This window comes from Prosopis cineraria, unplaced genomic scaffold, assembly GCF_029017545.1.
Source record: "Prosopis cineraria cultivar Desert tree isolate PC_DT_omini unplaced genomic scaffold, ASM2901754v1 PC14, whole genome shotgun sequence".
NCBI lineage: Eukaryota > Viridiplantae > Streptophyta > Magnoliopsida > Fabales > Fabaceae > Prosopis > Prosopis cineraria.
The window spans coordinates 8,196,723-8,339,327 of NW_026555345.1; the positions used below are offsets into that span (position 1 = coordinate 8,196,723).

Consider the following 142,605-nt stretch of genomic DNA (forward strand, 5'->3'; position numbering starts at 1 on the left):
TGAAACTTAACTGGTATAAAATTAATTTTTGAGAATTCATTATCATTTTTCCTAATTTTTGCCCCATCCAATGAATCAAGAAAGATGGTTGAGGGATGCAAAAAAGAAGAGAGAGAGAGAGAGAATCATAAAGTCACGTCAAGTTGAAAAGTTAAAAGAGAGTTGAAGAAGTTGGAATTTTCAAATTATGCCAAAACGTGATTACAGGCTTCTTAATCAATTAATCAGTTGGTAAAAAAAAAAAAAAATCAGTTATTCAGAAATCTGGTGCTTGGCTAATTTTCATTTCAAAATCAATTATCACCTAAAAAGTCAATTTTCTGCCATATCCAAATAGGCACTATATTAACTAGAACACCAATCTTTCAATTCACTGACATGTTAACTCGATTTGAATTTTAATACCGTGAAAAACTCAATATATATATATATATATATATAAAGATAGATGCAATTTAAATATATATGTATGTATGTATGTATGTATACATGTATGTATGTGTATTGATCACAATAAAAAAATAAATAAATTTTCTTAAAAGTTCAGGTCAAAGATATTAATTAATAAATAGGATGTCACATTGTAGATAGTGAGTTAGGTATGAGGAGCTTTGAAATTGATGTATTGATTTAAGATTTACTATTTATTAAATCATTTGAATGTTTCCAATCGATTTCATGTACTTTTTATCACGGCCAATTAAACAAAAAAGTTCAAATCTACGAACTGGTAGATAATATTAATTTCCATAAAAATATAAATATATTTTCCCAAAATCACAAACAAATAGTTCGACAAGTGAATAAACAATATCAAAAAATCGTAATATCTCTCATTATTTTTTTCATTTGCTTGATAGAATTTGAGATAACTATCTCTCAGTATCTTTTGGGTCAAAATTAGCTTGACGGTATTAAAAGACACTTCCTTCAAAACAAATTCTTCAGCAAAACTTGCCGTTTAATTCTTAAAAAACAAAAATTAACTCTAAAAGTAAGCTTGTTCCTTTTTTTTTTTTTAAACTTAGACAATAATATTTTATATCATTTGCTAATTGATTAGGTGAATCTATTACGTAAGTATATAGATAATAATTTCTCTTATAAAAGATCCGCACATCTGATAATCTTCTTCGTCATTTTGCTCCTCACACCTACTATGCTAACTCTATCAAAGAACACTGCAAATATGGATTCTCCTCTCCTCCATGAAATCAAAAAGCAAGCTTCTTTCTTCTTCAAGGACAAGATCAAAACTGCTAGGTTAATATTGACAGATGTTACTCCAGTTGAACTGTGAGTTTTCATTTGTATGATCTCTTTCCTTAAATTCCGCTCCTTCGATATATTTTTTTCCCCTTATTTGAGTTTCTGATCTTTCTCTGCAGAAGAACAAAAACCCATCTTATGATACAGTAATGAGATAATAGAAGCTGTTCCTATTAATTATTGTTTCAACATGTAGATAACTAGTTAATGAAATAAGTTGATTTTGTATTATTTTTTATTCTTGATACGTTTCACTCACTGTTTCATTGTTATATGAGGGTTTAGAATGACAGAAGAAGCTACTAGTGAAACTCCCTGGCCTCCAGAGACTCGTACCATGGGAGTAATATCAAGAGCGGCCTTTGAAGTTGATGATTATGAGAGAATTGTGGAGATTTTGCATAAGAGGTGTTTACTTTTCTTTAACAAAATAATCAACTAATTTTGTTTTTGTTTTTGTATTATTATTTGCATATCTGAGGTATTCGGTATTATCGGGCTAGAATGGAGCTTTGTCCTTAGTCTTAAAAAAGAGTAATTATTCTAATGTGATTTTTTCTATTTACATGATTTGAATCTACAATTTTGTTTAAGATGCATTCAGTCCTCATGACTCAATTCAATTATAGTTTTAAATATTGAAAAATATCATTTTTTTTTTGGTAATTATAAGGAGTAGGCTCTGCTTGTAGCAAAAAATGTCTCCTCAGAGGAGGTATTGAAAGCAATTGGTAGATCTCTTCTAACAAAAATTGCTACATATAATTTGAACTTTCAACCAGTTGTTTAAGTATCAAAAAAAAAAATAATATCATTTTTAACTATCCCTTTTCAGTGTTCATAATTGTCCAATCAGTTAATCATGGGTATATATATGTAGATAATCTCAGAATGTAATTTTTCATTTTTCGGATAAGTAAATATATCAATTGATAAATAACATTGTATGAGATTACATTTCCATTAACAGAATGAACAATAAAATAGACGAAATAACCAAGAAGGGTGATCATTGTATTGCAACTTGTAAGACGCATTTGCAACTTTGCGCATGACTTGAAGCTGACAGAGTATAGGCAATTTTATTTTTGGCGATCACATTTTTTAAAAACTTTAATATCCATTTATCTTGATTTGATTAAGCTTGTTCTTAATATCTCAAGAACTATGTTCTTAAAAGTTTCATCTGATGTTATGGGAAAATAGGTTGCAGAAATTTGATAAAAGCAAATGGAGAGTCTCATACAAAGCTCTGATTCTTCTGGAACATCTTCTAACTCATGGACCTCTAAGAGTATCTGAGGAGTTTCAGTGTGATGAAGACATTATCAAAGAGATAGGACAATTTCAGTACATTGATGACAGAGGGTATATATACATACATATATATATATATATATATATATGCAACAATTCTCAAATGATGCCACTGTGATGATTTGACTTATCACAATTTTATTGCAATGAACTTAACTTGGTGGTGACCCATGTAATGGTATTTTCATTTCACAGGTTCAACTGGGGCATGAGAGTTAGAAAATTATCAGAGAGAATAACAAAGCTCCTGGAAAACAATGAACTTTTAAGAGAGGAAAGAGCAAGAGCTCGAGAACTTTCTCGAGGTATCGAAGGCTTTGGAAGCTTCAGCAATCGTACTTCTGCCGTCAATGGAAACTTCACTGCCTTGCCTTCTAAGAAATATAAAAAATGTAATTCTTACTGTGGTTTCCCTGAAAGTGAGGGATATGGTTTCGTGAGCTTAGACAAGAAACTAAGTATTGCAGATGGAAACTTGGAAAAGCAACAAGTTCACAAAAACATGGACGAGAAACTCCTAAAGCAAGAAAACAAGGCAAATTTCGGAGAAGACTTTAAGATTGATCATCCCTTTGTAGAACAAGAGAACTTCACTCAGACATCTTTGCTTTCTATGTAACATATCATGTGCATGTAAATAGTTTGGCGTATGACTTGTGATCCATAGTTCTCAGCTCCTAAATTATAGCAAGTGGTTTTGGTGTATGGCTTGTGATCCATACAGTTCCTAAATTATAGCATGTAAGTAGTTTTGGTGTATGACTTGTTATCCATATTTCTCAAGTCGTCATGGTTCATAATAATAGGTAAAAGAATCAAATTTTTCTCTAGCGTCATATGGTGCATTTGGATTGAAGAGATTGAAGAATAAGTAAAATTTCAAAGACATATAATGCTAAATTGGAACATTCAAAAAGGAAAAACAAAAACTCCTCATCTTAAAGTCATCATTCTAACATCATATCATAATAACATGAAACCACAACCAAAAAACTAGAATGAAAGAGCTGCAAGATGCACTTCTTCCCGAGGAATGTGACAGTGGTCTCCTCCTTCAATAACCCTATTCTGAAACATTCTAGAAGCATTTTCTATGCACAATTGATGGTCCAGACTCATCGTACTCTGCCTTCGCAATCCACATCTACACTCAAAAACAATGTTCCATTACCGATCATATGGAAGCAACTCCAAGAATTCCAAGTAACAGGCAAGAAAATAAAGAAGAGAACAAACCTGTTGGAAGGTGCTGAGAGATGCCAAGATAGACCCACCAATCCAGACACTGTACTTTCTCTCAGGTGGTGCTACAACCTTGATCTTCATGCTGCTTGGGGCCAATGCAGAAATCTCTTTGCTCATTCTATCAGCAATGCCAGGAAACATGGTTGAGCCTCCAGAGAGGACAATGTTACCGTACAGGTCCTTCCTGATGTCAACATCACACTTCATGATGGAGTTGTATGTTGTCTCATGAATACCTGCTGCTTCCATTCCAATAAGGGATGGTTGGAACAGCACCTCTGGACATCTGAATCGCTCTGCACCAATGGTGATTACCTGCCCATCAGGCAACTCATAGCTCTTCTCCACAGCAGAGCTGGTCTTGGAAGTCTCTAACTCTTGTTCATAGTCAAGGGCAATATAGGCCAGCTTCTCTTTCACATCTCTCACAATTTCCCGCTCTGCTGAGGTGGTAAATGAATACCCACGTTCAGTCAGAATTTTCATCATGTATTCAGTAAGGTCACGACCAGCCAGGTCAAGACGAAGGATGGCATGTGGGAGAGCATAACCCTCATAGATGGGGACTGTGTGGCTGACACCATCACCAGAGTCCAACACGATACCTACAGAGAAACAACAAACAGATTTAAGACAAACAACCACAATTATACTCGTTCAGATATAGGGAAGTTTGACATTCCAGCAGCATGTTAAGTGAAATCATATAGAACTACAGCAATAAACTCAAGTCTTATCCTCAGTTTCAGAATAATGGCAGAAACAAAATTAATGCATTTTAGATGCTGTGAAGACTCAAGACTGACACACCTTACTCCGAACTATAGCAGTCCTATTCCAATTGTTTGGAAATTACCAAGATACTTATTTTATAACAGAACTAGATAGGTGGACCCCATACATTACAGAGTCTAAGGATGAGTCACACTGTTCATAAATTGTGAATAGTGGCCTAGTGCAGCTTCTTGAAGATTTATTTTACATTGATGCAGTAGATCAGAAATATAAACTAATAATATGGGAGGATTGCATATAGGTCCTGGGTAAGGAAACTAATTAGATACAAGTCTCATTTACTTGTAAATATTGAAGTTTAGCATGTAAATATAAAAGTTTGACTTGCCAATGGACTGAAGAAATAATTAATTTCCTTATTTGGGACCTGATGGTAATTCTCCATTATAATATTACCATTATAGATTACCTTCATTAACACAAAAAGGCTATAAATGAATGAATAATGGGGAAGGATACAATTATAAACCCTTCAATTTTAGGATTAGAGGCGTTAAAACTGGGGAGTTGAGCAAGAAGCGCAGAAACCATCCTAATCCACACAATAATAATTTAAAAGCATATAGATGATGTTTATGTCTCTTTATTTTTTCTCACCAAAATCCCAAAATAAATAAAATTTAAGAAAATATAAAAACTCAAGTTCAAACAAAGGCTTAAACCACATCAAACAATTAATAGAATCACTTACCAGTAGTACGACCACTTGCATATAGTGAGAGAACAGCTTGAATTGCTACATACATAGCAGGGGTATTAAAAGTCTCAAACATGATTTGAGTCATCTTCTCACGATTGGCCTTGGGATTAAGAGGAGCCTCAGTTAGCAAAACTGGATGCTCTTCTGGGGCAACACGAAGCTCATTATAGAAGGTGTGATGCCATATCTTTTCCATATCATCCCAATTGCTGACAATTCCGTGCTCAATAGGGTACTTGAGGGTCAGAATACCCCTCTTAGACTGTGCCTCATCACCAACATATGCGTCCTTCTGGCCCATGCCAACCATCACACCAGTGTGACGAGGACGACCTACAATGCTGGGAAACACAGCACGTGGGGCATCATCTCCTGCAAATCCAGCCTGAAAAAGTACACTGCAATCAGCTTCACCAAATAACAGCAAATATATAACAGCTCCGCAGAAGAAAATAGTGTGAAAATTCTAAGTTATCCCAATATGGGGGAAAAAAACTGACAAACTGACAATATAATAAGACCCATCAGTACCTTAACCATTCCTGTTCCATTGTCACAAACGAGAGGTTGAATATCCTCAGCTTCTGCCATCTTCTATTACCTATTGGATCAAATAACCCAGTCAGTACAAACCTATCAATTCTGTAAAATGAAACCATTAATATAGAGGTGGCAAGGGGTGAGCTCAAAATGACGTGGAAGGAAAACCCAAAATAAAAACAAACATCAATGATAATATTGCTTTTCAAATTTATTTATAGGAAAAAAAAATCTTTCATGAGAAGTAACCTAAATCAACATGAAGTATTTATTGATAATATAGATGATTAAACTACACACATTGTAGAATTCAGTTTCATATCCTACAACAGAAAAGCTGCTCAAAAGTTATCAACAGACTGATGATCAGGAATAGATAGGCAAGAGAGAAAACAATTACAAACAAGATATTGGCGAGGAAGTGTAAGGGAACACGGGAGAAATAGACACCAGAAGCAACGCTAAATATATCACGATTACATGACACCAAATTCATCCCAGAGACAAACAACCCACAACATCTCACTAAAGATAACCAAAAGTATTTTCCAGAGAAGGGGAACACAAACCTCCAAGGAAAAAGAAAACAACCAGTTAATTAGTCACCCGCACCATGAACTATAATGATGACAATGATTCAAAGGCGGGTAAGGGATCATTGAAATAGTGTATATGGCTACCATTTTTCACATTTCCTACTCAATTTGATCATCTGATTGGGAGGTTGACACATCTTACTTTCATTTTCAAATTTAAAATGCCAATCCATGTTTGCATTATATGTTCGGTCAACATCTAACAACCAGAATTATTAAATACAGATCGGATTCTTCTCTCCAGTCAACAAGAACAATTTTCCATGAACCTATACTCTTCACATGATAGATCCAAACCCTTGACCAGAAATATCAAACTCGCTTAACAAAAAGACCAGAGAACATAAGCAAGTAAACAAACGCGCCAAGTAAAATCCAGCACTCAGCCAGCAACTACAATTAAATCCCAGATCGACGAATTAAAAACTACAACCGAAGGTAAATCATTTTAAGATTAAATCCCACTCTGCAAAACAACAAAAGAAGACGGAAAGTATCCATTTTAAGATTAAATCAAAGCGGGGAATTGGAACAAATAACGGATCCATGAAGAACTGAAAAGCAGGGAACAGATCTAAAAGAAGAAGAAAAAGAAGAAGGAGTAGACCTTGAAATTGCCGAGGGGGGAATGGGGATGGAGAAGGCGAGCGATAGAGAGAGAGGGTTGGTAGAGGGAGAAGAGACTCCTGTAAGGAGACGAAATCAATGAGAAGAGAAGGAATTTAAAAGACAAGGAGAAGCAAGGAGGACCGTTGGATTAAGAGGAAGGAGATTTTGTGATTCAAATTGAGAAGAAAGAGAGGAAAAGAAGGCGTCCATTAATTTTGGATGGCATGGGCTTTCCTGGCCACAGGTCCCTCCTCCTTCCCTCTTTTCCACACTTTTTTTGTTTCTGATTTTTCATTATTTTTACCTTTTTTTAAAAAAATTGAATGAAAAAATTTTCTATGAGTGAACCAGACATTAGTTAAGATAAATCATGATTTCTTTTTTTTTTTAATTTCTTCGTCCACTATTCTGAGAAATAGGGAATATTACTATACCAAAACTAATTCAATGGTTTTTATCAACAACAATTTCATGGGTGCCTTAAAATAACTTGACTCAAACACATGATTATCGAGTAAACTAGCTTAACTCCCTCAACGAATCGAATCAAGCACCTCTTAAATATATTGTTAGTATCTATGGCACATTGGTATTAAACCCTCCCTATGAAGAGAGGTTGCTTGTCCAAATCTTAAGTGTTAGAATAGTGTATGTGGTTGGAGGGTGAATTGTACATTTGTCTTCATTTCTCATAGAAAAAGGTTAGGATAGGTGTATTAAAAAATTATAAGAAAAATAATATTTTATAATATGTTTAGTTGAAAAGAAGGAGGGGGGAGGGAGCCCCCAATTTAAGGGAGAGGTTTTGGATGGGGAGCCCCTCCTCTCCACTTTGCCAAACAAAAGGTGGGAAGTCCCTCTCCTCCCTTTGTCCCATCCAAATATAAGGAGGGGAGGGGCTTTTCCCTCCAACCAAACAAATGGTTAGTCTCTGCTATTGTTGAAAGATGAATTGTGTAAATGTCTCCCTTTTTTATAGAAAAAGATTAGGATAGGCATATAAAAAAATTATAAAGAAAGCATTACTTTTAGTTCTTGCACTTTGTTTAGATTTTGATATAGATTCTTGTATTTTTTTTCATTATTTCAAGTCTTTACACTTTTCTCCATCTATAACATTGGTCCTATATTTTCATAGGAAAGTTAATGTGGCATAAATAACGTTAATAATACTAACATGGTAATTAACACCATTAATTTTGTGCTTACATGTCAAATTGATATTGACATGAATTTTTTAATAAGCAAACATAAAAAAAGCCTAAATCAGATGAAATAAAAAAGCTGATCTAGATTTTAAATGATCAGCATCAAGACCCCACGACCCCATCATGTTGGATAAGACTGTCAAGCAATGCTAGAGATAGTCAAAAGTGGTGAAGAATCAACAAATTGCGATGAAATGCCAACTATCTTTTTTGAAATCCACTCATAATAAGCCATCTTCCCACTAATAGATAGCCTACATGTGTGTTTAGATTGAAATATATTTAAATAATATGTCAATTGATCATCGACTTTACTCACAAGATTAATCAACCATTTGCATTCCTTTTATGCACTTAACTTGACACATCACCTTATCATTCTTAATAAATTCTAGTTCATATCCATTAAGCAAATCATATTCTATTAATGCATCCTTAAATTGACCAAATGAAGTGAACTTCATGCCTAACTTGAATTAAAATTCTTTACATGTCCTAGAAGGATTATAATTTTCACACTTACCTTTAGGCACATTCTCATCTTCATTATCACTAGAGAGTTGCTCTTCATGAAGCTCATCATATTCATAATCATATAACAAACTGAATATCTTCTCCTTTGTAACCTCAGGTAAGTTCCTATTCTCAACTAATTGAGTAGGTGGAGCTCTCATTAACTTTGAACTACCTATACCTTCATCTAATATATCACCAACACTAACATCAACATATTGGTTAAAATCATTATCATCAATATTATCAAAGTAACTAGTATCTATATCTAACAAATTCACAGCCCTACTACCCTTCCCTTCACAACTATCACTATGTTCATTCTCCCCAAGTATACCTTGCAACAAATTAGAAAAGTTCTAATTAGAAAAGGATAACAAAAGATAGAGCTATAAAAAAATAGAGCAAGTGTATAAGTAGAAGGATAACAGACATGTATAACAAATGCAGACCATATACGAGTTTAATGAAAGCCTATAGACAAGTTTAATGAGGATAACAGAGTTTAGTGTATGATCATTCTCATAAAATAGAACTTACAAAGAATAGAACTTACAAAGAATAGAACTTAATGAGGATAATATAATATAGAAGAGTTTAATCAAGGAATAGAACTTAAAATAGAACGAGTAACTGTACCATTATTGATGACACATCAAATGCCGAAGTTTTCCCCATCCGACCACTATTTGATGACTATTTACTAGCAGCAACTATTCCAGTACCATTGAACACTCTTTTCTGGCATCCACCAAGGCTTTTTCAGTGTTGTTGTTATGGGGTCCTAAGGTCCTGATTATGGTGGGGGGATTTTGTGCCCTAGAAAATAAGGGTTTAGGTCTTTTTAATTTGTGCATTTTGCTACTGATTTAAAGAGTTCAGCTGTCCAATGTAGCCTTTTCATTTCATCTAATGTAGGCTTTTTTTAATTTTTTTCTTATTAAAAAAAATCTATGTTAGCATTAGTTTAGGTAAGCACAAAATTAACAGTGTTAATAAATATATCAGCATTATTAACATTGTTTGTGCCATGTTAATATCCCTTTGAAAATGAAGCGACTAGTGTTACAAATGGAGAAAAGTGTAAGGACCTGAAATATAAAAAAAAAAATACAAGGATCTATACCAAAACTCAAATAAAGTGCAAGGATTAAAAACAGTATTTTACTACTCATAAAATAGCATGTTAATATAGGTGTTTATTAGATAAATTGATTATTTAAATTAATAATACTAATATAATAGGTTTAAAAATTTGTCATTTGAGATTGACTAGAGGTAAGATATAGGTTAAGATTTTAAATTCAGATTTTTCTAATAATTGAACAAAATGAATTTAAAGATTTGGTGACAAATGGTTTTAAGTGAAACTATGAACCTCACCAAAATATACTAAGGAACATCGTTTAACGTATGCTTAGATGGAGAGAGAAATAGATAGAATAGAAAATTAGGTGGGGAAACATGACCCACAAGGTTTAGATAACAAGAAAGTATGGTAAGGAAAAAATTGGAGGTAAGAAATAAAAAAATAGACACAAGACATAAGGCCTACATATTTTCTATGTAGGTATTATTATAAAATTAGTTACTTTTTTATGTTTTCTCCTTATTAAATATAACAAGAAAAAAATATATATTTTTCTTGTTTCATTTTTGAAAAATTATTCTTTTAATTCTTCAACTTTTACCTTAATTATAATTTAATTTTTCAAGTTTAACTTATTGTGATTCAGTCCTTGAAGCTTGATTCATTTAAAAATTCAAGGGAGAATGATAGAGAGGTCCTAAAAGGATCAATTAATTCAAGTTAGGTTCTAAGTGTTAAATTTTAAGAATTTATAACTCAATATCTTAATTTTACCATTCTGTTGTGATGAATTTGTAACTTATATTCCAAATTTTAACAAAAAAAATAATTTTTTATTCTTCAACCATGTTAAAATTTGAAAAATAAGTTGCAAATTCATTATAACACAGTTGCAAAATTGAGAGATTGAGTTGTAAATTTTTAAAGTTTGGCACTTGAGACCTAACATAAATTAATTAATCCTTTTAGGACCTTTTTGTCATTCTCCCAAAATTCAATCCTTCCCATTACTAAACTAGACTAATGTTTCCCATGTGTCAAAAACAATAGTACTTACATGGCAATGTGTTAAAAAATAAAAATAAAACAGCCCCTAAAATTAAAAATATAAAATCTAAAATATGAAATTACATGGTAAGAACTCTACTTCCTAGTTCCTTGGCAAATGATTCCACACTCACCACCATCCTCTTTTTCAATTTTTGTTGATATAAATCTAGAAATCTTAAGCATTTCATTTTTTTAAATGAAAGGAATGTATTCAAAATCAAAAGAGATTACATTAAGATATACAAGAATACTCTTAGAATAAAGGTGGGGGTAATCAAAGGTATAAAAACTAACATCCAATCTATGAGCAAGCTTAGCAAAATAATCAGCATAGGTATTAGAGTCGCTACTAACATGATGAAAAAATAGACTCCAATTCTTGTGAAATAAAAAGCAAACATCCTTAATTACATTCAAAAAACGGCGTGAGTTCTCACCTCCTTTAGTAATTAGATTAATAGTATCAATATAAACACAAAAAATATCAACAGTATGCAAATTGATATCCTAATAAAGAAGCAATTCATGAATGATAGCAAGTAATTCTACAATCATAGGTGAAACATTAGTAAGTTTGTAGCTAAAACCTTTGATCCAATTACCTTAAGGGTCCCAAATGCTTCCACCCATCCACTACTACCATTCAACAGCATTGACCCATCTACTTTGAGTTTAGTAGCATCACTTCTACTTGTATCTCTATCTCTGATGTGTTATCTCTTATAAATCAATGAAGTTGCAAGCCTATTAAAATCTAGATCTACACAAGCTCTAAAGAAACTAGAGCACACAAATTGTTAGTCAATTACAATTGCTATATTAATTTTTTTTTTTACATCTATCAGCCTAAAGATCATAATAAATGTAACCAAAGAGGGGCATCCAATCTATTTTCTTATTAAAACTCATACCCGCTACATGATTAGTTCCATTTCAACCATTCCACCCCATTCAAGGTAGTAAAGGTATTTTAGTTCTCTTCTTTGACTACTACTTTCCATTTCTTCTAGGCATTTAGACAATCTCAGATAAGATGCATCGACAATTGCCTTACACCCAAAAGGGCAATTCCCCTTGGTTGCAAGACCTCTCCTCTACCTCAATTTGAATGTGTGGGTTCTTCCATTAGCAAACAGCCACATAAAGGATTTATTTTTTTTTTCATTACTAACCATCTCCAAATCATCTTCTAGATACTATCAATACTTCTTCTCATACTTGCAAACAAAAAAGAGTAAGCAAAATTTAATAATAAATCAGCCGTTAATGGATGATTTTTGGAAGTGTTTCTCCTCTCCTCTCTCCTCACTGGGTGGGCAGACATAGGTCAAGTAGGTAATTTTATTTGGATGGGACCACGATTTAAAATTACAAATAACTTAATTACCTTCTCAATCCACATAATCAGAGACTCTCTCATTCTTATCCATAAGACCTTCACTCCCCATGACCAATTCAATTAGGGGAACATTCATCGTCAACCAATTGTTAAACCAAAAGCTTGTAGAGTTGTTGCTTCTAACTTTGTTGCTTATTCCATCTTTAAATTTATCCCAAACACTACAAATTCCCATCTAAGTGAATGAAGAGTTTTGTCATTTAGTCATAAAGGGCATATTACTACGACCATGTATCTATGTTATCTTGAGTAACCATATCTAAAAGACTAGATGAATTTTTCTATTTCCCTCATTTCACCCCATAGAAACTGATGACTTTTTATCTCTAAATCATTAAGAAGTCTTTTTGGCAAGATCATAGTTTGCATATAATAAGTAGTGAGAGCTAATAGTATTGCTTTAATTAGAGTTATAAGCCTAGCCATAGCTAAAAATCTACCTTTCCAGTTAGACATTTTGTTTTGAGCTTTTTCCATAATCAATGGAAATAATAGATAAGAGGTTTTATTGCAAATAAAGAGAATGCCCAGGTATTTACCAAGATCTTCCGTCATTCCCATCCCCAATCTCCTACTTATCTCAAAGCTCTTAGAGAAATGAACATGCTTAGAGAAGCATGCCTTATTCTTGTTTTTATTCATTTTTTGTCTAAAAGCTTTATAAAAGTGATCAAGGCAAAGAAGAATTGCATCTACTTGATCCATTAATGCATCCCCAAACAAGACTAGTCATCAACAAAGAACAGATGAGAAATTGTAGGTCCTCCTAAAGCAAATTAAGTGGGATTCCAAAGTTAATCTTCAATCGCATCTTGAATCACATGGTTCAACCTTTCCATACATAGAGTGAATAAATAAGGGGAAATAGGTTCACCTTGTCTAGCCCCCCTTGAGGGTTTGAAATTATCCTTCAGATTTCCATTCCAAAGCACTGAGTTCACACAAGCCATAAACACCTCACACAAAGATGGAGACAAACCAATGAGCTTTAAAGTGTCCACAATGAACTCTTACTCTAAACAGTCACAAGCTTTTTCAAGATTCACCTTTACTGCCATTATCCCTTTCTTTTTCTTGATTAATCTCATAGTGTGGATGACTTCTTGAGTTATGATAATGTTGTCGCTACTCTATCTAGCAGCGATAAAACTACATTGATATTCAATAGTGGAGCTAGGGCCCAAACTCAAGGGGTGCAAAACCAAAAAATATAAAATTTTAAAAAATAATTACATTAGGCAAAAAATATAACAACATAAGTAAAATTATACATATTTGTATTTAGGAAAAAAATATACAAAGGGTTTGTTTCGGCAAAAAATGTGTTGAGAAGGTCAATATAAATTTTAGTTTTAGGAGGGAGAAGAAAACTATTACCCAAAAGGACGACTTAATTTATTGTACTTGAATTTTATTATAAAATAAATAACTCTTGATCCATTTTTTTAATAATATGTTTAATGACTATAATTTTTTTGTTTTAAATTTATGGAATTTGAGTTAAAATATCATTTATTTAAAAAAAATGAACCCAAATATTTTTTTTATTAAGTCTAGAGGGTTTAAAATTTTAAAACTAGGGGGTGCAGGATTGTAATGATTACATACCATCTATGTAATTTTCTTCATGTGAGGGGGTACATTTGCCCACAAGCTTTCCCATCACCTTCCTCAATCTCCTACTCAACACTTTAGATAAGATTTTGTAGCTTAATTGCAAAGGGAAATATGATGGAAATCTTTCATAGATTCTAGTACCTCAACTTTCGAGATTAACACAAAAGGAGTAGCATTAATAACTTCAACTGATGAAGGATTCTCAAACATGTTCTTCACCAGATTACAAACATCCTCACTAATAATAACATGCCAAAAGTCATGATAGAAGAATGCTTGTAAGCCATCCGACCTAAGGTTTTTAAAAGCACCGATATCAAAAGTAGCCTCTTTTATGTCATCATTAGTCATCTCACAATGGAAAGCCTGGAATTCACTTTCCACCAAAACAGGAAACACATTCCTCGTTTTGTAGAAAATTAGTCAACTTTGCTCTACCTATGAAGAGGGTTTTATAATAATTGACCGCTAAGGATTTTAAATTTTCTCATTCCAAAATCCATTCTCCTTCCTCATTCTTCAAACCATCTATTATATTTCTTCTTCTTCTAGCAATGGCAAAGGCATGAAAAAATTTACTATTTCTATCCCCCACTTAAGCTAGTTACATCTTAATTTTGATATATGTTAACCTCTAGAATTTCATGTTATTTCATCATATTTTCTTTAGATTTTAATCCATTTTGACTCAATTGTATATGTTTTTATTGCCAAATTAGGAAAATGTGCATTTTGTTTTGAATTTGTATTCTTGGTTTTGATTTAATATTTTTTGTCTAATTTCATGTTATTTTGGTTGAAGTTTTGATTAGAAGCATTTCTGAAGTTTTGTAGATGTTTTTGAAAGACTTTTGGATGAAAAAATAAAGCACAAAGTAAATAATTTTTATTACCTACAAAAACAGTATAAAACTATCAAAATCATCCTAAAGTTGTGACTTTCATTTGTGACTTTTGCCACTATAAAAAAAAATGTTACATTTTATTAAGTCTGAAATTGGTTGGATAAGACACTTATATTCAGAGAGCTCGACTCAAAAGCGATTCTACACACTTAAAGACATTTGGGAGCTTTGTTATGCTAGGATTTGAGCCTTCGATGAGTTAGATCTAAAAGTTGGAGCTTTGAAGAGATTTAAAGCTTTATTTCTTCAGTTCCTTCATTTCTTCTCCATTTCTCTTCTTGTAATCTTGTAATGGCTATGAATATCTTTTGTACTGATAGCTTTTTGATATTTATGAGTAGCTAAACCCTTTGCTATTGGATTATTTTGAACCCTTGTATGGATTAACATTAAGTTTCTTCTCTCTTTTTGTGATTAATAATATGTATGTATGTATTTTACTCTTTTCTTAATGCGTCTAGTTAAGTGATTGGTCACCATTTAGATATTGGGTTCACTTAATTGATGCTTGAGAGGGTTAAGTTGAGTGTAGAATGTGGGTACAATTGTGCAAGATATTTGCATGTTAAATGGATGGTTTTACTAGTAAGATAGATATATACTTGCTAACTTTACATAGTCACATTAGGACAATTAATTTGACTAAACACTTGTTCATGACTTGGGAGCTTGTCCAAGTATTTTTAAAACCCTAGGTTAATACTTATTTTCATTAAAAGCATTTTTGAGAGGAGGTAATTTTGGTGTTATGAAATATAAGGAGGATAAATAATCTTAAGTCTTAATTTGTGTTTGAATTGTGTGAATCAATTGCTTTTCTTTATTTTCTATTTTTTTACTTTACAAAATCATTTTTCACCTAATTATGTTTGGTTCAACTTAGTTGACCCCACTTAATCTTTTGTTTGATCATCATTTTTAAATAAATTCTCAAGAGAATGATACTTTACTTTCATTATGTTATTTGCTATAACCCGTACACTTGCAATGAGCAATAGTACCAAATGAGTTCTTTACGTAAAAGAAGCTTATTGTACTCCTTTCAATGGTTTTGTTCCAACTTGAGCAATAAGTTGTTATCATGTCATCCCTTTGCTCATTCCACCCCTTTTATTTTGTTTAGCACTCATTTCTTGATTTCTTTTTAACTGGGATATTTCCAACCTTCTGCTAGTTTCAGCTCACAACATGCTCAATAAAGGACTTTATTTTTGTCATTCTATGTTCTAGAAGACCAAGCATTCCTAACAACTTTATCAAACCCATCTTCCAAAAGCCACACAACTTGACAACAAAATAGGGGGGATTTCTAATTGGAATATTTTGCCAATTAGTGCACATCAAAATAGGTCTATGATCTACACCAAATATGGGAGGATGATGAACTAAGGTACAGGGAAAAGATTGGCCCAAGAATTATTCATTAAAGTCCAATCTAATCTTTCCTTCAAGATATTCCTTTTCTAAGTAAACCTTTCCCCTACATGATCCACAACTTGCAAACAAAGCTTTTAAACACATTCACCAAACTACAACATGGAGTTTAAATTAGGCCCCAAACCACCACATTTATCATTTGGTTTTAAATAAGCATTGAAGTCAATTATTGCTAGCCATCCTTGCACCATTCACTCTATGGTTATTTTTTACTAATTTCTCCTAAAGGGCTTTGCAAGCATTAGAATTAGGTTCAACAAAAATTGCAAAAATCCAGCAGAATTTACCAGAATAGAGATCATTACTTTACAAAAATCCAATAAGCATTTCAACACAAATCATATAGTGCAGGGTAGAACTAGCTTATAAATACAGGGGGTGGGGGGAATTTGTATGTATGTATGTATATTTTTTAAATAATTTTATAAGTTAAAATATATTATTAGATGATAATTATGTATTAGTATAAATACTTAAGAAAATTGAAAAAAAATACAAGACACTATATATCTAAAGTATTAATTTTTTAAAAAATTTATATGGAACATATAAAAATGTTTATGTTATAAATATGTTTTCATTTATCTTTACATATTGATATTTTAAGCAGAAATTAGAATAGATAATAATAAATTTTTATAAAAATATAAACTAATATCTACATGGAAAATTAAATGTTTGAAAAATTTAAATGACTATTTATTGATATTACATTCAAATTCTGACAAAAATATTAAATATTTACGTATACAAATAGAAATTATGTAAATAATTCGAGACAATTTAATCAAAAAAAAAATTAACTTGTGTGTATATATATATATTATAAATATATAGTTTTTCTTTTAATTAATAAAAAATAATACTAAAAAAATAACCAAATATAATATACTTTATTTCCATTTAAATACGCAAATATAAGAGGAGCAAATTCTGCACATATGACATACGTCCTTGTGTTGCTTTTGTGAAAGGGGGGGGGGGGGGGGGGGGGGGGGCAGTTCGTTTGACACATAATAAGCACTATATATTGAGAGGTGGCCCCTCCTCAAGCACCACGTAGGTCCGTCCTGGTATGGTGGAATTTGAAACCCCGAAAAAACTCACAACAGTGAAGCTCCTCAAATTCCTCTTCCTCACTCTCAGGCCGTGTATTTTGAGTCATGGTCCAGATTTTTTTAATTTTAATTTTAATTTTATAAAAATATTTTTAGATTGTTTTAATTTTAATTTTATAAAAATAAAATTAATAATTTTTTGATAAATATATTCATCATCAATTTAAACAGTATTAATTCAATTTGAGACTCTATGTGGTTCATCTTAATATTATAATTTTTATAAACTGATTATTTAGATGTACTCTGAACAAAACAGATTTAATATTAAATTTTTTTAATAAGTTTTTATTTTAATAAATATAAAAATAAAAAATTTAAATCTAGGCCTTGTAGATAAAAATTTAATCTTGAATCTGAACTGTTCAAAGTACATTCAGATAATTAATTTATGAAAATTACAACATTAAATTGAACCATTTAAATTTAATCAATACTGTCTAAATTGATGATGAATATATCTAGATTGATGATAAATATATTTATTAAAAAAATTTATAAATTTTATTTTTATAAACTTAAAATTAAAAAAATCTGGACCATCCAAATTAAAATCTGAATGGTCCAGATTTGTTGATGAGCACCGCAGTGCTCAGTAGCTTGCTGAGCACCGAAACCAGACTCATATATTTTGGTTAAAAAAAAAAAAAAAACTTTCAGGCCGTGCATGGGCAATTAAGGCTGTCATCTCGTGCCTCCGAAAATATTAACTTATATTTTTTATAATTAGTCGTTATTTTTTCTTTTAAACATTAATATTAATTATATATTTTTATTTAAAATTTATTACTTGTTTATATCCCATATATAACTAGTCATTAAGGAAAGTAATATGAAGATATATATAAATAATACTTTTTCTGATCCCTATTATAAAATGCTTTTAACATCTTTATTGAAATCCAAAATAACAATTAACTCATTTAATATGTCTTAAAATTTAAAAAAAAATCAACTCTACCCTATTAAAAATAGGAAGAGAGAAATATAAAATATACAATAAGATATAAAATTAAATTTACAATAGAGATAAAATTAAAAAAATGAAAATAAATGACTCTCAATATATTTTTTATTACACAGATAAAAAATCTTTTTAAAATATATTTTATAATAAGGATTAAAAGGAACAATACATCAGGCTTTTTAAATTACTTTAGGTCCCAAAACTCCTTCATAAGCTCCAGTCCACTATGTTCATCTCCTTCCTCGTTGGTTGGCCAGACTTTGGATCGCTCATGATTATTACAGAGACGCATTTTTTTTTCAAAGGCTATCTTGTTCTTCGAGGACCAGTGATTGGGGTATCTGCCAGAGCCGGACGACCAGAGAAAGATTATCAAATTGGGATCTCGATGGCAAAGCTTCTGCTGAAGTGAACTTCACTGTCCAAGGAAGTGCAGATTTCATATTTTCGATTTAAGTCCGATCTCGATTCTCGATGGCATTACTTTCCTGATTTTAGATTTCAGATTTAATTTCATATTTTTTCTTTTTTCATTAAAATATGTTTCCGTGTTAATCATATGTGGTGATATGCATGAGAATGCTATGTGTGCACTAATTTTTTGACACACAACAAAATTAGTCTGATTCAGTAATGGGAATGATTGAATTTTTAAGAAAAAAATTAATCATTCAGTCACCATGATTTTGACCTATTATAATTCAGCTTCTGTCTAAACTTTAATTTATTATAACTTACTCCTTATACTTTTAAGTCAGTTGTAACTTTTTTTTTGAACTTTGTTTTTTACTACTTAATCTCTATAATTTTAACCATTTAAATATTAATTCTTATATTTTAAAAAATAAAATTATAAAGATTACAAACATTTTAAAAATTTAATATTTATAATATTTATAAAGATTAAAAGAGTTTATTAATTTAAAATATTATTAACAAATTTTAACATAATTTTAATCTTTATAATTTTATTTTTTAATATACAAGAAACAAAATTTAAATGATTAAAAATATAAGAATTGAGTTGCAAGGGTTAAATTTTAGGAACTATGTTACAACCTAGTCAAAACTTTGTAGACTGAATTGTAATTAAGTCAAAGTTATAAGAATTAAATAATTATTTTTTAAATTTCTAAATAAATCAAATTTTAGGGATTGAGTTTGGAACAAGTTAAACTTTAAGAACTAAATTATAATTGAATCAAAAATTAAAGAATTAAAAGAATAATTTTTTTCATTTTTTTACTTTGTCCGAACAAAGTATCAGGAGCAAGTAAGACAAATCAACGACATTTAAAAATGTTAAAATGTTAACAAACCGATGGTCCTGTAATATAGTAGCATGCAAGCTTATTTTGTAGATGAAAGATTATAAGTTCAATCCTGCTTATAATTTCAGTGTATTAACATCTACCTTTCTAATTAAAAAAATGTTACAAATTTTCAATATTCATATTTAGTGTCCGACATATTTATAATTATTAGACACATATTTGTGTAATAAAAAATGGTTAAATTTTCTTTTCTTTTATTTTCATGATAAAATGTTATACTGTTAAGCAACAAAGTTGCCAAATTTCCATTAAAACTTTTCAAAACGTAAAATTTAATTAATTAGCCGTGATACTTCATATCAATTTTAGGATTTTAACCGCGGTTAAATCTCGGGGTGAATCCGTGTATAGCTAACGTTTTTAACAACCTCAAATAAGATAGTAAATTGTAGATCCTTTGATAATTTTCTCTATTCCTCTATCGATTCACTTCCTTTTTTGTCATTAAATGCAATATAAAATTGCTCACAATCAACAATGTCTAAAATTAAATATGAGAAAAATTAGATTACAAAAAAAAAGAAAAATTAATATTCATTTAATTCGTTCGATTATGTAAAATATTCAAACCCAGTTGTTCCTTTCAAATACCCAACATAAACATTATGACGACGACGACGACGACGACGACGACTGAGCTGGAATATTATAAATGGAATATTATAAATTCTAATGTCTTTCCGTACTTAGTTGCTGAATAAAAAAGTGAAATGAGCAAGTGGCAAATATATGGCAAAGTTAAAAAATAATAAGTGCAGTCCACTGGTCAATGAAATCAAATAAACTTTTTCAGAATTTTGGGTTGAAGCTCTGCAATACGTAACCTTATTAAATAAAAATATTAAAAGTATATTCGAATATATTTATAAGGCCATTGTTGATATGATGAGATCCCAACCAAGTCAGATTAGATCCCAAGCAGATCACATTGTAGGCAGCCTAATAGTTAAAGCATTAGGGTGTGTCTAAATTTCAATTAGGTATAACTAATTGTGAAAAATTAATTATGTTATTAGGTATATAATTAATTTAGAAAATTAATTAATAAGATTAATTTTAATCAAAATTGAAAAGTAGAATGGAAAATCAAACGAAATCATGGTTTCATAAAAATATATCTAAACATCCCTGTTACATGTTAAAATCAATTATAAATCTAAAACTATGATTTTTAAAAAATATTCAAACACTTGTTATACATGCCAAAATCAATTATAAATTTAAAATTATGATTTTTCTTCAAAATATTCAAACACTCCATACATATCAAAATCAATTATGAACCCAAAACTATAATTATTTCATAATCTACTATTATCATATTTTCAAATCATATTTTTACTTATACATTTTTAAAAATTTATCAAAAAATTATATAAATTATTTTACAAATCATACTTTGGATTTATAATTAATTTTGATATATAAAAAAACTGTTTAGATATTTTAAAGAAAAATATGATTTTTAGTTTAAAATTAAGTTTAACATGTATAATAGGTTTTTGAATATTTTGATAAAAACATAGTTTTAGGTACATAATAATTTTAATATATAATAGAAGTGTTTGGATATAATTTTATAAAATCATAATTTTAACGTCTAAAATTGATTAAAGAGACTATCCAAAGTTACACTTAGTTTTGCCATGCTTGGGCTTGGACTCTAGCCCCAAATTTATGTGGTTCTTGCATTCGTACGCTTCTATCGACTGATGATGATCTCCAAAAGTTTTTGTGGAGTTTCTTTTTCTTTTTTCTAAAAAAAAAAAACTCCACAAGACATAATGATTGCAGCCACTTTGAAACCCCACTTACACCGTTGCTAGATCAGGATTGTGAATTTCAAGACACTTTTTCCACTTCTCCTTCGTCTGTTTTTTTTTTCCCTCGTGTTTTTCAGCTGTGTTTGTTGAGTCTGTTTTTTCAGTTATTTATTTATTTATTAGGCTTTATGTTTTATATTAAAAAATATCATAAAGTTTTTTAAAATTATATAAATAATAATTTAATTCATTAAAATATTATAATTTCATTAAAGTTTGTAGGGAATTTTCTATCATTAATAAATTTATATAAATTATTAAATTATTTTTATTAAAATAAAACATTTAATATTGTTATAAGTGTTAGAAATAATAAGAGTGATCACAAATTTTATTTAAATAATTATAACTTTTCTTTTTATGTTCATAATAATATAATAATAAATTATAATTTTACATATTAAATTTTTGATATTGCTATAAGTGTTGAAAATAAAAATTAATGATAACAAGTTTTATTTAAATAATTATAATTTTTTTTATATTCATAACAATGTGACTTCAAATCATAATTTTACATGTTTTTCAATATTGTTATAAGAGCAATTTGGTATTTATATAAATTTATTACTGACATAAAATTTTTTAAAAACTTAATTATAACATTTTAAGAAATTAAATTATTATTTATATAATTAAGATGGATTTTATTATATTTTTTAATATTTCTTGTGTTTTTGTTTTTTCGATACGTTTGTTCTTGGGCTCTGTCTCTGGGCTTAGGATGTCAGTCTCATGATTTCTTGGGCCCTTTTATGTTGCAAGTTTTTCATTTTCCGTTAATATATTTTGACTGGTTAAAAAAAAAAAAAGGAGACATGAGTCATGACGATGAGGAGCCTTGGACAGTTGAGCCGTCATCTTAAGAAAAATTAAAAATTTATGGTCTAAAATTTTATGAATAAAATATGCTTTCATCTGTTCTATTTCACCTTAATAAGGAGTACATCCCTTCTATTTTTAAAATATAATCAAATTTATTTTAAAATTAATGGTCACAAAATACAAATATTTCTCCACTTTTAATATTTCGTTTCCATCCACCCAAATTAAGTTGATTATTAAGTCACAAATATTATATTAAAATGTTGTTCAAAAATTATTCAAGTCATAGAAATTGAATGCATATATATATTTTTTACTTTTTTTAATAATTTAAATTTTTTAGTTATGAAAATTTATTTATTTAGAAATTTTTTAATAAAGTAATTGCATAAGTTAACTAAAATAATATCCCAAACACATAAAAACAAAAAAAAATTAATAAAATATGGATTCAATAGAATAAAAGGTAAATGAGAAAATTACCCTCATCAACTTTATGTCTAGTAGATCTTGAATTTATTTATTGTATAAATTATTTTCTCAATTTTTATAAATAATATAATTTAGTCTCTACTATTAATAAAAGTTAATTTTAACCATCACTTGATGAGAAAATAATTTTTAAAATTATAAAAAATGATCAAAAAATTTTTTATATAAGAATAATTTTTATGTTATTATAATTTTATGTTTCGTTGATTACTTTTCAATATTTAATTTAATTAAATTCTATCGTTAATTTAATTTAATATATATATATATATATTTAAAATTATTTTTAATAAAATATTAATATTTATTTTATGTATAAATTATGTTCCCACTATATCATTTTTCTAATTTCGACACTATGCCTAGGGCCTCAGGTCGATATTGTTACCTAGATAATAAAGACACAAACTTATATAAAAGTGACTCATTACACCTTTTTTGTTTTGGCCAGAGACTCGTTGTCCTTCAGTGACCTGAATTCAACGAATAAATAAATGGTTCGACTATTAGGTAACACAGATAATCTTCCTTCAAAATTGTCTAAGGAACGTCTATAAAACACACACGCGGATTTGAATTTGATTAGTAGCCTATAAATACATTTACTTGATGAATGTTTTAATTATAATTGTTAAATTTTATCAGTACTTAAAAGTCATTGAAATAAATTTTCCTCTAAAAATTTAAGATTTAATACTTTTTAAATATTATATGATAAAATATTTGACAATCACTTGATTAAATTAAACAATCATTATTATGCCATGTGAAATGCTCATAGAATAAATTCAGTCACCAAGTTCAAATTTCACATAACACACGATCACACACTTGCACATGCATGTGCACTCTATATTTACCAAAGTAAATAGAAGCTTCTACTCTCACCATGCAAATACACTTCTACCACCGTTGGTGCTCCATTTTTCTTCTCTATTTTTAAAACTAAAGGTATTGGCAAGTAATGGAAATAGGCTAAGTCAGTCTTTAGAACACACACACATATATATATAAGTTTAGATATGAGCCCAGGTGATAGAATATGGAATAATGGTTAATTAATATAATTAAAATTTATTTAAGATATTAGGATTATCTATTAGAGCTATTTAAATAAGGATTTTATTCATTAAAATCAAGAATTATTGTTTATTTTATTATTATCTTAGATATTAGTATTTTTAATATTATATTTAGATTTATAATTTGAAATTTGAATTTAAGTTATTATTATTTTATTAGTTTTAGGGCTTTATAAATAGTCTTAGAGTTTATCATTTGTATTTAGCTTTTGAATATTATTGAATAAGAGTTTTCGAGAGTTTCAACCTTCTCCCTCATTCTTTCTCTTCCTCCTCCTTTCTCTTTATCTCTATTCCCCTCTCCCTTTCCTCGTTTTACATCAATTTGATACTAAAGCTTGGTTTCACTTCTCTTTCCTACGCGTGAAATCCACTCTCTCAAATCTTTCCAAAGCTACAAATCATCTCATGAGGCCATTGGGTCTCAACTTTATTTAGGCTTAGTTGGCAATATATGAGCTACAACATATACACACATTTAGATTATCAATATGAATATGCTGATTTACCACAATATACTTAACAGTGAAAGGATTATGCTCAACGGTACACATATAATGAATATTAATAACAACATGCCTATTTGTCGTAAGAAACTTATTGACAAGAGAGCCATTAGTATGGTTATAAAGAGCAACAATATAAGCACACAAGCCATCAACAGTATGAGCATACTTATTGTGACAATTATAAGTGTCGCTTTCTCTAATTGAAGTATGCTAATCATAAGCGATATGTATACGAAGATCAATACCGGCATGAGTACATTAACCAACTACAATATAAGCATCTTAATAGCTACCAACATGATTATGTTTATCAATATGAGGATGGTACCTGTTGCCACTATGAATATGCTGACTTTTAGGAGAACATAGACCAAATTTTAGTTAAACTGGATCGCTTTCAGCAAGAACAGAATTGTTATTTTGATAAGCTTCGGAGGGATTATGTTGAAGTTAAGGAGGCAACATATGAAATTAAGAGAATGATCAATCAATTGAGGAAACAAATGGAAGAACAAGCATCAAGTGAGCCAACAATGGTAGAAGTTCCTTCCTTACCAATAGAAGATTCTCTAGACAATGATCAAGTTACCCACTATACACCAGTATAAGTAGCTCATTCTCAAATTGTTTCTAATAAGGGTCAATCTCATTATACTATAACTATTCCTTATCTATATGTCGCATCTCTCAAGGTCATTCCATTGCTTAATACTCAAATCCAACAAAACTCTATCTATTGAAAAGCTTTTTTAGAAATTTCACATGGTCAAACTACTCACTTGTGCCAGCATTTGTTCTTTCACTATCTCATTTGTTGGAAAGGATTTCAAGATCTGTGCACATAGATGAAATTTTATCCTACTCACCCCTTCCTGACTAATTTGTGCAACCTGACGAGTTCTCAAGCAGTGGAAAAATAATAAAATATGAGATAATGGTTAATTAATATAATTAAAATTTATTTAAGATATTAGGATTATTCATTAGAGATATTTAAATAAAGATTTTATTTATTAGAATCAGGAGTTATTATTTATTTTATTATTATCTTAGATATTAGTATTTTTAATATTATATTTAGATTTAGAATTTAAAATTTGAATTTAAGTTATTATTATTTTATTAGTTTTAGGGCTCTATAAATAGTTTTAAAGTTTCTCATTTGTATTCAGCTTTTGAACAATATTTAAATATCCCTAATGAATAATCCTAATATCTTAAATAAATTTTAATTATATTAATTAACCATTATCTCATATTCTATCTTATCCCCCACTTGAAGAACCGGGTATAGTCTTTTTGATAAATAGGCTATAGACCAAGATTTAAACGAAGCATGTCATAGGAAGTAGGCTCTTGTAGATTTATTTGTATATTTTTAATGTTTTTAAAAATTATTTTTAATTATATTTTAGTATTCGTATGAGTATGATATAAAAACTGAAAATATAGATTTACTTGTATTTATATAAGAGAGGAAGTGATAATAATTAATTAAAGAGCTAAAATCTATTTTTATCTTGTAACTATATTTTCATGATAGCATCTCCTAAAGTCAACTTTGACATATTCTTACCCTTAAACGATCAAAACTGAATCATTATCACTCTTGCCGTTAATTAGGATTAAGTTTTACTCTTAATGTTATCCTTATAGGGTTCACTGTCTTGGGAAAGCTGCCATTTCGTTCAAGTCCAGGGATTCCCCAAAGTCCAGTGAGTTTCAACTGTTCTTCTCTCAGATTCTACGGTTTAACCCCAGATTCAGATCTTGACAAATGAGGTCACCAGCACCACCAAACAAGATTGCAGTTCAACCTGAGAAGAATAATCAATCAGGATGGAGATTCTGGAGAGTTTTCGGAGAAGCTGTCGGAGATTTTGACGTTTGGAGGCAGAGTAAGATTGGTGATGGGTTTTGTTCTGGTCCAGAAGATTCGCTGTGGAGGGAGGTGGAGAGAGAGAGAGGAATTTTTCCCCCCTAAATTATGACTTGGATGCCATTTGGATGCCACATATATTATGTGACCCCACATATTTAAGACAGGGAAAATATCACCTAAGGACTCTAGCATTTTAATGCCAAGGATTCTAAAAATTTAAAATTTGACTGCCCTTAACATATATTTGAAATAGGATTTTGGAAAAAAAGATTTAATTAGTGTTTTATATGTCTTATTTTGATATAAACAATAAAACATTCTACTATTAACAAATTACCATGTCATGCACAACAAAAACTCAGTGACCTGGTTTAATTTCTAGTTGAACTAGCATGATTGATAATTACTGAATATTGATCAGACCAGTTCTAGTTTAAAATCTAAAAACATAAAAAAGAAAGAAAGAAAAAGAAACTGAATTAAAAAAACCAAAAACACAATTCAACTTAGACCCCATGTAAAAACGAGAGGCCCAATGAAACAACTTGAACTTGTGTTGGACCATCCCACTCCTTCCCTCTTTCAACCCACACCAGGTGGGACCCACTTTTGTTAGCACAGCATGACCCATCCATCCATCTCTCTCTCTCTCTCTCTCTCTCTCTCTCTCTCTGATTTTTTTTTTAACCTTTTTGATCATGAACTTTAATCAAAATGCCATTAACAGGCAGTACAAAATATTCAACGCTGGGGGCAGGATCCCTCATCATTCTCCAACTCTTGAGGAAAACTTAAAAGATGATCAAAGATACAAAAAGCATTATCTAAACTATGAGAATTTCTAACTTAAAAACTGTCTATCTCTTCTTAATTTTGGCTCAAGTTCACAACTCTTCTCTCTCTCTCTCTCTCTATATTTTACTTTTATCTTTAGTGATTTCTTTTGTTAATCTCCATGATTTTTTTTATTGAAAATATAAACATATATTTCATATTTGTACTTCATAGTATTTGTCTATTTTTTTAGATTAAACTATTTTAAATTTTAGTCTAAATATTTTAATTTTTAGTCTAAATTCATTTCAAAAAAATGCTTGATGATCATTTTGAAAAGAACATACATATTTACTCCGAACTCAACAATTCTATAATATACGTTAAAATTATGTACTATATTCTATTTCCTAGGAAAAAAAACCTAGTTTGTGGGAAACATTAAACACCTCAAGTGTGTATCGGATAAAAATTATACACACACGTTAAAATCAAATATTCCTTGTCAATCCTTGGTGAGTAATTTTCATCATGGGAACGAAGTTTCTTTGCAAGTGACTCAAAGTAGACTTATGGTTTTGAAAATAACAGCTAGAATTGTTTGTTTTGATAACTTCCGGTTACAAAAGGTTAAGGGCAGAGCCAACTATTCTGATAAACTTTTAACCTTGTGATAAGTTCACACACTAGCTGCTCTCAGATAAAACAATGCAGTAGACGGCATAGAATCATAACCAATACTGCAATTTCATTTAAACTTCCAAGGGAATTAATTTTGATAAAATTACCCCAAAATTTAAAAGAAACGATATATATATATATCTCTGTGAAATGCTTTGTCACGAAAGGTTACCTAATTTACTCTCCTCTCAGGTTTAGTCTCTGAATTTCTTCCAAGAAGTAATTTGACTGCGAACAACAAAATGGGTGAAAGAGGGCGAAAACCGGCCATTGGAATCGATCTTGGAACTACGTACTCGTGTGTTGCAGTGTGGCAGAAGGATCGAGCTGAGATAATTGTGAATGATCAAGGGAACAGAACGACGCCGTCTATGGTTGCTTTCACTGATACCCAGAGACTGATAGGAGATGCTGCTAAAAACCAGGCTGCAATAAATCCTACTAATACTATTTTTGGTAATTCATCTTTACGTTCTTTTTTGACTTCGTTGGTTATATATTTCTTGTTCACAAAGTTCAAAACTTGGTCGTAACATAACTTAAATGATTCCTTTTTGGTTGTTAACCAAGTCACAACTCAATCACAAAGCTCTTTTCTCATCTTCTTTCATTCGTTATTAGCCTGATTCTAGTTCTCATGGATCATTTTCTGGGGAGCGGTCTACATGTAAGTCATTATTTATTTATGAGAAAATATAATTATAGGTCCACATAGTTTTATCATGTTTTGTTATTAATCCTTATACTTTTTTTTTTGTTCCAAGTTCTTATAGTTTTTCCCATCTATATTATTAATTCATCTATTTTTAAATATGCTAGGGATGATAATATGACACCAATAATGTTCAATTATCTGACATGTAACTAACATTATTTCACTACTTGTTGAAGTTTAAGTTTTATTTCGTTCATTTTTACAGACTTCAAGCTTGTCTCTTCAACTTTGCATTGGATTCGTTCACTCTGTATTTTGTGATTGTTCTATCTTTTTCTTTTTTATTCTAATATTCAATTTAATATTGTTAGTTACACGTCAGCTAATTTAATATTGTTAGTGCCACATTGTCATCTCTCTGGGTATCTTTAAAAATAGAAGGAATAATATTGCAAATGAGAAAAACTATAAAGACTCATAGCAATAAAAATAAAATACAAGGATCAATAATTATGTTTTCATTTTATTTATTGGCAAAAGAAATTCATATATTTTAATCATAACTATTTTGTAGATGCGAAGAGGTTAATCGGTAGGAGGTTCAGTGATCACCTTGTTCAGAGTGATATGAAACTTTGGCCGTTCAAGATCATAGATGGGATTGATGACAAGCCTAAAATTGTTGTAAATTTTAAGTCACAAGAAAGACATTTTCAGGCTGAAGAAATTTCCTCTATGATACTTGCCAAGATGCGTGAGATAGCCGAGACTTTTCTTGGTTCAATGGTGCAAAACTCAGTTGTAACAGTTCCTGCTTTCTTCAACGATTCTCAACGTCAAGCAACTAAAATTGCTGGTGAAATTGCTGGCCTCAAAATTATGCGAATAATCAACGAGCCCACTGCTGCAGCTATTGCCTATGGTCTTGACAAGAAAGATAGTTATGACCATGAGAGGAACATTTTTGTGTTTGATCTCGGTGGTGGCACCTTTGATGTGTCTCTCCTTACAATTAGCAAGGGCGACTTCAAAGTTAAAGCCGTTGATGGTGACACGCACCTTGGAGGAGAGGACTTTGACAATAGAATGGTCAACTACTTTGTGGAAGAGTTCATGAGGAAGCATAAAAAGGACATTTGTGGGAATCCAAGGGCCATAAGGAGGTTGAGAACTGCTTGTGAGAGGGCTAAAAGGGTACTCTCATCCCCATCCATTGTTGACGCACCCATTGAGGTTGATGCCTTATATGAGGGCATTGACTTTTATTCAACAATCACCCGTGCTAGGTTTGAGGAAATGAACAAAGACCTCTTCACAAAGTGCTTGAGAATTGTAGAGAAGTGTCTTGTGGATGCTAAGATGGACAAGAGCAGTGTTGATGAAATTGTCCTTGTTGGTGGGTCTACAAGAATTCCTAAAGTACAACAGCTATTACAAGACTTCTTCAATGGGAAGGATCTATGCAGGAGCATCAATCCTGATGAGGCTATTGCTTATGGTGCTGCTGTTCAAGCTGCCATATTAAGTGGGCAAGGAATTGAAAATTTACCAGGAATTTTCTTGAGAGATGTTACCCCATTGTCCTTAGGGTTTCATATTCGTGGTGGTCTCATGAAAGTAGTAATTCCAAGAAACACTAGCATTCCTACAACAATGTGGGTTGATAAATGTACTACTGTGGTGGATAGCCAAACATTAATCAGTGTTAAAGTTTTCCAGGGTGAGAGACCAATGGCAAATGATAACAATTGGCTGGATACGTTTGACCTGACCATTTCCCCAGAAGCAAAGGGTGTTCCTAAGTTCAAAGTTTGCTTTTCCATTGATGAGAATGGTATCTTAAATGTGTCTATAGAAGAAATTAGATCGGGGAACAAGAGTGGAATAACCATAGTCAATGGAAAAGGAAGACTATCGAAGGAAGAAATTGAAAGGATGGTTCAAGAAGCGGAGAAATACAAGGCCGATGATGAGAGGTACAAGAAGAAAATTGAAGCAAAGAACGCTTTGGAGGACTACATATATAAAGTCAAGACTACTCTAAATAATGAGGTGATTGGCTCGGGACTACTTTCCTCTGTAGACAGGAAGAAGATCGAGGATGCAATTGAAGGGGCTTTACGGTGGCTACATGTCAAGCAGCTTGCCGAAGTTGATGAGTATAAGCATCAGAAGAGAGAGCTTAAGAGCATCTTTAGAGGCATTATTTTGAAGAAGAGACAAGAATCTGATGCTGGCTCTGGTGCTGGCCCAAGTAATACTAAACCAGAAAGAAAAACCGGAGTCAAAGTCATAGCCTCTGTGGCATTAATTGCTTTGCATGCAACGATCTCAGCCGTTGTTGGTGATTTTATTGGGATGGCTTCTGCTTTTGATTCCTCTTCATCAGGTTGTTAAGCATTTGGAAATTTCGCATTTCCTGATTTTCTAAAACAATATCTGTACTTTATGCATTCTGTTTATGATTTACTGATAATGTCATTTCTTTGTAGAAGGCCTTACCTTGGCTTCATCAGAAGTGGTTTGCAGAAGTTGCTCTCATGCATGTGTTCTGAAGTTGACGAGTCTGAATGTGTTTAGGAAGCTTGAGAGCATCTTTACCCTTGTCAGTTATCACAGTGAATAAGTAGTTTGGATGATTGTGTGCATTTATTAACTAGCTCTTATTTTTAAACAAGTGAGGATATGATTTCTAGCCACAGCACCATTAATTATCAAATATATAAAATAATAACTAATGGAAGTTGAGTCTAGTAGAAGATGTTAATTCTCACAGTATGATGAATCATTGTTTGAATATCTATTGAAAAAGGTGTCCACATTTAGTGTATCAATTAAAATCACAATTTCCTTTATTGAGTTATGCTTAGCTAACCAATACGCCATATTATTGGTTTCCTCTCAATAAGCTCGAACCAAACGATCCAGTTTCCGGTTTTTCCCCCCAATACATGCATTTAAATGGTATTAGTATAAGTGTATATTCAAATATGATCGTATATATTTAATTAATTATAGCTTTTTTAACGTGATTTTTCCCCCACATATCCACAGGGTTCAAACCTTTAATTTTACTTAGGAATTGATCCAAGGTTTATTAAGTCAGCCTAACTTATAATTGATCCAAGAGGGCTTCTACCTTCTAATAAAGTCTTGACTTTGTTAGTCATGGACATTTTTGGTCTGGTTTTAATAGTAGTCAATTATTTATGGGATCCCGAATATACTTCGATCAAATTAATATTTTAATGTAATTAAACATGTTCAAAGCGTGTTTCCTTAATTTGCAAATAGACCTGAATTAACGAGTCTCTGATTTTCTTTTCTAGCCGTATGGTTTCAGAAGAACTGGTCAACGTCAGAAGTGATTATATATGGAGCTTGTGGAGGTCACCAACAACAGTTGTGCAACAACTTGTGCAAGTCTTAGTTGAGATGAAAAAAATTGGGCAAATGGTTTTTCCAAATACCAGAGTTACCACTTACCACACTAGTATTGACGGCCGAATTTTTGAAAATTCTCAAAGGCTTCGCCTTTTTTAAAATAATAAAGACCCTAAAATTAATGTCTGCTCCAAACTTTTCAAGGCTCTTGCGGTTTTCCGTAACCAATTCTCTAATAATCACCCTCTCTTATATGAAGAAAATTAGAAACCTAATTATGTAGAATTGAATTGTTACTTTTGATTACGTTTTTAAGAAACAAACAAATATGTAGATGGGTGAACCCATCTTCACATGAGACCTAAGATATTAATAAAAAGAAGAATCAGAAGAAGAAGAACCGGTCAATGCATGAGAAACCCATATATATACTGCTTGCGTCTTGAATTCCATCACCGTTTACCTTGGTGCCTTTCATCATGTGACGTTCACAATTAATAAAAAGGACAATTAATCTTTTGGTTCTTTTACTTTTGACTTAATTATAATTCAATTTGTAGATTTCAACTTACTCTAAATCGTTCTTCATAGTTTTGACTCCATTTTAGTTCAATTACTGAACTTTAACTTATTACAATTTAATTCCTATAATTTTAATCATTTAAAATATTGGTCCTTATATCTTTGAAAATAAAATTATAAATACTGAAATTATTTTCAAATTAGGGATTATTATTTTAAATTACTAAAACTTTTAATCTTTATAAAGAAAAAAAATTTTAAATAATTTTAGTTGTATAATTATATTTTTTAAAATATAGAGACTAATATTTTAAATTACTAAAATTATAAAGATTGGGTTTCATCAAGTCAAAATTTAAAGATTAAGTTACAACTAAGTTAAAATCATAAGGATTAGGTTATAATGAGTTAAAGTTTAAGGATTAAGTTATAATTTAAGTAAAAGTTATAAGGACCATAAGATTAATTTTTTCTTAATAAAAACAAGTGAATTATTGCTTTTATTATTATGGGACAATTCCAGTAAAGTTTTAAAAGAAGTAATTAATAAAAATTAGGTTTTTTGTAAAATTTTTTTAAAAAATGAATTATAAAATTTTTATTAAAATTTAACTGTCATCGTATTGTTTACAATTTACTCTCTTCAGTCCTATGGATCACCTCATTTCCAACATGTTTTATTAGAATAAAAAAACCTTAAATTTTATTAATTTTATTTTAAAATTTAATAAGTTTTCAAATCTATCCCTAATAAGGAAAAAAATAATTATTTTTAGTAATTTTGCTTCTAACATTTATTAAGGGTATAAAAGTAAAGATAAACATAAAAAATAGTGAAGTACCCTATTAATAAGATCAACATTAATTTTCTCTCTTTACCATATAAATATGATCAGAAAAATAACTATTATTCTCCTTGTTATTATTCGATAACAAAAACTACACTTGTATTTCTTAATTATTTTGTCAAAGTCAAATCAGACCATATGATTATGGCAATTACATTGCCCAATGTGGGTTAAACAAATTAAACAGACCAGATCTCATGAAAATCCAACAAGCTGTGTTTACGTCATCATCAATCATTAAAATATGAAATCAATTATAATTTTTTTTATGAAAGGACAAATTTTAATTAAAAAAATCAAGGTATAAACAGGGGGCCAATTCCTAAATTCCTCTGACCTTCAAGAAATTTGCTCGAAGTAAATACTGAAAAGAAAACTTTTGGGAAATTACAACCATAAAAAAAAAAAAAAAGTCCTACTCCATAGGACTGCGAGAGAAGTTCTCACTGAAGATAAATGGATTGAAAAGACTTTTCAGATTACATTGCATGAAGAGAGTTCTCAAATATAGTTATTTGATTAGTCAAACTCCACATATATAAACAGCATAGTTTATTGCAGGTTTTATTTCAATGTCTGGAAGTTTAAATATTTGTTACTTTTGATCTCATGAAAAATTTTCTCAAAATATAATAGGGACAATTGTGGTAAAGAACCAAATATATAAGCAAATTAATTGGAGAAAAGGACAAGGCTCAGAATTTGCAATTTAATTTTTCTTACACAATCTGCATTTTATCTTCTATAGTTTTTCATTTTTTTCTTCCATGTTCTGCAAGTTATGTCCTCCTACAATTAATTTGTTTATTAAGTCCTTTTCTCCAACTTCCCCAATATAATACAGGACCACTTGACTATTGCTAGCTTACGCTTTTGAGGCAACTTCCTAGCTCGTAAGTCTAATCAAGTGCTTTCCACATCCATCTCATTGCGAACGCTTGCCTATATAAATTTAACTGCTCTTTCTTCTCAGACTCAGAGTTTCTGAATCTGTAGTAGAATTAGAATTCCATTAGCTCGAGAAAGAAAAGAAAATGGGTGACAGATCAGAGAAATTGGCTTTAGGGATTGATCTTGGAACCACATACTCGTGTGTTGCAGTATGGCAGCATGATCGAGTACAGATTATTGTTAACGACCAAGGCAACAGAACGACGCCGTGTTGTGTTGCCTTCACTGATACTCAGACGATGATCGGTAATGCGGCTGAGTCAGGTTGTAGTTAATCATACTAACACTGTGTTCGGTAATTCTTCGTCTTTTTTTTTTTCCTTTGTTCTTTTCTCATTAATTGCTGCTGTGAACTAAGTTGAAAGTTTAGCATCCCTTGGAGAATAAGTAAATGAATAAAAACGAAAAAATTGATGACATTTTAAAATTTTTTCCAGAATCTTGCATGTCCTTTTGACTTGTTATTATCAAAATAATTGTAATGATTTTATTTATGAGATCCAAGCCATTCAATTTTTTTTTGGTAGAACTAACTCATATTAACAATTTTTTCTAAGAGGAAAAAGTTATCAAATTGAAAAATTTTAAGAATAATTCTAATTAATTTTGAGCGTCTGGGCGGAAATGATTTGATTATATTGTATGAGAAGATCAGATATAATCTGTTGTAACTCTCACCTTTTCACATCTGATTTGATATTTGCATTTTTTTAAATATATATTATTATTCATGAAAACTTTTTATTCATTTTTTTTTGTTTTTACTACGGGTCTATCCATTGATGATTAAGAATCATTACCATTTTGTAGATGCAAGGAGGCTAATCGGCAAAAAATTTAGTGACTCATCTGTTCAGAGTGATATGAAGCTATGGCCATTTAAAGTCATTGCAAGTGCTGATGATAAGCTTGAGATTATTGTAAATTATATACCTCGTGAGAGGCATTTTCTTCCAGAAGAAATTTCATCTATGGTTCTAGCAAAGTTGCGTGAGAATGTTGAGAAATTTCTTGGTTCAACAGTGAAGAACGCAGTTATTACTGTGCCTGCTTTCTTCAACAATTCTCAACGTCAGGCGACAAAAAGTGCAGGCACAATTGCTGGACTCAACATTATACAAATAATCAACGGGCCAACTGCTGCAGCTTTAGCATATGGTTTCAACTTGAAAAATAGTTCTGCTGAGAAAAGAAACATTCTTTTATTTGATCTAGGTGGAGGTACTTTTGATGTGTCTCTTCTCACAATTGACCAAAGAAATATCATAGTCAAAGTTGTTGATGGTGATCCTCACCTTGGTGGAGAGGACTTCAACAATAGAATGGTGAGCCGCTTTGTGGAAGAGTTCAAGAAGAAGTTTAAGAAAGACATTGAAGGAAATTCAAAGGCCATTAGGAAGCTGAGAACTGCCTGTGAGAGGGCAAAAAGAACACTCTCATCAGAAGACATTGTTGAAGCGACCATTGAGGTTGATGCTTTATTTGAAGGCATTGACTTCTATTCAACAATCACTCGTGGTAAGTTTGAGAAATTGAACCAGGACATCTTTGATAAGTGTCTGAAAATTGTAGAGAGGTGTCTCTTGGAAGCTAAGATAGAAAAAAAAAATGTTCATGACATTGTCCTTGTTGGAGGATCTTCAAGAGTTCCGAGAATTCAACAACAGTTGCAGCAATTCTTCCATGGGAAGGATCTTTCTAGGAGCATCAACCTTGATGAGGTCGTTGCTTATGGTGCTGCTGTTCAAGCTGCTGTATTAATGAGTAGTGAAGGGACCGATAAAATTGAAAAGACAATTCAAGATGCCGAGCAATATAGGGCTGATGAAGAGATTCACAAGAAAAGGGTTGAAGCAAAGAATGTTTTGAGGGGATTTACAAACAAGATCAAGAATGCTATGCGTGATGAGGATATTCATTCAAAGCTTTCTGAAAGGGACAAGAAGAAGATTGAAGATGCAATCAACCAAGTTGAAGCACGGATCAATGCTAACCCTAACGCAGAAGTTGGGAAGTTTGAGTAGAAGAAGAAGGAGCTTCAAACCCTATTTAATTCCATCATATCAAATACATTGGCTTCTATGGGTGATGGTAGCTCCAGAATAAATAATAAAGGGAATAAGTTGCCGATTCTATTAAGCTTGGGGGTCAGTTGCTTTGCAAGCAACTATGGCAGTAACTACTGGTGATGTGTTTGGATTCACTTCTTTTGCTGTTTCCTGTGTTGCTTCTTTCCTTTTATCTCGTCGTTCTAAAGGATTTGCTACAACTTGGGAACATGTAATTTCAGTTTTTTTGGTCAGGCTTTATGTCGTGTATATGTGTTTTTAAGATGACATTATGGGTCGATGTGCATAAGTTTATATTTGAGTATGCTTACACTTAATACTGTATTGTATATGGTCGTCATTTTACTTATGCTTAATACGATATTAGTAGTTCGCTGAGAAGTCTTACAATAATTATGATTAGACGCTGAGAATGCTTGATTTTCTTTTTGAAACGAAATTTATTTTCTGTAAAATTGGGGCAAGTTTGTGATAATGATTTGGAATCAGAAGTGCATAAACAGAAACTAATGGTAAATTGAAGTGTATGAAAAGCAAGTTAAATATGATAGAGGAAAATATGCAAAATAGTACTCTCGTCCTCCCAATTCATAAAATATTTTTTTGGTAAAATTATGCATATCAATAAAGTTTATTAAATATGCTTTTCAATCTTATTTTTTTTTAAAACACAAATATAAATTTTTAAAAATATTTTTAATTTAATATAACTGTCACGCCTCGAAAACAGAGGGTGACCGGCACGGGTGCACATTATGTTGCGCACTCCCGTAAGCCCTAACATGAAAATTTAATCTATATATTTATTTATTTATTTTTTTAAATAGTCATATTATAAAGAAATTATGACACTTTTACTAATAGCTATCATAAGAAAACCTTAATCTTTTTGTAGAAATTTCGGCAAAACCTTTTTTATAAATAGGATCTCCCGAAAATTCTACAACAAAATTTTTCACAAAATACAGTATCAATTAGGAGCTTAACTCCCTCCAGCTAGCCACAGTATATATATATCACAATAAAATACTAACAACAACCTATGTGGAGCACTAATGTTTCTTTTACATCAAACATACATGCAACTTATATATTTATATCAAAAGTAATAGTACCAATTAAAATTTTCACCTAATGCAGCTATATTGTCCTTCAGAGACTGATGGTGGGATTAGTGTTAGCTAATAAAATCTGAGGTCAAAATAAACTTTTCTAGTGAATAGCATTCCCAAAGTAAAATTTTAAAATTTAAATTAGCAAATTCTAATAGTGATGTAAACTAATTAAAAATAATTCACAAAACAATTTGTAAGTCTGCAAGTCGCAATCATAATTGTAAGATGTGAGTAAATTAAAAGCAATTCATCTTATCATGCTTAAAGAAAACCATTTATTCACAAATAAATCAGAGTGATATAACTGCTAGCAAAAATTATGTAAATTTCAAAACACAAATTAGTCAACCTTTAGAATTTTGAGAATTCAACAGAACATATAACAAATGTGGACACGTAGTTCATGAGGATAAATGACCAAACGCGGCTTATGTTAGGAAAACTAACATGGATATACAGTTCATGAGGGTAAGTAACCAAACGCAGCCGAAGCTACGAATATAAACATGGACACCTAGTCCACGAGGATAATACTAACCAAATACAGCTCGAAGCCATGAAACCAACATAAGTACAAGGCCTGTGAATAAAAAACATAAAAACAAAACTCACGAACATCAAACTAGCTAGTTATTAACCACAGCACGCTATGGGCTAACGGAACTGCCCTTAGCAGTAGTGTTCTGTTTAGAGTCTTCTTAAAAATCACGTTTCAAATATACGAGGAAATAATAATTATTACTATAATAAAATTATCATTCTCAAATGCCAAACTCGCATAAATTGTTTCAAATCTCAAAATTTGTCAAAATCATACTTTATAGCTAAGACATCAAACTTGCATTAATTGAGTAGCTAATAAGTTTCAAAACCTAGTGACCATATAAGAATGCTTTCATCAATCTTGAAAAATATATTTTGAGAATACATAAATGTGCATATCATAATTTATTTATCCTTTATTAATATTCTAAAATTTTCAAAATTTTAGTAATTCATAAGAAAAAATATTTCAATAAAAGACCATAAAAATAAAGTAAATGGAATGCTATTCACTTATTTGTCAGAGTTCTAAATTCCCAAGGATATTCTTCTTTTAATCCTTATCACGTTCCTTTTTTTTCACATACCCTATAAGAATATAAAAAAAATCAAATAAAATTTTCATAGATTTTTCAATCTTTAGTACAATTCCAATTTAACCATCATCATCTAGAATTCAAAGCCACATTTATAATTTAAAATCAGTCCAAATATTATCACTCATTCTTATGACTTCCATTTAATTTAAAACACTCCCTTCTACGCATGCACGTGTAGTCACAAGGAAGAATAAATTTTTGAAATTTCAACCTTCAACCCACATTTACCACGTATTGTCACTAAGTTCAAATGGATTGATATCTTAAATTTTAGTCTTCTCCTCTCTACATAACAGCATAAGCAATGGCAGAAAATATAAGGTTGCCTTGACTACACATACTAAGTAATAACAGCAGTGCACACACACTAACTTTCTGTATTTTCATGTACACACACAGCACTCATATTCTGATCTCTTACTCTCATGCACATAGCAGATTAACAATAGGAGAGTTTAAAACTTCTCACCTCAACTTGACTAGCTGAATGGTGGCGAATAAAAAGAGAGGAGGAAAGGAGGCTCTTGAACACAGAAAAGTGGAGAGGGAGAATTGAATATGGTTAGCAACCAATAAGAGAAATTGAATCAGCAACAACTAGCCAAACTCACAACAGTACCTCTAGTAGTAACTTGAACATTGCAGCATAGCCAAAGTAGAAGATGGAGGAAAAAAATAGAGATAGGGAACACAAAAGACAACCGGAGCAAATTAGGGCAGCACAAGTCTCTAGCTCTCTCCGATGATAATCACTAGTGATAGTAAAAGGGAAAGAAGATCTAAATGCTCACACATGCACTTGGACAAAGAAGGGAGAAGAAGCTCAATAATCTAAAATAAATAAAGAAAAAAAGAGTGCAAAGATCATGAGTTGATTGACCAATGACAAATGGAGTAGAAGCAAGCATACCGACGACAGTAACGGCTGAAACTGAAAAGAAGCAGTAACAATTCAAAGGAGGAAGAAGGAGAAGGTTTAACACGCTCTTTTTTAGCACTAAGAATAGAGGAGGAAGCAGGTTACAGTTCAAAGCCTGCATGCATACCAGACGATATCACGGCAGGGAAGAAGGAGGCCACATACTCATACTCAACCAACTGGCAATGATGGATGGAACCTCTGTAGTCACCAACGATAGTGACTGCTGTAGACAAAGGAAGTGAAATTTTTGGACCTAAGATCCCTCTTACTCTCTCTACCGACTCTCTCTCTCTCTCTTTCTTTTTGCTCCAAAATCCTCACCGAAGAATGAAGGAAGAGTTTATAAATATCTGATTGTAATAAGGGTAGTTTGGTGATTTCACAAGGTAAATCAGCAAGGGAAAAAATGAATTCCGTATAGGCTTGCTTAGGTTCGAACTTGGGACCAAGTGGAAGTAATCCAGCCTAGCTACTACTACATCGGCTGCCTCTATTGGTATAATTCTCTCAAGATTTAATATAAACACACGTAAAATAAATTATCATATATATATATATATATTAATTTATTTTATCAGGGTTATCACAATAACCTTATTTATGAAATATTAAATAGAGAGAGAAAATATAATAAGGAGGGAAGGGTAATGTTAGGATAACGAATCACCTTTAAAAATATTTTATAAATTGAGATGGAGAGAGTACCAATTATCACAAGGTACCAACTATAATGTTTTTCTCCATGCCATTGTTTTATTGCTTGAATATTTTTTTATATGGACTTTTTTAGAAAATGTTAAAGAAGATGAAAGGTAGAAGGAAACCAATTAAAATTGTATAAAAAAGAAGGAAACCAAATTATGTTTGGTGTTTAATGAAGTGGAAGAGTTTTAACTTTCTCTAATTTGGTATGAAGATAAAGGAAAGGAATGTATAAAATACTTGAATGATTATTATACTCCTGAATATTAACCTGTTAATTAAAAATTACAAAAAAATTATGCAATTCAAATAAGCCTTCATTTGTTATAGATTATCAGGAGCAACCATAAATCCATAAAAAAAAAACATGTTGCATAATATATAATACCTTTTAATATATAAAAACTTAACAAAAAAATTAGATAGTTAGGGTTTACTCATATTCTTGGATTTATGTTTTTGATAAATTCCAGATGGCAAGATATAATTATTGGTGGGTAGAACAAATTTGGAAAATAACTCAAGGTAGATGTGCAGGAACGTATATACTGATGATCTCTTCTTTTCTTTTTATAAAGTGTACCTGAGATATTTTCCATGTAGAGTGAAAAAAATTATTATATTATTTTATTTATTAAAAAATATTTCAATTTTTCAAATTATACCCTTATTAAATAAAATGATATAAATATTATTATAAAAAATGTAGCCAATGAAAATATGTAATTTCCCACTAATTTATATTTTTGTCATTTTTAAGCAAGAATACATTTTACTAGTAATTTCCAACTAAATTATATTTTTGTCGTTTTTCCCCACTAATTCTTCCAAGTAAATTTTTTCCCTTCAAATTCTTGAAAACTTAATATTTTTCCACTAAAAGTGAATGAAATTAATTTCTAGCCGCGTGTTTGAGAACTAGTTCATACCCCAAGTTGTGATGCAACTTTTTTCCCACACTTCCCTTTATATGCACTACTTCACCATATTTATATCTGTAACCTCTTACTGCTTTCATATGATGTTCATAAGTTTGAAAAAAAAAATTGAAATTAAATCTCTGGTTTTTTCTTTCAAGCCATGTGCTAGAAGAAACAATCCATGCACGAGGCCATGGTTTTAGCAAGTTGTATACCAACACTTCACCTTATTATTTTCATATCAATGATTTTATGTCCCTTGTTGGTTTTATAAATTAATGACGTTCACAAGATTGAAGAACGCAAGTTTCAAATCTCTTGATTAAATAGTACTATACTCTAAATTTTATGAAGCTAGGCCATATACCATGCATCTGTACCAAGTATGAATTAATTATTTTTTGATGACTCAAGCAAACGTACCAACTATAAATAATTTAAGTATATATAACTATGCGCATTTTGCACTATATTTTCATAAAGAAATAGAAGTCTTAGCCATGAAAGTCAGTCAAGTTTAGTTTCCTTTGAACACGTTTTTACGCAACAATCAACAACCCCTTTGTTTCCATCTATAAATTGCAATTAGTTCCAAGTATACTTTCCATCTCATTGTTATAGGTTATATATAAACCTTAAACCTCTTTCTTCTCATGGTATTTATTTGAGTCCCTTAGAACATGGGTGAGAGATCATCAGAAAACCTAGCAATCGGAATCGATCTTGGAACATCATATTCATGTGCGGGAATATAGCAACACAATCAAATGGAGATCATCGTCAATGAAGAAGGAAACAGAACGACGCCGTCTTATGTTGCCTTCACTGATGCTCGAAGGATGATTGGCGATGCTGCTAAGAACCATGCTGCGCTTAACACTTCTAGCACTCTTTTCGGTAATTCTTCATCCCTTTTGTTTTCCCTTATAGTTTGTGGCTGTGAATTAATTAAGTTAATACACCTCCTAAGTTAAAATAAAATAAAAGGAATAATTCTTGATAATGGTTCTTCCCATAATCTTAAAATAAGCTTTTCTCTTGAAAAAATTAATCATTTGATCCCTATAATTTTGATTTGGTATAACAACTTAGTTCCTAAATTTTAATTTAATGCAACTCAATCTCTATTGTTTTGACTCAATTAAAACTCAATTTCAGAATTTTAACTTGATGCAATTTAATCCCCATAGTTTTAACTCAGATAAAACACAATTCCTAAATTTTAATTTAGTACAATTCAATCCCTATAATTTTAATGCTTTAAAAATATAATCCCTAAATTTTAAGAAATAACTTTAGTCCTTATAATTTTATTTTATAAAATATAGGACTAACATTTAAATAGTTAAAAGAAACTAAGGTGTACTAAATTGAAGAAATTTAAGAACTGAATATCAACTAAGTCAAAATTATAGAAATTGAGTTGCATTAAGCCAAAATTAAGGGATTGAATTTTAATTAAGTCAAAACTACATAGTCCAAGTGATTAACTTGTCCTTTCTCTTTATGAAAGAAAATAGTATTTTTTTTTGGACAAAGGTACTTCAATAGCCAACCAAAAGCGGACAAAAGGTCCAAAAACAAGAAGTAAAGACAAAAGACAGGAAATGAAAGGAAACAGTACTAAATAGAGGCAAAGAATCATCAACCAACTCCAGTCTTAGTTCTTGTATTCAAAGTGTCAGCTCCATGGTTTGCAGCTTCCACGGCATTAGAGGTTAGAAGAGACAATAAAGAAGGTGATAATTAATGAACCTACCCTAATGGGCCCACCTTCTTAAGAGCACTAGCTGCAAGGAAATCAGCCACACAATTACCCCCTCGAGGAGTAAAACAAAGAGAGAATCCAACCTATGATGTGGAGGTAGCGATGATGTCCTGGACTATACCATGAAAATTCCACTCAAACAAGTATGGAATTTTTTTTCAACACTGTTGAAAAGCAACAAGCAATCTATCTCAAAAAGCACTTTATCATGTCCCGTATTAATAGCAAGCATAAGAGCTCGTTTGAGAGCCAAAGCTTCTATCATAAAAGTTGAAATAGACTTAATCTTATTGCAGAAACCTCATGTAAAATGTCCAGTACTATCACAACACACAACTCCAATAGCAGCTTCTTTGACCTTATTCTTAAACGTGCCATCACAGTTAATTTTGTAAAAATTAATAGGAGAACTATGTCAGACGATAGGTGATTCGATTTGGGTAGATTTAGAAATAGCATTAGCAGGGTCAAAGCAAGTTGACCAAGCTTTAACATGTAGCAAATATGCTTTTTCAATAATAGCAACAAGAATTGGGTTCACATGAGTAAACACTATCACATTTCTTTGTTTCCAAATCAACCATAAGATCCAACAGATTAAGGCAATATCATAATCAAAAAAATTGCCATTGGGGTTAGGAAGAGACATCCACTAGTTTTCAAAGCTAAAATTACACCTCAAGTTAGAAGCCTTGCACCTATGATACTAAAAATTACAACTTACTTTTCTGGCTTTTAACTTTAGATGCAAGGCTTTGGCTTAGGTGTAAGGCTTTTGGCTTGGCGTGCACGTGTTGAAGAGGCAAATTTTTCTTTTTTCAATTTCATTTGCCACTACCATTGCTAGTTAAAATAGCTTAATGATAGAGCATAGCTTTGCCAAGGCTAAGGTTGAGGGTTCAAGTCCTTCCTTCCTCTCTTGGCTTTGTCGTTTAGTGGTAACAAGTAGAGTAGGCAGTGAGTCTGGCCAACTCAAATTTATGTATTATTGTTCTTTGTCTAAGTTCTATTTCTTTCTTGCTTTCAATGTGTCCCTTGTAACATCGAAAAAAACTAAGCATGGTTAATTAAGCTTAATTAGTGTAATTAGTGAGTTGATGATGTGTGTGGCTAGAGGGGTTTAATAGGTGTATTTAATTGTAATTTTAGTCCTAAACACTAGTCTGAAGGAGAGTCAGGTCGTTCGGGAAAAGAAAAAGGAGGAAAAAGTAAATAAAGTCCTTTATGCCATATGCCGTGACGTGGGGAATGCCGGTTATGGAGCACAGAGGCAAATAAGCATGAATTGGGCCTTTTTGTGCCATGAGCCATGGAGGAAGGCACCATGCTTCATGGCACACAGCTAAAATTTGACTTAAATAATTCACATCTGTGTGTAAAAATAGAAGAAAAGAAGATGAGAAAACATAATGCACACCCATTGCCTGGTAGGGCATGATATTAGAGGTCATTGAGGATATTTTAAAGCTTTTAAACACCAAAGATAAGTAGTAGAAGCCTTTCTCTTACCTTTTGTACCATATTTATGAAGAGTAAACTTAGGGTTTGGGTTAGGAGATTGATTTTCAATCCATATGAGTTATGAATCCAAAACCATTGGTTGAAATGGATATAATAGAAGTTGTTTAGTGTATTTAAACCCAATATTAATGATTTTATGAGTAATTAGTAGTTGGGAGCCATTAATATACAAAATTTAACATTTAATTATGAGGTGGTTGGGAGTGTTGGTGGACCATTGATGGTGATTGAATGACTCATTAATAAAAACGAGAGTCAAAGAAACCTAGTGAACCCATTGGATATAATTGGCAGTGATTATATCATTTTAATAGAATAGAGAATATGGAGTTTAATGTTGATAAATTCCCAAGAATTAGATAATGATGATATCCTTATAGAATGTTTATAGAGTAACTCTTTTGGCACCATTCAAGCTTGGAGAAGCTTTGGAAGTTATTATTGTTAGAGGTAAATCTTTGACCTCTCAAAAGTTTGAAGTAAATGAAAGAAACCTATTTTGTATAGTTGTATGTTAATTAAATAGTTTTTAAGCTTTATGTTTTAAACTCATTGATAAGTTAATATTGCTTGATGTAAATTGGCAATATGATGAGTTTGTGAAAGAATTTTGGAAAGTGAACCTCATGTATGATGTTTATTGAGATTTATGATTATGATGGATGGTAAAACATTATGAAAGTGAGAGTAACATGCTATTTTGATGCATGAATTGTGATGACTATGTGAGTGAGAATATGTGCATAGACTGTGTTGAAATAATATTAGTGTCAATATTTGCATAATTGTGTTAAATGGCATAAAGTATATAGTGGTGCATTCCATGATCATTGGCGGGAGTTCGCTTAGGGAGATGAGTAGTTGATAAATCTATATGATATTGGTAGCAGCCGTTGGAATCGAGAGATTATCTTAGTACCGACCGTTAGAATCGGGAGGTAGACCTTGTCTCATGGTTGATTTAGGATTATCCTACTTGTTCTATAAAGGACTTAAACTAACTAGTCTCCGTCGATTTATGAAGAGGCTATAGTAGGGGTATGACACTCTATGGTTGTTAGCATTAGAAAAAAATCTTATTACACAAGTGAGTGAGTTAACCCTAGCCCGATAGCTCCTCATAAGTAGAAGGCTGGATTAGTTTGTGGAGGACATAGCCATCGAATACAACCAGTTATATGTCGGAGGTAGTAGGAGGGCATAAGATTGGAATTTGATCATGCATTTAAATCCAACCACATGGCTGTTATTATTATGGTCCTGCATGTGTTAGAGGCACATGGTTGGTATTATTACGACCCCATGATATGTATTGTTATTGAATATGATTACATGTGCATTAGGCCCGATCATATGATTGTTAGTATTGTAAACCGTGGCCATGTTTATCATATGTGATCTATTTGTGTGTTTATTGCCTATTTGCATCTGTTTTAACTAATATGCAATTGTATAGATTAGGTAAGACTGGGTTACTGAGTGGTTGTACTCATCCCTTAATTCTTAATATTTTCAAGGCCTAACTTATTGAATCAAAATTAAGGAAAGCATTCTAAAGCATAGGATTTCGATGTAAATCCTATTTGTTTGCCTCTTTATTTATGTGTATTTATGTTGTTGAATTGCCAACTATGACTCATCGACCAATTTTTATGCTACTTGCATTATGAATGTATACAACTTGTGTATTTTTGCCCTTAGGTTTGTAAGTTTTAAGTTGTAAATCTTATATAGGGATAAAATACTTATGCAAGTAGTGTTATGTGTATTTTGAATTGATTTGAAATGAAAAGAAATGATTGTGCAAAGATTTCCTCCCCCTTATATTTTATGAACATTAGGGTTGAGTGGTGCAATTACATTATGTGTGTATAGTTGTGGTTGTGGTGTGTTGTATAGTCCAATAGGGTCTATTGAGTGTGGTCAAGTGGACAGTGTATGTTTTTGGCACTTGTGTGTGAGTTTGGACACCATTATTGTGAGTTTTTATGAAAAAGTAGTGAAAATGGGTTTCGGTATCTAATTCTTTGTAGAAAAAGAATTTAATGTGAAACCTGTGCCATTAGCTAGAGCTAGGAGAAAGTTCCGTGTAGACACTGAAATTATCTCAATCAGATATTCGATGGAGATTTGGGACATATTGGAAGTTCGCTTCCAATGTTGTCATATGACAGTAACTGTTTGCTAACATATTTCGTGCAATGTGCCATGGTACATGGCACCTCATGCCATGGCACATGGCACAAAGGCTAATAAGCCGTGGTGCATTGACACTCACTCATGGCATATGTGCCATTTTTTTTGCATAAGTTGCATATTTGAGTTTGAATTTATTGTCCTGGGTCCCATTTGATCTTTAAACTTCTGCATTACTTTGAAAACTTTGATTTTGAACATAATGAAAATGTATAGAGATCTAAAGGCAAAAGATTTGGGTTCCCATTGCAAATGGTTTAAAAAATTGATTCTCCCAATTGTTTAAGTGTTTGTTCCACTTGTGAATTTTGAAAAACTTAGTGATCATATTGGGTTAGACCTTTGATTATCTCAATTTTGGAGTTAATGGTGATTATATAGTAAGGAAGTTACATCCCTTAGTTAATGCAGTTGCTGGCTTTTATCTTCTTGCCTTGAGTTGACTGAGATTGAGAGTCAGGTGGTTTAAATAAAGGAGTATTTCGATTATTTGTTCGTATTGTTTAATGTATAAAATATTTAGTTTGGTCCTTGAATTTAACTTGGTCATTGGGTATAATTTTTCTTTCAATTAGGTCCTTTTCACCAATTTCCCTAGATATTTTTAAGTAAAATATTAATTAATGATTGAGTCTAATATAGTTGATCATCTGCTTGTGGTTGGAGTTGCAGTCTAATGTGGCAATGGCCCAAGCAAAGCTGTCGAAGTTAAAATTTTGCATGTGACTATAAATTTTTTAATTAGAAACAAATATTCATTTTTTTTGTTATAAAAAATAATAGAAAAAATTACATATAGATCCTGTAGATCAGACTCATTTACAAATAAATCCTCCAAAATTTAGAAACCAAAACCAGGTTCCTTAGGACTTAAGTGTAATTTGAAATTACGGTGTAAAGACAATACCACCCTTACTTGTAATGCATGATCAATTATTGCATATGTGAAGTTACTATTGTAAAATATTGAAGTACTGTTATACTTTATTAGTAATGCATGATTAGTTTAATTATTACATATATAAAATTATAGTTGTAAAATATTGAAGTAATAGTTGTAAATTACTGATGATGTAAGTTGTAAACAATTAGTGTTAAATTTTATTAGTAACACATGATTATTTTAACTATTAGATATGTGAAATTATAGTTGCAAAATATTGAAGTGATAGTTGTAAATTATTGATGAGATAGTTGTATATGATTAATATTAAATTTGTAATGTATAATTAATTTAACTATTACACATGTGAAGTTACAGTTATAAAAAATTGAAATGATAATTGTAAATTATTGAAGAAGTAATTGTAAATTACTTAATATATTTTTAATTAATAAGGGCATTATTATCTTTACATCTTAATTTTAAATTATACTTAGATTAAGGGACTTGGTCGGAGTTTTAGAATTTCATGAAATTTTAATTGTAAATAAATCTACTCCATACAACCTATACGTAATTTTTCCAAAATAATATTAATGTTTTATTTCGTAGACTTACAGTTACTTGTTTCAGGGAGGTGGAGTAATATATGGAATAAGGTGCAGGAAACAGATAAGCCACGTTAACAATGGGGTTACATCAAGTAAAAAAAGTTAGTCTTTGATAACATAATAAATTAATGTTCAAATCTTCACTAAGCGAGATGCATACATTTAGTATTTCTTTTTTATTTTTTGATATAGTAATTTTGAAAGCAGTTACCCGCAAACTAATTTGGGGTTAAAAAATTGAGAGCTTTGAAGATTCTCCATTGGCATGCCGATAACCCTTATTTGTGACTGATTATAAGTTTGATTCTGCCCACCAACACTTACAAATAAAAAAAAGCAGAGAAAATAATTCCACGAATCTAATACATGAATATAATGATCATCTATAAGAAGCAAATTAAAATTTTTTGGACAATGCATAGAAAATTTAAAAAAAAAACAGATGTCAAGGATGTGAACATAAATTCAACAAATTAAAGAGAAGGCTAGAAGAAGAAATTTGTCACACCCCTAAAACAGAGGGTGACCGGCATAGGATGTGAATTGTATCATACATCCTTTAAGCCTCAAATTAAGTGAAATTTTACTTTTCAAAAACATAATTAGATTTGTATTGAAATTATGATATTTTTAATAATGATTATTTTAATAAAAGTTTTAATATATTTATAAAAATTTTGATAGAACCTTCTTTGTAAATAAGATCTTTTGAAATCTCTACAATAGAAATTATTATAGTATGCATTTAATAGATTGAAACTATGTTTCCTCGACATAAACAGTCAACATAATAGAATAAAAATCAGGATCTTAGTTATAGTTAATGTGGAGCTCCTAAAACATAATTTTTTTAAAATAAAACATCTAATTGAATATTTACATTAAAAGAGAAGGGATTTATAAAAATAAATATTTATCTAGCACAGTTGTAAGCCCTTAAAGGTCAGCAAGAGGTCCAGCATCAATTAATGAATCTGAGACCAAAATAATTTTTAATGAATAGCATCCCTAAAAGTAGAGTTTAACAAAGCAAAATGATAATTTACTATTATATGAAATAATTGAAAGGAAATGAATTCAGAATAATAACTCACAAGATCTAGAATTATCAATTATAATAATAAAACATGAATGAGTTAAAATTTCTTGAATCTGATATGCTAAAGGAGGATAATTTATTCATAATTGAGTAAAAGTAGCAAACTTACTAACTACAAATATTGAAAATTCAAATATACTAGCTGAGAACAATCAATATAATATAATCATGAATTTGAAGGTTAAGAAGTTCCATATAACTTCAAAATACTAAACCACCAAATTGATAATGACAAAATAGTTCAACTCTTTGTGCTTGTAAATCAAAATAAATAAATAAATAAATAAATAAGAGTACCCTTTATTAAATAAAACCAATAAAGTGTTTATTTACAAATCAATTAAAATCTAATATAATAACATTTGATCTTTAAGGACTTTTGTAGAAAAAGTAACAAACGTGGACACACAGTTCACGAGATAAAATAACTAAATGTGGCTTGTGCCATGAAAACAAACATGGACATATTAGTCCATGACGGTAAATAACCAAACGCAGTCGAAATCACGAAACAAACGTGGGCATACAGTCCACGAGGGTAAGGCTAACCAAACGCAGCTCAAAGCCACGAAACAAACGCGAGGGCAAGGCTCACGAATAACAAATGTGAGAACGGAGCTCACGAAAACCAAGCTAGCTAGTCATTAACCAAGGCGCACCAACGATTAACAGAACTACCATTAGCAATAGTGTTCTGCTTAAAGTCCTCGTGAAATCAATTTTATTAAAAAATATATTTCGTAAAGAAAATACATGCATATACCAAATTTAATTAACTTTCACCATCATTCTAAAATTTTTAGAACCAAAATGATTTAATTAACAAAGTATATAATAATCATCGTAGTTGTTAAAATGATTTATATGAAAATATAATATTTTCAAAAACAAACTACTTTTATTGAAAAATATGGGGCGCTATTCACTTACCTGTTAAATTCCAAATTCAATAATTTCCTTCCTCAATTCTTATTAAGGAACTCATCTTCCACATACCCTATATGAATAAATGAAACCTCAATTTGCTTCCTATATTTATATAAACTTTATTCCACTGCCGATACAATCTCAACCAACTAAAGTACTCAAAATTCCAAAAATCAAAAATCAAATATTAATGGTTTATCAAATATCATTACTTACCACCAATTTACCTCATTATTTTAGTCATAACTACTATTTATATAAGATATAATTTTCTCATATCTTGTATTGAACACCTTGTATGCAAAATTTCCAACCACCCACTATTAAATTTATCATGCTTATTTTATCCATTTCTCAAACATCTTAAATCTATTCTCAAGATCAAATGATAAACACCACTGTACGTATGAATTTATAAATTACACAACATAAATCTTCTAAAAATTTAACTAACCACAGTATAACTCAAGAATCAAACTCCTTGCAATGCTCAAGTTAAAACTCACGTAAATAAAATTTGAATCAGTCATGCCTCTCATCCCACTAAATAGAATTTTAGAAAAGTCCAAATCTAGCAAAACTCTTCAAACAAGCATCTTACCGAACACCTTATAAGCACCAATCTCAATCTCATACCTAAGCCCTTCCCTTCCAACTTCATCACACTAAATCCTCAAAATCAATCAATCTAAACAAAAATACTTTAACATAAAATTCAGACCCACATATACCATCATGAACTTTTAAGATATTTTTCTAACTCAACTTTGAATTTAAAATTTTTTTCCCTACACAGCACGGATGAAGGCATAACCAAAAGAAAAATTTGAAATTTCATCTCCATCACTTCACCTACTCACACGCACAGAATTTATCCAAGGAAAAGAGACGAGATCAAAGCTCCTCACCTCATATAAACTCAAACGCACCAACAGGAAGAGAAAGAAAAAAAATCATGCCTGTGCAGAGGAGGGAAAGGAGATTGTCGTTGAGTATAGAGAAGAGATGAATAGATTAGTGACTGATAAAACAAGCAAAAGAAAGCAAACCATCTTACACTCATCCATACAGTCACCAATAGTGTAGAAGAATGAGTTTTGGTGAGCTGGAACAGAGGAGAAGAAAGGAAACAAAAACCATGAGTTGTTGGATCAGTGCAGAACGGAATAGCGACAATCACGTCGGTGAAGTTTGTAATCAGAAGGACGAAGGAGAAGGTGCAGCAAAAGGATTGAACAATGGCAGAATCAAAGCCACTTCTCTCTCTCTCTCTCTCTCTCTCACTCTCGGTCTCTTTCTGGAAAAATCAAAGAAGTAGAGGAGAATATATCAGATTTAACAGAGGGGTAGTTTGGTAATTTCACAGAGCAAAAAGCAAAAATAATTCTCCTTGTGGCTTCCAGCAAATTTGAATGTGGGACCTATTGAGGGAATACTTGCACAGCCACCACTACACCAGCTTCCCTTCTTGACATATTTGTCCCAATAATTAATATATTTACAATAAATACACATTATTACATATTTAATTTTTCTTATTAAATTTTTTTTGTGTTATTACAAAATTTGCCTTTATAAGTAAAGAAACTGTCGAATATAGTGAACATCTTCCATTGCAACAAATCGAGCTATAATGCCTGTTACTGTCAGGAATAATATGATCTGTCCATTAAATAATACAAACAGATATAAATAATCATAAATTTCAACTAGTTTATCAGTCAACTTAAAATATATAATTCAATTAAAAATCTGAACTGACATATATACTTTTTTCGTTAAAAATATAAGGTATTTTTAACATTTTAAGATATAATTAATAATGTTTTTTTTAAAAGAACCCTTAGTCGAAAGGTTCATTTACTAAGATTTTCTGATTGATATATCATATTAAATAATGATAAATATAAAAATAATCTTTGATTTTAAAGATAATTAACTAATTTATTGATAGATGTAATTTAATTAAAAATTTCTTCTAGTATTAAATGGAGAGTATCTATCAATTCAAGGCATAGGTTGGATTTTGAAAACGGTGGGTTTCATTTGTTAAATGGAACATATCATCACTATATTAATTGAGTTGTTAAAAAGGTTTGCATTCCAACTTTTAAATTTACAAAAACAATTAAAAAGTTTTCCTATTAAGCTTTCTTTTTTTTTTCAATTTTATAAGAATATGTAGAAAATTTTTTTTGCTAAACAAATCCTTCTATTGCAAATTAAGGCGTCACAATATTTTGCCATGAATTTTAGAATTTCTATTTCTTTGTCACAATATTTTTCAAGTGTTTTGGTGAGTTTTGTGTGTGAGTTTGTATTGAGGTTTTTTTTTTTTTGCTTTGGCTATTAGTGTTTGTAATATTTTTTGGTGATTAATAAAATTGGCTCTATTTTGGCCAAAAAAAATTGGATGAAGTTTTGTCTATCACAAATTTCCCCCCTTTTTTCTTAGGTATAGTAATTAAAAGTAAATTAAACAATGGCATGAGATTTACCCTCTCAACATAATCAAGATAACAACCAAAATTGCCACTTCCAAAACGCTTTCTTGTGTCTACATTGAAGATTAATAGTGCTGTTCGAAAGCCGGTATACGCGGATGCAATCAATAATGTAAAAAAACTGAATCTACAATAATAAAAAATAAAAATATAATCATATATAATGCTTGGTCATGGCAATGATTAAATTACATATTCTTGGAATCTATTTTTAAAAGAAACACAATCCTATTAAAAAAATATAAATAAAATCTGTATAATTTCAGAAAAAATGAATTTATATATGAATTTTAAAATTATATGATAAATTTGAATAATTTAAAAAAATATCCAATACATCTGGAAATTTTGCCTCTTTTTTTATAAAATTATTTATGTATGCAATTTCCATAAATTCGTAAAAGAAAATTTCCGTACAGTTTAGAGTACTCCTTTAAATGGAGTAATTTTGAAGTATTATCAAAGAAAAATATCAATCGAGAACTAAAATCAAAAGCCAATCGATCAAATCCATAAGCTAAATTTGTTCCTTAATCGATCTAAGAATCTAGCTCTGACGGGTAAAAAAAGAAGTAATGATTGAACAGGTAAACAATTTTATACGTACTGATAGGAGAGAAGATCTTTGAATTTGATTTTCAGACCATAGCTTCTAACACTTCACTTTCCCTATCACCGGAAATTAAAAAGGTAGCAATCAGAAAAAGCACAATGTTCATAGCCCTCAAGACCAGACGACGAGTTCTTGGAAGAGTTGAAGATGATGATGAGTTTTCCATAGCAGGCTTTATTTGAAGAATACAACAGTTTGATCCTGCGTGAAGAAACTTGGTGTAATTCGTGAGCCATTTATAACCTAACATGTGATGAGGATTATTATTTATTAATATATTAATTGAGATTCCCTAGTAGTAGTATAGTACTATTAAAATGCTACATTGGAGTAATAGTTTACTTTGAAAATAGTTCTGTGACAATTGGCTGGATCAAGCTGGCATTAGGTTGACCCAAAATTTGTGGTCGTGGCAGAATTAAAATTTGAAAGCTCCCTCGTTCATGTGGAAGCTGACCAGTAAAAAGGAAAAAAAAAATGCATAGGTAGTTTAAATCTAATACTCTCTCTATTTCTATACATAAAAGAAAAAAAATTGTATCACACAATTTAAGAAAGTTGGTTAACTATAATAATTATATCTGAAAATAAAAAAATTAGATTAAAATGTTTTATATTAATCAACACAAGCATGCATTAATAATTATTTGTCATTAATGTAAATTATGAGGAGTGATTTAAAAAATGTATAATAAATGCTTATTAAAATAGGTGATTTTGCTTATATATAAAAATAAGTAAAAAGTGATATTTTATTCTTCAAATAAAAATGGAGGCACTATAGATGTATTCCTTTTAGTCCCTTATTATAAGGCATTTTCAGTCATTTCACTAAAATTAATGAATGACAGTTAACTCATTAAATACTTTTAAAATAAAAAAATTCCAGCTTTGCCACTATTTAAAAAAGGTAGAGAGATATACAGTATATGATGAGCAATAAAATTAAATTTACAACAAGGGCAAGGTTGAAAAATGGTAATAAATTAACCCTTCATATGTTTTATATTAATGACCAATGAATTTTTTTAGAAAGTGTTCTATAATAGGAATCAGATAAAAACATTATAGTAAAAAAAAATGTTACAATCTTTATTTTAAATTTTAGCTTTGAAAAGTAAAGTGTAAATAAAAGAGTTTGTAGCTATAGGAATTTTTTTTTATATAAAAAAATCATGCTAGTCAAAATTATAAATTAATACTACTTCCTGTTAAGGGAAAAAACTCCTTCAAAAGGTCTTAAGAAATTGTCAAAAGTACCAATGGATATTGGATCTAGTGGAATGAAATAATCTCTCACAAAACAATGTGAACTAAGGATTCAATCCTTGTTTAGAGAAATGTCAACATTTAAATCTCGACCATATCTTGAACATGAATGTTATATTCTATAGGAGGATATATGTGCATGATAAAATTTAATTAAAGTTAATCAATGTGTTTATTTCAAATTTTTGAAAATACCCCTATCTAAATGCAATACCTTTCGTTTAACTAATTTTTTATATATATATAGAAATTAAAGAACTACTAGAATTCACAAAATTTAAATTTTCAATCACTTTCTCTGTTAAAAATGTAAAATATTTTTTGAAGGGTTAGATCTTAAAAAATATAAAGTACATTTAACATTTTAAGATATAATTAATGTATTTTTTTCAAAAGAGCTCTTAATAAATAAATAAATTTATATTTATTTTTAAGCAAAACACCCTATTAAATAAGGGTATATGTAAAAATATTACGTTAGTTAAAAGAGAATTAAAAAATTTATTAAGGTAATATTTATTTTAAAAATACATTACATTTTCTGACGGATGAAATATATTAAACACATAAAGTAATAATATAAAATATTTGTTTGTTTGAACCATAGTTGCGATAATTTATTTTTTAATTATATTTAAATATTTTAAATTTGTTTGAATATATAAAATAATGAATTTTAAGAATTTTTATGATTTCAATAAAATATATTAAAAGTAGTAACTTATAAATACAACAATGAGGACTGTATGTGTGGTTTTTTTTTTTGGGACTCACAATCACATCAATGCCTTTGAATTTAGTTTGGCTATACCATAACTGCAATAATGTATTTGTTAATTGTATTTAAAATGTAAAAATATTTTAAATTTGTTTGAACCTAGGGAATAATCATCACGAAGAAAAGAAAAGAAAAGAAAAGAACACACAAAATCGTGATATTTATTGGAAAGATAGATAGATGAAAAAGAAAGAAAAATTGAACAATCATTTTTGATTATGTTTATAGGAAGGCAAATAAATGTGTAGACTGGTTGGCTCATCAAGTTACTATAAAAAATTTCAATGTTCAAATCTTTAATACTCCTCTCTTGGGATGTAGGGATTTTTTGTATGTTGATATAACATAACATGTCTGCATGGTATTTTTGTGGCCTTTTTATTCAAAAAAAAAGAGGAAAAAAGCATTGTTCATGTACTTATTATTATTATTATTTTGCCAACTGTTCGTATACTTATTAATTTGAACTTTGAACCCATATACATGTAGTTTTAAGACCCTATTGTAAATCATAGATAATTATTTGTTGACGAAACGAAGGGGATTAAAAAAAAAAAACCGAAGCGCTGTTCAAACGAAAAGTCTGATTAACTCGTGCGTTTAGTCAATTCTATTAATTAATTGTACATGTCTTATCCTAAGAAGAATAGATAGTATATTGATTATAATTTTTGAAACAATCTAATTAATTAGTTCGGTATACTTTAGGTATACCTTTAGTCCCATGAGATTATAAATTGCTACCAAATCCCAAGTCTCTTGATTACAAAAATATGTTCATGTTATTTTATTTTATTTCAAAATGAAACGTTAGTTGCATTTGGCAACTCAGTTCTCAGCTGCCACATATTTAGATAAATTATCCAAGGAATCGTCTAACTGTCTAAGTGTTCAACAATATCCTCCCTTTAAAATGGAGGGTAATCCTCCCTCCATTTTAAAATGTTAGTTTTCTAAACTCTCAGAAATATAAGTAATGCTTTAAAGTATTAATCATATTGTCGAATTTACTTTTAATTTAATGCATTAAAATATTTTCACACACACACATATAAAATAAGGATACAATAGGAAAAATGTTAATAAGTATTGTTTTTGTAAGATTCTGGAGACAGAAAACAAACCTGCGATGACGAACAGCTTCTCTTGAACCACACGCAAGGACTGGTTTAAGATTACGAAGCTTAGTTGGAGTTCTCACAGTGTATATTTTTTGAGATAGGAGGGAGGGAGGGAGAGAGGGAGTCGCATAGAAAACGTCACTGGTTGTCTGGTAGCACACCCAAAGTCGGTTGCCATCATGAAATATGGGTAATTACATACTTTCTCTTGTCTTATTTACAAATCACTTTTACTTTATTTCATTAAAATTAATAAAAATCTTAAACCTTACTCTCTCCTTAAAAAATATAAGGTATTTTTAATCAAATCTCACCTCCCAATAAAATAGTAACCTACTTTCAAACTAACGCTATCTTTCTATATTTACCCCTATTAAACACTCTATAGTAAATATAAAGTTACTATTAATAGAGGTCCTTTTGAAAAAAAGACAATAATTATACCTCAAAAGATTAAAAATACCTTATATTTTTGGACATCTAACTCCTTAAAAAATGTCTTATATTTTTGAACGGAGGGAGTATCAATTTTATCTTAAGATTTTATAATTTTTCACCTTTACCCTTAATAAATATTCTTAAATATCATTATTAGTATTTTTATTTAAAGCATTTAATAAGAACAAAAATATAAAGAGAGGCATTGAAAAATGACAAGTGCCCTGTAAATAAAATTATTTTTTCTCTTTCTATATTATAAATAGGATCAGAGGAGTAATTTTGAAACCAAAATTATAACTGCTCCACTACTTCCCTGCACCCCATAACCCTAAATTATTTAATTGAAATGATTTAACTCATTTCAGGTAATTGCTATTTGGGTTTGGGCTTTTCATCATATGGTCCAATTTATCAAGGGTGGACTATATTCTAATAGTTTTGAAATTTCAAAAATATGTATAAATGAAGCAAAAATTTCTTCTAATAAAAAGACTAGTATGAATCACAGACAGGGAGACAGAGAGCAGTAACATTTCTCATTTCATTACACCACCAAAGATGATAGGCAATGCGTCTGTTTGCCTTTCTGTTTTCTTGCTATTGAATATATTTTTATTTTAATGATAGAAAAACTAGGAAAAGAAATTATTTTGCAGGGCTTAACGACCCATATATGACAAAACATCCGTGCAAGTTGAAAAGATGCAAAAAATAAATGATGATGATGATGGAGCCATAAAGTCTTAAGTTTAGACTTCTTTTGTATCACTTGTAAATGAGTAGAGAGAGCTTTGAATCTAATCTTAAAAACTTCGTTTTCAGTCTTTAGAAATGAAGTTAACACATATCAAAGTTTGCAGAAGTTGGAAACATTTTAAAATGATTTTTCTTCACTGACCCCATTTTAACGTATCAATATTGCATTGGTTTTGACGCGTCAAACTGTCAATATTATGCTTTTTGACACATCATGTGAAATTTTGATGATAACTCAATGTCTCAATGATCAATATAATTAACTTGTTAAGATCAGAGCTTAATTGTCAAGTAGTTAAGTTGTCTCTATGAAAATTCCAACGCATTTAAGTTATCAATATCTGTGTGAAAAACTTGCTTTCACTCTCTATCACAAACCTAACATGTTAAATTTCTAACGTGTTAATCTTGGCGTTATTAGTGTTTCGCCTCTGAGAAAATATTATTAATTTCATTTCTTACACATTACTTTTGTTTCGAAGAATCTAAGTTTTGTTTCTGTGAAAATTTTAACTCGTCAACCTCTAGCATTAACACATTAATGATTCAAGTATTTTAACACAACAATATTCATTTTAACGTTTCAATTCTTCATCTAAAAACTTTTCACGTCTGTAAAAATTCTAACACATTAATTTGACTTTTATCCCATGGTTTCCAGTGCCGTGTTAGAGATAAAAGAAACCCCATATGAAGAAATTAGAAGATAGATCAAGAATATATAAAGCTTGAAATTTGTTTAATCAAATAGCTCAAACTATTTTGATGAAGTAAATATCCTTTGTATAAGGATGTTGTCTTTGGTATATATAAAATTTCGTTCAAGTAGTCAGATTATCTCTCTTTGGTTGAAGCAATCTTTTTGGTGCCGCCGCTTTATCCCGAACAGGATTGTTCAACCATTGTGGATATTTTTATGAATCTTGGACAATAATTAAGCAAAAGTATTGCTTTAAGTGGATCCCAAGAACCTTTAACGAAGTTATAGAGAGATCAGACTCCACTACATCCAAGCTGTGATCGATGCGAAAGAGATGAGCTCTTCTGACTAGACCTTTAGGCCCCCATCTCCACTTTCCTCTCCTTTTGATCATCTTTGTGACGTGTCTAGGAATCTGACTTGGGATGCTTTATAGTTTTTTTTTTCCATTTAATTTTTTTTTCTATTTTGTTTCTTTTCTTTATCTCTTGCTTATGTTAATTTGTTGCCGGGTTTGTGATGTGTTAATGTTTCCTTCAAAGTTTTAATGAAAAATATATGTGGGAAAAAAAAGCAGAAGATTGCATTATAGATTAAGAATATATGTATAGCCACAGAAAGAGTACATATATTAACGAACAAAGTAAACAAATCCACGTTATGTTACAGTTAGACTGATTAATTACAAATAAGGGAACGGCAAATTAAAAGAAAAAAGAATTAATTAGAATATAAGATCAATATATATATAACACAACAATTAAGCACCGATAATTAAAGATATTGTAGAAGAGAATCTAAGGTTTTTTGGGCAAAGCATAGGAAGTAAAGACAGAAGCTGTGGCTGTGAACAGAAATCCAATAAAGAGAAGACTGGCTGAAGCATTTGCCTTCTCAAAGAAGCTATCAAAAGGAAGGCCTATTAAGTCACTAAAAGCACTATGCACATCCATGGTTGCACCAAATCCTGCTGCGGCCCCTGTTGCTAGTAGGTATGATGTCATCTGTCCGCACAATAATAAGATTTAAGGTGCTCGATATATGATCAATCAGATTCAACCCAACCAACTAGTTCGACTGGTATATTATATAAATTAGTGAATCATTGAACTAGATATTTATTTGATATGAAAGATTTTCATAACAAATCCAATCAAAGACCCATTAAAAATTATAATTATTGAATGAATTAAGAAATAATAAAAATTAATCAGGAATTAGTAAATTTGGGTTTTTATTTTTTAATAATAATTATATGTATAATTAAAATAAAAAATTTATAAAATTGTATTACAATTAGTTTGAATTTGAACATACTACCACCTCCCACTTAGATTCATGTGAGATCATTTTTACTAATAGTGACCTTTGTGGGGTATCTTGGAAATGGTTTTGTTTAATAGTTTTATTTAACGTAATGCTTATTCTAGGACTCAAACCCGAGAGCACAAAATAAACTGATTTAGCCTTTTTAACTAGTTGAACTAAGCAGCTCTTAATCCATGATGATACCATTATTATTATGGTATAGGTTACACTACTTACATGTATGTAATTTGTCACTTTGAAATTGCTTTTTAAATCACATAGAAGATTAGTAAAACAAATATTAATTTTTTAATATTTAATATTCAATTCAATATATAATATAAAATCTATAGAAAATTATAAACAATATGGATTATGATTTTTCTAACTAATCGCATGAGATGTATACCTTGTCACCATAAAAGTCAAGTAGATAGCCAAAATCACCACTTATAAGACGCTTTCCTGAGACCACATTGAAGGTTGAGAGTGCCATTTGAAAAAGGTTATATGCAAACCCAATGACAATTGTGGCGATCATGTATCTATATACAATTAAAAAATCAACATATTATTAATGCTTGTTAATTACATTATATTACAATGAGTAACGTATAAGGTAAAATTAACAAAATATACGTAGAATCAATATATGTCACTTATTTTTCAAGTAAGTAAACTAGTATTAATTCATTACGATAGCTTATGATCAAATATCTTAATCTAGACATGCTTGCCTCAAGTTACAACAACTTTTTGAATAAAATATCAATCCTTAAACATGATCTCATTAAGAAGGGAGGAGAGATTATATTATATCATAAAGTCAATTTGTGTAGTAGATATAATGTAATAGAATATAATCAAATTTTCATTTTAATCATAAATAACACTACTAGAAAAAGCATTATTTTTTAGGGTCACAAATATCAAAATATGCGTCATTGACCATTAATACCATCAATAAGTGTTGCAAAATATTATTGAAAATACTATTAATTGACAATAAGTGGCTGTGGATAAAAATTCCATTATTTTTGACTTTAAGTTATGGCCATCAATATTCTTAAGTTGAAAATACTGTATTTTGTTGTAGTATAATCACATTAAAGTCTGGCAACATTGCTATTTTTTCCTTAGTCTAGCTAGAAAAATTTAACATTTGTAAATGATATTTTTCTTGGCTAATAACATATATTAACTCGCATCTACAATCTAAAGTTTTTCTTAAATTTTGCCAGCTCGCACCATGTGGTGGGCTAGCCCGTAATCTTAAACCTATTGAAAATTAATACACACATCTGTTGAATTAAATCAAATTATACTGGTTTTTCTTCTATTTCTAAAAGACAGACAACCTTATCTAAAAATAGAGAACATATAATATATATAAACACACACACACACACACATATCACAAAAGATTACACTGCGTAAATGTCCAATGATCAGTCAATGGTCGAAATATAATTTTAGAAAAGTCTGCATTCTTATTGTTTTTGTTTTTTTGCCAAAGAAAAGTCTGCATTCTTTTATTTTCATTAAAACCCTTAGTATGTTTTAAAATAAAAAATTTTATATAATAATTATTTCAACAAACTTCATAAAAATAATTCCAAACATTAATTTACTCTTTAAAAGTAAGAAAAATTACAATCAGTTCCCACATAAAGAAATTAATTATTTTTTCAACCTATTTACAAGTCAAACTTCAATATTGACATGCCAAACTTCATTATTTACATGTAAATGAAATTTATAGAAAATTAATTTTTATATATGAGACTCATGTAATTTTCCCTCAAGTGACTTAATTAATCAAGAGACTGAATTAAAAAGAAAAGAAAATAAATTATCAAATATATAAACAAAGAACCATTCTCAGCTCTAAGAGCCTGTTTGTTTTTTGCTTTTAAAATCTGTTTTTTATTTTTAAAAAAAATTTAAAATTTATTTCGATAATTGTTTTTCATTTAGTTGTTTTCAAAATTGTTTTCATTTTTTGTTTTTAAAAATAAAAATAGAAATAACTTTAAGTTGTTTTCATTCATTTTTCTTGTTTTTAAAATACACTACCTTTTATTATTTAAAATTATAGTTACATTGACCAATTTTTATTATTAATTATCACTATTAATTGCTTGCAACCATCACTATCAATCCATTTTTTAATTCTAAAACTGTTTTTTAATTGATATAACCAAACAATTTTCATTTTATTTTGTTTTAAAAATAATTTTAAAAATTGTATCACAAAAAATTTTTTAAAAACAGAAACCAAATAGGCCCTAAGAATATTGCTAAGAATAAATTGCCGTAACAAAAACTAATTACGTACCGATAAAGGAAGGTAAAAATACAAGAGTATTTCTAAGAAAAGAAATTACCAAATTAAATTAAGGAACTATACTCTAGAGCATAAGTTTAGAGTATACTTCCAAAAACTAGCTTGTTACTCCCTCCATTCTATATATAAGAAAAAAAAACTATATTTCATAATTTAAGAAAATAGATTAACTGTAATAATTATATTTGAAAATAAAAAAATTAGACTAAAGTACCTTATGTTAATTAATATATAAAAGCATTAATTAAATTTTTCTCATTAATATAAATAATGGGTTTATGATGGATAATTTAAAAATTTTGTAATAAATACTTATTGAGATATATGATTTTGCTTATTACAAAAAAATTAAAAGTGACAATATTTCTAATAAATAAAAACAGAGGGAGTAAATGAGAAACTTATTACACTTGTAAGTATCACTTCATTTGCGAGGCTTATTGTCAATATGGGAAACTCATATCACTATGCTTCTAAAAATATCTCTGAGAATAAACTGCTGTGGAAAAAAACTAGCTAATTACGTACCGATAAGTGCGAAGATCATTGAACTTGATTTTGTAATGATCGCCATTAACCTGTTCAGTTCCTTTATTGATGGAAATGAGAATGAGAGCTATGAGAAGGAACACAAAGGTGAGAACCCTCAAAACCAGAAGAGCAGTTCTTGAAATTGTTGAAGACGATGGTGGCACTGATGATGAGCCTTCCATTATTATTGCAAAGCCTTCTTTGATTTGATTCTGTGCGAACAGGCTTGGTGTTCGTGTACCATTATTTATATATAAGCCAACTTGTGTGCTAGCTAATATGGCCATCGTTTACTTTTGTTTACATCTAAAACAATAATAAGTCAATGGGACAAGTGGATCAGTATTATATTATATGATTGCCTATGAGTAAAATAATTAATACTTTGGAAATAGTTCTGTCACAACGTGCTCGATCGATCGTCCAGTTGGTTCGTTGACCCAAAATTTGTGGTATATCAAATCAAACTTCTAATTACAATTAAAGCTGTCATTCATCGACTCTGAAATAAGTTTTGTGAGTCTGACGTATATACAAAAGTCTCGATTTTGGAAGTTTCAACCAAGATTTTCTAAAATTATAATAATAAAAATTTCAATACCAATTATTTAGATTATATAGAAGAGACTCAATTTGTTCTTAAAAAAAAAATTTCATATAGCACTAGATATGGGTTTAATGTTATCAAAATAATTATAATGATACATTTAATTAAGATATATAAAAGTAATAAAGTTTAGCCTATAATTTTAAACCATGTATATAGCAGTATATTTTCTAAATATTATGGCTAGACGCGTAGTACGTCTTGCACATTTCTCAAAATGGCCGAAACTTTTGAATAGAGATTAATGAATGACCTTTTGAGTTTCGTAGGGTTTACTATATTTAAAAATATTACCATTATAATAAATAAATAAATAAATAAATAAATAACTTTCAGTGTTGACTTTCAACGACGATGTAAATGACCAACCTGCGGCGGCAAAAAAATCACCATTAAAAGTTTGACTTTTTGTAGTGATATTCATAGTCATTATTGAAAGGGTGATTTTCTACAGCGACAATATATAATCGCCGCTGATTATCAAACTTTCAACAGTAATAAGTGTATATCATCGTTAAAGGTCTAAGTTTCAACAACGACATAGATATCACCGTTAAAAGTTGACAATCAACGGTGAGTCGTCACTGATTGCTTTAAAATATATTATAATTTTTTAAAAATAAATGTTATAATAAATATGTTATAAGTTTCAGTGGCAATATATAAGTCGTCGCTAAAAGTTGATAATTAGTTACGATTTTTTAGTGTCATCACGAAACGCGAGGCTTTTAGTGAAGTCGCCAATAAAAGTCTCACGTTTGATTTTATATTTTCAACATTATTTTTTATTTTTATTTAATCTAATATTTAACTTTTTAAGACATTAATTTTATTGTATTATTGTAATTTTATAATGAATATATAAAATAACATAATGATTTTTCATTTAATATATTTTATGGTTAAATTGTAACTTTAAAATAATACATAGGGATGTAATTTTCTCTCCTTATGCTTGGCTAAGCATAAAATTATAAAATTAAAAAAATCAAACATTAAATTTTTGAATGAATTTATTATCACTTCACACAGGGTATACATTAATTAATTTAGTTAGATTTTGTGTTATTTGTTTAATCTAATATAGGGATGTAATTTTCTCTCCTTATGCTTGGCTGAGCGAGAGAAACAAGAGGAAGAAAAAATTGTTACTTTTATAATATGGATAGTAATAATCTTGTTATTTGAAGAAAATTTTTTATATATAGTAAAATTTAATATTTTAACATATTATTTTTATAATTTTTATTCTATATTATTGATTAAATAAAAATATAATTTTAAATTTCTTTTATCGGATCCTTGAAAAAAAATCATTTTGTCCAACTTGTATTTCTTAAATTATTAAATATTTAATAATCTAAATTTTAAAATAGAGAAAAAAATGAGGATGAAAATTAAGGGAGCCAACAGGTAGGAAATAAAAAGATTTATGACTAAATTTGAAAATTGAGTTTTCTTTAAAATCTCCTCATATTAGGAGAAAAAAGTTGAAAGTAAAAATATAGAGTCTCACATGTTAGTTCATCTCAATTTCCTTCTCGTTTTTCTCTTCTTAACCAAGCAAGAGAAAATATCATTTTCCACTTTTATGTGTCACTTTTTCGGTTTTTCCCCTCCCTTAAATATGAGTATCTCTCTCAACATGAATTCAAACATTGTTCATCATGTTCTAAGCTAATTTCTTCCAATAAATCCAACCTCCATTAACAAATAATGTTGCTGAAAATGACATGTTATTGTAACAATAGCGTGCCACCAATGTGGCAATGATAATTAGTAACAAGAACTTTTTGACGTCAACTTTATTGTTTGATTAATTCTTTAACGAGAAAACTATATAGTCCTTGACCCTAAGTTAAACACAATTAATGTAGGAAACAAAAACCATGTTTCCAAATACACCCAACAAATAATTTTGATTATCATATCTCAAAGCAAGTCATACCATCATCCAAGTCATCGTGTATGAAAGGACTGTTATCGTATGAATTAAATCCTATTATGAATATTCAAGATGATTCACCTAGTACTCGAATGCTACATTCAACTATTCAAGCCTATGCGAGGCCTTTCTTAACATTTATATCAGCAATTTAAATGAGACGCCAACGGCTAAATTATAATTAACCAAAATGTATCAACTATCAAGTGCACGTAGTTAAGAGATTCACAAAATGGAAATTAACTAAACCGCCAAATCAGATTGAACCATTAACAATCCCACGAAAATTACAGCAAAGCAGAAGTGAACCCACTACCTACCATGTCCAGAAACAGAAGCAACTGGCATATGCCTAAATACCCATCTTCAATGATACTTCCGCGAGCTTTCTCATCTCTTTCTTATACTTATTAACTTTGGCAAGCTGCTGGACATCAACAAGCTTTAAGGCTCTTTCTATAGCATCCTCCGTCTTCTTCTTGTCTTGAGCGGAAAAACTTGAGCCATTCACCTTGTTATTCATTGCAGACCTGATTTTGTATATATAGTCCTCCAAATCATTCTTTGCTTTAACTTTCTTCCTGTGCGTCTCATCGTCGGCCCTGTATTTCTCCGCTTCTTGAACCATCCTTTCAATTTGTTCCTTCGATAGTCTTCCTTTTCCTTTGATTACGGTTATCCTATTCTCGATCCCTGTTCTAGTTTCCTTTACAGAGACATTCAAAATACCATTTTCATCAATGGAAAAGCAAACATTGAACTTAGGAACACTCTTTGGTTCTGGGGGAATTTTTATATAAAATGAGTCCAGCAAGTAGTTATCCTCTGCCTTTGCTCTCTCACCCTGAAAAATGTCAAAATGGACTTCTGTTTGGTTGTCACGCACAGTAGTAATATCATCAACCCGCATCGTTGTGGGAATACTAGTGTTCCTTGGAATTACTACTTCCATGAGACCATTATCTAATGAAAACCCTAAAGACAATGGGGTGACTTCTCTCAAGACAATGTCTTGTAGATCTTCATTTCCTTGCCCACTTAAAATGGCAGCTTGAACAGCAGCACCATAAGCAACAGCCTCATCAGGGTTGATGCTCCTGCATAGATCCTTCCCATTAAAGAAGTCCTGTGCTAGCTGTTGAATTTTAGGAATTCTTGTAGACCCACCAACCAGGACAACCTCGTCAATACTCCCCTTGTCAAATTTGGCATCCCTAAGACACTTTTTTGCAATTCTTATGCACTTTGTGAAGAGGTCTTTGTTCAATTCCTCAAACCTTGCACGAGTAATTGTTGAATAAAAGTCAATGCCATCATGTAAAGCATCAACCTCAATGGCTGTTTCAACAATGGATGGAGATGAGAGCGTCCTTTTTGCTCTCTCACAGACAGTTCTTAATCTCCTAAGGGCTTTTGGACTCCCACTGATGTCCTTCTTATGCTTCCCCTTGAACTCTTCCACAAAAAACTTCACCATTCTATTGTCAAAGTCCTCTCCCCCAAGGTGTGTGTCGCCATCAAGTAATTTAACTTCGAAGTCACCCTTGTCGATTGTGACGAGAGACACGTCAAAGGTACCGCCACCAAGGTCAAACACAAAAATGTTCCTCTCATGGTCATAGATATCTTTCTTGTCGAGGCCATATGCAATTGACGCAGCAGTGGGTTCATTGATTATTCGCAATACATTGAGGCCAGCAATTGTGCCTGCATCTTTGGTTGCTTGACGTTGAGAGTCATTGAAATGAGCAGGCACAGTGACAACTGCATCCTTAATTGTTGAACCAAGATATATCTCTGCTATCTCACGCATCTTTGCCAATATCATGGATGAGATTTCTTCAGGTAGGAATTGTTTTTCTTGGGACTTAAAATTCACAACAATTTTGGGCTTATCATCGACCCCACCAATGGTCTTAAATGGCCAAAGGTTTCTATCACTTTGAACATGAGAATCACTAAACCTCCGACCAATTAACCTCTTTGCATCTGCAGAATATTAATCATTGTACAAACAAATAAATAATAACCATATGAACATTACAAGATCCTACTATTCTAAAAGAAAGAAAGAAAGAAAAAAAGAGGTAACCATGGAATCGAACAATTTACATGAAAAAGAACCAAAACTAACTTAGAAAATTATGAAGAACATTAATAAAGATTTCCCCCCCCCTTTTTTTCATTTATTTACATTAAGATCAAAGAAACTTTTGACCAAATTCAGAGCAGCAACTAAAGGAAAGCAAAAAACATACAAGGAAAATTACCAAAGATAGTATTAGTAGGGTTAAGTGCAGCCTGGTTCTTGGCGGCGTCACCGACCATCCTTCGAGTATCACTGAAGGCAACATAAGATGGCGTCGTTCTGTTTCCTTGGTCGTTCACGATGATCTCTACTCGATCATGTTGCTAGACAGCAACAGATGAGTAAGTGGTTCCAAGATCGATTCCAATGGCTAGTTTCTGGTGTGATCTGTTATCCATTATCTTCTCTTTCAAGTCAATGAAGTTTCGTGATACTGAGTCTGGAAAGAAAGGGTTTCGGAACTTGAAGGTTATAAGAGGCCTTGATCATTATCATAATAGTAATACACGACACTGGCCATCATGAGATCTGCTCAGTTTTGGCAAGATGTTTGAAGACCAAAGAGGCAGACACATGGGAATGAAAGCCCTTCGGTGTAAATTACTTCTAACTACTCCACCAAAGCCAATATTTAACTTATGTGGTCTCAAAAAGCAAGAAATTAATGCGTTGTCATAAAAACACTTTTTCTTTCAGCTTGAAAAAAGTAAAAAACAGAAATTGATAAAATATAAAGTTAAGATAGGTTCCTTCTATAGGAAGTTTTTTCAAAATATATTAATTCTTATACTTCATCTCTAAGGAATATACTAATCCACAAGTCTTATCCTCAATTTCTAAGAACTTTACTGCTTTTATCCATGCTCAATAATGCTTTACAGAAATAATATAGCTTGTAGCGTTATAAATAACATTATGGTTCATAACATGAAACTGTAACTTATCATTATTGTGAGTAAAAATTGGTGATGAAGAAGTAAGTAGTCGAAAATGAAAAATTGATACACGTGAAGCCCTTCCAGTTCACGGTTCCCCAGTCTAAGAATTTTACATTTTTATTATTGATACCCGTGACATGATATATGGACACTAAAGAGTTCTTATTCAGGAGAGAAAAGAATAAAATGATTGTGTAAAAAATGCATAGGAATTCAAAAGCTAATATATATATATATATATATATATATATATCTCTATGGAAGAAACTGAATCTGCACCTACAATTTATAATAAGTAATTAAGTACGTCAAGCATGCCAATTCAACTATATAGTCTATTCCCTTGGTGGTGCTAGACATGTGCGTGGCCTTCAATCCAATTTCTACATAGCCACCTTTGGACATAAATTACTTACTGTATTAATCATAATGAATGGTATGGATATGGTTAAAAAGAAAGAAAAAGATAAATATTAAGAAAGGATAAAGATGTTTTTTTTTAACAGAAAAAGGCAATTTATTAATATTCAAAAAAATTACACTCACTAATGTCAAGAAACAATAAAGGAAAGCACATAAATCTCGGTACAACCTCATCCGGGAAAAAAAAAAACAAAAGAAAAGAAACCAACCTACAATACAACCTAAGAAACAAAATAACAAAAAAACGTTATCCAATGCCAGTCCTGTAATGTATCAGCCTTACCAGTCTCCTCATCCTGGACCACAAACTTGCCTTCACCCACCAGATCATCCACCAAGATTGCAGATAAAGAAGTTGGTGCTGTAATCAGCCACCCATTAGGCCACAACTTCTTAGCACTTAAGGCTGCTATCAAATCAGCAGCTCTATTCCCAAGTCTTGAAACTAAGGAAAAAGACACGAGGCTTAGAATTGGCTAAAGACCATCTCAGACAACAACCCTTCATAAATCCATTCACAACCTGCACAAGAACCAGTAGACAAAATATTACACCTCACAATCGGATTCAACACAGATATTGCCCCCAAAACTGTCACAAAAAAAAAAAGGGCTTCCTTCACAACAAAACATTCAGACGTAAAGGCAGAAGATACATCAACATATTTTCCACAGCACCTAAGGAAAGCACCAGACCAATCACGGCAAACTACCCCTATGCCACCATCCCCATTCTTTTTGAATGAACCATCAACATTCAACTTAACAGTACCTTCAGAAGGAGCAACCCACTCAGTAAATTTAACCTTCTCCTTCATGTTCTTCCTTCTAGACTCATTCTTCACATCTCGAACACCCCAGCATTCCTCCACTAATCTCTGTGCCACAAAAATGGTTTTACCAGGATTAACGATCTCAGTTTTAAAAACAAAATCACATCTCATTTTCTAGATCTCCCAACACATCACAGCAGCAAGAGATCTTGAAAAACCAAAAATCTCAAATCTGTTAAGAAACATCTCCTCACACCAGCTCGCAATATTTTTAACCCTTCTATCATCAATCTTCAGAGACAAAGAGCAACCAAACCAACATCTTTTGGCCCATTCACAACCCAAAAACAAATGTTCACAAGTCTCCTCTTCTACCTCACAGATCGGGCATAAAGGGTTCCTAACACATTTCCTTTTAAAAAGAGCATACCTTGTGGCCAACACACCATTAAGCAATCTCCACATAAAATGCTTGACTTTTGGAGGAACATTTAAGCCCCAAACAGTTTTCCATAGAGATTTAGGTTCCTGATAAGAGCAACAGGGCCTGTCGACTATAGAAACTGTAATGACCCTAAAAAAAATAATAAAAAAATAAAATAAAAAATAAAATATTCACCCAATTTATAGTTTACTTAAATTAGTTTTATGATAAAAGATAAGTCGTGACTTAATGAAACTTATGTTAATAGTTTATTTGAAGGCTTAAAACTTAAATTCTTTTAAGTGATAGATTAAATTTTATTTAATTTAAAAATTTTAAAAAAATTATTAAAGTACTCATGACTGTTATGTTATTAGAGAAAAGTGCTGTGCCTCTTTTATAATTTTTGCGATTTTCTAATGATTCAAGCTTTTACTCTCTCCTCTCTCGGTCAGACCACGCGAGAAAGTAAAATTTCCTCTATTCTTCGAAAACTCTAGAACCAGCGAGCATGAGAGGGAGATTTAGATAGCAACTCCTTCGATCTTCCCTCTTCTTCTCCCTCCTTCATTGAGACTAAGGCTAGCGAACCTAGCTGTCAATGAGAGCAGGAGCTCTGCTCGTCGCTGCTATAACGTCCACTGGAAACCCCTACGTTGAGGCACAAATCATAAGACCAAGGTTCCCCTGTTTAGCGTCCAAGCTCCTCCTTTTTCCCTTTTCTTCTTTTCGTCAATCATCGTGAGGCTTCCTTCCCCGTCAGTCAGTTCGCCGTTGACAGGTGTGTGAATTCCAGCCATCATCATCAAGTCTTCATCTTCTCTGTTCAAACGTCGGGTTCCTCTTTCCTTCTCGAGCAGCAGCAATAATTTGGTGCGTAACCTTTCTGGTGTAGATGTTGGGTGCATCAGACTTTTCCCTCCCTGGTTTCAATGTCGATTGCCTCTCTTCTCCTGCCTCATATTCACGCGGTAACACTTTCTTCTCCATATGGTTCTGTATCGCCGCTGTGTCTGTCACTAGTGCGTCTTGGCTGGAGTTCGCTGTTGTTGCAGCATTTCTAATGGTAAACACAACTCCTCTGTTCTTCAATTTCTCCTTCCTTCTTCATTTTCGCATGGCCATATTCCCTTCCTTTCTTATCTTGCAGTCGCCGATTTGGTGTGAGGAAGTTATAAGTTGTGCCTTTTGTTCCTCAATTATTTTGGTGAGTTGAGATTCCACTTCCTTTCCCTTGTTAGCTGTGCGTAAATGTTGATTGGAGTGATGCTGATTTGGGCTTTTAATTTTCTCCTTAATTGGGACTATTTTGCAGGTAGAACATAATTGGGAGACATTCGAGTTAATTAAATTGAAGTTTTGTAACTTGTAAGTATGTGTTTATACTGTGAAAGATTTAGGTTTGTTCAAAAACAAAAAAACAAAAAAAAGAAAGAAGAAAAGAAAAGAAAGGAAAAGAAGATTTAACTGTTCTTTTGAGAAGCATAATCATTCCAAGATAGATATTGAAAAACTTTGGGACATGGAATTGAAAGGGGAGAAACTTAGTAGTAATTTAAAAATTAATACCTAAGGTGTTTGATAAAAAATTTATTAGGGGGAGTTTTATTGGTTTATGTGAATTGTGAGATTTCATTAATTATTGTGAGAAGCATAAATGGCTTGGATAATATTTATTTTTGTGTTGGCTTGAGTATCGTAAGGAATTTCTGATTATGGAATTTATGCATAATTAGTTGATATTCTTGAGAGTTGTATGGCTCGTAATTATAAACTATAGTGTTGTTTTGTGACTCATTGTTGGTGTGCACTTAAGGTATTTGATAAAATGGTATTTTGGATTGATCGAGTAACAAAATTTGGGTAATTTTAAATTTATTATAGATATATATTTGTTGTGTTAATGTTAGAAGGAAGTTTAGTGAAATTGTAGGAAGTCTTATAAAATCCTATTATATATTATAAGGAGATTGGAAGAGAAGAGAACTTGGTATTATGGTTTGAAAAATAAATAAATAAAAATAAAATAAAAATAGTGCTTGCAAGATGTTTGAGAAAATGTTTGTTAGAAGGATCTAACATATTATGGCATGATACTTGTGATGGTTGCATTGTTGTTAGCCAACATATTAAAAAAGACACTTTATAATGCAAATTGAGGCAGACATTAGATATTTGAGGAATAAATATTTTGATTGGTGATTTGTGAGCTAGGTTGTTATTGATATGTTAATCTTTGAAATTTTTAAGGAATAATCGATGCAATGTTTGGAAATTGTTGGGAAAAAAATTATCTATTCTTATACTTAAATAAATTTAGATTGTAAATTTTGAATTGTCAGTGTATACAGGAAATTGATTATGGTATTATTTGGATAATAGGAATTTAAGTACCTCGAGTTGTTGCAAAAAGGGCTAATTTGGAACTAAGTTATGTTTGGGAATTTATCAGGTAAGTGGATAACGTTCCAACTAATCTATGATCAATTTTTTTCAAAAATATTTTTACTTGGATCATTTAATAACAATGATATTACATATGTTATGCTTTGTTAATTAAATTATTTTTATCTTGGAAAATTATAAAGGGATGTGGAAGGATATTTGAATTATGACGTGTATGTGTTTCTCCTAATAAAGGATACTTTCAAGATTGATGGAATTATTTTTATTAGCTTTGGTAATTTTGGTTTCTTAATAAATGCAAGCATGGGCATCATTTATGAAGTTTTATTCTAGCAAGTTTCTAATGTTCATTCTTCATGCAAGTTTAATTTTGAGAATGGAACTGTATTTTAATAATGATGACTTTCTCGCATGTTTGAAAATGGATTTGGAGGGGATTTTATACAAAACACTGGTTGCTAAAGGCAGTTCCGTTAGCCCTTGGCGCGCCATGGTACACCTAGCTAGCATAGTATTTATAGGAGGTGCTAGCCTTATGCGATGGCCAACACACGTGGAATGGAGGGATGGTTTTTGGTGAGCATTGTTCTCACGTTTGTTTTGTGGTTTCAAGCCATGTTTGATTAGCATTACCTTTATAGACTGTGTGTTCACGTTTGTTTCATGGCTTCGGCTGCCTTTAGTTACTTACCTTCGTGGATTGTGTGTCCACATTTGTTTTCGTGGCAAGAGCTATGTTTGGTTATTTACCTTCTTGGACTTTGTGTCTACATTTGTTAATTGTTTTAATAAGTCCCTGTAATATGAATTTGATTATTTGATGATTTTACATTCCATTGATTTTTAACTAGTGAACTATTTATATTATTTATTTTATTTATTTACTTTCTTGCAATCAAGTGATAATAATACTTGATATGATATTTTAATAGTTCAAGATTTTATTTAAGCTTTATTAAATTCTTTTATTTTTGAAATTTATTAAATTTTTATGAAAATCATTGCCTCTATGAATTGCATAATTGTTTCAAACTTTCCTTTTATTCATGTTCAATTATTTATTGTTAGGACGTTATTCACTGAAAAAGATATTTTGGTCTCAGATTGTATAGTTGAACTTGTAACTTGAGATATTCACTGAGAATTTTTATTGCTAAATTGAAGCAGAATAATTATTTTAGTCAAATCCTTATTTGATGAAAAATTTAAACTTTATATCTACGTTGGCGTCTGGCCTTAGGTGCTTCATGTAGACTACAGGTAGGATCCTCGCATTTCTTTTAAAATTTAATATCTAATTTAATATTGTAATAATTTCTAATTACTTTATTAGTGTGTTTGACGTATTAATTTCAGAGTTTCTCCGATCACGGCTTAAGGGATATGAGTTTTGTGCTTATATCCCATGCCAATCATACTTGATTTTTGGGATGTGATAGAAACCTTCACCTCCCTTCGTGCCACATGGTATCTTGTCTTGATTGAATAAACTCCATCCCTCAAAAAACACCAGACTAGCCTATCCTCCAACTCTATTCTAGCAATGAACATATTCAAGATCAAATCACAACTCTTACTATCAATATGATTCCTAACAGGATCTAAATTCCACACACCATTAAAGATCAAATCCGATACTCTTAGTTTCTTCATATCATTACTAAGGTTAGAATGAGGAGCAAGTAGTTTACCATCTAAACCCATCACCCAACAATCATTCCATACACTAATTCGATCACTCTTCCTTAACCTCTATTTCAACCCTTTCAATAAGGCTTGACTACCCCAATGAAGCCTTACCTCCTTTTTTTGCATGTAAAAAATCTACCTTAGGAAAATAGATTCCTTTCAAAACCTTGTACCACAAATCAGTAGGATTTTGAAGCAATGGCCAAGCAGCTTTTGCTAATAAGGCCTGGTTAAAGGCTTGAAAACTTTTAAATCTCATAGCCCCATCATTTTTAATAGTAGACATATCACTCCACTTCTTCCAATATATTCTCTTCCCATCCTTGTCATTATATCCCCACAAAAAATTAAAAATCATACTATCAATTTCTTTACATGTTTTTATCAAGAAAAGCAAAGCAAGCTATTAAATAAACAGGGATTGAATTAGTAACAGCCTTAATAAGTACCTCTTTGCCAGTAAATGTTAAGAGTCTCTGTTTCCAACCTTGGAGTTTAGCAAGGATTTTTTTCTTCACAAATGACAATGCAACTGTTTTAGATCTTTCCTACAGCACTGGCAAACCCAAGTAAGTTCCTAGATCTTTAATAGCTTTAACTCCAAGAACACTCTCAATTTCTTCTCTAACTTCTGGAGTTGTATTTAGAGAAAAAAACATACAGGACTTTTCCAAGTTCATCTCCTACCCTAATGCAGCACAGAAAAGCTCTAGAATCTTCCGCAAAACTAAGCAATTATCTCTATTTTCCTTTACAAAAAATATAGCATCATTAGCAAAAAAAAACAACGAGAGAATAAGACCCCCTTTAGATAATCGAATGCCCATTAGTTCTTTTTTATCCACATGATACTGCAACATCAAAAACAGCACATTAACTGCAATAATAAACAAACAAGGAGACAACGGATCTCCCTGCCTTACTCCTCTCCTAGGAATAATCCTTACTACTTTTCTGTTAGAAACTTACAAATCAAAAACAATAGAGGAAACATACTCCATGATCCAACCAACCCATTGCCTCTAGAAACCCATTTTCAACATCACCTATATTAAGAAATTCTAACTCACCTGATCATAAGATTTATTCAAAACAATCTTCACAGCTAGCTTAATTCTAATCCCTTCCTTCCTCCTCTTAAGATAATGAAAAGCTTCATGAGCAATAACCACATTATCTTGAATTTGCCTTCCAACAATAAAGGCTTTTTGATGTTAAGAAATACAATGATTCAACAAATTTCTCATTCTAGAAGTCAAGATCTTAGCAATGATTTTATAAGATGTGTTACACAAATCTATTGGCCAAAAATGATTCACAATTTCATGTCTATCCTTCTTTGGAATCAAAACAATGTTTGTTAAATTGAGCTTCCTCAAATCAAAATGACCTTCAAAAAACTATTGCACCATGCCATACACCTCTATTTTGACTTCCTCCCAAGCAGATTGATAGAACAAAGTAGTATAACCATCCGGCCCAAGGGCCTTTGTTGCACCAAGATCAAACACTACTCTTTCAATCTCCTCTATCGACACAAGTCTGATTAATTGATCATTATCTTTAGAGGAAATAACTAGATTCACATATCTTAAGACCTCTTCAAGTTTTTCTGAGGCCTTTGCAAAAAAAAAAACAAATTTGAGTAAAATTTTCAAAAAGTATGATCAATTTCTTCCTCCTTTTCCAACCAATCACCATTCTCATCTTTCAACCGAATGAGATTATTTCTTGTTCTTCTTTGAATTACAATATTATGAAAAAATGTCATGTTCCTATCCCCACATTAAATCCACTTCAATTTAGACTCCTGCCCCCAAAACATCTCTTCTCTATCCCATGCCTCCTCCATTTAATTAACTAGCTCCTTAGCAATACGAGACACTTTAGCAGTAAAACATACCTGTTGACACTCAGCAAGATTCACCCTTAAATCCTCACTTACTTTCCTATTATTAGGAAAAGTATCCTTGATCCATCTCAACAACTCCCTCCTACAGACATTCAATTTATCAATAAAAATATCAATTTTATTAGTTTTAGCACAGCTACTGCCAATCCTCCACCCTTTTCTAACAATCTCTAAAAATTGTTCATGCTCAGCCCATAAAAGTATCAAATTTAAACCAAATTTAAACTTTTTTTATACCTTATAAACTTGATAACAACAGTCAACAATAATTAGGTTGTGATTAAAACCAACAGCCTCAGAATGCAAAATTACCGCCTTACTAAAATCCTCCCAAACTTCTACATTACTATAGCCACCCTATCTAATCTTTCCTTCACATTAGCTCCCCTATGCCTGTTATTACTCCAAGTAAATTCTAGACCCTTGAATTCAAGGTCCATTAACCTATAATCACAAAGTAAATTCTAAAAGTAAACAACTCTACTTACTAAAATCAGATGACCACCTTCCTTATCCAATTGAGAACTCAACTCATTGAAATCACCTACACAAAGCTAAGAATCCATAACACCTTAGCTACCTACCTCTATCCTACTCCACCGATGCACCAAAGACAAAAGTAATGAAATTAGGAACAGCTTCTATTATAAAAAATAGCTTACAATGAATTAAATTGTTTGATTAAAATAGAACCTCTAACAAAATAACCTCCAACCACCAAAGAGCCAAACCTCCAAAATTCCCCACTGGATCTACATGTAATTCTTTTTCCAAACCATAATTCCTTTTAATCCTTTTCAACTTATTACTACACATCCTAGTTTTCATAAGAAACATAATTGAGGGCGTATACTTTCTATTACAATCTTTTAAGTTCTTTTTTATCAAGGCCACCCCCAAACCTTGACAATTTCAAGAAAGAAACTTCATGGCAACCCAACAGCTATTAAAGTCCAGCTACCCTCGCCCTCAACATAAGAATTATCTCTACTCATACCTACCTCTAAAATTCCCTTCTTCATTGTAGTTAAACCCACCTCCCTACCAACATCCATACTAATCTTCAAGGAAATCCTAGCCTTTTTCCTCACCTCCTGCTTCACTAACATTATTCTTCTAGTCAAACTTTTTCTCACTTTCAGACGCTCTTTCTTTAGACTATTTGCAAAGGTTGAAAGCAAAAAATCCTGCTGTTCCATCACTCTTCTCCTCTTACTTTCATCAGCTTGAAGAAGGTCTTCACCTCCTCTCTTCAATTTCAATCTCCTTAAATTTTCCTAAATCTATAAAACCTCAGCGGCCTTTGAATGAGGAACCAAAGCTCAAGAATCCACCTCCTTCTCCTTCAGCCTTTCTACTATATTTTCAAGCCCATCATTAGGACCAATTTCTTCGCTTTAGATTCTTTGCACAACCTCCTTACCTCCAATAAGGTTTACAATAACTAAACCAACCCTATCATCATAAGTAGCTTTAGCATTGTTATGATCTACAAGCCCATTTCTCACATAAGCCCAAGCAATATTAGGGACGCTTAAATCATTTTTTAGGACATTAGAGCATTCACCTTTAGCCCAAGTTAATAATCTTGTACTATTAATAATAAAAGAATCATAAAACCCAAATACACTTGAAACCTCCAACCTTTCCACCTCTCCCTTCCCCTTCGCCATGATTCTCTTCACATTCTCCCTATTGTTTTCCTTTAAACTGCCTTCCACTGGAACACTGTTGGTTTCTAAAATCCTATCATCACTAATACTCAACCTTTCTTTGTCAACATTCTAGCCCTTTTGACCACCACTAGCACATTAAAATGATTACATTCTTGCTTTACAAATAGCCATGGCCTAAATCTTAGTAATCGAGGGTTAATACTCGACATCCGATAATCAATATTGCACAATCAATATTCATGTCCAATAATTCCACATTTAAAACAATAATAAGGCAGTTTCTCATATCTCACATCAATCCATACCTTGCTTCTATCAAGACACTGAATCTAGAAACAAGCCACTAAAGGCTTCACTAGATCAACAAGGACGTGAATTCTTAGAAAACAACATGATATTCTTCCATTCTATAGAGGATCCTCAATCAACATAACCTCTCTTACCCTTCCTCCTAGAGTTAAGGCATTTCACAGATTCATTAAACCAGGCAGAACTTGATGTAATTGAATCCAAAAAGGAACAGTATTAAAATCAATCTCCTTAAGAACTTTTGCTGATGCCATTCTTGAAAATTCAATAATTGTCCAAGAATCGACCACAGATGATTACTCATAATCCTTCTACATTCAATCTTTGAATCAAATTTATAGATAAAAGCATTCGTTTGAACCTCAACTACATCCAGACCTCTTCCTTCAAGTTTCAGGCCTTCTTAATCATACCGATCATAGTAAGGCAGTTCAATTCTTTATCCGTAATCAATTTTCTAGCCAAAATTGCCTTCGTCTTGTAAACTAAACCATCATTATTCCATAGAAGAGGCTCTGAAACCAAATCTTCCTCCCTATCTATAAACTATAGCCTCCTTCCCCCTCCAATCATCGTCTCTTACTGCCATCACACCTCCTTGCTGCCAATTACACGGATGAGTCACACTCTTACTCAAAGAGAATCTTGCTACTCCCACACTCCAAGAAGGGGGAGAATCAGAATGATTCTTTATCTATGCCTTTCTTTTTTTCACACGAAGTAAAATACCTAGTAGGGATAAAGATGTTAAAAAGCAAAGATAAAAGTAATTTGAAATGAGATGAGCAGGGTCTCATGACCTAACGGGGAAGGAGTTAATTACATTACAAGTGGGGTCAAGATATGTTTGTATATGACAGTAACATATTGTTTGGTTGGAAGGGAGCCTCTCCTCCCTTTTTGCTAAACAAGTAGAGGGGAGGGAAAAATTTTAAAAATTTTTCCTCCCCTTTCCTCCAAAATTATCACACCCCAAAATATAAGGTTTGACCGGCATGGGATATGTATGCAAAACTCATATCCCATAAGTCTTAACTAAAGAAATTTCAAGTTTGTACACCATAAGCACATATAATATATAAATAGAATTTTAGATATTTTATTTTTATTATTATTAATTAATTAATTGTTTTATATTCCTCATGCAACCAAAATTCAAAATTTTCTATAAAAAAAATTTAGCGAAATGTATCCTAAAATTGAGACTTCCCAAAATTTGTCACCAACAAAGAACAACAATAATACAAACAAAGAAATTGCACTCCTTACCAACAATTATTCAATCTTATAATAAAAGCGAAAATCTTGCCTATAATCAACGTGGAGCATTAAGGGCCAGACCATTGATTTAATATAAGGCTCAAATTATGTCAAATGGGTCTTGCCAAAGTAATTTTTTCACTCCATTGAATGATAAAACGTCACAATGAACATGTTGAAATACAAGTTGAGCCTTTCTATCTGAGACCAAAAATATTTTTTCAGTGAATAACGTCCCAACAATAAACAATTAAACATGAATAAAAAGAAAGTTTGAAACAATTATGTAAGTTGAAGATAACAATTTTCATATAAATTTAATAAACTTCAAAATAAAATGGCTCTATATAACTTTAAATAGAATTTTGAACCATTAAAGTATCAGATCAAATATTGTTGTCATGTGATTTCAAGAAAACAAATAAAGAAAATAAATAATTATACATAAATTACTAAATAAAAAAAAACCAATGAGATGTAAAATCACCAATAATCTAATTTATGATTATAGAGATTTATCAGAACCATTAACGAGCGTGAACACACAATTCATGAGATTAAATAACCAAACGTAGCTCTTGCCATGAAGACAAACCTGAACACACAGTTCACGGGGGAAAGTTACCAAATGCAGCCAAAGCCATAAAACAAACGTGGACAGTGACTGATGATGGTGGAAGGATAGTCGGTGATGAGGGAGAGAACGAACCAACAGTGAGGGGAAAAGAAGGAAAAATTGAGAACCACTCAGACTCTCTCTCTCTCACTCCTCTTTTATGTAGCTCACCAACAAAGAAGATGTAAAATAGAATATAAAAGTCGGTGGGAAAATCACAAACAAAGATCCCATCAAATTTTTTTAATTATCTTTCTATAATAAAATACAAAGGTAAAGGATTCTCAGCACTTCTTCCTAGAGAAAATACAACTAACATTTAGTTTAAGTAAAATTTAAATTTTAAACAATCAGTATAAATTTTACTAAACTATCATTTCTCATTTGTCCTAACATTAAAATAAAGAAATAAATAAAATTAAATATCAATTGGGCAAAGAAAAAATTATTAGATTTTAAAATTTTAGGTCATTACATGAAACTTCTGGCTAGTTCGATGAAAAGATCAAGTGGAATGAAAAAAAATCTGATGTTAATATAATTTTAAAATAGAGGGCAGTTTTGTAATTTTACAAAGATTGAAATAAAACAAAATTCTTCCCCTTGTACCAGCAAGGTTCGAACTAAAGATTTAGTTGATAAATGGTTAGCTCAATTTTTACTAGACTAATATTCCTATTTATTATATCTAATCAAAAAAATAATAAAAATTCACTTAAATTATATCATTATAAAATTTAAATTTAACGTAAATTTTTCAGGTTATTACAAAAATCTACCCTCCCAAATTGGGAGGCTCTCTTCCCTTCCCTCACTTCCCCTTCTCTTCTTTTCCCTTTATTAAAATCCCTCCCCTCCCTCTAAAACCACCACCATACATATATGCATCACCATTTGCCAAAACAACATTATATTATTGATCTTATTTCATAGTCTCATGTTTACTTTTATGGTTTTCACCATTAAAAATCATTTTTCACTCGTTATAACAAAGAGAGATGATGATATAATAAAAAATAAATCATCAAAAGGAGGGGAGATGTTATAGAACTATCTATTAGCAATTAAACCTTTTAATTATATAACGATAAATAATATATGCACACACGCACACGCACATATATATATATATATATATTATAGGTTTTGTTTTCAAGCTTTTTCAAGGGGTGATTGTTAATTCTAAATAAATTGTTGTTAATATCTGAACAATAACTTATCATCAATATTCAAACATAATTTGTTAATATTTAAGAAACACGGTGTCAATTTTTAAAAGATCAATTTGTTCTTTGAGCATTGACAAATTATCAATATAAAATAATATACATATGTTACAAATTCAATTTCCAAATATTAGGTTGTTGCTCCTAAACAAGTTATTAATATTCAAACAATAATTTTTTTTAATCCTTGAAAATGAATTATCAATATTCAATAAATAAATTGTCAAGTTCTAAAATCTAACTTGTTATTTAAATTTTGACAAGATATCAATATTACACTAACTAAAATAATATATATTTTATAAATTTAGTTTCTATGCATTTCCATGAGTCCTTAATTTTAGACGAGTTGTTGTCAATATTCAAATAATAATTTGTCAATATTCAAACATCACTGAATAATTTTTTATAAGTTTGTAAGAGAAATAACTTGCCAATATATAGGAAGAAGGATACGGTAAAGTTAGACGATCGATCCCCCATATAAAATTGAAAAAATTAAACAACACAAAAAAGAAGGGTAGAATTGAAAACTACGTACGTAATCAAAACTTATTTAACGTTATGAATGTAAATTATAAAGTATATTATTATTTTTTTCAAATTGCATCTTAAATCTTTGTATCGCATAAGGATTGACGGCTCTACTAATACATGCATGCATATTACAAATATCTAGATAATAAATTTTATTAATAAAAACGTTTTAGCAACATTCAAGTTTAAAAAAAAAAAACAGCAAAATGCATTTCATTAAACTAAAACGGGAATACAGGAAGCAAATTTAAAAAACCAGAAAACGAAAACTAACATGCAAACAAGAAACTCAGCCTGTGCCTTCTCCATTCGCTTCCTGGAGGTGCTGGTCGTTATCAAGTTGATTCACCTGCTTCTTGAATGCTATATTCAAACCAGTGCAAGGCCTTCCAAAAGCATTTGTGGTGTGATATGAGATAAATGGTGTAATATAAAATAAAATATAATTAGATTTAATCTAAGATATTAGAGTTATTCAACAGGAATATTTAAATAAAAATATTAATTTATTAAAATCAATTTTGATTATTTATTTTATTGTTATTTTAGATATAAGTATCTTTAAAATTTAATTTAGATTTAGGATTTTTTATTTTAATTTAAATCATTATTATTTTATTATTTTAAGATTTTATAAATAGAGTTGAAAGTTTTTATTGCTTTTAAATATTATTAAATTTTTTTTTAAGTTTCAATATTCTTTCTTATTCTTTCTTTCTTCCTCCTCTTTCTCTTCTCTCTCTTCCTCTTTTTCCTTCCCGTTTTCCATCAATTTGTATCAACAATTTAAATGAGATGCGATGTGCTGAGATGTAATTAACCGAAATGTATCCTTGTATACATTTGCTTTAAAAAAAAAAATTACCCAAATATCTCACCCACGAATTCATGTGATCAAATCATTAACAACAGCCCTGACTTTGTAGACATTGTCCTCCAAAGTATTATTTGCTTCAACTTTTTTCTTGCGCCTTTCTAGGATATCAAATAATAAAATAAAAAATAAGGGAGAATGAAAGTAAAATACTTTCAAATTGCATAAATGACAAATAGATATCACGAGATAATTGTTTTCTACTCCCTAATTTGTGTATCATTTTGGTTTTTTTTAAAAAAGAAATTGACATATTTACCCTTCGCTCAACCATTTCTTCCCTGTGTCTCCACGGCTCCCTCGGCACCAACCTCTTCTTCCCAGGGACAAAAGAATGTCGTGGGGTCTTGCAATTGACCGAAACTACCGAGTCGGATAATGAAAGCAGCAGGAAATTCTAGAGTTGATGAACAAATTAAAGCTTCAAAAATTTCCTACAGTACCGATTAACCCCTTCAGTCTTTACATCTGCAAATGATTGCGAATAAAAATATAACAACAGCATGCATTTTACATTAAAAAAAGGGCAAAAGCATATTTTTGTCCCTTAATTTTGGGGTAGGGTTCACTTTATTAAGTTTATTAAATTTCATGTCAACCCTTTAACTTCTAAGATCATAACAAATTTTTTCCAAATCATGACATCGTTAAATTAGTTGACGGAAAATTATAATTTTCATATTTAAAATCTATATTATTACTATTATTATATTTTAATTATTCTAGTAATTATAATTAAAATAATTTTAATGCTCAAAATTATCAATTAAAATATTTATAATATTTTAATTTAAGAATAAAAAATGACAATATCATAATAAAGAAACTCTTTTTTTTTTTTACTACCTTGAAATAAATAAATTTTTGTTTTGAGGTTGTAAATATTTCGTTTCCTTTATATTTGCTAATAAAAAAAATATCTTGTGACCAATTAAGTATGGGAACATTTCAAAATTTTCTATTGTGAATATATGGCATTCTATAGAGACAATTATATCCCAAATACAATTTGACACTAAATGCAAACATCTTCCCAGCAATTGAAATTTCAACTTTTTTTTTTATTGTACCATTATCCTCTTAATGAAACAATCTTGTTCAATTTGCAGCACAATTAAACATTAAATGTAAATATCTCTTCAAGAAATATTTGAATCTTAGTTCACCACACCATGAAACTTTTATACTTTTTTTAATACAAGGTCACGGAAAATCCATGCAAGATAAGAACAAAAATCAGGTCATGTTAGATTCTATAAGGGATCTGTATCCGGAAAGTAGATGGTTAAAAAAAAATAAGATATAAATTTTCTTGAAAGGTCTAGTGAGCGAGCATGTCAACACATTTGTTAGCTTTTTTGAACGTGTGGTCTAAGGTAATGATTCAATTTTTCATAATAAAATCTCTGACTTTATTGATAGTTTCTAAGAGTGAGTGTTAGAGAGATTACGCTGAATAAGTAAGAGAGCTTTCATTAAATTAGAATGTATAGTGATTTTAGTGAATCACGCATTCCAACAAAACTAAAGCCCTTATAGAATGCCTAGGAGTTTTGCCATAGTACTAGATTGGTAGCTAAAGTATTTGAAAAATCCCTTAATTCAATTACTTTTATCATTATGTATGATGTCACCACAAGTCATAGCTCCATTGAAATTAACAACCTTGTCAATGTCAAGACAGATCCAACCTGCTTCTAGAGCTATCCATCATGCCTATAATCTTTTATCATGGTGGCTAAGGATATTAACTCTTGATTGAAGCCTTATATTATTAGTAACTTACTAGGTATTAGAAAAAGCAATGTCGATGTCTTGGTTGATTTCCTCTAGATAGATCTTTTTGCAATGTGCCTTTCAAATGTTCTAATAGACCTGAGTGAAAAGAGTCTACCAAGGGATTCTTCTTGTGTTTAGGTTGTTGGCCTTAACTTTCACATCTCAAATTATTCAATCCTGCATAAAAAGGGAGAAAAAAGTGTTAAGTTTAAAAAGTTCTACAAGTTTAATCCAAAACATTATGAGCTTCTTTGCAATTTCACAAAATATGAATTGAGGAGTCAAGAGAATTGTATCCAAAAGTGCAAGTTCGTTGAAAAGGAGTACTCTCTTCAATATATATGGAGTTGATTTGGAGTCTGTCCCATGTAGCTTTCTAAAGAAAGTACTTATTTTTTCATACTTTTAAATTCCCAAAGAAATTCTTATACTTTTAAGTTTATGTGGGTTTAATTTCCCAACATTGTTTAAATAAATAAAAATTATTAAAAAAAACTTATATACCAAACCTTATATATTTACCCTACTTATTTTTAATTAAATCAAGACTTATCTATTATTTATAAATTATTTATTTTATAATAAATTTTTGTCATTAATATTATTAACACATGAATTAAAATAAAAAAAATGAGATGTTGAAATGTATAAAAATTATGTTAGACTAATTATAATCAACCGCAATGTACCAACCCTTGTCATATCTTCTGTCCAAAAGAAAACCCTGTCATATCAAATCCCCATAACAATCTGATGACATTGACTCAAAAGAAGCAGCCAAATTAAGTTTCAATTCTGCTTTCCAAATCTTCTTTACTTTAATTTTTCTGAAAATTTTTATTTTAATTTTAAAATAATGCAATTTGTAATCATTTAACTTTATTTCAGTTATCAATTTAATCTTTTAAATTTAATTTTTATTAATTTAAACTTTTAAGTTTACTTCTCAATTATTAATTTGGTCATTCTTGTTTAAAAATAAGGTTACATGTCAGTTAAAACTTATTAATATAGATAATAGAATATATAAATATTAAGGTAGAAAACAAGATTAATTTTGTTAAGAAAAAACAAGAGAACAAAACACAATGCAAGAAATTATATTGATAAAAATTAAACTAATTTAAAATTTAATTTATTCTCATTTAACTACATATACATACCAAGTCATTAAGATATTTTACACATTGTATTATTTTAAAAGTCAATTTATATTTTGAAACTTAAATGACTCATGATATTTAAGAAAATATCAGGAACCAAATGGATAAAATTAAATTTCATGAACCAAATTGATGATAACTAAAACAAACTTAAAGGATTAAATTTTTTATATTTCTTTAATTTTTCTGTTTCTTTATTCCCGAAGAATGTTTATGATTTGCTATCCATACTTATAATTGATCTGTACTTATAATTTTCAAAAGAGGAGGGGAAAAAACAACTAACATCAACTTCAATTCTTCACTTGGATAACCCCACTTTCATATCAACCACATCGCTTAATTATAACCAAAATGCATCAAGTGCGTCGGTGTATATATATATATATATATATATATATATCACAAAATGGAAATTAGCTAACTTTAATCAGAAATCAAGTCCTTAAGATTCTGAACTCAGAAGTAGACTTGAGTCAAAACCACAAACAAGCACACACTCCCCCTCGCCCCAACAAAAACCAAACCACAAACACAAACTAATCAAGGTCCATACAGAAACAGCCACACCTGTCATATGCTCAGATTTGCTAAATTTTTTACTATGGATTTCCATTTTTTCCCCTTATTACTCGAGACAGCACCAGAACGATCGGCAGAAAAATCCCAATCTTGACTCATCTTCATTATAATAGGAATCATGATTCCCTCGAGCTCTTTTTTCTCATGATCATACTCATAAACTTCAGCAAGCTGCTGGACATCAAGTAATTGTGAGGCCTTTTCAACCGTATCCTTAATCTTCTTCTGGTCTGATGGTAAAAGCTTTAAGCCAATCTCCTCGTCATTTATAAAAGATTCGATGTCGTAGATATAGATCTCCAAAGCATTCTTTGCTTCAACTTTCTTCTTGTACCTCTCATCATCAGCTTTGAATTGCTCTGCTTCTTGTACCATCCTTTCAATTTCTTTCATTGGTAGTCTACCTTCTTTATTGATTATGGCTGTCCCATTCTTGTTACCTGATCTAGTTTCCTCAGCAGAGACGTTTAAGATGCCATTGTCATCAACAGAAAAGCAAACTTTAACGTTAGGAACACCCCTTGGTTCTTGGGGGAACGTCAGAGTAAACTTACCTAGCAAGTTGTTATCCCCAACCCTTGTTCTCTCACCCTCATAAACACAAAATTCTGCTTTTTTTTGGTTGTCAACCACAGTAGTAAACTTATCTACTGATATCGTTGTGGGAATGCTTGTGTTCCTTGGGATTATTATGTGCATGAGACCACCCTTTACCCCAATCCCTAAGGACAACGGATTGACATCTCTCAAGACAATACCCGGTGAATTTTCAAATACTTGTCCACTTAATATGGCAGCTTGAACAGCAGCACCATAAGCAACAGCCTCATCAGGGTTGATGCTCCTGCATAGATGCTTCCCACCGAAGAAGTCCTGTAATAGTTGTTGAACTTTGGGAATTCTTGTAGACCCACCAACAAGTACAACCTCATCAATTTTGCTCTTGTCCATCTTAGCATCTATAAGACACTTCTCCACAATTTCCAAACATTTTGTAAAAAGGTCTTTGTTCAGTTCCTCAAACCTAGCACGGGTGATAGTTGAACAAAAGTCAATGCCCTCAAATAAAGCATCAACCTCAACGTTTGTCTCTAGAAGGGATGTGGATGAGAGTGTTCTTTTTGCCCTCTCACATGCAGTTCTCAACCTCCTAAGGGTCCTCGGACTTTCAGTAATGTCCTTCTTATGCTTCCTCTTAAACTCTTTCACAAAGAAGTTCACCATTCTGTTGTCAAAGTCCTCTCCTCCAAGATGTGTGTCGCCATCAACAGCTTGAACTTCAAAGTCACCCTTGTTAATTGTGACAAGTGACACATCAAAGGTACCTCCACCAAGATCAAACACAAAAATATTTCTCCTTCTATCAAATCTCTCTTTCTTATCAAGGCCATATGCAATGGCCGCAGCAGTGGGTTCATTGATTATTCGCAATACGTTGAGGCCTGCAATTTTGCTGGCATCTTTGGTTGCTTGACGTTGAGAGTTGTTGAAATAAGCCGGCACGGTCACAACTGCATCTTTAATTAGTGTACCAAGATATGTCTCTGCAATCTCACGCATTTTTGTTAATATCATGGATGAGATTTCTTCAGGTTGAAAGTGCCTTTCCTTAGATTTAAAATTTACAACAATTTTGGGCTTGTCATTGGCACCACCAATGATCTTAAACGGCCAAAGATTCATGTCACTTTGAACAAGGGGATCACTAAATCTCCTACCAATCAACCTCTTAGCATCTGCAAATTATTAATTAGATAAAACTAAATAATTAGTTTGGCAAGAGAGAGGGTCATATCCGAAAACTAGCCAAAGCCATGTATAGTACAACATCCTCTAAAAAAATTATGAATGTCAATTGAACTTTTGGTGAATAAAATTAATTGGGAATTAACGGAGTACAATTGCAAGAGGTCAAATCCTAATTCCTTGTTATTTATGAAGATTCAGAGCTTTTTATATTCAAAAACCTGTTTTAATTGAGGAGTTCATTCTTTACTTTTATGACCTGAAATGCAATTTCTAAGTCGTACCCATATTCGACTAACGTATTATATTAATTGTAAATTAAAAATAAAATACAGTCAGGAAAGAAACCAACTTCAAAAAATTATGAAAAACATTATCAAATTGAAGAAGTTTTTTTATTTTCTTGTTATTTATTCACATTACTGGCTACTATATATTGTTTTCCAAAGTTCAATTCAGCGAACAATTGATATATTTAGGGGGGAGAAAAGGAAAATTACCAAAGACAGTGTTGGTAGGGTTAAGTGCAGCTTGGTTCTTAGCAGCATCACCAACCATCCTTTGAGTGTCAGTGAAGGCAACATAAGACGGCGTCGTTCTGTTGCCTTGTTCATTCACGATGATCTCTGCTCGATCGTGTTGCCATACTGCAACGCATGAATAGGTGGTTCCAAGATCAATCCCAATGGCTAGTTTCTGATGCGAGCTGTCACCCATTCTCCTTTTCTCTTTCACTTTCTCAGTCTGAGAAAGAAGAGAGAATTCTTGAAGATTGGGAACTGGGAAGCTAAGTGTCCATTATAATAACGCAGCGAAACTGAGATTCATGAAAGATTTTGTCTGTTCAGTTTTGCTAAACTGTTCGAAGACAAAAGAGGCAGATAATAAAGTTGAAGTGACGAACGTGGGCATCAAAGGCGGTGGATATCAAGAGCAACGACATTAGAGATACTCTTTGGTCTAAGAAGCAAAGGCGTGCGGATGCTAAGAAGCCACCATGTATTATGCATGCATCTTCGTTATATATATATATATATATATATATATGCATGTGGCACATGTGTATTTATTGTAATTTTTATTTTCAAGTACATAATTAGATGAGGGAGAATGACACTTAAATTGTAAAAGAAAAATTAATGATAATAAATTTTCAATTAATTTTTTTAAAATAAATTGTAAATATCAATTTTAAAAGTTTTATCTTTTTGATTCAAAAAATACTTCCTCCGGTGGCGCACCCAAGTTGACAAAAGTGGGGGGCTGGGGGAAATTGCTATCATTAAATTAGCAAATGTTTCATTTACCTTCATGTTAACTTTGTACTTGCTCCCCTTTTAGAATTACAATTGTCCCCACAAAAAATTAATATATTGCCCCATACTTTCTTTAAAAGACTAAAATTTATCTTTAGTTATTTAATTTTACACAACATTATATTTTAATCAATTAATTTTATAAAATATCTTTTCAATCTTTTAATTCTAATATCATTAGTTTTATCGATAAAAATTTTTTACATTAAATTTTTAAATATTAACAAAATATTTTTAAATATTAACGTATTAAGTTTAATTTTTTAAAATAACAATAATTGATATAAAAAATATTCATTTGAAATTAATAGTATTAGGATTAAAAGGTTAAAAAATTACTTGTTAAAATTAAAGGATGAAAATGAATACTTATATAGTTATATATAGTTAGAGAGGACCAAATGTACATTGTAGCCTATTTAAAAATATTTTTTATCTTTTATTTATTATAAAAATAAATTTATGATTTATGATATAAATGAAATTAATATATATTTAAACTTCTCATATAATTGATTTGCATATTTATATTTTATTGAAAATTATTAATATTCATGTTTGGTATACTCCATTATAATTTTTTTTATTCAATTGCCCAATACTCTAAGAAATCTAGGAATATTATCACATGCCACCCAAACTAATCCAAACTCTTGTTGTGTGATACCATTATTATCAATGACAACCTCTTACAAGTACCTCATGTAAAGAGTTGGGCAAACAAACTCAACCTAACCAGCTAACTTGTTAGCCTATCACTTTTGGCAGGTTGAGTTGAAAAAATAAACTCATTTTTTTTAAAAAAAAACAAGCTAAATTAGCTCAAACCATGAAAAGTGTGAGCTAAATAAGGTTAAGCATGCTAGCCCTTTTTATTTTGTTGTTTTTTGTTATTCTTTTCTAAATCCCCACCTAAGCCTTGCTTGAACTCCAGCCCAACAAAGTGAGTCTAGGACCAAATCCAAGCCAATTTCACCCAAAAGAGAAAGAAATTAGGTGTACTTTGTAGGCTAGCCTAATGTACGAGTTGGGTTAGATTTTCCCAATCCATTTATCTAACAAGCTAGCCTAAACCTTGCTTGTTAAAACACCAACCCACATGGGCTGGCCATAGCTTATTTGCCTAGCTCCTAGATGCTTTGCCATATTATTTAATGTGATTGCACAATTCAAAACTTAAACTCGGGATCTTGGAATAAATTGATTCACTTCTCTCAATTAGTTGAACTAAGAGTCCATTGATTCACTAATAAATTTTCTTATGTTTGTCATTATTCCCATTAATTTCACCATCATTTTAAATAATTACTCCTAAATATCTAAATTTCTTATTTATGGTATGATCTAATCTCTTAATCTCACTTCTAAATTACTATCAACTTAGCATAACAAAATGATAAAAAATTTAGTTGTCATTTTATTATGCTTAGTTATTAATGTACTTTCTAGTATTTAGTCAAATATAAAAAGCCATCCAATGTAACGTAGATTTGAATTTACAACTCAAATTCATTATTAGAGTTTAAAAAGTTGCTATCATATATTATGTAAAACAAGTTATAATAAATCCACTTAAAATTGTTCTTTCTGTTTTTACATGTTACTCCTTTATAGTTTTCACACACACACAAACCGTATCTCATCCAACATAAGTCACTTTTAACTACTCCATCAAAATCAATAAAAAATAGTTAAAATATTTATATCGTTTCAAAAGGCAAGAAATCTCTGAATTTATACTTATTAAATGCGCCGTCATAAAAATACTTTCTCTTTCAGGTAATTTTTTACTTTCTACTCATCAAAAATTATAAAAAGATAAATTTAAAAATAATAAGTAATGATCAACTCTTTTATGCAAAGTAACTTATAAAAAATACTTTGAATTTCTTCTAGAAGGTGATTTATATATAGGATTGAAGGGGATAACTTATTTTCAATTTAATAAATGATTATTCTAGATTTTTTCTTTTATCCAAACTAAGAATTTCTGTAAGCGTAATTTTTATTTTCAAATGAATAATTTGTTTTTGATTTTTTTTTTTCGGGGCCAAACTAAGATTTCCTTTAGCAGAAGTAGGGGTATATTTATTGATACTATGATATCCTTATCTATTGATACTATCTTCAACAATGTTGGAAGCCCCACAGTCTATCTAAAAACTTCTACATTCCTTATGCAAGTCCCCATAGTCAACAAGTCTGCCTTTATATCACTTCTCACTTAGAAAATAGTATTCCGACACACCTCGTTGACTAAATGCCTGTATCCTATAAATTCTAACTTTTGTCCATTCCTTTATTTTGTAATCCAAACTTTTATCCATTTCTATTCCCTACAAATATTAAGATAATATGCATTAATTAAAAAAATAAAATAGTAAAAACAAAAAATATATTCAAAGTATAAATTATAAGCTTAAATTTAATTATAATATTAATAAATGCAATCTGAAATTAATTAATTAGTTAAGATATAAATTATAATTAAATATATTAATTATTATTTAATTATAAATAAATTAATTTAATTAATTATAATTAATGAAATTTTAAATTATAAACTAATATGCATAATTAAATTAAATATTATTTTAGTTATAAATATACTAGATAAATATATTCATTCTATTAATTAAAATAAAAATTAATTATAAATATAGAGATTTATATTTAATTTAATAATAAATAGTAGTTTTACATACTAAATATTAGTTTAATTTATATTGATTAATATTTTTTAAATTAACTCAAAATAAAATATTAATTACGATATTTACTTTAGTTACAATAAATAAATAAATTATATTTACAACATATAATTATAGTAATCTCAATTTAATTAAATTGATCACTTATAGTTATATTCATACTCAATAAACTTAACTATGATTATAAATAATTATAAATTAATTATAAATATAAGATATAATTATTTGAAAATAAAATCTTATCAACCAAAAATTCACCATGTGCTTGGCACATGGTAAGCAAGGCCATCATCAATTATGCTTCACATGAAACAACAGAACCGGAAAAGCAAGCCTAAATCTATCAGGCAAAATGAACTCTCACCTCTATTTGGCTGTAATTCCTCCCTTTATATATCCTGTAAATTTTGGCATAAAATATGTTATCATCATGCATTGAATATTGATACACATGTATTCATTGCAAAAGTTTCAAGACTTCAGAGTTTGTATAGGTAATCAACTTTTGGCTTTTAGAAAGTGCTTTAGAAACTTTCTGAATGCCAAAAATTGTTTGAACATTGTTTTCATACTCAATCCACATTCTAAAAGCACATTATGAAAGTTGAGGAAAGTGGATGTGCATATGTAACTTGTTAGTAGCTTTTGAAAAGCACATTTGGAGGTTAGGAATTAATGAGGGAATTATATGTGTATCTAAATTTTGAATTGACTACGCTACCACTAATTACACTTCCAATTCAGCAAGCAGTGCAGAAACTATTATTTATGCATCAGGTGTAATGCTGCAGATTTTCAAAATGGTTTATACCATCTCCACATATGACAAAACATGATCTTCCTCATTTGCAGAAAGTTTCCGAACATTGCAGCAAAATTCAAATCTTTATTTAGGGTAACTACAATTTTCAAAAAGGTTACACGCACCAACAACTTCTATCTTTAACCTCTTAGTATTATCAGTATGGCGAGTAACCAAAAGAAGACAACTTAGCTGTTCCAAGAACTTGAAATTTTTTAATACCAGTTGCACAATCTGCTGATAATATCAAGAAGTTCCGGTGGCTATTATGCATGCATATTTTTCAACAATAACACACATCTAAGTCACTGAAATATGCAGATATATCGGCCAAAAGTGCTCATTTGATTGGGGCGGATAGGAAATCTCTGAGTTCTGTTCTAAGTGACACTACGTAATTGCTCCAAGTTTTTGCAACTTTCTATTTCAAAAAGAAGCTGGTTTTCAATGCCTTCAAATCATGGGGATTCACTCAAAATCCATTGTGCAGATTTTGTAAAGGTTTGTTTTTCATTATAAAAATAAGAAGAGATGAAAGACTACTACAACTAATCTTAAGTGATAAAAAATGCTTGATATACATGGAACTAAACCCTCCCAATAACAAGATAACTTAAACTTATCCCTCCAAATAAAAAGAACAAAAAATTGTTACCAGTTATATATGCCTTACGAGAAGTGTGATTAAGTCACATATGATGGTTGTATATCCTATTTTTTTCATAGCTCAAATCTTTTAACTTTAGAAAATAAATTTTCTATAAACTTATTACATTTTTATTCTTAAGAGTAATAGGGTGCCATCAATAAAAAAACAAAACAAAAAGAAATCAAAAGAAAGCAAGAAAGATATTCTTAAAGGTTTTGTCCTCTCTTTATGGAAATGAGAGTGTGCTTTGACATTGCCTAAAAGGAAAAAAAAAAAAACAGAGTATTGCAGTTCATCACTGAGCGGCAAAATTTAGAAGCTGGAGACATGCTTCAAAGTCAAATATCAATATTAATGCCTTTGATCAAATACAACTACAATTTAGATCATTCGACAAACTTGTATCGACATAACATGGGTTGCAACCATTTCATAACTATATACGCATGCTTAAAAAATATGCTCTGCAGGATAAAAGGCTTATGTTTCACTAAGACCCAGCCCGTCCTCACTCCACTATCTACTCTATTTTATTCGTTTATGAAGATTTAACTACACCAAGCCCTTGTTTTTAAATGATCACACACACTCATCTCTTACCTTTCTTGTATTTCATTGCAGACTTGGACAGAAATAATAGATTGCCGACACAATAAGCAGCCTTGAAAGTAAGTGATGTAACACACACACACACCCACACTCACACTCACACTAGCACTAGTTCAAACAGAAAAGAAAATGGGGGATGAAACAGAACAGGGAGTTAGATGGGGAGAGAAACGAGAACAGAGAGAGAGAGAGAGAGAGGAGGAAGGACAGAACTGAGAGGGAGAGAACGCAGACCGGAGGGAGAGAGGGAGAGAGCATTCAGAGTATCTCAAATAAGTTCATTTATCAAGTCTGCCTCCAAGTTGCAAAGAAAAGTCTGTATATAAACTTGAGGTTTCCTTTTCCACAAGGAAATATCCACTTACAGCCCATTTAATACATGAAATGATAAAACAACGCTGAATAAAGTAGAGAGAGAAAGTAGTATCATATAAAGTTAAGATTCCTTCTTTTTTTCTCAGCAAAAGATAGGTTCCTTCCACTGAAAGTTTGTTCAAAATATATTAATTCCTATCCTTCATCTCTAAGGAATAGACTAATGCACAAGTCTTATCCTCAATTTCTAAGAACTCTACTGCTTTTATCCATGTGGTTGTCTTCTCAATAATGTTGTACAGAAATAATATAGCCTGTAGTGTTATAAGTAAAGTTATGGTTCCTAACATGAAATTGTAACTTATCATTGTGAGGAAAAAATGGTGATGATGATGTAAGTAATCGAAAAGGAAAAAATTATACACGTGAAACTCTTCCAGTTCATGGTTCCCCAGTCTAAGAATTTTATATTTTTATTATTGATACCCATAACATGATATATGGACACTAAAGAGTTTCTTATTCAAGAGAGAAAAGAATAAAATGATTGTGTAAAAATACGTAGGAATTCAAAAGCTACAATTAAAAAAAAAAAAACTCTATGAAAGAAACTGAATCTGCACCTACAATTTATAACTAGTCTATTCCCTTAGTGGTGTCAGACACATACGCGTGGCCTTCAATCCGATTTCTACATAGCCACCTTTGGACATAAATTGGTGGACACCCAAAAAATAAAAAAATAAAAAAAAACTCACCTTCACACATTTTTTCCGTCCACACCCCCAATTATTATTATATTAATCATAATGAATGGTATGGATATGGTTAAAAAGAAAGAAAAAGATAAATATTAAGAAAGGACAAAGATGTTAAATACACGGAGACAAGATAAAAGCAATTTGAAACAAGATGAGTGGGGTCTCATGACTTAATGGGGAAGGGAGGAGCTAATTGCATTACAAGTCGGTCAAGATATGTTTGAATATGACAGTAAAGGACCACCACCATACATTTACACATCAGTGTTTATAAAAACAACACTGTGTATTGTTGGTCTTATTTTAAAGTCTGTCCTTTCCTTTTATGGTTTTCACCATTAAAAATTATTTTTCACTCGCTATAACAAAGATACATGATGATATAACAAAAAATAAATCATCAAATTAAAAGAAGGGGAGATGTTATAGAACCTACCTATAAGCAAAAAAAAAAAAAAACTTTGTAAAAAGAGCTCTAGCTTGATGCCATATAGTCTCCTCTTACTGAAGATAGCAAACATCCATCTTGTTACACATCAGACACTATATATATAGTGAAGAAAAAAAAACACGTGCTTGGCATATTCTGCAAAATAAAAAAGTGGGAGAATTACATTCAGGTCCCACACAAAAAAATTAATTACTACAAAGTCTATTAGCAATTGAGTTAAAGAAATTGACAACACAATCAATTGTTAATCTCTTTAATTCAATTATCACTGAATCTTGTAGTAATTAATTTTTTTGTGTAGGATTTCAATGTAATGCTCCCGTCAAAACACAAAATAAGAAATGCTTATGGACAAGCACGTGTCTTTTTTCTTTCTTCACCATCATTTCTTATTTCTTATTGTCCATAATCTAAAAAGAAAAGAGAATATAATAATCAAATTGCAAAACAACAGCCAACCAATCAAAACACGAACATAAATAAAACCAAAAAATCGCGTAGCAATCGGCTGGAACACCAAATAGTGAGCCGAAGAGCCACAATGAACTGACAAAAATAGAACAAAGTAGCAAATAAAATTACAAGCAACGCCGAAGAACCAACTTAAAACGAAGTAAAGAGCAGACAAAAGAGGCCGAAGAGTATTTGGAAACTTTCTGTGAAAAAGGAGAGGGAAAATGGCGAGGGAGCTTTTCGACACGAAATGCCATATGGATCCTAAATTTTACGTTGTCTATTGGTTAGAGAAAATATAATTTTTTATCCTTATATTTTATTCATATTTTATTATAAATCCTAACACCTTTTTGGTGTATTGTGAATCCCTATACTTTCATTTATCAGTGTTTTAAATCTCAAAATAAATAAAATGTAGGGTCTTTTGAGAGATCTAAAACACCGAAAAATAAAAATGTGGTAATTAAAATATATAAAAAAATGTAGAAATATATAGCAAAACACGAATAAAGTGTAGAAACCAAAAGTTATATTTTTCCTCTATTTTAATAAGAATTTCGGGAAAAAAATAGATATATCTAATCAGCTTAAAATACTTTTGTCCTTAAAAAAATCAGCAAAAATAATCATTAACCCTAAATATTATTAGTGTTTATAAAGTTATCAAATATATTTTTACTAAGAAATTTATCAATTATATTTTTTTTATTAATCTTGATATTTTCACTTTTAATATAATTGCTTAATTTTAATTTCTTTTTACTAATTTTTAATATTTTCGTGCATTGCACTAGTATAAAATCTAGTTATAAAATAAGTAAATATCAAATCATTTTTACAAAATAAAGATGCATTGTGATATTATACAAAATAATATCATAGTGATCTCGAGTTCGAACCTTATATACAATAACAATTAAATTCTTAATAAGATGGGTGGCCTTCTTTCAATCACCGATCAGATTAGTTTGAGTCAAATACTTGTGATACTAGAATTCAATTGCCCAAGAAAAAAAAAAAAAACTATGTTATATAAATGAATGGGCCTTAATTGTCATTCAAAAAAGTTAATTTGCAGTTAAAAGTAAGGGAGAATATCAATGAGGCCTCATAAAGACAATAATTGCGTGCGCCGAAATGATTTTGAGATTTTTTCACAAGCTGAATTAAGAATAGAAATTAAATGTTCTGTTTCAATTACTGAAATACCCTTGCTTTATTTTAAAAAAAAAAAGAAATTCCCTACCATTGCCACAGCCAACAAATAGATTATCGCCGCGCTAGTAGCCAAACTGCCGCCACGTACTACCAAACCCCTGACACCAACAACGTGGTCAACCATATATGGTCAATTCCAGAAATGGGTCAAGAGGGTTTGAAACGAGACCTTTTAGTTTTTTAAAATATAAAAGACAATTAAAGCAATTAAACCTTTTAATTATATAATAAAAATCACTTCCTTCATTAAAAAATATAAAATATTTTTTGAGAGGTTAAATATTTAAAAATATAAAATATTTTTAATCTTTTAAAATATAATTATTATTTTTTTTTCAAAAGTGCCTTTATTGATAGTAACTTTATATTTATTATAGAGTGCTTAATAGGAATAAATATAAAAAAATAAGGTTAGTTTGAAAGTAAGTAACTACTTTATTGAAAGGTGAGATTCAGTTAAAATTGCTTTATATTTTTCAACGAAGGGAGTATATATATATATATATATTATAGTTTTTTTTTTTGTAGAAATATGTATTGGAGGTTTTGTTTTCAAGCCTTTTAACGAGAATTGTTAATTTTAGATAAATTATTGTTAATATATGAACAATAACTTATCAATATTCAAACATCACTTATTAATATTTAAAAAACATCACTTATTAATATTTAAAAAATATGTTGTTAATTTTTTAAAAATCAACTTGTCCCTTGATTATCGACAAATTATCAATATTATATTGAATAAAATAATATATACATGTTATAAATTTAGTTTCAAAGCATTTTGTTATTACTTCTAAACAAGTTATCAATATTCAAACTATAGTTTTCCAATCCAAAAAAATGACTCATCAATATTCAATAAATAAATTGTCATTTTCTAAAAGCTAACTTGGTGCATGCGTGTTATCAATTATACGTTCTTATAGTATAATTTGTTGGAGTAATATATATTCTATAAATTTAATTTCTAAACATTTTCGTGAATCTTTAATTCTGGACGAGTTGTTGTTAATATTCAAATAATAATATATTCTCTCTATTAAAAAATGTAAGGTATTTTTAATTGAATCTCACTTTTCAATAAAGTAGTTATCTACTTTATAACTAACCCTATCTTTTTATATTTATTTTTATTAAATACTCTATAATAAATATAAAGTCATTATCAATAGGGTCACTTTGGGAAAAAAAGGTAATTGTTACACTTTGAAAGATTAAAAATGCCTTATATTTTTAAACATCTAACTCTTCAAAAATGCATTGCATTTTTGAACAAAAAGAGTATCATTTTCAAACATTACTTATCAAAATTTTGAATGATTTCTTATAAGTTTGTGTAAAAATAACTTGTCATCAATAGATAGGAAGAAGGATACAGAAAAGTTACACGATCAATCCACCGTATAAAATTGAAAAAAAATAAATTAAACAACACAGAAAAGAAGGGTGAAATTGAAAACTACATAACCAAAACTTATTTAATATTATACTCCCTTCATTCAAAAATATAAGATATTTTTAACTGAATCTTACATCCCAATAAAGTAATTACCAACTTTCGAACTAGCTCTATCTTTTCATATTTATTTCTATTAAATACCTTATAATAAATATAAAATCACTATCAATAGGGGTACTTTTGAAAAAAAGGTAATGATTATATTTCGAAAAGATTAAAAATACCTTATATTTTTTAATATTCAATTTTTCAAAAAATGTCTTATGTTTTTTAATGGAGGGAGTAAATATAAATTATAAAATATATTAGTTTTTTCCAAATTGCATCTTAAATCTTTGCATCGCATAATTATCGATGGCTCTACTTGTACGTACATGCATGCATATTACAAATATCTAGATAATAAATTTTATTAATAAAAACGTTTTAGCAACATTCAAGTTTTTTTTTTCCTTTTTTAAATCAGCAAAATGCATTTCATTAAACTAAAACGGGAATACAAGAAGGGGAAAAAAAACCCGAAAACGGAAACTAAACCAATTCAAAAGCAAGAAAAACAAAGAAAGCAGAGCATCTAACATACAAACAAGAAACTCAGCCTATCCCTTCTCGATTCGCTACCTAGAGGCGCTGGTCACTATCAAGTTGACTCACCTGGTTCTTGAATGCTATATTCAAGCCAATGCAAGGCCTTCCAAAAGCATTTGTGTCAACAATTTAAATAAAATGCCATGCGCTAAGCTATAATTAACCGTAATGTATTCGTGTATACATTAGAAAAACCTCACAAAATGGAAATTACCTGACCCACTAAGTCAAATGATCAAAATCATTTACAATATGACAACGATTACAAAAAAGCATATCCAAGTCAACCCACTACGATTTCCAAAAACAGAAGAAAATATCATATGTCAAAATCTTGACTCGGCTTCAATGTAATGAGATTAAAGACTCTCTCGAGCTCCCTCATTCCATGCTCATACTCATCAACCTCGGCAAGCTGTTGGTCTTCAACTAGCTTTGAGGCTCTTTCAACAGCATCCTCAATCTTCTTGTCTGCAGCAGAAAGCCCTGAGCCAATCGCCTCATTATTTACAGCAGCCCTGATTTTGTAGATATAGTCCTCCAAAGCATTCTTTGCTTCGGCTTTCTTCTTGCACCGCTCGTCATCAGCCTTGTATTTCTCTGCTTCTTGAACCATCCTTTCAATGTCTTCTTTTGATAGTCTTTCTTTTCCTGAAATTATTGTCATCTGATTCTTGCTCCCTGATTTAGTTTCCTCAGCCGAGACATTCAAGATACCATTCTCGTCAATAGAAAAACAAATTTTAAGCTTAGGAACACCCTTTGGTTCTGGGGGAATAGTGAGGTAAAACATATCCAGCAAATTGTTATCCTTTACCATTGCTCTCTCACCCTGAAAAACATTTAAAGGGATTATTGCTTGGTTGTCATCCACAGTAGTAAACTTATCAACCCACATAGTTGTAGGAATACTAGTGTTCCTTGGAATCACTACTTGCATGACACCACCATGTTTCTCAAACCCAAAGGACAATGGGGTGACGTCTCTCATGACAATACCTTGTAAATCTTCATTTCCTCGTCCACTTAAAATAACAGCTTGAACAGCAGCACCATAAGCAACAGCCTCATCAGGGTTGATGCTCCTGCATAAATCCTTCCCATTAAAGAAGTTCTGCAATAGCTGTTGAATTTTAGGAATTCTTGAAGACCCACCAACCAAGACAACTTCATCAACACTACTCTTATCCATCTTAGCATCCAAAAGACACTTCTCTGTAATTTCTAAACATTTTGCAAAGAGGTCTTTGTTCAATTCCTCAAACCTAGCACGGGTGATTGTTGAATGAAAATCAATGCCCTCATATAAAGCATCAACTTCAACGATTGTATCAACAACGGATGTGGATGAGAGTACTCTTTTTGCCCTCTCACATGAAGTTCTCAACCTCCTAAGGGCCTTTGGGCTACCAGTAATGTCCTTCTTATGCTTCTTCTTCAACTCGTCCACGAAATAGTTGACCATTCTATTGTCAATGTCCTCTCCCCCAAGGTGCGTGTCACCGTCAACTGCTTTAACTTTGAAATCACCCTTGTTTATTGCAACAAGAGAGACATCAAAGGTACCACCTCCCAGATCAAAGACAAAAATGTTCCTCTCGTGGTCATAACTATCTTTCTTGTCCAAACCATATGCAATTGCTGCAGCAGTGGGCTCATTGATTATTCGCATTACGTTAAGGCCAGCAATTGTGCCTGCATCTTTGGTTGCTTGGCGTTGAGAATCATTGAAATATGCAGGCACAGTGACAACTGCATCTTTAACTGTTGAGCCAAGATATTTCTCTGCAATCTCACGCATCTTAGCTAGTACCATAGATGAGATTTCTTCCGGTATAAATTGCCTTTCCTGTGATTTTAAATTCACGATAATTTTGGGCTTATCATTGTCACCGCAAATGACCTTAAATGGCCAAAGGTTTATATCACTTTGAACATGGGTATCACTGAATCTCCGACCAATTAACCTCTTCGCATCTGTGCAAAATATTAATATTCTAAATGTTTTCTATAAAAAAAAAAAAACTACATAAAGTAAGTTAAATATATGTACCGCACACCATCCTCCACAAAAGAAAACGATCCTATCACTTGAACTAGAAATGAATAAATTATATGGAAGAGATGTTGGAATATTCATAATTATTTATGTATTTGCATTAATTAATAAAATCAGACAGATTAATTTTTATGATTTTATGTGAACCATGATGAGTGAACCACATGAATAAGCTCAATGGGTAAAAACAACTTGTAACCTTATAACCATTAATTATTTTACATCTCTTAACTGGCTGAGTTAAAAATAATGCAAGATTTATTAATTTATTAAATTATTAAAATAATTATTGATTTAACCCATATAAGTCGATGAATTTATAGCTAAAACACGCGATACTTTTCACTTATTGGGATCCAGTGTGTTGTGAGTTTAGTTATATTCAAAGTATTCGAAGAGTAACAATTAGTTATAAATTTTTCAGGTATGCATATTATTTTACTTAATCTTATTTAATTTATATGAATTGAGGTATTAATGTTAATAAGAGAGAGAACCAAAACGAACTTTAAAATAAAATTATGAAAAACATGATCAAAAAGAAAAAATTAGAGGAGAATTACCAAAGATAGTGTTAGTCGGATTATGTGCAGCCAGGTTCTTTGCAGCGTCCCCGACCATTCTTTGAGTTTCAGTGAACGCAACATAAGACGGCGTCGTTCTGTTCCCTTGATCGTTCACAATGATCTCTACTCGATCATGTTGCCATACTGCAACACACGAGTATGTGGTGCCGAGATCGATTCCGATCGCTCGTTTCTGGTGCAACTTATCTCCCATCCTCTTCTCTTTCAAGGCAGTGGAGTTTTGGGACACTAAATCTGAGAAGAGTTCTTGGAGACTGGGAAATAGTTGGAACTTGCAAGTGGCTAAGATGCTTATAATGACGAAGCGAAACTGACCATCATGATAAGTTGTCTGTTCAGTTTTGGAGCTCTGTTTCGAAAATCAAAGAAGCTGAGATTAAAATGGGGGAGAGAGAGAGAGAGACGTGGGAATCAAAAGCAGCGGAAATCATCAATAAGATAAAAGAAAATCAATCATCAATATCTACACTTTTCTAACCATCAATCCTCAATATGTACAATAAAAGTTCGGTTTCCAATGCTTGAACAGTGGATTTTCCGTGATTCCCTCCTGCTGTTGCTTTTTTGGGCCCCACCGTGTCCCTCATTATGAAATTATCGAATTGCCCTTACGTTCTTGTTGCTGCTGAAGAGAGTAGTGAGTAATGATTTCACCGATTTGAACTGGCTTCATCCGGTCTCCTTCTCCGCGTCTCCCCGTACGAAGGTGCTGTAGTTTTCTTGGTTCCTACTAGACGTTTCGCTGGTCTAATCTATCCCTTGTTTCTGCGTTGCTTCCCTCCCTGCTTGGTGTGCACGAAAAGTTTCTCCTTTTTCCTAACGTCTTTCTCTGGTTGCTTCCTCCCGCTAATATTTTTCTTGCTCCCCACGACTTCTTCTCCGCGTTGTCCCACTTCGTACCTCTGTTCTGTAGAAATATCAATCGATTTCTCAGCCTTAAACTCTAGGGTTCCCATTTGCCTTACCGGCTTCCAGTATAAAATTCACATTGGCCCCAACATCTAGGGTTTACATTGCAGAGACAATCTACAATGTCTCAGAACGGCAAGCGATGCCCAATCTGGACCAGTAGAGCACCGAGTATCCCAACCTCAATGTTTTGCAACGAATCGATCCCTTCGTCGACGAAATTCTCATCACCGCCGCTCATGCCACCTTCTACAATTGTCTTTCGGTACACTCTTTGCCGCCTGATATGGGTGGAAATTCACTTTTTGGCCCCTACTCTGATTACAAAAAAGCTGAGGCAAACAGTGCTTTCCTTACATCTCTTCCATCACTGATCACTTCGTTGAATAGAAAATACTTCATCTACCTCCGTTCCTTGCTTCCAATTCCATATGGGTTACACTGAATTTTCCTTCTTCCTAGGGTCCTCGTTGAGCACACGAGAAGAATCGGAGTCATTGAGTGGGCAAATGTAAGCTGAGGATCTGATTGATGCCCTCCGCTAAGTGGACTGGTATCACCGCCGCATCCTCTCTCTCCAAATTCTTTTCGAGATTCACCGCAGCGAGATCCTCCTCTGAATGGAGTAGCCGCCTCAAATGCAACCAGCACGAGCACGATTTCCTTCTTGGGATTTGTAGTTCTCTTCCAAAAAAACACTTGATTTTGAGTTCAATTTGTACAGTAGCTGAAGGTATCTCCGTACTTTTACCCTTCGGTTTCTGTAAATTAAATCGGGCAGTGCTTTAACTAAGGAAGTTCAAAATCGATTCAGACATAAAGAATCGACTCAATCCAATTTAAATTGAAACAACTTGATTAAAACTGAACAATAATTAAATTTGCTTCAATTTTTATTATATGAGAATCGATTAGTTTAATTTAAATTCAGTTTTAAGTATTAGAAACAGAATTAAACCAAATCAAACCTGATTATTATAAAATATATAATCATTTATCTATAAAATATATAATCATTTATCTGCAAAAGTATTTTGTTTTAAATTTTTTATAATAATAAATAAATATTTTTAAAGGATTTGAATGGAACGCATAATATTAAATAATTATAATAATCATGTTATGAGCATTATTTAATTATTTACAACTTAAAAACTTCAGTATTCAATTTATTTATAAGAAATATTTTATTTTAAATTTTATATAATAAGTTTTTCATTATTTATTAAAATATAGATATATAGATAAATATTTTTAAAGGACTTGAATGAAAATGTATAATATTAAATAATTTTAATCTTAAAAACTTATATCAATTTTTATAATTAATTATCATTATCACATTAAAATTTTATTATATTTTTATACCTCTATTTATGAAAAAAGGAGCCAAAACGAATTAGGTTTAATTTTAATACATAACACCATTATGAAGATTAAAAAAAATTAAATAAGTGTTTGAAACTTGATCCAAACCCTAACTAAACCGAATCAAATCAAAAATTAAACTGAATCAAACCAAACTTTATAAAAATTGATCAAATCTCAACTATAAGTAAATCGAATAGTTCGATTCGGTTTGATTTTTGGTCAAAACTAAATCAAACCAAGCCTATGAACACCCCTAACTTTAATAATCCTCAATTTGGACTCAACGATTTAAGGATTCTCTTTCTTAATTTTTTTTTAGCAAATTCTCGATCAAACTAAACTACCAAATCAAATAGAACGGGCTAAAAATCTAAGAACCAAATGCAGATGTTTCTCCAAAAAATAAAAAATATTCTGGTACTAGCATTTACAAAATAAAAAAAATGACAATAAAACCCTTTAAAATTATATAAATAATAATATAATTTTTTAAAATGTCATAATTTTAATAAAGTATTAGGGTCTTTTGTGTTAATAAATTTTAGAATGAAAAAACTAATTTACCCTTGTTGAAAATAATAAGTCTCAATTATAATTTTTGTTTAAAAAATTACAACTTTTATCTTGTAAATCATAAGAGTTAACAAAAATTATAATTTATTAAGTGTAATTTTTATTATAAAAAAATAAGCTCCAATTACAAGTTTTATTTAAGGAATAGTAAATCACAAATAGTAAATAGGATCAGAAAGAATATAATTTAGATATAGTCAAGCTCAATTAACCCATTTTCAAATATCACTATCAATGTACATCACTTCTCAACTCGTGTCATGATTGCATGATACTCTTTCTATATCAATTTATAAGGTATTTTTTTGACAAAATTATACATATAAATGAAGTTGGTTAAATACAATTTACAATCTTAATTATTCTATAAACTTTTAAAAATATCATTTATTAATAAGAGAGAGAGGATGAAATTTAGTTAAGGAATGGCATAATAAGGTGTAATTTTGAAATAATTATTATTAATGTAATTTTAATTTTTCAAAACATTTTATATTTTTAGATGCAAGATCACTTTTAAATATATCTCATAAAAGAGGGAGTAAATATTTTGAGTTGTTTTCTTCCTAGTCTTCTTTATCTTTTTCTTCCCAACAAATGCGCAAAACCCAATGTATAAAAGACTTAAAAGTTATGAAACAAAAATCTCACGGTGTAATAAAACTGATCCACTTATTTTTTATATTAAATAAAGTCAAGGGGTTAAATATAAATATTAATTTAACTATTTTTATATTACCAAAAAAATTAAAGTATATAATTAGTCATTTAATTTCATATAATATTTTATTTTAATCTCTTAAATTTATAAAGTGTTTTTTTTAATTTTTTAACCCTAACACTGTAAATTTAATTTTATCCTAACAGATTTTTATATTAAATTTTTAAATATTAACAAAATATTCTCAGATATTGACATATTAAATTTAATTTTTTTACAATAATAATGATTGACATAAAAAATAATCATCTAAAACTAACAATATTAAAATTAAAGAATTAAAAAGATACTTTATAAAATTAAAAGACTAAATTAAAATATTATATAAAGTTAGAAGCCTAAAAATATAGTTTAACCTTATCAACAAATGTAATGTTTAGCCCCAATTTGCTAACGAATTGCATGGCCTTATTTTCTTCATATAAATTATCAAATTACTTAAATACCACACTTATAATAGTAAAACATATCAAACATTTTTTTTATTTAAAAAAATTATTTACCTGAGGGGAACCAAGCTTACTTTATTAATGTCTTACATTTAGTTTGAGAAAATTAGCTCAATAATTTCAAAAAGTATAACTCCTATAAATTATGGATGAGATTTTTAAATATTTTAAAATCTAGCTCATTTATAAAATTAATTAGATAAGTTTTTTCCTCTTTTATCCTCAGAATAATTTTATTATTAAAACAGAATATATCTGATTTAACTAATATTTAATTAATTGGATCTTTTATTTTTATCATCAAAAATTGTATTGTGTGTGTTTCCCCTCTAATTTATCATCTATCAATATTTTATTTATTAAATTTTTTGATCTAATTTTTCTGGATTATCATATTCATATTTCTTATCGTGTTTTTCTTCATCAAAATTTCTGATCTGATTTGCCTGAATCACCATCTTTATTGCAGAGCTTTTCCTCTCTCTCCCTCTTTATTTTTGCTAGATATTATGAAGAGAATATTAGACATTAAAGAGAAAACTTCATTTGTCACGCTCCAAAAATAGAGGGTGATCGATACAGGATGTGATCCACCACACATCCATTAAGCTTTAAATCAAAAAATTTTTCCATTATTAAACATAATCATGTTTATATTGATTTATAACATGCGTGACAAACGTTGTATTAATTAAAGATTTAAATTTCTTTTGTAGAAATTTTGGTAGAAATTCCTCTATAAATAGGATCTCTTGAAGACTCTACAACACAATATTTTACACAAAATATCATTTCAATTAAAAACTCAGCTCCTTCCAACTAGTAAATAGAATATGCAACAAAATAAAGAACCTAGATATAGACTATGTGCGGTGCCTAAATATAAATTTACAAAATAAAATTTAATAATTGAAACTGTACATCAAAAGAAAGCTTTTTCCTTAGCTCTTTCAATTCTAGTCAATAATAAACCCTTCAATATTCAACAAGAGGTTCAACGTCAAATACACTATCTGAGAACAACAAATACTTTCTAGTAAATAACGTCCCAATATTAATAAAATTTAAAAAGGATAGCATGAATAAATGACAATAATTATATAAATTAAAGAAACAACAATTTTAATTAGAATATTTCATGAACTTTGAACTTAAGAGATTATATATAGCCTTAAAGAAAATCTTAAACTATTAAATTTTTAATATCAAATATCATTATCACTTGATTTTAAGAAAGCAATAAAATAAAATAAATAAATATAGTGACCTCTACTAATTTAAATTAATGGAATATAAAATCACCAAATAATTTAAAAATCATATTTTCAAGAACTTATTAGAACAACTAACAAACGTGGACACATAGTCTATGAGGATAACTAACCAAACATAGTCGAAGTCACAAAATAGATGTGGATACACAGTCTATTAGAGTAATTAACTAGACGTGGTTGAAGTCACAAAACAAATACAAGTATGAGACTCATGAATAACAGACGTAAGAACAAAGCTCACAGAAATCAAACTAGCTAATTATTAACCATGGCATGCCAAAAGCTAACAGCTACTATTAGCAAACAGTGTTTTATATATAGTCCCTTTGAAAACAATTTTCAAACATGTGACATGGTAATCACTTTCAAAATATAAATCTATTTTTTCAATATCAAACTTGTATGAATCATTTAAAACATCAATCTTGTAAATATAAAAATTCATAACTAACATTTCATAAACTTGTTGACTTTATCAAATAAAGGATTACTAGAATTTGTAAAAGCATTTTTCATCAATTTAAAAAATAATTGTTATAACTTCAAGAACTAAAGTAACTTAATTAACAAAAATAATTAATACTAGCAATATATTGATACATGTAGATTATTTAAAATATTTTGATAAAAAGAAAATTTGTTAATAAATTAATTAGAATGTTATCTACTTTCCTACAATGTTCCCAATTTTTAAAGATTTTCTCCCTTCAACTTTTATTAAAATCTTTTTCTTTCACATCCCCTGTAAGAATATGAAATAATAAAATTTAATTAAATTCCTATAAATTATAAATATTTCTTTCCACTTCTAACTCAATCTCAAAATTAAATCATCATAAGACAACACTCTAACTTACAAATTTTCAACTATAAAACTCTCAAGAGTTTACTTAATCTCTCAATAACATAGATAAATTTTTTTACAATATTTGATTTAAATTTACAAATGAGCAACACCCAAGCTAATTTATGTTTCTTGCAAGATCTAACAAAATTATAAAAAAATACCTATTCAAGTATCTCCTATTAAAATTTTCAAGTTAAATTCATAAGATAATAATATTCTAACTAATTATGTCTTCTAATGAATTTAATGAGACTTTAATAATTGCAATTTCAAACAAAACTTGCCTAATAAGCATTTTATCAAAGACCTTATGGATATCACTTTTTAAACAAATACCAACATCTTCAATTTCACTTCTAAAAATTTCATAATGTGAATATCATAGTAAATAATCAAATCAAACTCAATTAAAACTTAAATCTATGTCATCACTTTTAAATTTAATTCAAACTTCCCCTTCATATTCGAATACACACACGCAGCCACGAGCATCAACAAACACACGAAAAATTTGCAATTTCAACTCTATAACATCACACACCCACAGATTTATCAAGGAAAAGAAGAGGTCAAAGTTGCTCACTTTAGATGAACCAACATAGCACAAACAGGGAAAAGAAAATGAAACCACAGCTGAACAGGGGAAGAAAATAACAGCATTAAATCAGCCTCCTATCCACGAATCAATCTTCCCATAGCATCATACTAGCTCTTCACTTGTTCGCCACTCACGAATGAGAAGAATGAAGGAGGAAGAAGAAGGTTCAACGGCACAAATAGGGGAAAAAAATGCAGAGATTGACGGCTAAGTGAAGGACCATGGATTCACGACTTGGACTACTAGCAGTGGATAATCAAGGCACATGTTTGCAACGCCAGCGACCTGATTCTCACACCCATCAACAACGCATGTGTGAATGACGAGGGCTGAGCAAAAAACAAAGGAGATAAACAGAGACAAGAAGCACGACGGAGAATCTGGGTGTGCGCAGCAACGGCGAGCCTCCACCTTCACCAGTCGATCACTGGAAATGGAAGGGAAGAGACGAAGTGCTGTGGGAGGATGAAGAAATGGCAGAAAATTGGAGCTCTCTCTTACTCGGTTCTGGGAAAATCGAAGGAGAAGAGGAAGATATATTTCAGATTTGAAGCAGGGGCAATTCGGTAATTTCATAAAGTAAAAAACAAAAAAGAAAACCCCTTTTAGTCTCAGCCAGATTTAAACTTGGGATCTGATGGTTGAATTACTTGCACAGCTCCTACAGCACCATTGTCATAATAGTCCAAATGTTAATAAAAATACACTTTTAGCACATTATTATATATTTTTATTTTTATTTATCAAGGTTATTACACCATTAATGATCTGCAATACTACATCAATAATATACTGCTGTATATCAATGATAAATAAATTAGTAAGTTTTCACTGATATTACTTATATATTAGTGATATATAATAGTATATTATTGATATACTAACGTAGATTAAAATAACCAGACAATTAGATATAAATTTATTTATAATTAATATATCATATATCAATGATGTATTATTACAGATCAGTAACACAAAAAACATATAATCATTTACCTAAAACAGATCAAACACAGTTTGCAAAAAATTTTAGATTCTTAACTTATTACAAAAAATCAAATACTTAAATTAATAAAATAAAAAATCATAAACCTGTAGCTCCGTTTTTTCCCATCGGCGTGCTTCATTTTGTTGAGTCCCATCAATGTATCTCACCTCATGTTAGTCTCTCACCATCGTGATCGTGGCTCACTCACACTGCTCTACTATCTCACGTTCATTTTTTTTACATCAAGTTTTGTCTTCTCTCTTGCATTTGTCTTTTTCATTTCAGAGATTTCTTGCATTTTGAATCTTCTAGTATTTGAAAAAAAAAACATATATTAAAAAGGACAGTTTTCTAAATTAATTATAATCTAAATATTAAAAAGAATATTTTTAAATTTTAAAAAATAATAAGGTATTTTTTATGTGGTTTTATAATATGGGTTATCTGTATAAAAGTTTTTTTTTTAAGCCACTACGCAATACTTTACAATATTTGCTTTTCCCTTTAGGTCAATTCCATCTCTTCTTCCAGGTCAAAAAAAAAAAAAAAATCCATCTTTTCTTTATTTATTCACATTCTTTGAGAAACATGCCCACTTGATTTATCTTTCACCATTGCTTTAACTTTAGTGCTTTTCCCTTTAGGTGATGATCATATCCTTCTTAAAAATATAAGATTCAAAAAAGAAGCTAAGAAAGCAATTGATTCAAATTAAAGAATTAAATATTTAAAAAATTAGATTAACTAAATTTATTTAAAATTTAAATAAAAAAATTCAAGGAGTGTAAAGTTATTATAAGATTTAACAACGCTCATTAATTATTAGGTTTTTTAAATGTTACTAGCTACCAAATTTTGAGAAAAGGAAACAATTTTATATAGTTTTTTTGTTAATTAACTAGTCAAGTTTAAGCGTTTAAAATATTTAGCTAGTGATTTAATTAAACATAAATACAACTATTACTTTCGAATGAAGGAGAAGGCAAAAAAAAAAAAAAAAAGTATATATGCTGATCCTCACTATAATTTCTTGAGAATTGGTCTCCCTATCTTCCGTTCTTGATGTTCTCCCACTAAAATAAATCTATCTTTTGTTTAACAAGAGAACCTGTACCTTGTGGCGTGGAAAATAAGTAGTCATCACTTGGGTTCATATTGGTGTTACTTTTGAAAGAGGATTAAAGAAAAAAAAAATATGCTGAAAATAATATTTTTCCTCTCTACTTTGTGACTCATGAGAATTTGTCACCACATCATCTTCCCTAATGACTTTATTCTCCCAATGAAATCAATTAGTCGTCTGATAAGAGAATATGTACCTTGTCGAATGTACAATAAGAAGCTATTTATTATTTTTTATGATTAATATAATTAAATATATTAAAATCTTATCGAATATCACAAACGCATATATATAGATATTAGGGACTTTTTTGATGTTGTTGTTGATTAATTAAACATATTAATTTATTAAGTTAAGCAGACCTAGCTAGTATACTTGTGTGTAGTTGAGATAAATAACACTGTTCATAGTTCATAATTTAACTTGAGAAAACATATTATTTTTCAGGACACCAAATCATCTTAAAAAATGTTTATAAAATGGGAGAGAGGGAGTGCATATTTTGAATTGTTTTCTTTCAAGCTTATACCCCTAATCCTTTTTTCTTCTCAACAACTGCACAAAACTCAATTTATAAAAGACTCAAATTAAAGAAGTTTAAAACAAAAAATCTCATGGTGTAATATAAGTGATGAGTGGTCCATCTATTTATATATATACTAAATAAAGTCAAGGTGTTAAAATATAAATATTAATTTAACCATTTTTTAATTACCAAAAAATGTAACGCTTTTTACCCAAAAAAACAAAACAAATGTATTGGTTTATTTTCTTCATATAAATTATAAAAATTATTTAAATACCCCACCTATAATAGTAAAACATACTAAAATTTTTTAATACAAAAAAACATAATAAGAAATACTTTATTTTTTTAATGTGTGATATTTATTTGTTCCATTCCCTTGACATTATTTACTAGCACATAGTAACTTTTTTTTGCTTTTGATATTCTACTAACATATAACTTTACTTTTGACGATTATATGATGAGTTAAATCTATTATATGTTAAGTCATTATTATAATCTGTAAAATCAATTACATTACTTATTAAAAACTTTAATATTTTCTTGTTATTTTTGAGAACTAAAACCAAAAAGAGGTAATTAAATTATTAATATTGTCTAACAAATTTATCAATTTACTTTTATTAAATACATCATCTTTAAAAACATTTTTCTTTCTGATAGCTTTTTACTCTTCACTAGTAAAAAAATGTAAAATGATTCTACCAAAAAAAAAAAGAAAAAATGATAAAGTTAAAAAAATGTAAAAAGGATAAATTGACTTGTAAAAAGGATAATAAATTTATTTTGTAAGATGACTTATATATAATACCAGGGAGTTTGTCACATAAATATGGTAAACAGAGCAAAGAAAATATTTAACACTTAGTAGATTACTAACATTTTGAGTATCCCAAATCTTGTTGAATGCATCATTTTTTTTTATTACTCATAAATATCCTTCTAATGGAAGCAAGGAGACAATGTTATCCAATACACATTAACTGTAGGCACTTTTTCAACAAAGATTCAAATTTTAATTCAGCACATTACAGTGTACTAATTTTTTTTACTAGATCCAACCCGACCTCGAACCCGTTGGTAGAATGTATATTAATGCGGTTAATTCTTGATTTGTCTAGGGACGAGCTCGCAGCGTCACTCCTTTCTCCACCTATCTAACTTTTAACTTTGCCGCAGCTTTGATACCCACGTCCCTGTGTATCTGCGATTTATATATGCACACAGAACTGAACAGGCAAAAAAGTTAAGAGAGTCTCTCAAAACATCTGGCCGAGACCTTTTCTTCTGGGTCTGAGATACATCCAAAACTCCGGTGATCTCTTGAAAGAGAAGAGAATGAGTGAGAAATCACAGAAACTAGCCATTGGAATAGATCTTGGAACCACCTACTCGTGCGTTGCAGTATGGAGACACAATCAGGTGGAGATCATCATCAATGACCAAGGCAACAGAACAACGTCGTCTTATGTTGCCTTCACTAATGCTCAAAGAATGGTCGGTGATTCTGCCAAGAACCAAGCTGCACTTAATCCTGCTAATACTGTCTTTGGTAATGTTGCCTTCTTATTTTCTTTTTTTGATCTGTTGACTAATTACCGCTCCAGACTTAGTAAAGCAGATATGATAATCAAAGTTTTTATATATATATATATATATCACTAACCATAATATAAATATTTCAACACATGTATTTATATTTAATTTTACAAATATATAACATGAATAAATATGTGCTTTCATTTTTTAAATTTTATTCATTGATTTTTCATGGTATAAACATGATTAATTATTGTGTTTATCATAAACTTTTTAACAATTTTCTTTTCAATATAAATTATCATTAAATTAGTAAAAATTTTATTTTCTCAAAAAACATGGAATGATTTAAATACATTCTTGAGATTAAAAATTTTGCTCAATCTAAGAAACTATATTACTTATTTACTATTTAATTCTTTCAATGAATAATTGTAATAAATAAATATATCAACATGTTAATGAGTTCAAACACAACCTTTTAGCTTTTGAATAAGTGATTTTATGATAGATATTAACCATATAGCATTTAATAAGTCTCAAGATTTTTGTTATAATGTTTGACAAAATTTATTAATAATAATAATTATAATTTCTTTTATCAAATATAAAATAAAAGCACAATTAAATGGCATCAATGCCTTAAAAGTATGCATAGCATACAAGGTAATGAAACAGTAGCACTATATATATATATATATATATAAAAGATTACATATAAAATTAAAATGAGAATTCCGTATAATATTTCAAAACTTTTATAATGTATTAATTTAAGTGGTCAAAAATATCTTATTTGTAAAAAAATTAAAAAGTTAGTCACTACTTCCACCCCTGCCCTTACTATATATAATTTAAATGGAAAAAAATGGAATAAATTTATTTGATAACATTTTTCATAATTTTTTAATTTTCTCTCTCTATCTCTCACAAATTCTCTAAGAACCTTACTATTATATAAGTTATTCATCAAATAAGGTTGCACTTACAATTTTGGACTGAGGCTGGCCATAAAAGAACGAACTCTTAGAATTAAAAAGTTATGAGATTGAAAGGCTCTGCAACGAAGCAAGTAGTTAGGATTTTGATTCACTTCTGGATCAAGTACTTCCATAACTTCAGGCTCAACGATTTCAAAGTCCTACGAGTCAAACTGCCATCAGGCTACCGGTTTGGTTAGTATGAAAAAACCATTTGGGAGGTTAGGATGGTTTAGACCGGCCTTTAGACTGGAAACCAGGGTCAAGTTGTGAACCGGGCGATTCAAAATGTCCCCCCATTTCCCTCTTTTAACACCAAGATTTTGATATTTCACACTTACGAAGGAGCTGTTTTCTCTCCATGCGTGTGACATCAAGTCACCAACTATCTTATATGGCTATAGCCAGTGGCGGACCGAAGACCTTAACCCAGTGGGGGCAATATTTAATAGGCTTGTATTAAAAAAAGTAATACTAATATTATAATAATATATTTAAATGTTTTATCAAATTTTTGATAGAAAAAGGTGCCTATAATAATGTTTCAAATATGATTATTTTCAATAAAAAAAATACAATGCATGAGTAATAAAAAAAACATATCTTATAAAAAATTATATTTTCCATTAATAAATAAATAAATTTATAATCTTACAGTACTAAATAATTTTTACCAACTTTTAACTAATTACAAACAATTAAATAATCGTATAATTAACCTCATGCTTATTCCATTCGGTTCATGCTATAGCGTATTAGTAATTATTTTATGATTCTCAAAATGATTAGTTAAAATTTTAATCTCTTAAAAAATCATATATCTTTTTAATTATAATTTCATTAAATATTTTATAGAAGTACTTTAATAATGATAATTGAAATTTTAATAGATCATTTTTCAAAATAAATAAAAATATGAAGATATAGTTGAAAAAAAAAACTATTAAATATCCTATATTTAAGGCAAACATGACTTATAAAAAAATGCCTACTAATAAAACTCCACCCCACTGATTACACCATCTTTTCATGTTTTTTTTATTAAAAAAAAGTCCCCTCTTTATTTTGCCCCACTCTTGCACGCAATCGCCCACACACCCAAACTATTCCACTATTCTTCTTCTTCCTATCACTGTTCTTTTTCTTCTATCGAACATCGTCTCTCATTTTCCGGCATGCAAACTTAATTTGAAACCCACTATTGAAATATAAAACTTTCATAAGATTCTCTAATGCTTCATCCATTATCTCCCATTTTCGAATCCATCTCCCCATTTTGTTTCTTCAATCTTGCTCACGGGGTTCAAGTTTTGCAGATGAGAGGGGGCATCATGTAAACTTATCACACGTTAACATGGTAATTTCAAAAATTATATGCCCCCCCCCTCATTTGAACGTAGGTCTGCCTCTGGCTATAGCCTCTAACAAGAAAGAAGAATTAGAAGACGGCGAAGAAGGAGAAGAAACTCTCTTGCGTGTTGTGTCTCTGGTTTCTGTGTCCTCGCTCGCCAATCGTCTAGACTCTTGCGTGCGCCTGTACAGTGGTTGAATGGTGCTGAAGCTTTGCTTATTTTCATCCATAACATATCAGGTGGGGGGGGGGAATAGAGATGTTTTTGACTTTTGAGCAGATGAAGATGGAAAACGCAAAGGGAGGACATAACGTGTGGACTGTGGAGGGAGAGCGGAGGAACAAGTGAAGCATCTACTGAAGGAGTGAAATGTTCAAAACAAATAATAAAATATTTAAAATAGTAAATGGAAAAAACTAGAGATCAGATCAATGACGCCGCCGCATCAATTTCTTTTACTAACTTTCTTGCACTCGGTTTTTACTTTGGGAAGAACAAAATAAATGACTATTATATGCATTATATCTTATTTTAGTATATTTATAAAAATATTTTTCATTTTTAGTTTTAAATATGTTTTGATTTTTTTATCTTTATTCATTTAAAAATTTGTTATTAAATTATTTGAATCTTTGTATTTTATTATTAATTTTTATTTAATTATTATGTTAGCAATTCAACTATTGGTCCAACTGATTAGAGTATGCAAATTATAAATGGCTAATCTTTTCAGTTTAATGTCCAGTACAGCTTTTAAGACACTGAAGAGGCATTTTCTGGTTCTTCAAAATCATTTTTTTAGAGTATGGCGTCTTGCACATATGGTTTATCTTGTTATTTATTTTTAATCCCGATCGTTAGTGTTTTGCAGATGTGAAGAGGTTAATAGGGAGGAGATTCACTGACCCCCATGTTCAGAGTGATATGAAGCTTTGGCCATTTAAGATCATTGGTGGTGAGAATGATAAGCCCAAAATAGTTGTAAATTTTAAATCTCAAGAGAGACACTTTGTACCGGAAGAAATTACATCTATGCTGTTAGCAAAGATGTGTGATATTGCTGAGGCATATCTTGGGTCAACAGTTAAAGATGCAGTTGTTACTGTGCCAGCTTATTTCAATGACTCTCAACGCCAAGCAACTAAAGATGCGGGCAAAATTGCTGGTCTTACTGTTTTGCGAATAATAAATGAACCCACTGCTGCAGCAATTGCATACGCTCTTCTTGACAAGAAAGATAGCTCTGATGAGGAGAGGAACAGTTTTATCTTTGATCTTGGTGGTGGTACCTTTGATGTGTCTCTTTTAACAATAAAAAGGGGTGACTTCAAAGTTAAAGCTGTTGATGGCGACCCACACCTTGGAGGAGAGGACTTTGACAACCGAATGGTGAAATTCTTTGTAAAGGAGTTCAAGAGAAAGCATCATAAGGACATTAGTGAGAGTCCAAAGGCCCTTAGGAGGTTGAGAACTGCGTGTGAGAGGGCAAAACGAATACTCTCATCCCCATCCATTGTTGAGACAACCATTGACGTTGATGCTTTATATGAGGGCATTGACTTTTCTTCAACAATAACTCGCGCTGTGTTTGAGGAAATGAACAAAGACCTCTTCAAAACTTGTATGGAAATTGTAGAGAAGTGTCTTTTACATGCTAAGATGGACAAGAGCAGTATTGATGAGGTTGTACTCATTGGTGGGTCTACAAGAATTCCGAAAATACAACAGCTGTTACAGAACTTCTTTAACGGAAAGGATCTATACAGGAGCATCAACCCTGATGAGGCTGTTGCTTATGGTGCTGCTGTTCAAGCTGCTATCTTAAGTGGGCAAGCAAGTGAACATTTTCCAAATTTTGTTGTGAGGGATGTCACCCCATTGTCTTTAGGGATTCAGGTAGCAGGTGGTCTCATGCATGTGGTAATTCCGAGGAACACTGAAATTCCTACGACGATGTCGATTGATAAGAGACTCACCACTATGATTGACAACCAAACAACAATTCCTATCAGAATTTTTGAGGGTGAGAGAACAATGGCCAATGATAACAACTTACTTGATACGTTTTACATTACCATTCCCCCTGAACAAAAGCTTGTACCTAGGTTCAATGTGTGCTTCTCAATTGATAATAGTGGCATCTTAAGCGTATCTGCCGAGGAAACTAGAACAGGGAACAAGAACAAGGTAACAGTAACTAGTGAAAAAAGAAGACTATCAAAGGAGGAAATTGAAAGGATGGTTCAAGAAGCTGAGCAATTCAAGGCTGATGATGAGAGTTACAAGAAGAGAGTTGAAGCAAAGAATAATGCTTTGGAGAACTATATCAACAACGTCCAGACTGCTATAAATGATGATGAGGACGTCGGCTCAGGGCTTTCCCCAAAAGGCGAGGAGGTCATTGAAAGGGCTTTACATCGGGTCAATGTTGAGCAGGTTGCTGAAGTTGATGAGTCTAAGCATGAGATGAGAAAGCTCGAGAGCATCTTTAATTCCATTATGATGAAAATTAAAGGAGCTAAGGTTTGAATGATGATTGGAGTAATGAGAAACAAAAAACGAAATCTAGAGCTAATACTACAGCAAATCTTAACATGTGATAGCCGCAGCAGATTCTGGTGATGGTAGTGTTGGTTTATGCTTTTTGAGTCATTGTCATCTGCATAGTTATGGTAAGCTTATTATTTCCGTCTTGTGTTTTTCTTAAAAATGTGTGCTTGAGACATTCTGTGGCTTTAATTTGGTGCTGGACATCACACAAAAACTGATATGCTTATGGATGGCCTTTCAATGGCTTGATCTCGTGTGGGAGATATGTTGAATTGAGGAGTGCTAAGAGCCATTTGCTTCAGCTAGGATTTAGATAATTGTAATGAAAAATCCTATCATATATATCCGACGACTTAGATAATGGTGTGCCTTTGATTTATTGGGCTTGATATTACGTGGTAAATCGAATGTATAAGTATTTTTTTTAAACTAAAACCGCCCAACACTTTATTACTTCGGGTAAACAAGTTTAATTTGCCTGTCACATTTGTATCAATAAAATTAAAGTGTGTCTTATATTATAGATAATATTTTATATTGGATATAAACTTGCCCCTAAACTTAATTATAAAACTGCACATGTACTTGTCAACATCTCTTACATCAATATCAATTGATGTAAAACAATTTAACTTTTAATCCTTAATTTTTTTTTTCAATTATTGATTTAGTCTTAAAATCTTAACCCAGTACAATTTAATTCTTCTAGTTAATTGAGTTAAGGATTTATACTTGACAAAAAAAAAAGTAAAGAATTATAGGCAATGAGTTGCACTGAGTTAAAAAATTATAAAGATGGAATTATTTTAAGTTGAAGTTTAAAAATTCAACCAATAATCAAAGAATATAGTTAGAGACTAAATTAGTATAGAAGCTAAACAGAATGCTAATATGACCCTGTCTTTGAAATAAAACCATTCACTAGTTAAGATGACCAACAAAATTTGGATGCGTAGACTCAACTATACCCTCATAAGTTAACCAGTGACAACCTAATAAATATCTTCTTGGAATTGTGATTTGTTTTTCCTATCGATATTTGTTACAATTGTCTCATCTCCTATGATAATGATCTATTGTGCAAACTCTAAGTTCATCATTCATTTCAGAAGAATGTGTTAACAATAGTTTCTAGGTTAAAGTTATCCGCCAGTAATCCTTCTATTATGCAGGATGAGTAGTTTACAATTATATATAGGATGAGTTTATGAATGCAAATACTATGAAAAAATTTACTCCCTACATTTTAAATTATAAGATAATTTTGGAGGAATTTCATTGTCATAAAATGTAAGACAATTTGAGTAAAATAAGGTTTTATTGTTGATATTTTTTTAATATTATCTTTTAAGTAATAATATTGTAGTGTAATGATTAAATGTGTAGAGGTATTTTTGAAAGTTTATAGTTTTGTTTTGAAATAGTAAATTTATAAAGTATTATATTATTATATTTTATTGATATATATATATATATATATAATTTTATTTTAAATTATCTTATAATTTAAAATGAAGGAGCCTTGGGCTGGATTTTCACTTAGGTGAAAAAGAGGAAAAAGAAAAAGAAAATCCAAAGTTGGGCTTGGATTTAAATTTAATTTTTGAAAGAATGACAATAAAATCTCAAAAGAATGAATTAATGATAATTAAGTTATTGATAAAAAGTTTTGTAAAATAAATTATAAACATCAATTCAAATAGTTATAAATAGAAACTTAAATTACAAACTAATTATTATACTCAATATTTAAATACCGTATTTACAATTAAAATTTTTAAATTTATAATTGTTTGAACTGATATTTATAATTAATTTTTTAAAAAAATTATTGGGGACCTTATTAATTTCTTCTGTTGGGACTTAATTGTTATTCTCCCTTAATTTTTTCCTTCTAAAAGATTTAACACTAATGTATCCTAATTTCTATAATCTGCAACTTTGTTGTTATTAATTGGAAAAATTAATTCCAAAGTCCTCATATCTTCATTGTTATCATTATTACAAAAAATATTTTTGAGAGCGTGTCTTTCGAAATGCTTAAAGAAAAAGTGTTATTAAAAATTGAGATGAAATCTATCATATCTATTGACGTAGAGGAGCACTTTTGTAATGAATACTCGCCTATGTCAATATACGAGAACGCTCATGTCAAGAGTACTCTTGTAAATTATAATTTATTTTTAGATATATATATATATATAATATAGGAGTGCTTTACAAAGTATGAGCGCTCCTATATGTAAATATATGGGAGCGTTCATGTCAAAAATACTTCCATAGATCATAATTTATTCTTAGATATATATATATATATATATATAATATATATAAGAATGCTTTACAAAGCGCTCTCGTATATTCTGAAGGGCTTGATAGGAGAATATTTTTGAAGCGCTCCTTAAAATAAATAAAAAACACTCTTATAAAATTATTTTATAATAATATTTTTAATCATGTAGTTAATGTCCGTTTTTTTTTTTTTTTTTGTATTGGATCCTTTAAGTCTATGTCGTGAAGTCCATTAGTCCCTCATCTTTAAAACCATCAAATAGGGACTAACGGTGTTAAGATTTTGTAAGAGAGCGCTGATATGGTGGCACATGGATTATTTATTTATTTTGCTACCTTGAATTTTTACTGAGATTAAAAGTGCCTCGGAGATAAAATATAAAGAGAACTATCAGATCGAAACCCCCATATCTCCTTGTTACCATCATCTCCGCCACAAAAATTTCGACATATCCAAGATGCAAGAAAAGCATAAGCACAAAAGATGCTTTTCAAATTTTCATTGATGTCACATCCCAGATGCTAGAAGCTAGGCAGGAAGAAGCACGAAATCACTAACCTGTTTCCTCTAATGATGAGAACCACGATCAACAACCTCGAACAGCCTTCAATCTTACCAAACTAAGGTTTTTGGGATCTGAATGTTTAAGCTTTATCTTGCAGATCTGGGTTTGACTGCAATTTGAAAAACATTAATGAATATGACTACAAAACTTTGAAGTACATTGTTGACTCGGGTTTGATTGCTTTCTCAAACGAGCAAGGGATTCTTCCCGGATCCAGTTTCAGTGCACCGTGGTGCTCAGCACCAATTAATTTTTTTAAATTTTTTTAAATTACAAAATTATTATTATAATAATAAATAAATATTCTAAAATTATTATTTTAATATTTAAGGAATAAATAAATTTAACTTGTTAAAATTTGGCCTGAACAGTTCATATAAAAATTTTGGTCTGAACAATTAAGAATTATAATAAAAAAATTAGAATTGTAACTAAATATATTTTATAAAATAATTTTTATTTTATTGATTTTGCACAATTGTCCATCTATGAGAAATAATATCATTCAACATTTAAGACATGATCAGGTATTTAAATATAAGTACTTCTTTTTAACAGGAATTTAAACATTATTTTGTTACATAGTAAGAAACTAGCTCATTTTGCTAGATTCAACCCCTATTTTAAACTTTTTAGGTCATTTTTTTTGTATTTTTTTTTTGTAGAGGTAAGGAGTAAAGTAGGAGTGTTCAGCTTGTACGTGTCTTGGTTGGCTTGGTATCGTCCCAATACAATTGAGATAAGTCTCGTCTCGACCTAAAAACAATTGATATGGGACATTGGGGATAGGACAAGAAAGGAGTTCGGAATGGGATGGGAGACGGGATTATCATTGGTACATCCCGTCCCATTCTGGATATTATATACATGTTATTTTATTAATTTAAAAGTTATACATTAAATATATTAATTATATTAATATAATTTATATTTATATTAATTATATCAATTATAATTTCAATACGTGCAATTTTTATTTAAAACTAAATTTTGTTGTATTGATAGCTTTAATGACATAGACTAAATAGGGCAATATCTTTCTTTATAATATATTAATATAATTTATTCTTATATCAATCTATTTAATAACTTTTATTTATATCATATTTCTTACTTTATTTTCAAAAGAATAATTAATTTAGTACATCTCAATTAAAGTAAAAGACTAATGATTTAATATTGTGTTTAAATGACCTGTTATTGCTGCTCTTATAGCCTAAGATCACTTATAATTGCTATTATAATATATAGTTGTGATTAATGTAATTCAATAATTGACTTGTAATTTATGTACTTGTATTATTTTGATTTTAAACTTAATAAATTATATAATTTAAAATTTTAATTAATGTTATTATTCATATTTTTTTCTGACATTACACAATCTATCAGTACGACTGGACATCTCAATTTTGCCCCAATCCTATCTCGATTTCTAACAACACAAGATGACTTTCGGAAAGGGACAAGATATGAGATAGAGATATCCCAATCTTGTCTCCTAAACATCCTTAGAGTAAAGTGCATTACAAGTGAGGTCAAGAGATGTTTATATATGACAGTAAAGGACCACCACCATACATTACACATCACTATTTACAAAAATTACATTGTGTTGTTGGTCTTATTTCCTTTCCTTTTATGGTTTTCACCATTAAAAATTATTTTTCACTCACTATGACAAAGAGAGATGATGATATAACAAAAAAAAAAAATCATTAAAAGGGGAAATGTTTTAGAACTATCTATGAGCCAAAAATCTTGATTTGAAAAAAAATAAATAAATAACTAAAACCTCAGCTTGATGCCATATAGTCTCCTATTGTTACCTATTACATGTAAGATACTATGTTATACATACATACATACATACATATATATATATATATATATATAGGAAAGATAAAAAAAGACACGTGCTTGGCATATTCTGAAGAATAAAAAACCATGTATCAGACACTATATCCATCTAGTCTATTATAAAGAATAAAATGTTAGGATTTGAGGATAGAGAAAGAAAGAGACTGACTTAAAAATATATTTTTATTATTTACTCAAACTACAACATATACAAATACTTACTATTACTATATCTTCTCACAAAAATTTCCCACCACTCTTTTTCTCTCACCGACACTCACACACTCCCCACAGGTCACTTTTCCTTTCTTCTTTTTCTCCCCCTCTCTCTTACCACTCGTTCTCCTCTACACGCGCCACCAACAAGTGCACATGCATGTTTATAGGTGAGTTATGTCGGTCACTATATATCTATCCCCAACTTTCCCAGTCCTTCTTCCTTTTACCGCCATAGCCAAATCAGTTTCCACAGCTTTTACATCGTTCGATTCTCTAATTTCACCACTATTAACTTGCTTTCCCAAAATTCTAGAGTTTTCATTTTTTATTTTAATTAGTCGGTGTATTTCAACATAAAAAAGATCAGACTCATCTTATCTTGACTACTCCCTAGAAAACACTACTCTTAACCAAGTTTTGAAGAGCAACCTTTCGTAACCCATTCAATAGACTTTCTGGGAAAGCTTAATAGCAATGTATTGGTCCTTGGGCCAATTTTTCCAAAGCATAACCAGGAAGGGGAAGCAGGGAAAATACTAAACTAAGAAATGCTTACGGAAAATTCAAAAGGAAAACGAAATAAAATAATCAAATCGCAACACAACAACCAAACAATCAAAGCACAAACATAAACCAAAAATCGCACAGCAATCGAATGGAACACCAGATAGTGAGCCGAAGAGCCACAATGAATTGACAATAGATTGAAGTAGGAAATAAACATACATGCATGCATATTACAAATATCTAGATAATAAATTTTATTAATAAAAACGGTTTAGATACGTTCAAGTTTTTTTTTAAAAAAAAAAAAACCAGCAAAATGCGTTTCATTAAACTAAAACGGGAATACAGGAAGCATACAAAAAAAACAGAAAACGAAAACTAAACCAGTTCAAAAGCAAAAAAGGCAAAGAAAGCAAAGCATCTAACAGACAAACAAGAAACTCAGATTATGCCTTCTCGATTCGCTTCGCGGAGGGGCTTGGACATTATCAAGTTAATTCACCTAGTTCTTGAATGCTATTATTCAAGCCAATGCAAGGCCTTCCAAAAGCATTGGTGTCAACAATTTAAATGACATGCCATCCGCTAAGCCATCGTAATGCATCCATGCATACATATGCTTAAAAAAACTTCACAAAATGGAAATTACCCAACCCCCAAAGTCATATGGTCAAATCATTAACAATCTGACAATAACAAAAAAGCATGAGGAAGTCAACCCACTATAATCGCCATAAAAGAGAAACTATCATACGTCTAAATCTTGACTCGGCTTCAATATAATGAGATTAAAGACACTCTCTTGAGCTCTCTCATTTCATGCTCATACTCATCAACTTCGGCAAGCCGTTCATCATCAACCAGCTGTGAGGCTCTTTCAATAGCATCCTCAATCTTCTTGTTGTTTACAGCAGCCTTGACTTTGTAGATATAGTCCTGCAAATCAGTCTTTGCTTTAGCTTTCTTCTTGCACCTTTCATCATCAGCCTTGTACTTCTCCGCTGCTTCAACCATCCTTTCAATGTCTTCCTTTGATAGTCTTTCTTTTCCTTTAATTATTGTCACCTGATTCTTGCTCCCTGATTTAGTTTCCTCAGCTGAGACAGTTAAGATACCATTCACATCAATAGAAAAACAAATTCTGAGCTTAGGAACACCCTTTTGGTTCTGGGGGAATAGTGAGGTCGAATGTATCCAGCAAATTGTTATCCTTTGCCATTGCTCTCTCACCTTGAAAAACATCAATACTGACTAATGTTTGGTTGTCATGCACGCTAGTAAAATCACTTACCCACAACATTGTAGGAATGCTAGTGTTCCTCGGAATTACTACTTGCATGAGACCACCATGTTTCAAAAACCCACCCTAAAGACAATGGGGTGACATCTCTCAAGACAATGCCTTGTAAATCTCCATTTCCTTGCCCACTTAATACAGCAGCTTGAACAGCAGCACCATAAGCGACAGCCTCATCAGGGTTGATGCTCCTGCATAGATCTTTCCCATCAAAGAAGTTCTGCAATAGCTGTTGAATTTTAGGAATTCTTGTAGACCCACCAACCAGGACAACCTCATCAATACTCCTCTTGTCCATCTTAGCATCCGAAAGACACTTCTCAGTAATTTTTAAACATTTTTCAAAGAGGCCTTTGTTCAATTCCTCAAACCTAGCTCGAGTGATAGTTGAATGAAAGTCTTCACCTTCATGCAAAGCATCAACAGCAACGATTGTATCAACAACGGATGTGGATGAGAGTGCCCTTTTTGCCTTCTCACAAGAAGTTCTCAACCTCCTAAGGGCCTTTGGATTTCCACTAATGTCCTTCTTACGCTAAGTAATTGACCATTCTACTGTCAATGTCCTCTCCCCCAAGGTGCGTGTCACCGTCAACTGCTTTAACTTTGAAATAACCCTTGTTTATCGCAACAAGAGAGCCATCAAAGGTACCACCTCCAAGATCAAACACAAAAATGTTCCTCTCACGATCATAACTATCTTTCTTGTCCAAACCATATGCAATTGCTGCAGCAGTAGGCTCATTGATTATTTGCATTACGTTAAGGCCAGCAATTGTGCTTGCATCTTTGGTTGCTTGACGTTGAGAATCATTGAAATATGCAGGCACAGTGACAACTGCATCCTTAACTGTTGAACCAAGATATACCTCTGCAATCTCACGCATCTTTACTAATACCATGGATGAGATTTCTTCCGGCAAAAATTGCCTTTCCTGTGATTTGAAATTCACAGCAATTTTGGGCTTATCATTTTCACCACAAATGACCTTAAATGGCCAAAGTTTTATATCACTCTGAACATGGGTATCACTGAACCTCCGACCAATTAACCTCTTGGCATCTGTGCAAAATATTAATATCGTAAATAATAAAAAAAAAACATAGTATTGATCCCGTTTTCTACCAAAAAAAAAAAAAGATAAAGGAAGTTAAAGATATGTACTGTACAACATCATCCACAAAAGAAAACGATCCTGCCACTTGAATTAGAAGCGAATAAATTATACTAAAGAGAGAGAACCAAAACGAACTTTCAAAAAAGAAAAATGAAAAACATGATCAAACAGAAAAAATTAAAGGAAAATTACCAAAGATAGTGTTAGTAGGGTTAAGTGCAGCCAGGTTCTTTGCAGCGTCCCCGATCATTCTTTGAGTATCAGTGAAGGCAACATAAGACGGCGTCGTTCTGTTCCCTTGATCGTTCACAATGATCTCTGCTCGACCATGTTGCCATACTGCAACACACGAATATGTGGTGCCGAGATCAATTCCGATGGCTAGTTTCTGGTGGAAGTTATCACCCATCCTCTTCTCTTTCAAGGCAGTGGAGTTTTGGGAGACTAAATCTGAGAAGAGTCTTGGGGAATGGGAAGAAGTTGGAACTTGCAAGTTATAAGTGGCTAAGAAGCAGCGAAAAATAGTGTGACCAGTAGTTTCACCGAATTGACCCTGGCTTCATCCAGTCTCCTTCTCTGCGTCTCCCCGTACGTAGAGTTGGGGATACGAGCGGGCCCGACTCTTACGAGCCTAAATCCTAAAACTCAATTTCTTATTTTGAACCTTATTTCTTATTTTGAACCTTATTTCTTAAGCCCGGCTTTTATGTAAAGAGCTCAGGGCCGCCGTAAGCCCTTTTTAAAAAAATTAAAAAAATTAAAATAAAATTAAACATTATAAATTCATTAAAATATTCTAAAATTAAAAAAATAAAATACTCATAATTTTTTAAAAATTAAATAACACATATTTAGAATTCTAGTAATAAAATTTAAATCTTGGTTAAAAAAATTTATTTTTATAAATACACAAACATAATAATTATAGAAAAATAAAAAATATTAGGAATTTTATACTATACACTGATATTTATTAAATTATATTAAATTAATTTTAGAATAAATTAAAATTAATAATAATATAATATGTGTAGGATCAGGTGAACAGGTCATTAGTTTCAAATACGTGTTCCACCAAAAAATAATAATAATAATAATATAATAGGGCTTGAAGGGCTACCCGAGCCCGAGCCTTTTTTTACAGGGCTTATCAGGGCTAAACCCTTAAGCCCAATTATTTTAAAAAAATTATTTTCAAAACCCAAACCCTTATTTAAACAGGACCTTCAAGCCCAACCCTCCAAGCCCGACTCTTATTCTCGGCTCTATCCGTACGAAGGTTCTGCTTTCTTGGTCCCTACTTCGGGCTTCTCTAGTCCCATCTGAACCATTTGGCAATTACATATTTTAAAACAAAAAAAATATACATATATTATGTTTTAATAAAAGTCAAGATTTTTCAAACAATATATAATTAACCATGTACATACACATTACCATATTAATAAGGAAAAATAACAATGAATGATTATTAAAAAAAATTATATCAGTTAATGATTAGTTATTATCAAAATTCAAATAAAAAAAAATTTAAATGGCCTGTTATTAATTAAAAATAAATTGTTATTCAAATATAAATGAATACTTGTTAATTAAATAATAATTTAAATTGAGAAGTATCCATTTAAGTAATTATCAACTAATATAAATTTCTTTTAGCGCTCCTTGATTGATATTTTCTCCATTAATAATGATTACTTTATGTTTTAAATAACATATTTTTCTTTATAACACTTCTTTTATTACTCTCTTTATCAGTATGATTATTTTGTAATATTAAATATTAATTTTACATTAAAATTAAAAAAATTAATTTAAAGAGTTAAACAGTTTAGATCTAAAACCCATATTAATGTTAATTTAATGTTAGTGCTTCATTCCATTTTTTTTTAAAATTTCTTTCTAAAATTTTCATATCTTAATAAACTATATTAAAACCACAAATTATCATTTCATATCATTAGAAACATTTATTTATACTTAAATAAATATCTTGTGATTAAAAATGCATCTCAACATCTCAAATCCAACATAACCCCAATCATATAGGTCTAAAGTTTAATTCAAAAAATCTCAAATTTGAGTTTCAACCTCAAAAAAATATTCTATAGTATTTATTATAGCTCAATAATCTCAATATTTATTTTTAAATTACCATAACTTTAGATTAACTATCTTATAAAAAATTTTTAATCCTTAAATTTACTCTACTCTACATATCATTAAAGATCTATTGTTATTTAGAAAATATTTATGAAGAAACTTTTGTATATAAAAGTGATTTTGAGTTTTTGACAACTAATATAATCCGGAAGTTTGAATACTTGCGTAAAAATGGCGGATGCCAACGGGAGCAAAGAAGAAGCGGCGGCGGCGGCGGCGGCGGAAATGAAGACGGCGGAGGAGGAGAGAGAATATTTTAAAATAACGTAGGTCCTACAACCATAAATTTTTATTATTTTGTTATTCATTCATTTATTGTTATTTATTTATTTTATTTTAGTTAGGGACAAGCCGCCCGTCGTCGTTTGTCTTCGCCCTTTTGCGACGGTTTATCTTTTTTTTTAATATATATATATATATATATCCTTAAATTATATCTTAGCTAGTTCGTTAATAAATATTCTTATATGACGCTAAATTTAAATTTAATCCAAAATTAAATTGCTAAACATATAATTAACCTCAAATAGCCTCCAATACAAATTTATTTCTCTGTTTAAACCTCAAAACAATATTAATTTTTAATTTTAAATCCTCAATAAAATTAAAATTCTATAATTTATTTATTATTTAAAAATCAGGATGTTGCAATTATTTACTTCTTTTTAAAATTTTATACTCAAAATTTAGAATTAGTAATTTAAAAACTATGTACTATGGAAACAAGTGCAGATAATCATGCCTCATATTCTTCACGGTCTTTTAGGTGGCATCACTTAGTGCTACGCCTTTTCAAATCACCTTTACGAATTGAATGGTCTTATTGCACAATTGCTTGTCATTAAAGTCCTCAATCTGTTTCATTTTGGATTTGAATGTCAAGTTCTCTCTAAGTTCCACCTCTTCTTGTTGAATAACATAAGAAGGATCTGAGTTGTACTTCTTTAATTAATTGGGATACATGAAATACATTGTGGATACCAACAATTTATGGTAGTAGGGCAACTCAGTATGTGATTGGTCCAATTCATTCTAGAATTTTATAGGGACCCATAAATTTGGACATCAATTTCTTCACCTCAATGACTCTATTAATACTTGTCACCAAAGAAACCTCCAAAAATCTTCCACCTCGAATTCCAAAAATTGTCTTCTCTTATTAACATAACTCTTTTATTGACTTTAAGTGGTATGAGAAACTTTTGCTTAACCAGTGCAATTTTTTGGGTAATTTGCTCTATAATATTCGGACCTATAATACTTTTATCACTCAACTTGGTTTAACATAAGGGCAATCTGCATTTCCTCCCAAATAGTTTTTCATAAGGTTCCATTCTAATGCTAGAATGATAATTGTTATTGTGGACGAATTTGGCTAATGGGAGATTACTATCTCAACAATCTCAACATTTATTTTTAAATCATTATAACTTCATATTAACTATCATATGAAAAAAATTTTAATCTTTAAATTTGCTCTACTTTACAGAATATTCTTGACATTAGAAATCTATTGTTATTTAGGAAATATTTATGAAAAAATTTTTGTAAATAGAAATGATGTTGATCGTACTAATATAATATAAAAGCTTGAATATTTACTTGAAGATGGTGGACACGGGATGGAGCGAGGAGGAAGAAAAAGAAACACCGAAAATGAAAACTGAGGAGGAGGGAGAGAGAACATTTATAAAATGACGTGGATCAACGGCTATTATTATTATTATTATTATTATTTAATGATTATTTTATTATTTATTAATTTATTTTTATTTATTTATTTTATTTTATTTAGGGACAAAATACCTTTCGGCGGTTTGTCTTGACAGCCCACCCACCGGTCACTTTACAACCCGCCCACCGGTTGTTGGGTTGTCAATACAAGCCACTTCCTTTTTTTTTTTTTAAATATATATATATATATATTATCTTTAAATTATATCCTAAATTATATTAATAAACATTTCTTATATAATTTCAAGCTTAAATTTAATTTATAATTAAAGACCCATTTATTTAAAATTAAAAAATAAATAATTTTTAAGTAGTTTAAAGATTTCATAAAAAATTATTTTATAGAAATTTTATAAAATTAGATATTATTTTATGTTTGGTTTCCAAAATAAAAACTAACTATTAGTTGGTTATTCCAAAATTTTATAATATCTTCCTTCACTTTTATTGTATAAAAATAATTTATTATTATATTATTTTAAAATTTTATAATATCTTCTTGTGTTCTACATCTTTAAAACTCTCTCTTTTATCTACTGCATTAAATTGTTTTCATAAGTTATTCAAAATAGCTTCTTAAAATAAAAAATTAATTTTTTTATTCTGATTATTTTTAAAAATTTAAACAAACATAATAAAAACTCATAAAATAATTTTTTTTCATAAAATAAGTGATTCTTTTATAAAATAAGCTACAACAAATGAGCCTTAAATGCCTAAATATATGATTAACCCAAAATAACCTTGAATATAAATTTGTTTCTTAGTTTAAATCTTAAAACAATATAAATTCTTAATTTTAAATCCCCAATAAAACTTAAATTTTATAATTTATTTATCATTTAAATTCAAATATCAGAACGTTATATTGTACAGTAGCCGGAATATATATCCGTCCTTTTACACTTCGGTTTAGGTAAATTTATCGGGTGGTGCTTTAATAATGGTCATTTTGGACTGATTAAGCCCCACACTGTTTTGGTTTGCTTGACAAGTTCTTAATTCTGTCCCAACTTCAAGGTGCTACCCCGGGTTTGGCAGGATTCAATGGATATAGGAAAACTTTAATAATTCTAATTTTTATGTGAAATATTGACATTTTGGATAGCTGAGCCCTAAGTTGTGTGGATACTGATATGTGTATGTAATCCAATACGTTAATATTTTAATTTTTAAAAATATAAGATACAACACATTTTCAATACATGTACATATATTTACAAAAAATATTAAAAATATACTTTTAATTTAGAAAATATTTAAATAAGCATACATATATAATCCTTTATAATAATACCAAGTAAAATATAGCCATTAATTCTAATTTTATTTTATCTATATCTAACTGTCTATCACCTAATTCTTATTATTAGGTATAGTATCAATATCTCCTGCTTCTCGACCATGTAAGATTACATTTTCACGTTTTTTAATTAAAAAATATAGTATTTATTCTTTTATTACATTCAAAACTTATTTTTTAAGAAAAATCTCATCTTTGACTTTAAAAGCAAATAAAAAAATGATATTAGTAATAAAACATTTAATATTGCAAGTTTTAATAAATGTAATTTTTTTAAAATTTTAATCCTTATCGATTAGCAATCTATATGTATTCAATATATATCAAAAATTAAAAATTTTTAAAACTAAAAAAAATTTCATTTTGATACTTTACAGATATGTGAAGTAATTTGAAGTATTGGTGTTTCGTAGACTGAGCCAACTATTAGGCCAGTATAACTGATGAATAGATTTATAGCTTCTCTGCGTGATTGAACTTGGAGATGCATAACAACATAAGCTTACTAAGGTTACCTCCACTACAGATTTACAGCCTGCATGCAGTTCGATAAAATCTTGGGTAGCAAGAAGGACCATCGGAACATAAAATAACAAAGACCAACACACAGAAATGTGAGCTAAATTCCCTTATAGGATATGCGCTGATGATAGAAAGGGATTGAGTTAAGCAGAAAAGAGACCTTCCTCTTCAAGTCTGGAAGGAGCAGTAAAGTCCAAGCTGCAACTATTCATACAATTTTTTCCACTCCTCTCTTGCATTCCCTGCCCCTTTGCTTCCATCTACATCATATCCTACATTCCTCTTCACATAGTTGATGTTATATCTGCTCCAACTTAAGTTTTCATGTTTTCCTTTGTTTGTTTAACTACTTATTTATATTTAATTTTTTGCAAGTTCCATGATAATTCTGAGTTTATGGGCTTAAGTCACATTTAGGTAATACTTAGCTCTTCATTTTAGAATTATTTGTGTAGACAAGAGGTATCATTACTGTTCCTAATTATTATAATATTCTTTAGTAAGTAATGATTTTTAGAAAAATCATGTTTTTGCAGCTACTGGATCAACTACTTCCTTTTGATTGTTTCTGTTGTCAGTAAATGAAAATAATTAATTTTTTTTTCCATTTACACTTGATATACCTACTCAATTTTCATTCTTTGAATTGTAGTATTGGGTTTTCTACGGAGGCCACTAGCTATTGCAGCTGCATTTCTAACAGCACTTTGCCTTTCTTTTCCTTATTGTTTTTTGTATTGCTTTTCCGTTGACAATTTTTCCTTATCAACAAAGTTAACATGACAGTACGACTTTTTTTTTTTAACAACTTCTAATGATTTTTCTTATTTAGAATGTATTTTAACATTGTTGATGTTAGTGACCTAAGAAAAAAGAGGAAAGCTACTGTGTTTGTTTGTTTTCTTACCTTTTAACCCTAAAGTTTTATGCTGCTTGACATAACTGCTAAATGAAAGAGCCCGAGCTTCTTGCGGGTAGGCAAGCTAAAATCATTTACAAAGGACAGCACACTGGCACTTTTAGTGTCATTCTCCAAAAATAAAAACTAATTGGTACGGAATTTGAATTGTTTCACACATTCCTTGAGTTTCAAATTAAGAAATATTTTTTATTTCTAATAACATAATTAGATTTATATTAAAATTATAACATCATACTAGTTTCAATATTTTTATAGAAAGTTAAGCAAAACCTCCTTTATAATAGGATCTCTCAAAACCTTTACAACAAAAAATATTACAATATTCATTTAACAGTTTGGAACTACATTCTACCATAACAAACAATCGACATAATAAAACAAAATTAAAATTCTACCTATAATTAATGTGGAGCACCTAAACATAAATCTCAAAATAAAACACATGATTAAATATTTACATCAAAAGAGAAGAGGTTTCCAAAAATAAATATTCATCCAGCACAATTACAAACCCTTAATAATTGGCAAGAGGTCTAGCGTCGACTAATGAATCTGAAATCAAAATATTTTCTAATGAATAGCATTCCTAAAAATAGAATTTAAAAGAATAAAAATAATAAACCTAAACAATTAGGTAAAATAATTGAAAAGATGATAATTCAATATAATAAACTTAATAAATCTATAAATCTTAAACATAACCATGAAATCAAAGTGAACCGGGATTGTTTTATTCTATCATGCTTGAAGAAAACAAATTATTTAGATGCAAATCAAAATAGTATACTTGCTAACTTAATCATTAAAATTTCAAATACATTGATTAATTAAAACTTTATAATTTTTGAAAACTTAACAAAACAGGTAACAAACTTACTAATTGCAAACATTGAAAATTTAAATATACTAGTTAAAAACAATCAATATAATATAATCATGAACTTGAAAATTAAGAAATTTCATATAACTTCAAAAATACCAAACCACTACATTTACCATGACAAAATAATCTTAACGCTTTGCTCTTGTAAAATAAAATGAATTTAGTAAATAAATAAAAATAATATCCTTTATTAAATAAAATCAATATAGTGTGTATTCACAGATCAATCAAAAGCTAATGATTTAAGGACTTTGCAGAATAAGTAACAATTGTGAACACATAGTCCATGAGGGTAAAATAACCAAACGCGGCTTATACCACGAAAATAAATATAGACACACAGTCTACGAAGGTAAGTAACTAAACGTAGCTGAAATCATGAAACAAATGTGGACACACAGTCCATAAAGGTGAAGCTAACCAAATGAGACTTAATGCCACGAAATCAAACGTGAGTATAAAGCTCACGAATAACAAACGTGAAGACGATGTTCACGAAATTCAAACTAGCTAATCGTTATCCAAGGCACTAAAGACTAATGGAATTGCCGTTAGCGACAGTATTTTGTTTAAAATCCTCTTAAAAATCATTTTTTAAACATACGAGAAAATAATTATTTTTAAAATATAATTTTTTTTTTCAATACCAAACTTGCATGAATTATCTCAAGCTTCAATTCAATGCTTGTCATAATAAAATTTTATAAATAATGTCCCTTCTTGTGTTTGCTGAGTAGTCAAAAATTTTAAGAATTCGATAATTAGAAAAAATTTCCTTCATCAACCTTAAAAGTATATCTTTTTTTAAAAAAATACTAACACAAATCATAATTTAATTATCGTCTAACATTATTCTATAATCTCAAAAAATAAATAATTTAATTAATAAGATTACTAACATATGTGATAGTTGTTAATAAGAATAATATATATAAAAATATAATAATTTTAATAAAAAACTTTTATCAATAAATTAAATGGTGCTTGCTAAATTCTAAATCTAATGATTTCCTTCCTCAACTTTACCCGATGCACTCCCCAACACAACGTAAACAGCGAGCTTGAAACAGGGGAAGAACGGAGAGATTTTTGGCCGACGCTCAGCAACACCAACGAACTCCAACTCCTACCAACGGCGGACTAACAGACGGACTGACGGCAGATCTTCCAGCCGGCGATAGTTGAAGACAGAAAGGGAGGAGGCCGAGACATAAAAGAAGAAACGAAAGATCGAGGCAGAACCGAGCACCTCTCTCTCTCTCTCTTTCTCTCTCTCTCTCAAATCTGGAATAATCGATGAAGGGAAAGAAATATATCAGATTTGAAGGAAGGACATGTTGATAATTTTATCAGGAAAAAAGCAAAAATAAATCTCCTGACCTCCCTCAGAGGCGAAATTGGGAGCTATTGGAAGAACTATTTGTACATCTTCCACTACAACAGCTTTCCGCTGTCATATTTATCTCAAGAATTAATATAATTACAATCAATGTACTTTACATATTTAATTTTTTTTTATACTTAAAATTCTTGGGTTATTACATTTGGCATTATTCACCCAGAGATGCTTGAGTTATGATCACTAATTAAATTGTGTCGGCTTGATTTAGGGCCTTTTTGATCAATGTTAATGGCTTAATGCTACTAAAATGTTGATAAGGAAGGCATTGTTGTGGAAGAACATCCAAACACCTATTTGGTAAAACATGATTTAAGGTGCTATGAAATATGAATTGAACAACATTAACAACAATGTTTGGTAAATATCCTTATAAGCATTTTATTGAAGATATCAAATACAAATTTGTAAACTTCGGTGTCAACAAACACCAAAAGTGAAGGGCAATATCATTCACAAACAGGTCCTTAATGGGGAAAGTTATTGGTGGCTCGTTTTGCATGCCTGTGTGTGTAGGGGTGTGTTTTATTATCTTTCTAATTGTCTATAGTTTGGGTGTATAGTTTTTTTGTTAAACTTCCTTCCCCCTTTTTGTTTTTATGACTTCCTTATTCCTGACATTTCACAACTTAATGTCAATCATAATCTTTGAATTGAAATTAAATGTATATTTATTTTCATATTTCGCTGCATTATATTAATTAGATTAGTTTCTAATGGCAATTGTAATGGAAAGTTAAGTCTAGCACATCAAAACATCACCGCAAAAGGGAGTAAAGGTACGCTCTTGACAGACAACTCCTGAATTCTGATTCCAAAAAAGAAACCCATTTGTTTGACTTGCCACAATCTTTTGATTTTCTGTTTGGATGTTGCAGTATTCTATAGTTTTTTTCCCTGCCTGTTTTGACATACTTCTTTTCCAATTTGTTTCCTTCATCATGCTCTTTTAGAGTACAAATATTGAAAGTGCAATTTCTATTTAGTATAATGATTTGCACAACTTTTTTTTTTTCATGGTTGAAAGAATGTTGTGCTCACCAAAAAGATCGAACCGATACAGAACATTCCCATGTGTGGAGTTTTCTGGTGGATATTAACAAGAGGGTGTTACTTGATTAATTGACTTAGTAAAACTCTGTTATGGCTAAAGAAAGTTCCCTTGGCACTACACATTTCCTTTCCATGAGTATTAAACCATGTTTTCTTCACACAAGCTTCCTCCTAGTACATGCGATAAATATCATGCCTAATTCCTGTATGCATGAAGACAAAGTCTCTTTATTTTACTCTATAACTATTGTTTTAGGTGTGATTAGTCATTTTATGAACCACATGACACCTGAAGTATTGAAGGATGTGTCTTGCAAGTAAATTGCTCAACGTCTAGCAGTCTGGACGTGAATATTTTCTTGGGGGCTAATTATGTTTTTATTTGTTGCAGCATAATGGCGGGGGAAGAGACCGAGGTAGGGGAGAGGCCGTGGTCAAAGTGCTTGAAATGTTGAACGGGAAAGAGAGACTCATCATCAAAAGCTGCTTGAAACTGAAACATGAGTTTGTGTTTTGATGAAGGATTTGGAGTGTTGCCCTGGCAAAAGCTATTCAGTTATATCCTAAAAAGCTATTCAACTCTTCTGAATCCATTCTGTGACACTAGCAGAACATCCAATGTCAAATGCCAGTGAACGTTTTTAAATCATTCTCTGGACTTTAATAGATTGTGTAATTGGAAGTGTGAGGAGAATACACGCATGCTATGCATTAAGCTTAAGCATATATAAATAGTGTGTGATGGCACTACCTTTCTTGACATCTTTTGTAATAAAATATCATCTTATGGATTAAACGTCTTCTTATAGCAGTTTAGTTGCACATGCACCAAAACACCAAGGTCAGGTTCGTTTTAAGAAGGAAGATGACCAGGAACCGTTTGTATGAAAAATGTACAATACATGCTTGTTTTTTTGATGCCAAATATTTCTGTACAAGTTTGGCAGCCAAATAGTTGGAATATCCTAATTGTTTTCAGAGAGCTGATATTTTGATAACAGAATTATTTATCTATGTTCAATACAATGAAGACCAATCAGAAGAAAAATTGACGGGAGGCAGAGGGGAAAAGATCCAGCAAAAGGAAATCAGACAGCAGACCTTAGCATTCATTTATAGATGTGTGTTTATGTGTAGTAACTAATAACTGATGACATTTAAAAAACAAGAAAGAGCTTGGGCCATTTATTTTTGCTAGTTTAGTAGCTTATTCGATGATCGTGTGTCATATATTATCAAATTAAGAAATACATGAATATAACATTGCGAAGCCTTCCATGTAGTTTGGTTCGCTGGTGGAAGGGAAGGAGGAAATTTTAATATTCCCTCTTCTGGTTTGGCTGGAGGGAAGAGAATATAATAGTAAATGTATAATTATGCTCAAACCTAATTTGAGTTCCTCCCATTTTTATTAATATTTTATTATGTTTTGCTTGTTTGTTTTTTAAACGCATATACTCCTTCCATTAAAAAATGTAAGATATTTTTTGAGAAGTTGGATGTTCAAAAATATAAAATATTTTTAGTCTTTCGATGTGTAATCATTGCTTTTTTTTTAAAGTACCCCTATTGATAATGACTTTATATTTATTGTAGGGTGTTTAATAAAGGTAAATATGAAAAGATAGGGTTAGTTAAAAAGTAGGTAACTACTTTATTGAAAGTAAGATTCAACTAAAAATACCTTACATTTTTTAACGGAGGGATTATAAAACAACAAATATATATTATTTATCATACATGAAAATTATAACATGTCATGGTGTAAATGAACAATGATAACAATAAGAAGTCTTATTTCATTAGATGGGATCGGCTAAATGGATCACATGACATCATTATGTTCTACCATCAATTAAGCTTTTAGGATAGTCTAAAATGAAAAGTGAACAAAAATAAATTCAAAACAAAAAAGAACAAAAACTAATGAACCATACATAGTAGCACATCAGACCTTGAGGCATGCCTATGAAAATAAAAACTGAACGAATGGTGGAAGGTAAAGAAAACTCAAGGGCAAGGGCGTTCGTGTGAGGAAAGAAGCGTTATTTTTATTAAAAGAAGACGGGTGCAATATTGAAATTAAAATTTAAAAAAATTCATTTAGTCGCAGAAAAATATAGTTCCACTCATTTCCTCGAAATTTCTTCACTTTGTTTAGCTAAAAAAATTTCAATTTAAAAATATATATATATATATATATATATTACTTTCTCTCGACTTGTCGTTTTCTTTATTGTTTTAAGTTAATCCAGATGTCTGAGCTATAACTTTCCCAGTGTAAGATTGGTCATGTAAATTGTTGTAGTAATTTATTGTTGAGGGATAAACAGCTAGGCATCTAATGTTTATTAAATTCAACCATGCAATGTTGAGGGTACACAAATATAAAGATTTATCAGATGTCGTTCTTCGAGATGAGGCTGATGCTGCACTAATACATAAGATAATAATATTGCCTCTTTCTTTTGTTTTTTTTTCCCGGTTGGAAGCAGGGCCGGGAGTGGTTGGGGGGGTGGGGGGAACTTTTTTTTCAAAAAAAAAAAAAAAACATGTATGTGCACATATATGTTGTTAATTTTTTTTATTATAATTAATTTTTTAAAAACTAAATTTTAAATTTTAAAACACCATTAAATGGTAATTATGTATAATAGCATATCAAAATATAAAATCACACCAGATGTCTAAGATGTCAATTTTAAGAAAAAATTGTATAGAATATATATATATATATATATATATATATAAATGTCTGTATGAATAAAAATTAGGAAAAATTAATCTGCAGATCCCATAGTTTTGCTCGATTTTAAATTAGGTTTTTTTTTTTATAGCTAAAATGGCTTAAAACTCCCAAACTATAAGATAGTTGCATATAACTCCCTCACCTTTAAATATTTAAAATCAACCTTTCTAACATTTAATTTTGTTTTTCAAAACTCGATATTGTTAATTAACTATTATGTTATTAATATAGTTATTTCCATATTAGATTACTACAATACACAAGTGACATGACAAGGAAAAAGTAATGCAATAAGATATTTTTAGCTATTGGTGATTATATTGATTTTGTTAAAAAGTAGAAAGAAAGAAAAACTACTGGTAAAGTATCAATAGGCATTCAAACTTTTAAAGCTCTGATAATTAGAGATCTTAGGTTTTTCCCTTTTATTTTTAATTATATTTTTTCCTTTTATTTATTGTAAAAATAATAATAATAATATTTTTTCATGTTATGTGTCATGTTGCATTAATATAATATGACAATAACTATATTAATAACACAATAGTTTTAAGTCTTAGAACCTGTTTGGATAATCAACTTTTGATTTTTAGGAAGTGTTTTTAAAGCTTTCTAAAAGCCAGAAGTTGTTTCGGCATAATGTAAAACTTATTATAATAGCTTTTGAAAACACATTTGGATTGACTATGCGACCACTAATTACAATTTCAATTCAGCAAGCAATGCAAAAACTATTATGTATGCATCAGGTGTAATGCTAAAATGGTTTATACCATCTCCACATATCCCAAAACATCATCTCCCTCACTTGCAGAGGCAGCAAAGTTCAAATCTTTATGTAAGGTAACTACAATTTTCAAGAAGGTTACACCAACAATTCTATCTTTAACCTCTGAGTATTATCAGTATGGTTAGTAACCAAAAGAAGACAACTTAGCTGTTCCAAGAACTTGAAATTTTTTAATACAAGTTGCACAATCTGCTGGTAATATCAAAAAGTTGCACAGGATATTATGCAGCATTATTTTTCAACAATAACACACATCTAAGTCACTGAAATGTACGTGCAGATGCATTGGCCAAAAGTTCTCATTTGATTAGGGAGGATAGGAGATCTCTGAGTTCTGTTCTAAGTGAGACTATGTAATTGCTCCAAGCTTATGCAATTCTATTTCAAAAAGAAGTTGGTTTTCAATGCCTTCAAATTACGGGGATCCACTCAATCCATTATGCAGATTTTGTAAGGGTTTGTTTTTCATTATAAAAGTAAGAAAGAGATGAAAGACTACTAGAACTAATTTTAAGTGATAAAAAATGCTTAATATACAAGGAATTAAACCCTCCCAATAACAAGAACCATAATAACAAGATAACTTGAACTAATCCCTCCAAATAACAAGAACCATAATAGATTGTTGTTAAGTTCAGTTAAACACTATCCAACTTTTAAGAACCAAATTTTTTTACCAGTTATGCCTTACGAGAAGTGTAATTAAGTCACATATGATGGTTATATACCCATTTTTTCATAGTTCAAATCCTTTAACTTTAGAAAATAAATTTTCGATAATCCTATTACATTTCTATTCTTCTTAAAAGTAATGGGGTGCCATCCAAAAACAAAAACAAAACAAAACAAAAGCAAGCAAGCAAGATATTCTTAAAGATTTTGTCCTCTCGTTATAGACATGACAGTGTGCTTTGACATGGGGGAAAAAACAGGGTATTGCTGTTCATCGCTAGGCGGGAAAATTTCGAAGCAGGAGTCATCATTCAAAGTCAAATATCAATATTAATGCCTTTAATCAAAAACAATTATAGTTTGGATCGTTTGACAAACTTGTATCCACATATCATGAGTTGCAACCATTTCATAACGTAATATGCATGCTTAAAAAATATGCTCCACAGGATAAAAGGCTTACATTTCACTAAGACCCAGCATGTCCTCACTCCATTACCATTCTATTTCATTCAATTTTGAACATTTAACTACACCAAGCCCTTTGTTTTTAAATAATCACACACACTCATCTCTTAACCTTCATGTATTTCATTGCAGACTCGGACAGAAATAATAGATTGCTGACACAATAATTAGCAGCCTTGCAAGTAAGGAACAGAATAATACACAAGTCCTATCCTCAATTTCTAAGAACTCTACTGTTTTTATCCATGTGGTTACCTTCTCAATAATGTTATATAGAAATAATATAGGTTGCAGTGTTATAAATAATATTGTGGTTCCTAACGTGAAAATTTAACTAATCATTGTGAGGAAAAAATGGTGATGATGAAGTAAGTAGTCCAAAAATGAAAAACTGATACACGTGAAACTCTTCCAGTTTATGCTTCCCCCAATCTAAGAATGTTATATTTTTATTATTTGATACCCATAACATGATATATGGACAGTAACGAGTTTCTTGTTCAGGGGAGAAAAGAATAAAATGATTTTGCAAAAGTACATATGAATTCAAAAGCTACAATAAAAAAAAATCTCAATGAAAGAAACTGATTATGCACCTACAATTTATAATACGTGAAGGCTTCCAGCACGCCAATTCGATTTCTGTATAGTAAATTATGAAGAATAAAAAATATCAGACTCATCTTATCTCGACTACTCCCTAGCAAACTGTGATCTTGAAGAGGCTTTGAATAGCATTAATCTTTCGTACCCCATTCAATAGACTTTCTAGGAAAGCTTAATAACAATCTTTTGGTCCTCCCCATTCAATAGACTTTCTAGGAAAGCTTAATAACAATCTTTTGGTCCTTGGGACCAATTTTCCCAAAGCATAACCAGGAAGGGGAAGAAGGGAAAAGACTAAAATAAGAAATCTAACGGGAAATTCAAAAAGAAAAGGGAATATAATAATCAAATCGCAATACAACAGCGAACCAATCAAAGCACAAACATAAATAAAACCAAAAATGACATAGCAATCGGCAATGGAACACCAAATAGCGAGCCGAAGAGCCATAATGAATCGACAAAAATAGATCAGAGTAGCGAATAAACTTACAAGCAAGGCCGAAGAACCAACTCAGAACGACGTAGAGAGCAAGCAAAAGGGGCCGACGAGTATTCGGAAACTTTCTGCGAAAATAGCGAGGGAAAATGGCGAGGGAATTTTTCCCGACCCGAGGCGCTACACGGATGTTATTAAGTTTTTTCATGAAAAAATTACTTAATTTTAAAAATGTATTTTAAAAATTTAAATTATTTGTTTGAATTTTAAATAATAATAATAATTTGGAAAAAGTGGATATCTTATTATTTTGACAAGCTATTTTAAGAAGTTTTTGAAAATAATCTGGTAAGGATATAGTATATGAGAAAAATATTATAAAAATATAGAAATATACAAAAAAATATCTTCAAAATAAAAAATAAGTAAATATCAAATCATTTTTATAAATCAAAGATACCCTCTGATTTATAAAATCTAAAAATAACTAATAAAAATATTTTTTATTATTATAATCAAATATAAAATATTACGTTTTTATAAAATGTATGCAAAATTAATTAATCTGTTTTTATATCAATGAACTGTACTTAATTAATTGTCATTCAAAAAAGTAAATTTGTACTACCTTTGTCTCAAATTATAATATAATTTTATAAAAATTTTATTTTTCCCAAATACAAAAAAATTGAAAAAAATAAAATTTTATTAATGATACTTTTTAATATTACTCTTCAAGTAAAAAAGAGAATTAAAATAATATTGTAGCTTAATAACTAATGTTATACTTGGCAAGAGAGAAAGGTGAGAGAAAAAAGTGGGCAGAAAATAATATTTTTTTCTGCTTGGCTATAAAAAGAAAAGTGAAGGGGAGAAAAAAATGAGAAGATAATAACATGTGGGACTTATATGTTTTTACCTCCAATCTTTTCTCTAAATATGGAGAGATTTGGGAGAGAAATACCAAATTTTTTGCTTTCAAATCTTGCTTTCTTCTATTTTTATCATGATATTTATAGTGTAGTTACATTTTGATCATAAGCTTTTTATTGAACAAGTAGTATATTTAATTTTTAAATTAATTAAACAAATGTTAATTCTAAATTTTAAGTTAAATACTTTATATTTGGTTGTAGTTTTAAAATTTAAATTTATTATATGTTTAATAATTTAATAAATGAAATTTTAAATTAGATAACATAATTTTTTGTCAATATTGGATAAAATAATTTTTAATTATGATTTTGTTCAGTCAATAATATAATAAAAATTATCATATATATAATATGTTAAAATATTAAGTTTTATTATATAAGTATTTTTATAAATAATAAGATTATTAATATCCATATAAAATTCACAATTTTTTTCTTTTTTCTGCTTTCTATTGCTCAATTAAGTATAATGAGAGAAAATTACATTACTTTACTTTTCTTTTCTCTTCATTTTCTCTCTTCCTTGTTTCCTCCGTGAGCCAAACACATCATAAGAGTATAGAGATATATTTAAAAGTTTATAGTTTTATTTTTTTTAAAAAATAAGTTTATAAAGTATCATTACTATATTCTATTAATATGCATAACCTTATTTATAATTATTTTATAATTTGAAATGAAAAGAATAGTTAAAATTGAAAATTAAAAGTAACGAAGAATATCAATGGCATCCCTCACAAAGATAATAATTGCATGCATGGCACACATGATTTGAAATTAGGAGAATTTTTCAACTCATGTAATTTATAACTCATATTAATAAATTAATAAGTGAAATAAAAAAATTAATAACTAATAATTTTGTATAATAAGTAAAGGATATTTTGATCTTTTTATCATGAAAATTATTTTCACTTTTCTCTCCCTGAAATGAATTAAAATTTCAAAATCTTTTGAAATCCACC

At 30.3% G+C, this 142,605-nt stretch overlaps 9 protein-coding genes, 2 long non-coding RNA genes and 3 pseudogenes across 18 annotated transcripts; 7 read left to right on the forward strand and 7 right to left on the reverse strand.

The window, feature by feature from the left end:
* The first annotated feature begins 1,153 nt into the window (after positions 1 to 1,153).
* On the forward strand, positions 1,154 to 3,416 carry LOC129292567 (epsin-3-like). 2 transcript variants are annotated; one of them, XM_054930135.1, is made up of 4 exons: positions 1,154 to 1,310; positions 1,555 to 1,677; positions 2,476 to 2,637; positions 2,782 to 3,416. In XM_054930135.1, exons 2-4 carry the CDS (start codon positions 1,556 to 1,558, stop codon positions 3,203 to 3,205), a joined length of 708 nt encoding a protein of 235 aa, XP_054786110.1. In that variant the 5' UTR covers positions 1,154 to 1,310; position 1,555; the 3' UTR covers positions 3,206 to 3,416. The 2 variants fall into 2 exon arrangements, with proteins under 2 accessions (XP_054786110.1, XP_054786109.1); XM_054930134.1 differs by having other exon boundaries at positions 1,154 to 1,296.
* Positions 3,417 to 3,454: 38 nt separating this feature from the next.
* LOC129292566 (actin-97-like) lies at positions 3,455 to 7,164 on the reverse strand. Its single transcript, XM_054930133.1, has 5 exons — positions 7,070 to 7,164; positions 5,858 to 5,927; positions 5,318 to 5,711; positions 3,823 to 4,436; positions 3,455 to 3,730 (listed from the first exon to the last, which is right to left on the reverse strand). Exons 2-5 carry the CDS (start codon positions 5,915 to 5,917, stop codon positions 3,665 to 3,667), a joined length of 1,134 nt encoding a protein of 377 aa, XP_054786108.1. The 5' UTR covers positions 5,918 to 5,927; positions 7,070 to 7,164; the 3' UTR covers positions 3,455 to 3,664.
* Positions 7,165 to 27,958: 20,794 nt separating this feature from the next.
* Positions 27,959 to 31,123, forward strand: LOC129292975 (heat shock 70 kDa protein 18-like). Of its 2 annotated transcripts, none has more exons than XM_054930731.1 (3): positions 27,959 to 28,233; positions 29,007 to 30,821; positions 30,925 to 31,123. In XM_054930731.1, the coding sequence occupies exons 1-3, from the start codon at positions 28,020 to 28,022 to the stop codon at positions 31,056 to 31,058; spliced, it is 2,163 nt and encodes a 720-aa protein (XP_054786706.1). In that variant the 5' UTR covers positions 27,959 to 28,019; the 3' UTR covers positions 31,059 to 31,123. The 2 variants fall into 2 exon arrangements, with proteins under 2 accessions (XP_054786706.1, XP_054786708.1); XM_054930733.1 differs by having other exon boundaries at positions 29,007 to 30,715; positions 30,768 to 31,043.
* Positions 31,124 to 34,220: 3,097 nt separating this feature from the next.
* On the forward strand, positions 34,221 to 36,326 carry LOC129292301 (heat shock cognate 70 kDa protein 1-like; annotated as a pseudogene).
* Positions 36,327 to 41,597: 5,271 nt separating this feature from the next.
* Positions 41,598 to 48,388, forward strand: LOC129292982 (uncharacterized; annotated as a pseudogene).
* Positions 48,389 to 50,740: 2,352 nt separating this feature from the next.
* LOC129292983 (uncharacterized) lies at positions 50,741 to 53,317 on the reverse strand. The gene is made up of 3 exons (XR_008589072.1): positions 53,124 to 53,317; positions 52,511 to 52,643; positions 50,741 to 51,674 (listed from the first exon to the last, which is right to left on the reverse strand). It is a non-coding gene; the product is annotated as an uncharacterized LOC129292983 (long non-coding RNA).
* Positions 53,318 to 58,914: 5,597 nt separating this feature from the next.
* Positions 58,915 to 62,589, reverse strand: LOC129292980 (CASP-like protein 4D1). The gene is made up of 3 exons (XM_054930742.1): positions 62,378 to 62,589; positions 59,912 to 60,047; positions 58,915 to 59,198 (listed from the first exon to the last, which is right to left on the reverse strand). Exons 1-3 carry the CDS (start codon positions 62,560 to 62,562, stop codon positions 58,992 to 58,994), a joined length of 528 nt encoding a protein of 175 aa, XP_054786717.1. The 5' UTR covers positions 62,563 to 62,589; the 3' UTR covers positions 58,915 to 58,991.
* A 2,458-nt stretch (positions 62,590 to 65,047) lies between these two features.
* Positions 65,048 to 67,601, reverse strand: LOC129292979 (heat shock cognate 70 kDa protein-like). Its single transcript, XM_054930741.1, has 2 exons — positions 67,203 to 67,601; positions 65,048 to 66,921 (listed from the first exon to the last, which is right to left on the reverse strand). Exons 1-2 carry the CDS (start codon positions 67,258 to 67,260, stop codon positions 65,285 to 65,287), a joined length of 1,695 nt encoding a protein of 564 aa, XP_054786716.1. The 5' UTR covers positions 67,261 to 67,601; the 3' UTR covers positions 65,048 to 65,284.
* A 2,435-nt stretch (positions 67,602 to 70,036) lies between these two features.
* On the forward strand, positions 70,037 to 72,777 carry LOC129292981 (uncharacterized). 2 transcript variants are annotated; one of them, XM_054930743.1, is made up of 5 exons: positions 70,037 to 70,359; positions 70,474 to 70,644; positions 70,729 to 70,785; positions 70,894 to 70,946; positions 71,961 to 72,777. In XM_054930743.1, the coding sequence occupies exons 2-5, from the start codon at positions 70,474 to 70,476 to the stop codon at positions 71,995 to 71,997; spliced, it is 318 nt and encodes a 105-aa protein (XP_054786718.1). In that variant the 5' UTR covers positions 70,037 to 70,359; the 3' UTR covers positions 71,998 to 72,777. The 2 variants fall into 2 exon arrangements, with proteins under 2 accessions (XP_054786718.1, XP_054786719.1); XM_054930744.1 differs by lacking the exon at positions 70,894 to 70,946 and having other exon boundaries at positions 70,037 to 70,644.
* Positions 72,778 to 85,423: 12,646 nt separating this feature from the next.
* LOC129292977 (heat shock 70 kDa protein 18-like) lies at positions 85,424 to 93,740 on the reverse strand. Of its 4 annotated transcripts, none has more exons than XM_054930736.1 (4): positions 93,432 to 93,740; positions 91,745 to 91,778; positions 87,854 to 88,097; positions 85,424 to 87,343 (listed from the first exon to the last, which is right to left on the reverse strand). In XM_054930736.1, exons 3-4 carry the CDS (start codon positions 88,068 to 88,070, stop codon positions 85,599 to 85,601), a joined length of 1,962 nt encoding a protein of 653 aa, XP_054786711.1. In that variant the 5' UTR covers positions 88,071 to 88,097; positions 91,745 to 91,778; positions 93,432 to 93,740; the 3' UTR covers positions 85,424 to 85,598. The 4 variants fall into 4 exon arrangements, with proteins under 4 accessions (XP_054786711.1, XP_054786712.1, XP_054786714.1 ...); XM_054930737.1 differs by having other exon boundaries at positions 87,854 to 88,170; XM_054930739.1 differs by having other exon boundaries at positions 93,675 to 93,691.
* A 5,082-nt stretch (positions 93,741 to 98,822) lies between these two features.
* On the reverse strand, positions 98,823 to 102,216 carry LOC129292976 (heat shock 70 kDa protein 18-like). Of its 2 annotated transcripts, XM_054930734.1 has the most exons (3): positions 101,819 to 102,216; positions 101,317 to 101,689; positions 98,823 to 100,671 (listed from the first exon to the last, which is right to left on the reverse strand). In XM_054930734.1, exons 1-3 carry the CDS (start codon positions 101,819 to 101,821, stop codon positions 99,014 to 99,016), a joined length of 2,034 nt encoding a protein of 677 aa, XP_054786709.1. In that variant the 5' UTR covers positions 101,822 to 102,216; the 3' UTR covers positions 98,823 to 99,013. The 2 variants fall into 2 exon arrangements, with proteins under 2 accessions (XP_054786709.1, XP_054786710.1); XM_054930735.1 differs by lacking the exon at positions 101,819 to 102,216 and having other exon boundaries at positions 98,823 to 100,543; positions 101,317 to 101,547.
* Positions 102,217 to 102,373: 157 nt separating this feature from the next.
* Positions 102,374 to 103,042, forward strand: LOC129292984 (uncharacterized). Its single transcript, XR_008589073.1, has 2 exons — positions 102,374 to 102,514; positions 102,712 to 103,042. It is a non-coding gene; the product is annotated as an uncharacterized LOC129292984 (long non-coding RNA).
* Positions 103,043 to 112,060: 9,018 nt separating this feature from the next.
* On the forward strand, positions 112,061 to 117,122 carry LOC129292302 (heat shock cognate 70 kDa protein-like). Its single transcript, XM_054929880.1, has 2 exons — positions 112,061 to 112,274; positions 115,465 to 117,122. Exons 1-2 carry the CDS (start codon positions 112,061 to 112,063, stop codon positions 117,120 to 117,122), a joined length of 1,872 nt encoding a protein of 623 aa, XP_054785855.1.
* A 5,958-nt stretch (positions 117,123 to 123,080) lies between these two features.
* Positions 123,081 to 125,564, reverse strand: LOC129292978 (heat shock cognate 70 kDa protein-like; annotated as a pseudogene).
* Between the last annotated feature and the right edge of the window lie 17,041 nt (positions 125,565 to 142,605).

What these genes read in the sequence shown, in the direction of transcription:
- LOC129292976 (XM_054930734.1), bottom strand. An exon ending in TCCGACTAACACTATCTTTG is followed by an intron (nt 100,672 to 101,316) that starts GTAATTCTCCTC and finishes TATTTTGCACAG; the next exon opens with ATGCGAAGAGGTTAATTGGT.
- LOC129292981 (XM_054930743.1), top strand. Translation starts at nt 70,474, where the DNA reads ATGTTGGGTGCATCAGACTTTTCCCTCCCTGGTTTCAATGTCGATTGC. An exon ending in TTGTTGCAGCATTTCTAATG is followed by an intron (nt 70,645 to 70,728) that starts GTAAACACAACT and finishes CTTATCTTGCAG; the next exon opens with TCGCCGATTTGGTGTGAGGA. An exon ending in AAATTGAAGTTTTGTAACTT is followed by an intron (nt 70,947 to 71,960) that starts GTAAGTATGTGT and finishes TTTGGATAATAG; the next exon opens with GAATTTAAGTACCTCGAGTT.
- LOC129292566 (XM_054930133.1), bottom strand. Translation starts at nt 5,917, where the DNA reads ATGGCAGAAGCTGAGGATATTCAACCTCTCGTTTGTGACAATGGAACA. An exon ending in ATGGAACAGGAATGGTTAAG is followed by an intron (nt 5,712 to 5,857) that starts GTACTGATGGGT and finishes GTACTTTTTCAG; the next exon opens with GCTGGATTTGCAGGAGATGA. An exon ending in CTCTCAGCACCTTCCAACAG is followed by an intron (nt 3,731 to 3,822) that starts GTTTGTTCTCTT and finishes TTTTGAGTGTAG; the next exon opens with ATGTGGATTGCGAAGGCAGA.
- LOC129292302 (XM_054929880.1), top strand. Translation starts at nt 112,061, where the DNA reads ATGAGTGAGAAATCACAGAAACTAGCCATTGGAATAGATCTTGGAACC. An exon ending in TCCTGCTAATACTGTCTTTG is followed by an intron (nt 112,275 to 115,464) that starts GTAATGTTGCCT and finishes AGTGTTTTGCAG; the next exon opens with ATGTGAAGAGGTTAATAGGG.
- LOC129292567 (XM_054930134.1), top strand. Translation starts at nt 1,160, where the DNA reads ATGCTAACTCTATCAAAGAACACTGCAAATATGGATTCTCCTCTCCTC. An exon ending in GATGTTACTCCAGTTGAACT is followed by an intron (nt 1,297 to 1,554) that starts GTGAGTTTTCAT and finishes ATGAGGGTTTAG; the next exon opens with AATGACAGAAGAAGCTACTA. An exon ending in GTGGAGATTTTGCATAAGAG is followed by an intron (nt 1,678 to 2,475) that starts GTGTTTACTTTT and finishes ATGGGAAAATAG; the next exon opens with GTTGCAGAAATTTGATAAAA.
- LOC129292977 (XM_054930736.1), bottom strand. Translation starts at nt 88,070, where the DNA reads ATGGGTGACAGCTCGCATCAGAAACTAGCCATTGGGATTGATCTTGGA. An exon ending in CCCTACCAACACTGTCTTTG is followed by an intron (nt 87,344 to 87,853) that starts GTAATTTTCCTT and finishes AATAATTTGCAG; the next exon opens with ATGCTAAGAGGTTGATTGGT.
- LOC129292979 (XM_054930741.1), bottom strand. Translation starts at nt 67,260, where the DNA reads ATGGTCGGTGACGCCGCCAAGAACCAGGCTGCACTTAACCCTACTAAT. An exon ending in CCCTACTAATACTATCTTTG is followed by an intron (nt 66,922 to 67,202) that starts GTAATTTTCCTT and finishes AATATTCTGCAG; the next exon opens with ATGCAAAGAGGTTAATTGGT.
- LOC129292980 (XM_054930742.1), bottom strand. Translation starts at nt 62,562, where the DNA reads ATGGAAGGCTCATCATCAGTGCCACCATCGTCTTCAACAATTTCAAGA. An exon ending in AATGATCTTCGCACTTATCG is followed by an intron (nt 60,048 to 62,377) that starts GTACGTAATTAG and finishes AATTGTATATAG; the next exon opens with ATACATGATCGCCACAATTG. An exon ending in TTGACTTTTATGGTGACAAG is followed by an intron (nt 59,199 to 59,911) that starts GTATACATCTCA and finishes TTGTGCGGACAG; the next exon opens with ATGACATCATACCTACTAGC.
- LOC129292975 (XM_054930731.1), top strand. Translation starts at nt 28,020, where the DNA reads ATGGGTGAAAGAGGGCGAAAACCGGCCATTGGAATCGATCTTGGAACT. An exon ending in TCCTACTAATACTATTTTTG is followed by an intron (nt 28,234 to 29,006) that starts GTAATTCATCTT and finishes ACTATTTTGTAG; the next exon opens with ATGCGAAGAGGTTAATCGGT. An exon ending in TTTTGATTCCTCTTCATCAG is followed by an intron (nt 30,822 to 30,924) that starts GTTGTTAAGCAT and finishes ATTTCTTTGTAG; the next exon opens with AAGGCCTTACCTTGGCTTCA.